Source organism: Ornithorhynchus anatinus, chromosome 5, assembly GCF_004115215.2.
Source record: "Ornithorhynchus anatinus isolate Pmale09 chromosome 5, mOrnAna1.pri.v4, whole genome shotgun sequence".
In the NCBI taxonomy this organism is placed as follows: Eukaryota; Metazoa; Chordata; class Mammalia; order Monotremata; family Ornithorhynchidae; genus Ornithorhynchus; species Ornithorhynchus anatinus.
The window spans coordinates 104,870,186-104,974,533 of record NC_041732.1 but is presented as its reverse complement, the minus strand read 5'-3'; the positions used below and the strand labels follow the sequence as shown (position 1 = coordinate 104,974,533).

General features: G+C 59.9%; 3 protein-coding genes across 4 annotated transcripts; 1 reads left to right on the top strand and 2 right to left on the bottom strand.

The window, feature by feature from the left end:
* Positions 1-794: 794 nt before the first annotated feature.
* On the bottom strand, positions 795-8,565 carry TMEM230 (transmembrane protein 230). Of its 2 annotated transcripts, XM_029064507.1 has the most exons (4): positions 8,481-8,565; positions 4,859-4,974; positions 3,381-3,503; positions 795-1,000 (listed from the first exon to the last, which is right to left on the bottom strand). In XM_029064507.1, the coding sequence occupies exons 2-4, from the start codon at positions 4,952-4,954 to the stop codon at positions 860-862; spliced, it is 360 nt and encodes a 119-aa protein (XP_028920340.1). In that variant the 5' UTR covers positions 4,955-4,974; positions 8,481-8,565; the 3' UTR covers positions 795-859. The 2 variants fall into 2 exon arrangements, with proteins under 2 accessions (XP_028920340.1, XP_028920339.1); XM_029064506.1 differs by lacking the exon at positions 8,481-8,565 and having other exon boundaries at positions 4,859-5,346.
* Positions 8,566-15,429: 6,864 nt separating this feature from the next.
* PCNA (proliferating cell nuclear antigen) lies at positions 15,430-25,104 on the bottom strand. The gene is made up of 6 exons (XM_029066492.2): positions 24,754-25,104; positions 20,169-20,266; positions 19,204-19,271; positions 18,146-18,340; positions 16,013-16,136; positions 15,430-15,919 (listed from the first exon to the last, which is right to left on the bottom strand). The coding sequence occupies exons 1-6, from the start codon at positions 24,972-24,974 to the stop codon at positions 15,840-15,842; spliced, it is 786 nt and encodes a 261-aa protein (XP_028922325.1). The 5' UTR covers positions 24,975-25,104; the 3' UTR covers positions 15,430-15,839.
* An 8,291-nt stretch (positions 25,105-33,395) lies between these two features.
* On the top strand, positions 33,396-71,969 carry CDS2 (CDP-diacylglycerol synthase 2). Its single transcript, XM_029065832.2, has 13 exons — positions 33,396-33,547; positions 48,942-49,081; positions 50,794-50,890; positions 52,055-52,152; positions 54,582-54,721; positions 56,330-56,388; positions 57,383-57,465; positions 58,725-58,812; positions 62,715-62,783; positions 65,304-65,456; positions 65,736-65,855; positions 67,466-67,569; positions 69,306-71,969. Exons 1-13 carry the CDS (start codon positions 33,494-33,496, stop codon positions 69,445-69,447), a joined length of 1,347 nt encoding a protein of 448 aa, XP_028921665.1. The 5' UTR covers positions 33,396-33,493; the 3' UTR covers positions 69,448-71,969.
* The last annotated feature ends 32,379 nt before the right edge of the window (positions 71,970-104,348 follow it).

The following is a 104,348-nucleotide window of genomic DNA, read 5'->3' as shown; positions in this document are numbered from 1 at the left end:
AAGCGCCGGGGTAGACAGAGGCTCATCGGGTCGGGCGCGGTCCCCGTCCCGCGTGGGGCGACCGAGCCCCCCTTATCCCGGAGGGGAAACCGAGGCACAGAGAAGCGAAGCGGCTGGCCCACGACGTCCCCGTTAGCGGAAACCGAAGCCGGCGGGCCCGCCGGGGGCCCAGGCCTCTCGTCCCCCGGCGTCGCTCCGGGCCCCGAAGGGCTCGGGGTAACCGTAGCGGTCCGGTCGTTCCCCTCTTGAGCGTCCGGGCGCCCATCTCTTCCCCGGGGAGGGGAAGACGTCGGACCGGACCGGACCGGACCGCGGACGACCGGAGGCCCGATCCACAGGCGGCCCCCCGCCCGCCCCCCGCCTCGTCGTCTGGCCGGGCGGAGCCCTCCGGGGACCGCGTCCACGCGCCGGAGGCAAAGCTGGCCCGTCGAGGACGGGCGACCGGGGCCGCCCCGCCTAGCCCCGCTCCCGGGACGCCTCGCGGCCGGCGGAGGGCGGGTCCCCGGACGCCGACGGCGGCACCGGGCGGTTCCCACGACGCCTGGCGGCGGCGCAGGCGGCTCCCGTGACGTCTACGGCGGCGGGGGGTCACTCCCACGACGCCCCGCGGGGGTCCAGGGGCGCTCCCGCGACGCTCGGGACGGCGGCGGCCGGGGTCCGGCGGTCGCACGGTGAAGGGGGAGAGGAGGGAGCCGGGCCCCGAGGGTCGGGGCCGGCCCGCGGCGGGGGGACGGGCGAGGAGGGGGCATCCCGGGAGCCCGGGGCGGGGCGGGGGCCCGAGCGGGTGCCCCCGAACCCCGGGGCCCCGCGTGGGACCCGACCCGGCGTCGCCCCGGGAGGGCGGGCTCCGCCCCGGGCCCTAGTCGTCAAAATCGGGAATGTCGTCGTAGGAGTAGCCCCGGTAGCCCCGGGAGGCGTAGTAGGCGATGCGCAGGTGGTAGAAGCCGGGCAGGAAGACCAGGATGCCGATGATCAGGACGGGCACCGCCCGGTCCGCACCCTGGGAGGGAGAAAGGACGACAGCCCGCCCGCCATCGATGGCGACGGCGCCTACCGGGCGCTTCCGACGCGCGGGGCGCCGCCCCGAGCGCTTAGGGGAGGACGGTTGGGAGCATTAGGGGCAGCGGGGCTCGGTGGCAGGAGCCCGGGCCTGGGAGGCAGAGGTCGTGGGTCCGGATCCCGGCTGCGCCGCCGGTCAGCTGGGTGACTGCCGTTTAGACCGTGAGCCCGTCGCCGGGCAGGGATGGTCTCTATCTGTTGCCGAATCGTCCCTTCCAAGCGCCCAGTACAGTGCTCTGCACATAGTAGGCGCTCAATAAATACGACTGAATGGACGGATGACTTTGGGTCGAATCACTTCACTTCTCTGGGCCTCGGTTCCCTCATCTGGAAAATGGGGATGGAGACGGTGAGCCCCACGTGGGACAACCTGATCACCTTGGATCTATCCCAGCGCTTAGAACAGTGCTTGGCACATAGTAAGCGCTTAATAAATGATATCATCATGATGATTATGATTACAATCACAACGGAACTGGCAAATACGTTCCCCGCCCACAACGAGCCGACAGGCTACGGGGACGGTCACCGGGGGACTGATGCGGGGCCGGCCGAGAAGCCGCGCGGCCTAGCGGGTACAGCCCGGGCCTGGGAGGGGGGGGGACCTGGGTTCTAATCCCGGCTCCGCCACCTGTCTGCTGGGTGACCTTGGGCGGGTCGCTTCGCTTCTCTGGGCCTCGGTGACCTCATCCGGAAAACGGGGATGAAGCCCGTGAGCCCCACGTGGGACGGGGACTGGGTCCGACCCGATGAATCTGTATCCACCCGGGCTTTTAGTACAGCACCTGGCAAATAGTAAGCGCTTAGAAAATACCGTCAAAATAAAAAAACAACCGGGCGTTAAGCACTGTACTAAGAGCTGGGGGGGGGGGGCAAGGTAGGACGAGGAGGTCAGACACGATCCCTCTGTCCCACAAACCTCTTCTGCCCTCACAGGAACGTGGTGAGAATAAAATGAGGTAGGAAATGTGAAAGGGGAAAAATAATAATAATAACGATGGTATTTGTTAAGCGCTTACTATGTGCCAAGCACCGCTCTAAGCGCTACGGTAGATCCGAGGTCACCAGGTTGTCCCGCGTGGGGCCCACAGTCTTATTCCTCATCTTCCAGGTGAGGGAACTGAGGTGCAGAGAAGCAGAGAGGCTCGCCCAGAGTCACACGGCAGACGAGCGGCGGAGCCGGGATTAGAACCCATGACCTCTGACTCCGAGCCGGGCTCTTGCCGCTAAGCCACGCCGCCTCTCTAAAAATACCAACCATGGAGACTCGGGGCATTCTGATGTGCGTTTCCATGGCGTTTCGTTCACTCGATCGTATTTACTGAGCATTTACTGTGTGCACAGCACTGTACTGAGCGCTTGGGAAACCCCGATTCGACAATAAAGAGGGACAACCCCGGCCTGCAATGAGTTCACGGTCTAGAGTTGGGATTCTCTCTCTTTATTGCCGAATTGTACTTTCCAAGCGCTTAGTACAGTGCTCTGCACACAGGAGGCCCTCAATAAATGCCACTGAATGAAGGAATGGGGGGGGGGAGAGACATAAATACAAATAAATAAAATGAAATATTTATACGTGCTGTGGGGCGGAGATGGGGGGGTGGGGAAACCATGCCCTGAGCCGAACAGGTAAGGAACCCCCATTTTACAGGTGAGGAAACTGAAGGTCAGAGAATAATAATAATAATAATTGTGGTTCTTATTAGGCACTTACTATGTGCCAGGCACTGTTCTAAGCGCTGAGGTGGATACAAGTTAATCAGGTTGGTCCCCGGCCCCCGTGGGGCTCACAGCCTTCATCCCCATTCGACAGATGAGGGAACTGAGGCCCAGAGAAGCGAGGTGACTTAGCCAAGGTCACCCTGCAGACCGTAGTGGAGCCGGGACGCCCCAGGCCCGGGCTCTACCCCCTAGGCCTTGCTGCCTTTTTTTGTTGTTGTTAAGCGCCTACTACGTGCCGAGCACTGTTCTAAGCGCTGGGGGGGGATACCAGGTGATCAGGTTGTGACTGGGCTATAATTTTCCGTAGTTGAGTCTGATTAAGACACAGTCTTCACCCCCACTTTCCAGATGAGGTCACCGAGGCAGGGGGCAGTGAAGTGACTGGCCCGGAGTCACCCGGCTGCCAAGCGGCGGAGCTGGGATTCGAACCCGTGACCTCTGACTGCCAAGCCCGGGCTCTTCTCACCGAGCCGCGCCGCTTCTCTCCTTGCCTGTGTCCCGGGAGATGGCGGTGCCCCCAGCGTGTGCACACGGCCGCCGCCCCGCCCGCGCACAGGTGCCCGCCCCGGTGCCCGCGTCCGCCCGGCCGGCCCACTCACGCCCTTGCTGAGGTATCCGGCGAGCAGGAGGGCGCCGATGGCGATGAGCAGCGTGCCCACGGCGAAGAGGACCACCGCCAGGGCGATGGCCTTGTAGGGCACCCGCGGCGGGCTCTTCTTGAACTGCGGGGGCGAAGGGGCCGGAGTCGCCTCAGAGCGGTGGGCGCCGCCGCCGCCCCGGCGCGGGGGGCGAGGCGGGAAGGCGCGACCCCCGGCGAGGACCGTCTGGCCCGGCCCCGCGGAGGTGACCGCCCTCCTCCCCGTCTTTGCCCGCCGGCACCCTCTCCTCACCCTCCTCATCCATCGACGCCATCTCCTCACCCACTGCCGCCCTTTCCTCGGCGGCCATCGGCCCCTCTTTACCCACAGATGCCCGCTCCTCGCCCACGGACGCCCTCCCTTCAACCTCCTCACCCGGCGACACCCTCTCCTCGGTGGCCAAAGGCCCCTCCTCGCCCCCGGACGCCCCCCTCCCCACCCACGGATGCCCTCTCCTCACTCTCCTCCCTCACAGACACCTTCCTCACCCACGGATGCCCTCTCCTCACCCTCCTCACCCAACGACACCCGTCCTCACCCTCGGATGCCCTCTCCTCACCTTCCTCACCCACCTACATCCTCTCCTCACCCTCCTCACCCGGCGACACCCTCTCCTCGGTGGCCAAAGGCCCCTCCTCGCCCCCGGACGCCCCCCCCCTCGCCCACGGATGCCCTCTCCTCACTCTCCTCCCTCACAGACACCTTCCTCACCCACGGATGCCCTCTCCTCACCCTCCTCACCCAACGACACCCGTCCTCACCCTCGGATGCCCTCTCCTCACCTTCCTCACCCACCTACATCCTCTCCTCACCCTCCTCACCCGGCGACACCCTCTCCTCGGTGGCCAAAGGCCCCTCCTCGCCCCCGGACGCCCCCTCCTCGCCCCCGGACGCCCCCCCCCCCCTCGCCCACGGATGCCCTCTCCTCACTCTCCTCCCTCACAGACACCTTCTTCCTCACCCACGGATGCCCTCTCCTCACCCTCCTCGCCCACCGACACCCTCTCCTCACCCTCCTCGCCCACCGACACCCCGTCCTCGCCCTCGGATGCCCTCTCCTCACCGGTCGACGCCTCGCCCGCTACCCACCGACACCCCCTCTACGCTAGCTGACGTCCCTCCTCCCTCGAGGGCACCCTCTCCTCCCCCACGGACTCCCTCTCCACACCGGCCGACGTCCCCCCTCACCCACGGACGCCCCCTCCTCGCCCACCGCCGCCCTCTCCACGCCCCCGGGTCACCCCGCACCGGTCAGGGCCCCGTCCCGCTCGCCGCCCCCCCCGCCCCCCTCTCGGCGCCCACCGTCCGGCCCTCCCTCCTGGGAGGTGGCGCCGTCCGCCCGGCGATCGGGGGCGTGGGCCGGGCGCTCGGGAGGGGACGGCGGGGCGCCGCCCGGCCCGGGGCAGGGGCCCCCCGCGACCCCGCGGACGACCCCTGACCTGGAGGTCGATGTAGCCGTCGTCGGTGCTGGCCAGCCTCGAGTACTTCACCTTGCTGCCGGAGCCCCCGGCCGAGGCCACGCTCCGCGACGGCATCGTAGCCTGCGGGACCCGCGCTGGCGCCCACCCCCGCGCGGACCCCGGAACCATTAGGGCCGGCGGCAGGCGCTCTTCATCCCCGTCTGACGGACGAGGGGAGCGGAGCGACCGGCCCCGGGGACCCGGCTCGAACCCGGGTCCGCCGACTCCCCGGCCCGGGCGCTAACCGCTAAAGCCGCGTGCCCGTCGGGGGGGGGGGCAGGCTTAAGCGCTCAGGACAGCGCTCTGCACCCAGGAAGCGCTCCATACATACTACCGGATGAATGGACGGACCCGCGGAGACGAGCCGGACCCCAACGGCCCCCTGGTGGGGAGAGCCCCGGCCTGGGACTTGAAAGGTCCTGGGTTCTAATCCCGGCTCCGCCCCCTCGTCCGCTGGGTGACCCTGGGCGAGTCGCCTCACTTCTCTGGGCCTCAGTTCCCCCATCTGGAAAATGGGGATTAAGGCTGTGAACCCCACGTGGGACAGGGACCGGGTCCCACCCCGTCTGCTTGGATCCACCCCGGCGCTTAGGACAGTGCCTGGCGCGTAGTAAGCGCTTAACAAATACCATCATCATCATCATCATTATTAGCAGCCTCCTCCCCCCACCCGCAGGAGGTCCAGGAGCCGCGGCCTGGGAGTCAAAAGGACCTAGGTTCTAATCCTGGCTCCACCGCCTGTCTGCTGAGAGACTTCGGGCAACTCACTTAATAATGATAATGACGCCATTTGTTAGGCGCTTACTACGTGCGAAGCACCGTTCTAAGCGCTAGGGAGGATACGGGGTGATCAGGCTGTCCCACCTGAGGCTCCCAGTCTTCGTCCCCATTTTCCAGATGAGGGAAATGAGGCCCAGAGAAGTGAAGCGACTTGCCCTCAGTCACCCAGCTGACAAGTGGCGGAGCGGGGATTAGAACCCGTGACCTCTGACTCCCAAGCCCGGGCTCTTGCCACTGAGCCACGCTGCTTCTCTGGGCCTCAGCTCCCTCATCTATGAAATGGGGATGAACAGCGTGAGCCCCACGTGGGACAGGGACTGTGTCCAACCCCATTTACTTGGATAATAATAATAATGTTGGCATTTAAGCGCTCACTACGTGCCCAGCACCGTTCTAAGCGCCGGGGGAGATACAGGGTCATCGGGTTGTCTCACGTGAGGCTCCCGGTCTCCATCCCCATTTTCCAGATGAGGTCACTGAGGCCCAGAGAAGCGAAGGGACTCGACCACAGTCACCCAGCTGACGAGTGGCAGAGTCGGCATTCGAACCCATGACTCTGACTCCCAAGCCCTGGCTCTTTCCACTGAGCCAAGCTGCTTCCAAACCCCAGTACTTAGTACAGTGCCTGGCACATACAAAGCGCTTAACAAATTATTCTTATTATCATTATTATTATTCTCCGGGCCTCAGGTTCCCCAGCTGTGGAAGAGGGATTCAAAGCCTGTTCTCCCTCCTCTCCGACCGAGCGCTTAGGAGAGTGTGCGGCACACAGTAGGCGCTCAACAAATAGCACAGTTATCACGATTACGATTAAGACATGGCATCATCATCGTTCTTTCGGGGGGGGGCCTCGTCCCGACCCGCCTTCCGCAGAGGGGAGGGGTCACGGGGTTGGGACCATCGTCGTAGCACTGTAGACGGCACCACCGTCCTTCCTGCCTCACCACCCCGTCACCTTGGCGTCGGTGCCTCAGTTCCCTCATCTGTAAAATGGGGATGAAGACTGTGAGCCCCACGTGGGACAACCTGATTCCCCTGTGTCTACCCCAGCGTTTAGAACAGGGCTCTGCACCTAGTAAGCGCTTAACAAATACCAACATTATTATTATTATTATTATTATTATCCCAGCGCTTAGAACAGTGCTCGGCACCTAGTAAGCGCTTAACAAATACCAACATTATTATTATTGTCCCAGCGCTTAGAACAGTGCTCGGCACATAGTAAGCGCTTAACAAATACCAACATTATTATTATTATTATTATTATCCCAGCGCTTAGAACAGTGCTCGACACCTAGTAAGCGCTTAACAAATACCATCATTTCTATTATTCTCCTCGACTCCGCTCCCTCATCCGGCCCACGCTTCTTCCGTCCGGCACCAACGTCCCTATCTGTCATGGCTCAGTGGCGAGAGCCCGGGCTGGGGAGTCGGCGGTCGTGGGTTCGAATCCCCACTCTGCCACTTGTCAGCTGCGGGACTGTGGGCGAGTCACTTCACTTCTCTGAGAAGCGACGTGGCTCAGTGGAGAGAGCCCGGGCTTAGGAGTCAAAGGTCGTGGGTTCTAATCCCGGCTCCGCCACCTGTCAGCTGGGTGACTTTGGGCAAGTCACTTCACTTCTCGGTGCCTCAGTGACCTCATCTGGAAAATGGGGATGAAGACTGGGAGCCCCAAGTGGGACAACGTGATGACCCTGTATCTCCCCCAGCGCTTAGAACAGTGCTCTGTACATAGGAAGCGCTTAACAAATGCCAACATTATTATTATTATTATTCTCTGGGCCTCAGTGACCTCATCTGTAAAATGGGGATGAAGACTGGGAGCCTCACGTGGGACAATCTGATGACCCCGTATCTCCCCTAGCGCTTAGAACAGTGCTCGGCACACAGTAAGCGCTTAACAAATACCAACATCGTCATTATTATTATTATTCTCTGGGCCTCAGTGACCTCATCTGTCAAATGGGGATGAAGACTGTGAGCCCCACGTGGGACAAGCTGATGCCCCTGGATCTCCCCCAGCGCTTAGAACAGTGCTCGGCACAGAGGAAGCGCTTAACAAATACCAACATCATCATTATTCTTCTTCTCTGTGCCTCAGTGACCTCATCTGGAAAATGGGGATTAACTGGGAGCCTCACGTGGGACGACCTGATGACCCCGTATCGCCCCCAGCGCTTAGAACAGTGCTCGGCACAGAGGAAGCGCTTAACAAGTACCAACATCGTCATTATTCTTCTTCTCTGTGCCTCAGTGACCTCATCTGGAAAATGGGGATTAACTGGGAGCCTCACGTGGGACGACCTGATGACCCCGTATCGCCCCCAGCGCTTAGAACAGTGCTCGGCACAGAGGAAGCGCTTAACAAGTACCAACATCGTCATTATTCTTCTTCTCTGTGCCTCAGTGACCTCATCTGGAAAATGGGGATTAACTGGGAGCCTCCCGTGGGACCACCCCATGACCCTGCATCTCCCCCAGCGCTTAGCACAGGGCTTGTCCCAGAGGAAGGGGTGGGCGAAGGGCATCATCAGGCAGGGGGAGGCGGATGCGGATGGACCCCCAGGGCACCGGGAGGTCGCCGACGCCCAGGAAGGGGAAATGACCGGTCCAAGGTCACCCGGGGGGCAGGATTAGAACCCAGGACCGTCCGCCCGGGCAGGGCCCCGGGCTCGGGACACGAGGCCGCGCTGCTTCCTGACTTTGGGGGGGGGGGGAGGAGAAATGGGGGGATGGGATAAGGGGGGGTGGCGGGGGGGGGTCCCCTTCCCCTCCCCCTCTCTCTTCCCCCTCCCCCTCCCCTCCTCTCCCCTCCCCCTACCTCCTAGCGCCGGCAGCCCATCACTCTCACCGCGCCTGCGCGCCCCGCCGCCGTCGGGGCACGGTCACTTCCGGCCCCCGAGCACGCAGGCGCGCCGCCGTCGGGGCACGACCACTTCCGGTCCCCCGAGTACGCAGGCGCGCGGCCGTCGGGGCACGACCACTTCCGGTCCCCCGAGTACGCAGGCGCGCGGCCGTCGGGGCACGACCACTTCCGGCCCCCGCGCACGCAGGCGCACAGCCGTCGGGGCAGGGACACTTCCGGCCCCCCGAGTACGCAGGCGCGCCGCCGTCGGGGCACGACCACTTCCGGCCCCCGAGCACGCAGGCGCACCGCCGGCGGGGCACGACCACTTGCCGCCCCCGCAAGCCACGCCCACCCGCTTGCGCCAAGGCGTCCGCGCGCCACCCCCGCCCCCCTCCCCCACCACCAGGACGCCGCCGCGCCCCCTGGAGGCCGAGACGCCTCACTGCACCGCCGCGGAGGGAGACGCGGGACGCCCGGCAACCGAGGTCGCCTGGCAACCGAGGTCGCTTGGCAACGGAGGTCGCTTGGCAACGAAGGTGATCGGGGAGGAGGAGGAGAAGGAGAAGGAGGAACTGGAAGAAGAGGAGGTGGAGGAAGAGAAGGAGGTGGGGGAGCTGGAGGAAGAGGAAGTGGTGGAGGAAGAACAGGATGGAGGAAGAAGAGGAGGAGAGAAGGAAGAGGAGGAGGAGGAAGAAGAGGAGGAGAGAAGGAAGAGAAGGCGGAGAGAAGGAGGAGGAGGAGGAAAAAGAGGAGGAGGTGGAGAAGCAGGAAGAAGAGGAGGAGAGAAGGAAGAGAAGGCGGAGAGAAGGAGGAGGAGGAGGAAAAAGAGGAGGAGGTGGAGAAGCAGGAGGAAGAGGAGGAGAAGAGAAGCAGGAGGAGAAGCAGACTTCTGTTGGCGATGGCACATCAAGTAATCAAAGGCGTTTACTGAGCACTTACTGTGTGCAGAGCACTGTGCTAAGCACTTGGGAGAGGACACAATAACAATATAACAGACACATTCCCTTCCCAACGGAGAGCCGACAGTCCAGAGGGTGGAGGCAAACATGAATAGAAAGAAATAATCGAGCGATGTGGACATAAGGGGTGTGGGGCTGCTGGGACGGGGGGGGGGGGGGATGAAGAAAAGGAGGGAGTCCGGGCGACGCAGAAGGGAGAGGGAGAAGAGGAAAGGAGGGCGCAGTCAGGGAAGGCCTCTCGGAGGAGGTGGGCCCGCAACAAGGCTTTGAAGCCGGTGAGCGTGATCGTCTGTCACACATGAAGAGAGGCAGCATGGCGTAGTGGATAAGGATCGGGCCTGGGAATCCAAAGGTCCTGGGTTCTAATCCCAGCTCCGCCACTTGTCCACTGGGTGACCTTCGGCAAGTCACTTCGCTTCTCTGGGCCTCGGCTGCCTCACCTGTAAAATGGGGATTAAGACTGCGAGCCCCACGTGGGACGGGGACTGGGTCCAACCCGATTTGCTTGTATCCGCCCCAGGGCTCAGTATAGTGCCTCGCGCATAGTGCGCGCTTAACAGACACCATTAAGAGGGAGGATGTTCCAGGAGAGAGGCAGGTGGGGGGCGAGAGGTCGGTGGTAAGATAGTGAACACCTTAACAAATACCATTAAAAAGAAAGAAACTGAACAGCTCATAATAATAATAAAGATGATGATGATGAAGATGGCATTTGTTAAGCGCTTACCACGTGCCAAGCACTGTTCTGAGCGCTGGGGGAGATATAAGGTGATCAGGTTGTCCCCCGTGGGGCTCGCAGGCTTCATCCCCATTTTAAAGATGAGGTCACTGCAGCCCAGAGAAGCTGAGGACTGGTCCAAGGTCACACAGCTGGGATTAGAACCCACGACCTCTGACTCCTGGACTCCAGTAGCCGAAAAGGAGTTTAAAACCATTTTAAATCCACGTCTCTCCAGCAAAGCCTTGTAGAACAACGCTTGCCGTACCCTTAACGAGTCCGGTTACCTACGCCGTATTTCAGGAGTCGCTGCGTGGGGAGGGAATCGAGGGGGGAAGCTTTTCCAGTCTCAGATTTTCCCTTACAAATATTTTGGCAGGTATTTGAAGGCGGGACCAAATTAAAATAAACATTATTCAAACGGCTATCTCCAGGATGCTACTTGAAATGATAAATCCCCAATTCCCGCCGCTCGGTGAGCATCCAGCGTTCGGCCAGTGGGATTTTATGGCGCGCTGCCGGCGCGCAGAGCGCTGGGCCGAGCGCTCGGGAGGGTCGGCGTCCGAGAAGAAATAGATTCCTTGCCCGTGATCTTGCAGCGTAGAGGGGGAGGCAGGGTGGCCCAGGGGCTAGAGCTCGGCCCGGGAGTCAGGCCATAAATCCTTAAATCCATAAATCGTTTAGACCGTGAGCCCGTCCCTGGGCAGGGACGGTCTCTATCCGTTGCCGAATTGTCCATCCCAAGGGTTTAGGACAGGGCTCTGCACGTAGTAAGCGCTCAATAAATACTGTTGAATGAATGAATGAAATCCTCTTCTCCCACGCCCTTCTGCGTCGCCCTGACTCGCTCCCTTTGCTCTCTCCCCACCCCAAATGATAGATCTGTCATTTTATTATGATTGAAAATAATAATAACGATGGTATCTATTAAGCGCTTACTATGTGCCGAGCACCGTTCTAAGCGCCGGGGGAGATACGGGGTCATCGGGTCGTCCCACGTGGGGCTCCCGGTCTTCATCCCCATTTGACAGATGAGGGAACTGAGGTACGGAGAAGTGAAGCGACTCGCCCGAAGTCACACAGCTGACAAGGGGTGGAGCTGGGATTATTAATAATAATAATAATGTTGGTATCTGTTAAGCGCTTACTATGTGCCGAGCACCGTTCTAAACGCCGGGGGAGATACGGGGTCATCGGGTCGTCCCCCGGGAGGCTCCCGGTCTTCATCCCCATTTGACAGATGAGGGAACTGAGGCCCGGAGAAGTGAAGCGACTCGCCCAAAGTCACCCAGCTGACAAGGGGCGGAGCCGGGATTAGAACCCACGACCTCTGACTCCCAAGCCCGGGCTCTTGCCACCGGGCCTTGCTGCGTCTCGTGTTTATATTTATTATAAGTGTATTTCTATTGCCGTCTCTTTACTCGTATTGCTGTCCGTCTCCCCCCTCGCCAGACCGTGAGCTCGTTGTGGGCAGGGATGATCTCGCTTTGTTGCCGTCCGGCACTTGCCCAAGCGTTTAGTACGGCGCTCTGCACGCCCTAAGCGCTTGATAATAAATACGATCGAATGAATGAGCGATTCCGATCCCGGCTCGGCCCCTTGCCGGCTGGGTGACTTTGGGCGAGTCACTTCCCCTCTCTGGGCCTCGGTTCCCTCGTCTGTATAACGGGGATGAAGACCGGGAGCCCCACGGGGGACCTGATGACCCTCTCTCCGCCGCAGCGCTCGGTACAGTGCCCGGCCCATAGGAAGAAGCAGTGTGTTGTAGCGGGTGGGGCACGGGGGCCGAGGGGGGTCGAGAGGACCTGGATTCTAATCCTAGCTCTGCCCGTCTTCTGTGACCTTGGGCAAGTCACATAAGAGGTCACCTCCTCCAGGAGGCCTTCCCACACTGAACCCCCCTTTCCCTCTGCTCCCCCTTCCCCCCTGCACTGCGCTCATTTGTATAGATTATTTATTCCCCTATTTATTTTGTTAATGAGGTGTCCATCCCCTTCATTCTATTGATCTTCATGACGTGGTCTTGTTTCGTTCTGTTCTGCTTCGCCGTCCGTCTCCCCCGCTTAAGACGTTTAGCAGCGCGGCTCAGTGGAAAGAGCCCGGGCTTGGGAGTCAGAGGTCATGGGTTCCGATCCCCGCTCTGCCATGTGTCAGCCGTGTGACCGTGGGCGAGTCGCTGCACTTCTCTGGGCCGCAGTCACCTCATCTGGAAAACGGGGATTAACTGTGAGCCTCACGTGGGGCGACCTGATGACCCCGTATCTCCCCCAGCGCTTAGAACGGCGCTCGGCACATAGTAGGCGCTTAATACCAACATTATTATTATTATTATTAGACAGTGAGCCCATCTTTGGGCAGGGATGGTCTCTTTCTGCTGCCAGTACATCCCAAGCCCTTAGTGCAGTGCTCTGCACGGAGTAAGCGCTCAATAAATACTATTGAGTGAACTTAATTTTGTCCCACTTGGGTTACCTCACCCTCCGGGAGGCCTTCCCTGAGTGCGGCCTCCTTTCCCCTTCTCCCCCTCCCTTCTGCATCACCCTGATTTGCTCCCTCTCTCCCTCCCCCCTCCCAGTCCCGCACCGCTTACGTCCACATCCCTCATTTATTGATTTCCATTCACGTCTGTCTCCCCCTCTAGACGGTCGACTCATCGTGGGCCGGGACTGTGTCCGTTTATTATTCTGTTGTCCTCTCCCAGCTGCTCAGCGCGGTGTTCTGCACACAGTAGGTGCTCGGTAAATACGACAGCACCCGTAAAATGGAGATTGAATCCTCCTCCTCCTTCCGCCCCCCCGTGGGACTGCGTCCCATCTGATCGACTCCTGTCGACCCCAGCTCTTAGAACAGTCTGGTAAATAGTCACGGGACAAAACCCGTCGCTCAGCACTATAAAACATTAAAATTCACCTGTCCGGCACTTACTCCCAGCCCGCCCCAGCTCTTTTACCATTTTTCTTGTGATTCTAAGCCTCCCGCCTTTACCGGACTCCTCCTTTTCCTGCCTAAACGGCCACCTCCGTTGCCCTGTCCAAACTTTTCATAATTCCAGGGGTTTCCCGACAGCAGGGATCCATCGCGGCTCAGCTCTCCGGTCCTCGTCCCCGTTTCAGATGAGGGAACTGAGGCCCGCCGAAGTGACTTGCCCAAGGTCGTAGAGCAGACGGGGGCCGGGGCAGGATTAGAACCCAGGCCCTTCTGACTCCTAGGCCCGGGCTCCGACCACCCACACTGAACCCGCGTCTTCAAGAATCAGTCGAAGACTCCCGTTGCCTCCACCTCCCCTCGCTCCCCCAGCCCCGGGTGTATACGCACTTAGGAATAACAACAATCGGGGTATCTGTTAAGCGCTTATTATGTGCCAGACACTGTACTAGGCACCTGGGGTGGATCCAAACTAATCGGGTTGGCCACGGTCCCCGTCCCACGTGGGGCTCAGTCTCCACCCCTTTCACAGATGAGGGAACCGAGGCACGGAAAAGTGAAGTGACTTGCCCAGGGTCACCCAGCAGACTGGCGGCGGAGTCGGGATTAGAACCCGTGACTCCCGGCTCTACCCACGAGGCCAGGCCGCGCCCCTTCTCAGCTGCGTGACTGTGGGCAAGTCATTTCGCTTCTCCGTGCCTCAGTGACCTCATCTGGAAAACGGGGATGAAGACCGGGAGCCTCCCGTGGGACGACCCGATGACCCCGTATCTCCCCCGGCGCTTGGAACGGTGCTCGGCACAGAGTGAGCGCTGAACAGATACCAACATTATCATTACTATTTCTATTACACTAATCTCAACTGTATATATTTTCGTTACCCTATTTAATCTCAACTGTATATATTTTCGTTACCCTATTTATTTTGTTAATGAATTGTACATCGCCTCGATTCTATTTAGTCGCCATCGGTTTTTACGAGATGTTCTTCCCCTTGACGCTGTTTAGTGCCATCGTTCTCGTCCGTCCGTCTCCCCCGATTAGGCCGTAAGCCCGTCCAACGGCAGGGACCGTCTCTATCTGTTGCCGACTTGTTCATCCCAAGCGCTTAGTACAGTGCTCTGCACATAGTAAGCGCTCAATAAATAAATACTATTGAATAATCTCCCCACCTGTGATGTATCGTCACGTCCGTCTCCTCCTCGTAGACCGCAGGCTCCTTGAAAGCGGGGATCCGGTCCACCCACCCTGCTCTCCCCAGTGCTCTGCACACAGTGAGTCCTCCACAAATACCACGCTGCTTCCAGGACTTCTGAGTCGCGGTTTGGATTTTTCGCCAGATCCATCCCATCGGCCCACCAGCCACCTTAGAGCCACCCGGGAGACAGAGTTGCCTGCACGCTCCTTCCCTGCCCAAATTTCCCTCTCAAGTCCGGGGAAACTGAGGCTCAGAGAGGTTACGCGGCGGGCCCGTAGCGTGGCCGAGCCCGGAACCCCGTTCTCTCCCCTCCTCACTCCAAAATTCTTCCTTCTCCAACCCAGAGCTTCCCCGACGCTCCTGTTTGCTCTATTTCTCGAAAGTCTTATTAAAAAGGTCACCTACCAGCGGCAGCGGCACGGCCTAGTGGGTAGAGCCCGGGCGTCGAAAGGTCACGGGTTCTAATCCCGGCCTTGTCGCGTGACCTCGGGCGAGTCATTCCGCTTCCCTAAACCTCCACTCCCTCAGCCGTACAGCGGGGATCGAGCCCGCGGGCCCCGTGCGGGACGGGGACCGTGTTGTCCGAGCCGATTAGCCCGTATAAATAATCGCGGCACCTGTTAGGCGCTTACTGGGTGCCGAGCACTGTACTAAGCGCTGGGGTGCAGACAGGCAAATGGGGTGGGACCCCGGTCCCCCTTGGGGCTCGGTCTCCGTCCCCATTTTACAGATGAGGTCCAGAGAAGTGAAGTGACTTGTCCCAGGTCACACCCGGCCGACAGGCAGTGGAGTCGGGATGAGGACCCAGGCCCGGATCCCGGCTTTGCCACTTTTCTGCCGTGTGACCTCGGGCCAGTCCCTTCCCTCCTCCGGGCCTCGGTTCCCTCATCCGGAAAACGGGGATGGAGACCGGGAGCCCCACGGGGGACGGGGACTGGGTCCGACCCCATCTGCTTCCGTTCACCCCAGTGCCTCGCGCGTCGTGAACGCTCAACACCGTCGTCATTTTTATTAAGATTTTTACCGCTCGCGCAATTTGGCGTACGCGGACAGGGCGGGATTCTCCGCCGCAGACTCGATCCCGGCTCCTTCTCCCTTCCCAAGTGAGGAGGCCTCTTCCCCTTCTGGGTTTGAAATATCTTTATTGCTCTTTTCACACCGCACTCAATATCAGCCCACCTCCGGGGGGGGGGGCCTCGCCCCAGGGCGGGACTCCAGACGGCCCCCCGCTTTCCTTCTTCCCATCCCATCGCCAGCCCGGCCCCCTTTCTCTTACAGACGATAAAAAACGGTCTAAAAAAAGCGGCACCTAAAAGAACGTCCCCCAAATACGGGCCCCGGGCGGGCGAGAGGAGAGGGCCGCCGAGATGACTCCGGCCGGCTTCGTTCGCGAGCGGCAGGTTGGGAGAAACGGCTAACGGGCGCGCCGCCGAGTCGTCGTATTTACAGGAAAACAATATCTACAGAGAGAGGCACGGGTCCGTCCGGGGCGGTCCCCGCCTCCCGTCGTCTCCCCCGCGCCCGAGCGGCGTCTAAGACCCTTCTTCGTCCTCGATCTTGGGAGCCAGGTAGTATTTCAAGTGGCCCATGTCCGCGATCTTGTACTCCACCACTGCAAGGAAGAGGAGAGGGCGGTGAGGGGGGGGGCCCGCGGCCGCGGGGGCCGGGTTTCCCGCCGGGAAGGCCGGACGTCGGGGGTTCTCACCCAGCGGGACGTCGGCCGACATGCTGAGGGTCACCGTCGGGGACAGCGGGGTGGCTTTGGTGAAGAAGTTCAAGTAGCGCAGGGCGAAGGTCAGCTGGACCGGCTCGTTCATCTCGATGGTGACCTGACGGGGACGCGAGACGCCCGCGGTGAGCGATCCGCTCGGCCCTCGCCGGGACCCTCGGACCGGACCCGGTCCCCGTCCCCGTCCCGCGCGGGGCTGGCCGTCTTCACCCTCGGATGACGGGCCGGGGAGCCGGGGCCCGGGGAGGGCGAGGGACCCGTCCGAGGTCACGCGGCGGACGCGGGGCGGGCCGGGAGGACGCCCCACCACCGTCCCGCCCGCCCCGTCGCCCCCCCGGCCGGTCGCGGGGACCCGGGTTCTCCTCCTGACTCCCCCTCTTGTCGGCCGGGTGACCTCGGGCGGGTCACTTCACTCCTCTGGGCCTCAGTTTCCTCGTCTGCGACACGGGGACGGGGACCCTGCCCGACCCGTATCAGCCCGACGCGTACTGAGCCCTAACGAGTCCGGCCATCGTCACCACCAGGAAGCTCGGGCCCGTCTACCGCAGACGCGGTCAGAGCAAGGAGGGGCGTCCAAATCGGAGCTGGTTTGGAGAGGCGCTTAGTACGGTGCTCCGCACCTAGTAAGCGCTCAGTAAATACGACTGAGCGAATCGCCGAGGGGCCGGCAGATGGCAGAGAGGGGGGAGGCGGAAGGATCTTCAGCACTCGGAGCGGGTATCGGGGCTTTTCTCCTCCCCCACTTCACCGCGGACCGGGTACCGTGCTAAGCGCTGCGGTAGACGTAAGCTAACCGGGTTGGACCCGGTCCCCGTCCCACGTGGGGCTCCCACTCTCCACCCCCATTTTACGGATGAGGGAACTGAGGCCCAGAGAAGCGAGACGACTCGCCCCCAGGTCCCGCGGGAGACAAGCGGCGGCGCCGGGAAGACTCTGCCGCTCAACCCCGTGGCCATTTTGCTCCTCTGAGCGCAGGCGGCTGAGGATTTAGTGACGTACGGACAGAAGAGGAGAAATGAGGGGAGGCGGGAAGCGCCGAGGGAGACGCGAGAACGGCCCCTCGGGCTTCGTCCCCGTCCCTCCTCAAACCTCACGGGCTAAGGAAGAGCCAGCGCTTAGCACGGTGCTCGGCCCCCAGTAAGCGCTCAGTAAACACGATGGAAAGAGAAAAAGAAAAGAGGGAGACGGGGGGGGGCTCATCCCCGCTCCGCCACTTGTCTGCTTTGGGACCTTGGGCAAGTCACTTTACTTCTCCGGGCCTCAGCGAACCCATCTGGAAGACGGGGACGGAGACTGTGGGTCCCCCGCGGGACGGGGACCGGGTCCAACCCCACGCTCCGTCCAGTGCCCGGTACGCACTGAGTGCTTAACAAATGCCATAAAATAATAATGACGATGGTATTCGAGCGCTTACTAGGTGCCAAGCACTGTTCTAAGCGCTGGGGTTGATACAAGGTGATCGGGTTGTCCCACGTGGGGCTCCCGGTCTTCATCCCCACCTGAGGTCACTGAGCCCAGAGAAGTGAAGCGACTCGCCCGAAGTCACCCAGCTGACAAGCGGCGGACCCGAGATTAGAACCCACGACCTCTGACTCCCAGGCCTGCGCTCTTGCCACTAGGGGACACCGCTTCCCCTATGATTATGAGGTTCACAATGCTTAATGATGACAAAGATCATAATTCTAATAACGATCGATGACGACTACGATTCTAATCATTACGAGGAGTGGGGACCGAATGCCCGTTTTCCAGACGGGGCTCAGAGAAGCGACTCGACCAAGGTCACGCAGCAGACAGACAGACGGCGGAGCCGGGATCCGAACCCACGACCTCCGACTCCCAGGCCTGCGTTCTTTCCACTCAGCCACGCCGCTTCTTTTCTAACGATGAGAATTATCACGCTTAACGATGACATAAGGGCTACGATGATCATCGGTGACCCTGATTACAATCATAACGAGGTTGGGGGACCAAATCCCCATCACCCAGACGAGGCCCAGAGAAGCGACTGGCCCGAGGTGAGCAAGCGGCGGAGCCGGGATCCGAACCCAGGCCCCGGCCCCCCGCGCCGGGGACGGTCGGGGGGGGGGGAGCGGACACGGCACTTACGGCCTCTTCCTCTTTGTCCACGTTGCTGGTCTGCGACAGCTTGACGTTCCCGTTGCCCAGCTCCCCGTTGGCCGAGAACTTCACCCCGTCCTTGGCGCAGGAGATCACCACGGCGTCGCCGATGTGGCTCAGGTCGCGGCAGATGCGGGCAAACTCGCCCGAGGGCATCTTCACCACGCAGCTGTACTCCTGTTCCTGGGGGAGGGGGCGGACCGTCCGTCCCGTCGCTCGTCTTGACCCGGCGCTCACCGTGCGCGAAGCGCTCGGGGACCCGCTCCCCGCCCCCCCCCCCCCCGGGCTTCCCGTCTAGAGGCGAACCAACACCTGAAGCGTCCGGACGATTTTTATTTTCCGCTTTCCTCCCGAAGGGAGGACTGTCTTACAAAGTCACCGGCCGCTCGGTCCAGCCTGACGTGGCCCGCGGCTCACCACCTCCACTCTGTCGCTCTCGCCCGAGCGTCTAGGACGCGGCCCGGCGCACGGCGGGTCTTCAGTTAACGCCGACCGACGGGGACGGGGGAGGAAAATCGCGGCCCGCGGGTGTAGGAATGACGGGGATGGCATTTCTTTCATTCAGTCAGGTTTTCTGGGCGCTTACCGTGTGCGAAGCGCTACCCTGAGCATAATACGCTACAGCAACGGACACATCCCCGCCCGCCCCGAGCTCACGGTCTCGAGGGATGTGTTCGAAGCGCCGGGGGGCGGGGGGGAGATTCCAGCTCCTCGGGTCGGAGGCCGGCCCTGCCCCGCGCGGGGCTCGCCGTCGTCCCCCCCGTTTCCCAGAGGAGGGCACCGAGGCCCGGGGGGTGAAGTGACTCGTCCGAGGTCACCCGGCAGTCGATGGGCGGAGCCGGGATGAGGGCCCGGGCCCGGGCTCTACCCACTAGGCCACGCTGCTTCCCAGCTCGTCAAGTCCCCGTTCTAGCCAGGAGCGGGACCGACGCTCGCGGGAGCGGCCGTTTCGCCCGGGGGCTCGATAAATACGGCCGAACGGACGACCGGAAGACCCCCACCCCCCCCCCGTGCCCCCCCGGCCGTCCCAAACCCCCGATACTCACCGGAATTCCAAGCTGTTCCACATCCAGGTCCATGAGCTTCATCTCGTAGTCCGAAACTTTCTCCTGATCTACGGGAAGGACGGCACCCGGGGTCGGGCTCAGAGGGTCCGCCCTCGGTTCCCCTCTCGGCGTGGGCAGGGTCTGTCGACTAGTGCCGAGGACGGCGCTCCGCCCACGGAAGGCGCCGGATAAATGCCGCTCGAGGAGGGAACGAACGCGTCACCCCGCACGAGGGCCTCCCCCCCCCCCCGCCCCAATTTCGGGTCCGGATCTCGACCTCCGAGGGGTCGGGGAAACCCTCTCTACGCACGTGGTGGGCGGGGGCCGGGTCTCTCATACTGTACTCTCCCGGTGCTCCGCGCACGGTACGGCGCTGCCTCACCTGGGCCCACCTGATGACCCTGTATCTCCCCCGGCGCTCGGAACGGTCCCCGGCACCTAGTAGGCGCTCAATACCGACATTCTTCTTCTTATTAGATACGCCCGATGGATTGCACCCCCTCGACTCCAAAGACACGGGAGGGAAATCACGGAAGAAGCTCCACCTTCCAAGGGCAGCGTGGCCCGGGGGAGAGGACCGCGGCCCGGACCTCGCCTCGGGCGTTCAGTCCGGCGCTCCGCAAGGGCTCGATGAATCCGAGCGGACGGATGGGTCTGCCTGCTGGGAGACCTCGGGGGAGCCCCCGATTCCCGGTGCCTCAGTTCCCTCATCTGTAAAACGGGGGTCCGATCCCCGCTCCCCCCTCGGGCCGGGAGCCCCGGCCGGGCGCTCACTCGATGGTATTTACTGAGCGCCTGCCGCGTGCAACAGCTCTGCGGCAAGCACTCGGGGGAGGACGATAGGACGACGGACACACTCCTCGCCCCCCACGAGCTTAGGGTGGAGAGGAGGCTGGGGGAGAGAGGGACGGCGTGGGGGAAATCGGAGGAGGGAGGGCGTCCAGGCCGGGGCCGCTCCCACTTACTCGGTGCTTCGAACACCAGCGCCAACGTGTCGGCGTTGTCCTCGGCCCGGAGGGTGATGATGTCTTCGTTGCCGGCGCACTTGAGTATTTTGGACATGCTGTGGGAGAGGGCGGACAGCGACGGGGTCGGCACCCGGCCGGACGCGGACGCCCCGACCCGGGGGCGGGCGCCGGCGCTCGGCACAGAGGCGGCGCTTAAGTACCGTCGCCCTCAGGGCCGCGGCCTTTACGTCCTCCTAGGCCGTGAGGTCCCGTTGGGGAACGCGTCCGCCGTCTCTGCTCATCTGGACTCCCCGCAGGCGCTCGTTCCGACCGGCCGGGGCTATTTATGGGCTCTCGTTATATCCCGGCTAGACTACTGTGTCAGCCTTCTCTCTGACCTCCCTTCCTCCTCTCTCGCCCCGCTCCGGTCTATCCTTCACTCCGCCGCCCGGCTCATCTTCCCGCAGAAACGATCTGGGCCTGTCACTCCCCTTCTTAAACAACTCCGGTGGTCGCCCATCGACCTCCGCTGCAAACAAAAACTCCTCACTCTAGGCTTCGAGGCTCTACATCACCTCACCCCTTCCCACCTCTCCTCCCTTCTCTCTTTCTCCCGCCCGCTCCGCTCCTCCGCCGCCCGCCTCCTCGCAGTCCCCCGGTCTCGCCCGTCCCGCCGTCGACCCCCGGGCCGCGTCCTCCCGCGGTCCCGGAACGCCCTCCCTCCTCACCTCCGCCAAACTGATTCTCTTTCCCTCTTCGAAACCTTACTTAAAAATCACCTCCTCCAAGAGGCCTTCCCAGACTGAGCTCCTCGTCCCCCTCTACCATCCCCCCTTTACCTCTCCGCAGCTAAAGCCTCATTTTCCCCTTTTCCCTCCGCTCCTCCACCTCTCCCTTCCCATCCCCACGGCACCGTACTCGTCCGCTCGACTGTATATATTTTCGTTACCCTATTTATTTTGTTAATGAATTGTACATCGCCTCGATTCTATTTAGTCGCCATCGGTTTTTACGAGACGTTCTTCCCCTCGACGCTGTTCAGTGCCATCGTTCTCGTCCGTCCGTCTCCCCCGATCGGACCGTGAGCCCGTCAGACGGCAGGGACCGTCTCTATCTGTTGCCGACTTGTTCGTCCCAAGCGCTTAGTACGGTGCTCTGCACATAGTAAGCGCTCAATAAATACTACTGAATGAATGAATGAATATTTATGGAGCGCTTCCCGAGGCCGGCGCACTGGACTAAGCCCCTGGGAGAGGACAGCGTAACCGAGTCGGTAGGCACGCTCTCGGCTCACGAGGAGCTCGGTCTAGAGGGGGAGACGGGCGCTAAGAGAAATAGCTTCATCCTTTCCATCGTATTGACCGAGCGCTTACTGTGTACTGTGGGAAGCGGCGTGGCTCGGTGGAAAAGGGCCCGGGCTTCGGAGTCAGAGGTCATGAGTTCGACTCCCGGCGCTGCCACTCGTCAGCTGGGTGACTGTGGGCGAGTCACTTCACTGGGCCTCAGTTCCCTCATCTGTAAAATGGGGATTAACTGGGAGCCTCAAGTGGGACGACCCGATGACCCCGGATCTCCCCCAGCGCTCAGAACGGTGCTCGGCACAGAGTGAGCGCTTAACGGATACCAACATCATCATCATCATCATCATCACTCTACTAAGCGCTCGGAGATAGGAGAAGCCGCTCAGCCTAGTGACACCGGCCCGGGCCTGGGAGTCGGAAGGTCGTGGGTTCTAATCCCGGCCCCGTCACTTGTCGGCTGGGTGGCCTCGGGCGAGTCACTTCCCTTCTCTGGGCCTCAGCGATCTCATCTGTCAAATGGGGATGGAGACCGGGAGCCCCACGAGGGACAGGGACCGGGTCCAACCCGACTGGCCTGTCTCAGTGTTTAGCACACAGTAAGCGCTTAAAGAGATTCCCCTTTTATCATTAGATGAGTAGTGTGGGAGAAGAGAAAGGATGGGGGCTTAGGAGGAAAGGCTCCACATCTCACCCTCTCCCTTCTGTGCCACCTGGGCCCGTGGGATCTTTGGACATTGGATGTTCGCCCCAATAATAATAATGATAATGATGTTGGTATTCGTTAAGCGCTTACTACGTGCCGAGCACCTGTTCTAAGCGCTGGGGTAGACAAAGGGAATCGGGATGTCCCACGTGGGGCTCCCGGTCTCCATCCCCATTTTCCAGATGAGGTCACTGAGGCCCAGAGAAGTGAAGTGACCCGCCCACAGTCACCCAGCCGACGAGTGGCCGAGCTGGGATTCGGACTCACGGCCTCTGACTTCAAAGCCCGGCCTCTTTCCACTGAGCCACGCGCCCCAACCCCAAAGCACTTTTGTACCCGTCTTTAAATTGTTTATTATGTTATTTCTTTATTTGTATGAATGCCCGTCTCCCCCTGTAGAATTCTCTCCCTCGCGGGCAGGAAATGCACCTATCAACTCGTATCACAAAAATAAGAATGATTACGATAGGAATTATAATAATAATAATCATGGGGCTTGTTAAACGCTTACTCCGTGCCAGGCGGGGTACTAGGCGCTCGGGTGGATACAAGCGAATAGGGTCGGCCCCAGTCCCTGTCCGCCGTGGGGCTCGCCATCTCCAGCCCTATTTTACAGATGAGGAAACTGAGGCCCAGAAGCGGAGTAATAATGCCGGTATCTGCTAAGCACTGACTACGTGCCAAGCCCTGTTCTAAGCGCCGCGGGAGGTAGCGGGTCCCACGTGGGGCTCCCCGTCTTCACCCCCATTTTACGGATGGGGAAACCGAGGCCCAGAGAAGTGCCACGCAGCAGAGGAGTGGCGGAGCCGGGATCAGAACCCAGGACCTCCCGTCTCGCAGGCCCGGGGTTCCAGCCGCTCCGCTCGGTCCCAGTGCTCCGCACAGGGTAGGCGCTCCATCGATAGGAGGGATGGCCCGGGCCGGGAACGTGCCCCGCTTCTTACCGTGGCGCAGTGGAAAGAGCCCGGGCTTTGGAGTCAGGGCTCATGAGTTCGAATCCCAGCTCGGCCACTTGTCGGCTGTGTGACTGTGGGCGAGTCGCTTCACTTCTCTGGGCCTCAGTTCCCTCGTCTGTACAATGGGGATGAAGACCGGGAGCCCCACGTGGGACAACCTGATTCCCGTGTTTACCCCAGCGCTTAGAACAGTGCTCGGCACATAGTAAGCGCTTAACAGATACCAACGTTATTATTCTTCTTCTTCTTCTTCTCCCGTGGCACCGTCCGGTCCGCAGCGCTTAGCGCAGCGCTCTACCCCGTCAGCTCGCTGGGGCCGGGGAACCTGTCTGCTGGTCTTCCCCCAGACGCCGAGGGCAGCGCTCTGCACAGAGTAAAAGCGTCCAATAAATACCGGACGGGGCGAGCGCGCGCAGGACAGGCAGGGAGAGCTCACTAAGCATATTTTATTCATCACCCTATTTCCTGTGCTAACGGAGGTGGCACGTCTCCTCGATCCTATTCATCTTGATGCCGGTGGCTTGTTTCTGTTCTGCTCTGTTTTTCTGTCTCCCCCGTTTAGACCGTGAGCCCTTCGCGGGGCAGGGACCGTCTCTCTCCGTTGCCCAACGGTCCATCGCAAGCGCTCAGCACAGTGCTCCGCACATAGTAAGCGCTCAATAAACACGACTGAATGAATTGGGCAGGGAGGCGGCGGGGCGAGAGTGGCGTGGGAGGCAGAGGTCGTGGGTTCGAATCCCCGGCCCCGCCGCCTGTCAGCTGGGTCACTGTGGGCGAGTCGCTTGTCCGGGCCTCAGTTCCCCCATCTGGAAAATGGGGATGAAGACTGGGAGCCTCAGGTGGGACCGCCCGATGACCCTGGATCTCCCCCAGCGCCGACACTACGGGGTCGCTCCGCCATTGTCCATTTGCCGCCCAAATGACGTTTGGCGGGAAAGCCCCGCCCCGCCCCCCCCCCACCAGGCCCGACGCGCATGCGCGCGCTCCCCACCAGCCGCCCCGCGAGCCCCGCCCCCGCACAGGCCCTCGCGCCCCACGAGCCCCGCCCCCTTCCAACAGTCGCGCGCCCCCCGAGCCCCGCCCCCATCGAACGGTCGCGCGCCCCACAGGCCCCGCCCCTCCTCGCGCCCCTTCCAGAAGGTCCGCGCCCCCTAAGCCCCGCCCCCTCCAACTAGCGCGCGCGCCCAGCGCCGCCCGCTCCTCGCCGCCTCGCGCCCCACGAGCCCCGCCCCCTTCCAACAGTCTCGCGCCCCCTTAGCCCCGCCCCCCTCCAACCGTCTCGCGCCCCTTCCAGAAGGTCCGCGCGCCGAGCCCCGCCCCCCTCCAACTGGCGCGCGCGCCCAGCGCCGCCCGCTCCTCGCCGCCTCGCGCCCCCTAAGCCCCGCCCCCATCGAACGGTCGCGCGCCCCACAGGCCCCGCCCCCTCCCCGCGCCCCTTCCAGAAGGTCCGCGCGCCGAGCCCCGCCCCCTTCCAAGGCTCTCGCGCCCCGCAAGCCCCGCCCCCCTCAACTGGCGCGCGCGCCCAGCCCCGCCCCCGAGCAGGCTCTCGCGCCCCCCCGCCCCCCTCCCGCGCGCGCGGCTCCCGCCAACCGCGCCCCCCGCCCCCTCCCCGCCCCCGCGCGCCCCCCGGCGTCCGCGCCCACCTGGTGAGGTTGACGCCCATGGCGAGGTTGCGGTCGCAGCGGTAGGTGTCGAAGCCCTCGGAGCGGAGGGTGAGCTGCACCAGGGAGACGTGCGACGAGTCCATGCTCTGCAGGTTCACCCCGCCCGAGCTGATGTCCCAGCAGGCCTCGGTGATCAGGTCCTTCAGGGCCTCCAGGACCTTCTTCAGGATGGAGCCCTGCACCAGCCGCGCCTCGAACATGGTGGCGGCGGCGGCGGGAGGGGGAGCGACAGAGAACAAGAAGACGAGCGGGAGGGAAGGAGCAGCGGCCACCCGCACCCACCGCCGAATGCCGATTCCCGCGCGCCGCCCGTCGCTTCCGTCCGCCCGGGCTCCGTGACGTCACCGCGCGGCCCCCGCCCCCCCCGCGCGCCCGCCCAATGAGGGGAGCGCGGCCGCCCCGGGCCGCCGCCCCGTCCTGCCCCCCGCCGGCGCGCCTGCGCGAGACTCCCGCCGCCCGCCACTGCGCCTGCGCGCCGGCGCGCGCCTCCCGCCCTCCGCCACCCCGCCCGCGCGAGACTCCCGCCGCGCGCCTCCCGCCACCGCGCCTGCGCGCCGGCCTGCGCACGTGCCCCCCATAGTTGCCCTGGCCTGCCGGGGGCGCTCGCCCTCATTCACACGCATTCATTCATTCATTCATTCATTCATTCATTCATTCGTATTTATTGAGCGCTTGCTATGTGCAGAGCTCTGGATCAAGCGCTTGGAATGTCCCATTCGGCAACAGAGACAATCCCTGCCCCACAAGGGGCTCACAGTCTAAACGACTCTGTCTCTCCATCTTCATTCATTCAATCGTATTCATTCATTCAATAGTATTTATTGAGCGCTTCCTAGGTGCAGAGCACTGTACTAAGCGCTTGGAATGAACAAGTCGGCAACAGATGGAGACCATCCCTACGGGCGTTCGCCCTAATTCACAGGCATTCATTCATTTGATCGTATTTATTGAGCGCTTACTACAGTCATTCAGTAGTATTTAATAATAATAATAATGTTGGTATTTGTTAAGCGCTTACTATGTGCCGAGCACTGTTCTAAGCGCTGGGGTAGACATAGGGGAATCAGGTTGTCCCCTGAGGGGCTCACAGTCTTCATCCCCATTTTACAGATGAGGGAACTGAGGCACAGAGAAGTTAAGTGACTTGCCCACAGTCACACAGCTGACAAGTGGCAGAGCTGGGATTCGAACTCATGAGCCCTGACTCCAAAGCCCATGCTCTTTCCACTGAGCCACGCTGCTTTATTGAGCGCTTCCTATGTGCAGAGCACTGTACTAAGCGCTTGGAATGCACAAGTCGGCAACAGATGGAGACCATCCCTACGGGCGTTCGCCCTAATTCACAGGCATTCATTCATTTGATCGTATTTATTGAGCGCTTACTACATTCACTCAGTCGTATTTAGTGAGCGCTTCCTATGTGCAGAGCACTGTACTAAGCGCTTGGAATGCCCAATTCGGCAACAGATGGAGACCATCCCTACGGGCGGTTGCCCTAATTCAGAGGCATTCGTTCATTTGATCGTATTTATTGAGCGCTTACTACATTCACTCAGTCGTATTCAGTGAGCGCTTCCTATGTGCAGAGCACTGTACTAAGCGCTTGGAATGCCCAATTCGGCAACAGATGGAGACCATCCCTACGGGCGGTCGCCCTAATTCAGAGGCATTCGTTCATTTGATCGTATTTATTGAGCGCTTACTATGTGCAGAGCACTGGACTAAGCGCTTGGAATGGACGGATCGGTAACAGATGGAGACGGTCCCTGCCCAATGACGGGCTCACAGTCTAAATGGGGGAGACAGACAGCAAAGCAAGACAGAGATGGGATCCTGTATTTAATAGTAATTATGGGATTTACTAAGCGCTTACTATGTGCGAGGCACTGTACTAAGCGAAGGCGGGGTTACGGGAAAATTCATTCACTCATTCATTCGATAGTATTTATTGAGCGATCACTGTGTGCAGAGCGCTGTGCTAAGCGCTTGGTATGGACAATTCAACAGAGAGCCCCTCCCCAACATCAGTCTCACAGTCTGGAAAGGGGGAGACAGACATCGGAACAAGTAGACAGGCATCAGTAGCATCAATATAAATAAAATCACAGCTATAGACACATCATTAATAAAATAAATAGAGTAATAAATGATATATTTACATCAGGGGACAACCTGATTCCCCTGTGTCTACCCCAGCGCTTAGAACAGTGCTCGGCACATAGTAAGCGCTTAACAAATACCAACATTATTATTATTATTATTATTATATATACAAATACAGACAAGTGCTGGGGGTCGGGGAAGGAGGTAGAGCAGAGGGAGGGAGTCGGGGCGACGGGGAGGGGAGGAGGAGCGGAGGAAAAGGGAGGGCTCAGTGTGGGAAGGCCTCCTGGAGGAGGTGACCTCTCGGTAGGGTTTTGAAGAGGGGAAGAGAGTGAGTTTGGCGGAGGTGAGGAGGGAGGGCGTCCAGGCCAGAGGCAGGACGGAGGTCGAAGGCGGGACGGGCGGGAACGAGGCCCGGTTCATTCATTCATTTATTCAATCGTATTTATTGAGTGCTGACTGTGTGCAGAGCACTGTACTAAGCGCTTGGAATGTACGCGTGGCTCAGTGGCAAAAGCCCGGGCTTGGGAGTCGGAGGTCATGGGTTCGAATCCCCGCTCCGCTGCTAGTCACCTGTGTGATTTTGGGCAAGCCACTTCTCTAGGCCTCAGTGACCTCGTTTGTAAAATGGGGATGAAGACTGTGAGCCCCACGTGCGACAACCTGATCACTTTGTAATGTTGGTATTTATTAGGCGCTTACTCTGTGCAGAGCACTGTTCTAAGCGCTGGGGTAGACACAAGGGAATCAGGTTGTCCCCCGTGGGGCTCACGGTCTTCCTCCCCATTTTCCAGATGAGGTCACTGAGGCCCAGAGAAGTGAAGTGACTCGCCCACAGTCCCACAGCTGACAAGTGGCAGAGCAGGGATTCGAACCCATGACCTCTGACTCCAAAGCCCATGCTCTTTCCACTGAGCCACGCTGCTTGTATGCTCCCCTAGTGCTTAGAACAGTGCTTCGCACGTAGTAAGTGCTTAACAAGCGCCATCATTTTTATTACTATTACAATTGGGCGACAGATAGAGACAATCCCTGCCCAACAACAGGCTCACAGTCTAGAAGGGGGAGACAGACAACCAAACAGAACAAGTCGACAGGCATTAATACCATCAAAATAGATAAACAGAATCATAGATATATCTATTTATCATTAATAAAGCAAATAGAGTAATAAATAATATATACAAATATCCACCAGTGCTGTGGGGCGGGGAAGGGGACAGAGCAGAGGGAGGGAGTCGGGGCCATGGGGAGGGGAGGAGGAGCGGAGGGAAAGGGAGGGCTCGGCCTGGGAAGGCCTCCCGGAGGAGGCGACCCCAGGGAGGAGGTGAGCGGCCGCAGAGGAGCGGAGGGAGCGGACCGGGATGGAGAAGGAGAGAAGGGAGGGGAGGTGGAAGGGAGCAAGGTGACGGACCGGCTCTGAAACCCAGAGTGAGGAGTTTTTTGAGGGTGCATGTGACTGTGGGCAAGTCACTTAACTTCTCTGGACCTCAGTTCCCTCATCTGTAAAATGGGGATTAAGACTGTGAGCCCCACGTGGGACAACCTGATTCCCCTGTGTCTACCCCAGCGCTTAGAACAGTGCTCGGCACATAGTAAGCGCTTAACAAATACCAACATTATTATTATTATTACCATCGATCGATTGATCGATTGCTCAATAAATCTGACCCACTGACTGACCTCAAAAAAACCATCAGTGAGGAAGCAGCGCGGCCTAATGGGTGGAGCCCAGACCCGGGAGTCAGAAGGACCTGGGTTCGAATCCCGGCTCAGCCACTTGTCTGCGGTGTGACCCTGGGCGGGTCACGTCACTTCTCTGGGCCTCGGTTCCCTCGTTGGTAAAACGGGGACGAAGACTGTGAGCCCCAAGGGGGACGGGGACCGCGTCCGACCCCATTAACTTGTATCTACCCCAGCGCTTAATACGGTGCCTGGCACATAGTAAGCGCTTAACAAATGCCATTTATTTCCCAAAAGAAGGATGGGCAGAGGTTTTATCCTTACAGGCCCCTCCGCCCATTTCGGGGCCAGCTAAGCCGCTGCCTTGGACCGATAAGAAGTCTGAAGGAAACTGGATTAGCCTCCTCCCTCTTCCCCGAGAAACCTACTCACCCCAAAACATCTTCACGGACGGTCACGGGACTGGAAGCAGCCGTGGAATCATTCATTCATTCAATCGATAGTATTTATTGAGCGCTTACTAGGTGCAGAGCACTGGACTAAGCGCTCGGAATGGACAGTTCGGCAACAGATGGAGGCAATCTCTGCCCGATGTCGGGCTCACGGTCTAATCGGGGGAGACAGTCGGCAAAGCGAAAGAGGACAAAACAAAAGCAAGCCATCATCGTCAAGATCAATAGACTCAAGGGGATGGACACCTCATTAACAAAATTAAGAGGGTAATAAATAATATATAAAAATGAGCACAGTGCTGAGGGGAGGGGAAGGGGGAAGAGCAGAGGGAAAAGAGGGGGCTCCTGAGGGAGCCACCGCGTGCCATGCTGGAGCTTCAAGTCAGTCGGCCGTATTTATTGAGCGCTTACGGTGTGCAGAGCGCTGTACTAAGCACTTGGGAGAAGCAACACGGCTTAGTGGCAAGAGCCCGGGCTTGGGAGTCAGAGGACGTGGGTTCTAGTCCCGGCTCCGCCAACTTGTCTGCTGTGTGACCTTGGTCAAGCCACTTCACTTCTCTGTGCCTCAGTTCCCTCATCTTTAAAATGGGGAGGAAGACTGTGAGCCCCATGTGGGACAACCTGTTTACCTAGTGTCTACCCTGGCGCTTAGAACAGTGCTTGGCACACATTTAGCGCTTAACAAATACATCACCATTATTATTATTATTATTGGGAGAGTCCAATACAAGGACCGAATGGACAGCGTGGCTCAGTGGAAAGAGCCAGGGCTTGGGAGTCAGGTCATGGGTTCGAATCCCGGCTCTGCCACTTGTCAGCTGGGTGACTGTGGGCAAGTCACTTCACTTCTCTGGGCCTCAGTGACCTCATCTGGAAAATGGGGATGAAGACTGTGAGCCTCACGTGGGACAACCTGATTACCCTGTATCTCCCCCAGCGCTTAGAACGGTGCTCCGCACATAGTAAGCGCTTAACAAATACAAATACCAATATTATTATTCCCTGCTCACAGGGAGCTCACAGTCTAACTTGCAGTTTTTGCGGACAAGACGGAACTGGAAGCTGCCACGGAATAATTCCTGAGGGAGCCTCCATATCCCATGATGGATCTTCGCAGACGACATGTTATTCATGCATTCATTCGTATTTATTGAGCGCTTACTGTGCGCGGAGCACTGTACTAACTGCTTGGGAAAGGACGATACAACAATAAACGGACACATTGCCTGCCCACAGTGAGCTGGCAGTCTAGAGGCGGGGAGACAGACATCGTTACGAATAAATAAAATGACAGATATGGACGTAAGTGGGTGTGGGGATGGGGATGGGGGATGAAGAAAGGGAGCGAGTCAGGGTGATGCAGAAGGGAGGGGGAGAAGAGGAAAGGAGGGCGCAGTCAGGGAAGGCCTCCTGGAGGAGGGGAGGCCTGCAGTAAGGCTTTGAAAGGGGGGAGAGTCGTCGTCTGGGGGATTTGAGGAGGGAAGGCCTTCCAGGGCAGAGGCGGGACGGGGCCGGGGGCGAGCGGCGGGCCGGGCGAGCCGGAGGCCCGGGGAGGAGGCGAGCGGCGGTGGAGGAGCGCGGTGTGCGGCCCGGGGTGGAGGAGGAGGAGGAGAGGAGGGAGGGGAGGCCGGAGGGGGCCGGGGGACGGACGGGCTTTAGAGCCGACGGGGACGGGTTTTTGTTTGATTGGATTAACGTGGTAGCATTTTGAATGGAGGGGAAAGGGCAGATTTTAGCGATGATGTGAAGGTGGGATCGACGGGATTTAGTGACAGACTGAAGATGCGGGTTGAATGAGAGAGAGGAATCATGGATAACACCAAGATTATGGGTTTGTGAGACGGGAAGGACGGTGGTGCCGTCTACAGGGAGGGGAAAGTTGGGGGAGGACAGGGTTTGGGTGGGAAGACGAGGAGTTCTGTTTTGGACAGGTTGAGTTTGAGGGGACGGGAGGACAGCCAAGAAGGGATGTCTTGAAGGCGGGAGGAGATGTGAGACTGCAGAGAGGGAGAGAGATCAAGGTTGGAGAGGGAGATTCGGGAATCATCCGCACAGAGCCGGGAGTCGAAGCCGTGGGAGCGCGCGAGTTCTCCGAGGGAGGGGGCGGAGATGGAGAAGAGAAGGGGAGCCAGAAGTGAGACTCGAGGGACCCCCACGGTGAGGGGGTGGGAGGCGGAGGAGGAGCCCCCCGAGGGGACCCGGAACGAGCGGCCGCAGACGGAGGAGGAGACCCGGGAGGGGACGGGGTCGGCGAAGCCGAGGTTGGAGAACGTTTCCGGGAGAAGGGGGGCCGTCCGCGGTGTCGACGGCAACTGAGAGGTCGAGGAGGACGAGGATGGAATGGAGGCCGTTGGATTTGGCGCGAAGGAGGTCATAGGTGACCTCTGAGAGGGAAGTTTCCGTGGAGCAAAGGGGACTGAAGCCAGATCGGAGGGGGGCCAGGAGAGGATCGGAGGAGAGGGATTTGAGGTAGCGGGTGGAGAAGACTCGCTCGAGGAGTTTGGAGTGGAAGGGAAGGAGGGAGATGGGGTGGGAACTGGAGGGAGCCATGGGGTCAAGGGAAGGGTTTTGTAGGATAGGGAAGACGTGGGCATGTTCAAAAGCATGTTTGAAAGAAGCCATTGGAGAGAGAACAGTTGAAGATGGCGGTCAGGGAGGGAAAGAAGCCATTGGAGAGAGAACAGTCGAAGATGACGGTCAGGGAGGGAAGAAGAAAACTAGCCCACTTCCCCCCTTAAAAGCTCTATTGAGAGCTCACCTCCTCCAGGAGGCCTTCCCAGACCGAGCCCTCCCTTTCCCTCTTCTCCTCCTCCCCTCCCCATCGCCCCGACTCCCTCCCTCTGCTCTACCCCCCTTCCCGTCCCACTGCACTTGTGTATATTAATGCATATTTATTATTCTATTTATTTTGTTAGTGATGTGTATGGACCTGCAATTCTATTTACCTATATTGATGCTATTGATGCCTTTCTACTCGTTTTGAGTAGAAGCAGCGTGGCTCAGTGGAAAGAGCACGGGCTGGGGAGTCAGAGGTCATGGGTTCTAATCCCGGCTCTGCCACTGGTCAGCTGTGTGACCTTGGGCAAGTCACTTAACTTCTCTGTGCCTGTTACCTCATCTGTCAAATGGGGATTAAAACTGCGAGCCCCACATGGGACAACCAGCTCACCTTGTATCCCCCATGTGCTCTGCACATAGTAAGTGCTTAACAAATACCACAATTTATTTATTTTTTTGATGTGTCTTCCCCCTTCTAGACTGTGAACCCGTTTTGGGTAGGGATCGTCTCCCTTTGTTGCCAAATTGTACTTTCCAAGCGCTTAGTACAGTGCTCTGCACACAGTAGGCGCTGCTTGGGAAGCAGCGTGGCTCAGTGGAAAGAGCACGGGCTTTGGAGTCAGAGGTCATGGGTTCGAATCCCAGCTCTGCCACTTATCAGCTGTGTGACTGTGGGCGAGTCACTTCACTTCTCTGGGCCTCAGTTACCTCATCTGGAAAATGGGGAAGAAGACTGTGAGCCTCCCGTGGGAACACCTGATTCCCCTGTGTCTACCCCAGCGCTTAGAACAGTGCTCTGCACATAGTAGCGCTTAACAAATACCAAGATTATTATTATTATTAATAATAATAAATATGAATGAATGAAGGCATCCCCCTGGGGGGGGGGTCGGCGCATGCGCACTCGAGAGCGGCCCGTTTTTCCGGCAGGCGCCTGCGCAGCCCTGTCCCCCCGCGAGAGGGCGCCCCCTCCCCCATGGGCTGTCGGCGCCTGCGCAGTCGAGCTCGGCCCCGTGATCCCGTGGCTTCAGTGGCAAGAGCCCCGGGCCTGGGAGGCAGGCAGAGGTCGTGGGTTCCAATCCCGCCTCCGCCACTTGTCGGCTGTGGGCCTTTGGGCAAGTGCCTTCACGTCTCCGCGCCTCAGTTCCCTCGTCCGTAGAAGGGGGACGAAGACTGAGCCCCACGTGGGACCACCTGATGACCTCGTACCTACCCCAGCGTTTAGAACAGTGCTTGGCACAGAGTAAGAGCTTGACAAATACCGTTACTATTATTATTTCCGGCAGGCGCAAGCGCAGCCAACTCCCCTCCATGGCGGTCCCCCCCCCCCCGGGGGGGGGAGGGGGTCGCTGTCGACGCATGCGCAGTCGAGCCCGGCCCGGCTTCCCGACAGGCGCATGCGCAGCCATCTCCCCTCCGGGGCAGCCCCCTCCCTCCGTGCACTTCACGCGTGCGCAGTCGAGTTCGGCCCGGTTTCTGGGCAGGCGCATGCGCAGCCATCTCCGCTCCAGGGCAGGGCCCCCCCCCGCCCCCCGTGGTGTCGGCGCGTGCGCAGTGGGGCTCGGCCCCGTTTCGCGGCGGGCGCATGCGCTTCCCTCCCGGGGCGGGGCGGGAGGAGGAGGAGGCGCAGGAGGAGGAGGAGCAGGAGGAAGAAGAAGAAGGGGTTCGGGGTCCGGTGGGGTATCGGCGAGTCTGCAGCGGCGATGACGGAGCTGAGGCAGCGGGCCGCCCCCGCGCCCCCCACGCCGGAAGACAAGGTCAGCGCCGGCCCCGGACAGATGGGGCGGGGGCGGGGGAGGGGGGGGGACCGCGGGGGGCGAGGGGTCCGGCCTGCTTCTGCGCATGCGGGCGGCAGCGCCCCCCGGGGGCCCGGAGGGGAGGAGCAGGGGACGGGGAGCGGGGGGGGGGGGGGAGGGGGGGAGGGGGGAGAGAGAGGAAAAAGGGGGGAGGGGATGGGAAGAGGAGAGGAAGGGGAGAGGAGGAGGGGGAGGGGGGGGGAGGGGGAGGAGGGGGGAGGAGGGTGGAGGGAGGGGTAGGAGGGTGGGAAGAGGATGAAGAGGGGAGGGAGGAGGAGGAAGATGGCGGGGAGGAGGATGGAGAGGGGGAGGGGGAGGAGGATGGAGAGGAGAAGGGAGGAGGAGGATGGAGAGGAGAAGGGAGGAGGAGGATGAAGGGGGGAGGGAGGGAGAGGAGAAGGGGGGAGGAGGAGGATGAAGGGGGGGAGGATGAAGGGGGGAGGGGGGGAGGAGGAGGATGAAGGGGGGAGGGAGGGGGAGGAGGCGGATGAAGGGAGGGAGGGAGGGAGAGGAGGCGGATGAAGGGAGGGAGGGAGGGAGGAGGGGGGAGGGCGATGAGGGAGGGAGAGGAGGAGGAGGAGGACGGGGGGGGGGGGGGGGGGGAGGATCGTGCAGCTGCAGGCCTGCAGCAGGGAGGATGTTTTGGTTCCCTCGAGGGCCCCGGGCCGGGCCAGAGCGTGGGGGTGAGGGTGGGAGTGTGTGTGTGTGTGTGTGTGTGTGTGTGGAGGGGGGGTGCGTGCACACCTGGGCACCGGCCTCCTCCTCCTCCTCCCCCCAATCCATCCCCCCCGTCCGTCCCCCCCAGCCGCCCGCCAGCGCCACAGAAAGCCTCGCCCGGGCTCCCCCACGGACACCGACGAAAGCCGCCTTCTTGGGGGGGATTCCGCGGGGATCGGCCACGGGAAATGGGGGAAATAACGATAATAAGAATAACTCCGCCGCTCGCCGGAAGGTCCCGGCGTGCCGGACGCTGTGCCGGATTCGGGGCCTTCCGTCGTATCCGTCGAGCGCTTACGGCGTGCAGCGCGCCGTGCCGAGCGCGTGGGAGAGGACGGCGCGGCGATGGACGGACGCGTTCCCGGCCCGCGACGGGCTTCCGCCCCCCTCTCCCGCCGAGCCCGGCGGCGACGTCGGGGCCCCGAGAAGTCCAAGAGCCGGATTCCGTCGGCCCTCGTTCCCGGAGTTGGCGCGTTGCCTGGAAATTCCCCATCCCGGCCGCCCCGCTCCCCGGCCGACCTCCGCTTCCAAATGCGCCCGTCGGCGCTCGGGTGTTTGCGCCGGGCAGGTCACGGGCGCTCGGCCCGTCTCTCACGCTCCCGGGCCCGTCTCTCACGCTCCCCCGGTCCAGGAACGGCGATGCCGTCCGCTCCCGTGCATTCGACGGTTCCTCCTCGAACTCGATAGCGGCGAGGTTTGCCGAGCGCTCGCTCTGCGCCCGGCGCCGTTCTAAGCGCCGGGGAAGGCACGGGTGAAGTCATTCGATGGTTTTTATTGAGCGCTTACTTTCATTCAGCCATTCGGTCGTATTTATTGAGCGCTTACGGGGTGTAGGGCACTGTACCAAGCGCTCGGGAGAGGATATTTGGGCAACGGAGAGAGGCGGTCGCTACCCGACGACGGGCTCACGGTCCAGAAGGGGGGAGACGGACGACAAAACAAACCGAAAGACGGTCCCTACCCCACCAGGAGCTCACGGTCTAGAGGGGGGAGACGGGCATTCGTAGAAATAAATGCCATTATTAATCAACATTGACGGTACGTGTTAAACGTTCACTGTGTGCCAGGCACTGTACTAAGCGTCGGGGAGGATGCAGATGAATGGGGTTGGACGCAGTCCCCGTCTCCCGTGAGGCTCGGGGTCGAAGGAGGGGGGAGGACGGGGACCGACTCCCCACTGTAAGGACGGACGGGGAAACCGAGGCCCGGAGGCGGGAAGGGACTCGCCGTCGCGGAGCCGGGGTGAGAACCCGGGTGCTCCGACTCCCGGGCCCGGGCTCCTTCCACGAGGCCCCGCCGCCGGACGGGGAGCGGGGATGGGGTCTGGGAATCCGAAACGGGAGCCGGAGAAGCGGAGGTTAACGGTCTGCCCGTCGAGGGAGAGAGAGAGAGAGCGCTGGCTCATTCTGCGGCTGATAAACAGCCCCTCGCTCACTTCCCGACTCTTTCCGGCCCCTGGCGTTGGGAAGGTTCGGGTCCCCGGAGGGAATGACTGGGAATGATTCCGCTCGAACCCCGCCAGCGCGCCGCTCCTCCCAGCCGAAGGCCCACGGGACCTCTCTCCCGTCCATCACCGCTGTTCATCGAGCGCTGTACTGAGCGCTGGGGGAGGAGGTGCAAGTGAATGGGGTTGGACGTAGTCCCCGCCCCCCCCCCGAGGCTTAGGGTCGAAGGAGGGAGGGAGGACAGGGGAGGACGAGGACCGGCACCCCATTTTGTGGATGAGGGAACCGAGGCCCGGAGGCGGGAAGGGACTCGCCGTCGCGGAGCCGGGATGAGAACCCGGGTGCTCCGACTCCCGGGCCCGGGCTCCTTCCACCGGGCCAGGTCGCCGGAAGGGGAGCGGGGATGGGGTCTGGGAATCCGAAACGGGAGCCGGAGAAGCCGAGGGCAACGGTCTGCCCGTCCCCCACCCGACCCCCTGGGGAGAGGAGGGAGAGGAGGAGAGAATGGAGAGAGAAAGGGGGAGGGAGAGACAGAGAAGGAGGGAGGGAGGGAGGGAGGGAGAGGCAGAGAAGGGAGGAGAGAGGGAGGAGAGAGAGAAGGATGGAGGGAGAGAGAGGGAAGGAGGGGAGGGCGAGAGACGAGAGAAGGATGGAGGGAGAGGCGCAGGATGATGGAGAGAGGGGAGGAGGGAGAGAGACGGAAGGAGGGAGAGAGCAAGAGAGGGAAGGAGGGAGAGAGAGATTGAGAGAGAAAGGGGAGAGAGAGACAGAGAAGGAGGGAGGGAGAGGCAGAGAAGGGAGGAGAGAGAGAAGGATGGAGGGAGAGAGAAGGATGAGGTGGGGCAGAGGGGAGGGAGAGAGACAGAACGATGGAGAGAAGGATGGAGAAGGAGGGAGAGAACAAGAGAGGGAAGGAGGGAGAGACAGTAGGATGGAGAGAGGGAGGAAGAGGGAGAGGGAAGGATGGAGAGCGAGGGAAGGTGGGAGAGAGACAGAGAAGGGGGGAGGGAGAGAGAAGGAGGGGAGGGAGAGAGCAAGAGAAGGAGGGAGAGAACGAGAGAGGGAAGGAGGGAGAGAGAGAGGAAGAGGGCGAGAAGGATGGAGGGAGAGAGAGAAGGGGGGAGAGACAGAGAAGGATGGAGGGAGAGAGAGAGAGAGAAAAGCATTGGTTTAGAGGAAAGACCCCGGGCTTGGGAGCCAGAGAACCTGGGTTCTAATCCTGACTCCACCACTAGCCTGTTGTGTGACCTTGGGCAAGTCACTGAACTTCTCTGGGCCTCAGTTCCCTCGTTAGTAAAATGGGGATGAAGACTTTGAGCCCCGTGGGGGACAACCTGATTCCTTATTTTCTTCCCTTTGGAGAAGCAGCCTGGCTTAGTGGGTAGGGCCCGGGAGTCGGAAGTCGTGGGTTCTAATCCCGGCTCCGCCCCTTCTCCGCTGGGTGACCTTGGGCGAGTCACTTCACTCCTCCGGGCCTCAGTTGCCTCATCTGGGAAATTGGGATGGGGCCCGTGCGGGACGGGGATTTGTCCGACCCGATTACGTCGAACCTACCCCGGTGCTTAGAACGGTGCTTGGCACGTAGTAAGCGCTTAAAAAATAGAATCGTTCCAAGGAGGGAGGGAAGGAGAGAGAGCGTGAGAGAGCGAGCGCTGGCTCATTCTGCGGCTGATAAACAGCCCCTCGCTCACTTCCCGACTCTTTCCGGTCCCTGGAGTTGGGAAAGCTCCGGTCCCCGGAGGGAATGACTGGGAATGATTCCGCTGGAGCCGCTCCCGGCCGAAGGCCCACGGGACCTCTCCCTCTCCCGTCCATCACCGCCGTTTATCGAGCGCTGTACTGAGCGCCTGGGAGAGCCCGCTGGTCCCCGCCCCCACCCCATCCGACCTCTCGTTAAGCCCGGGCATTTAAGCGGGGCTCAGTGGCAAGAGCCCGGGCCCGGAAGGCGCAGGTCGTGGGTTCTAATCCCGGCTCCGCCCCTTGTCCGCTGCGTGACTGTGGGCAAGTCCCCTCGCTCCTCTGGGCCTCAGCTGCCTCGTCTTTAAAATGGGGACGAAGCCCGCGAGCCCCACGGGGGACGATCTGACGACCCCGCACCTCCCCCCGGCGCTGAGAACGGCGCTCGGCACAGAGTAAGCGCCTGACAGACGCCGTCGTCGTCATTTTCTCCCCGTCCCCTCCGCTCGCGGAGTCTCCGTTTCTCATTTCCGTCTCCCCTTGTGTCGATTCAGTCGTGTTTATCGAGCGCTTCACTGGGGGCGGCGCGAACCTTCGGGGCCCGGGCCGGGCCTCTGTCCCCGCCTTTCAAGCCGGCCGTTTCCTTCGATCGTATTCGAGCGCGTACCTTGTGCGGAGCGGCGTACTGAGCGCTTGGGAGAGAACAGGAGAAAAATAGACCCGTTCCCCGCCCACGGCGAGCTGACGGTCTAGAGGAGATGACAGGCGTCGATAGAGGCGGACGTTTTCGGAGATGGGTGAATTACGGATAGGGACACGGACATAATAATAATAACGATGGTATCTGTTGAGCGCCTCCCGTGTGCCGAGCACTGTTGTAAGCGCTGGGGGAGATGCGAGGTCATCAGGTGGTCCCCCGGGGGGGCTCCCGGTCTTCATCCCCATTTTCCAGGCGAGGCGACTGAGGCCCAGAGAAGTGAAGCGGCTTGCCCAGAGCCACGCAGCTGGCGAGTGGCGGAGGCGGGATTAGAACCCACGACCTCCGACTCCTGAGCTGGGCCCCTCTCCACCGAGCCGCGCCGCCTCTCAGACGGGAATAGAAATCAATCGATGAGGGATGTGGATGTAAGCGGGGGTGGGGATGAAGAAAGGGAGCAGGTCGGGGCGACGCGGACGGGGGGGGAGAGGAGAAGAGGAGGGTGCAATCAGGGAAGGCTTCTGGGAGGAGACGGGGCCTGCAACAAAAGGCTGTGAAGTGGGGGGAGAGTCTTATAACCTTGGGCAAGTCACTTCTCTATGCCTCAGTGACCTCATCTGTAAAAACGGGGATGAAAAAATGTAAGCCCCTCGTGGGACCATCTGTATCCGCCCCAGCGCTTAGGACAGTGCTCGGCACACAGTAAGCACTTAGCAGATACCGATGTTGTTATAAACAGACGTCAGATGTGCCCTGAGTGTGTCCGAGCAGCCGCAGTGCTGTAGTGGTCACCCAACCGAGGGAATAAATATGACTGACTGAATGCCTGAATGAATGAATGATTGACTGACTGACTGACTGACTGACTGAATGAATGATGGAATGGCTGACTGACTGAATGGCTGACTGACGGAATGGCTGACTGACTGAATGGCTGACTGACGGAATGAATGAATGATGGAATGAATGACTGACTGACTGACTGACTGAATGACTGACTGACTGAAAGAAAGAAAGAATGAATGAATGATGGAATGACTGACTGACTGACTGACTGACTGACTGACTGAAAGAATGAATGAATGAATGATGGAATGACTGTCTGACTGACTGACTGAATGATGGAATGAATGAATGAATGACTGACTGACTGAATGACTGACTGACAATGACTGACTATGATCGACTGGATGACTGACTGACGGAATGACCGACGGACCGAATGACTGACAGTGACCGACCGAATGACGGAATGACCGACCGACCGACCGAGTGACTGACCGGAGGAGGCCGGGCGGGGGCCCCGGGCCCCGGGCCCCGGGCCCCGGGAGCGGAGCGCGCCCCGCCGTCGGGAGGGAGGGCCGGACTCCCAGACCTCGAGTCCGAAGCTTGGCCCGCTCCCGCCCGGCCCCGGTTGGAATCCCCTTCCCGGCCCGCCTTCCCGGGAGGAGCCCGAGGGTCTCCGGAGCCCGCCGGGCCAGCCGAGGGAGGAAGGTGTCGTTCCCGGACGCCTTCCCGGCCCGGCGGGGGAGGGCCGGCCCTCTCGCTCCCTCTCCTAATGAGAGGAACGACCCCAGTAACCGCTCGCTCTACGTCGATCGACTCGCCGTTATTCAGTAGTGAACGAATGATACGGGTCGTCAGGCTTTTTCGCTTAGCGATACCGCTGATGACCTGTTAAGCGATCACTTGGCCCCGGGCACCGTAGAGAAGCGGCGCGGCTCAGTGGAAAGAGGCCGGGCTTGGGAGTCGGGGGTCGGGGGTTCGGATCCCGGCCCGGCCGCCTGTCGGCCGGGCGACCGTGGGCCAGTCGCTTCGTTTCTCTGGGCCTCGGTGACCTCACCTGTCAGACGGGGATGGAGACCGTGAGCCTCACGTGGGACCACCCGACGACCCCGGATCTCCCCCAGCGCTTAGAACGGCGCTCGGCACGTAGTAAGCGCTCAACGAATACCGACGTCATTATTATCGCCAAGCCCTGGGGTGGATGCGAGAAGCGGCGTGGCTTAGCGGGTGGTGCACGGGCCTGGGAGTCACGAGGTCGTGGGTTCTGATCCCTGCTCCGCCGCTTGTCCGCCCTGGGGCCTGGGACGAGTCACTTCACTTCTCTGGGCCTCGGTTCCCTCATCTGGAAAATGGGGAATAAGACAGTGAACCCCCCGTGGACGGCCTGTTGACCTCTATCTCCCCCGGTGCTTTGAACGGTGCTTGGCACATAGTAAGCGCTCAACAGATGCCGTCGTCGTCCTCGAGTTAATCAGGTTGGACGCGGTCCCTGTCCCACACGGGGCTCCCGGTCTTGCCTTAGAGCAGTCGGAGGACCTGGGTTCTAATTCCGGCTCCGCCGCGTGTCTGCGGCGTGACCTTGGGCAGGTCCCTTCACTTCTCCGGGCCTCGGCGACCCCATCTGGAAGATGGGGATGGAGACGGCGAGCCCCACGGGGGACGGCGGCGGTGTCCAACTCGATCTGCTTGCGTCCACCCCAGCGCTTCGCCCGGGGCCCGGCACAGAGTGAGCGCTTAACAACTACCGTGATTATCATTAACTCATTTGACATCTCTGTGCCTCGGTTCCCTCATCCGGAAAACGGGGATCCAGACTGCGAGCCCCCTGTGGACCGGGGACTGAGTCCCTCCTGAAGAACTTGTATCTACCCCGGTGCTTAGTACAGTGCCTTGTAGGTAGTAAGCGCTCAAGTAATACCACGATAATAATATTATACTTTCCCCAGCGCTTAGTACAGTGCCCCGCACAAGGTAAGCGCTTAATAATCACGGCCGGACGAATGAAGCTGGCAAGAGCCCGGGCTTGGGAGTCAGAGGTCGCGGGTTCTAACTAACCCCGGCTCCGCCACTTGTCTGCTGGGTGACTCCGGGCAGGTCACTTCAGTAGTATTTACTGAGCGCTTACTTTGTGCAGAGCACTGTCCTAAGCGCGTGGAATGGACAGTTCGGCAACAGAGAGAAACAACCCCTGCCCAGTGACGGGCTTCACCTCTCCGTGCCTCAGTTCCCTCATCTGGAAAATGGGGATGAAGGCCGTGAGCCCCACGGGGGACAACCTGACGACCCCGCATCTACCCCAGTGCTTAGAACGGCGCTTGGCACGTAGTGAGCGCTTAAATAACGTCATTCATTCATCCCCTCTCCACCCAGCTCCGGGGACGGACGTGGACCGGCCTCTTCCCGTCGGTCCCGGCGTCCCGTAAACATCCCGTGGGCGGGGGACGTGGCTCCCGCCTCTGATGACCTTTTTATTAGTATTATTATCAGCGTGATCTTTCTCCTAATGGGGTCCGTTAAGCGTTCACTAGGCGCGAGGCACCGTGTCACGCGGCGGGGCGGACGCAGGCCGATCGGACCGCGAGCCTACCGTGGGCGGGGAGTCTCACTCTCAAGCGCCATATTGAACTCCCCTGAGCGCTCAGGACGGTCAGCGCTTAACGAATCGGACTGAATGAATGACAGAGTCCTGGCCCCCCGGGAGGCCCGCGGCCTCCGCCCCCATTTGGCCGGACGAGGAAACCGAGGCCCGGAGACGTGAAGCCACCCGCCCGAGGTCACCCGGCCGACGGGCGGCGGAGCCGGGGTCGGAACCCGGGACCCTCTGACTCCCGGGCCCGGGCTGTACCCGCCGGCCCGCGCCGCCGCTCCGGTGGGGTGGACTCCGTCGGGTGCCCGACCGGTCGGTTGTCGCCGTGGCGCCGTCTGAGCGCGTCCATCCATCCCGTCGTATTTACTGAGCGCTTGGCGGGGGCAGATCACCGGGCCAAGCGCTGGGAAAGGACGATCCAGCAGCGGATGGGGGCAGTCGCCGCCCCAGACCGGGCTGGCGGTCTGGGAGGGGGAGGCGGACGAGACGAAACGGGTAGGCGTCAATAGGAATGGAATCGGGGATCTATAAATAGCCATAAAATAAACAGAGTAAGAAATCGGGGTGGCGCCGTCCGTTCTGGAACCGGGAGAGCCGCGGGAACGGTCCCGCCGGGATGGCGCCGCCGGCCGGGGCGGACCCCCCGACTCCTTGGGTGACGGCCATAACGACGACGGTCGGCCGACGGGCCGACGGTCTGGAAGAGGAGCGGCGTGGCTCGGCGGAAAGAGCCCGGTTTAGGAGTCGGAGGTCACGGGGTCGGGTCCCGGCTCCGCCGCCTGGCAGCTGGGTGACTTCGGGCAAGTCACTTGGCTTCTCGGGCCCTCGGTTCCCTCATCTGGAAAATGGGGATTAAAGACCGTGAGCCTCACGTGGGACAACCCCGTGTCTCCCCCAGCGCCTCGAACGGTGCTCGGCGCATAGCAAGCGCTTAACAGATACCGACAGTATTATTATTATTAATGACGGCGTCGGTTAAGCGCTCGCTCTGTGCCGTTCTGAGCGCCGGGGGAGACCCGAGGTCATCGGGTTGTCGCCCGTGGGGCTCCCGGTCCTTCCTCCCCGTTTGACAGAAGAGGGAACTGAGGCCCAGAGAAGCGAAGTGACGCGCCCAGGGTCACACAGCAGGCGAGGGGCGGAGCCGGGATCGTCCAGTCCGTCGTATTTATTGACGGCACTGCCGGGTTGGGGCCCTGCGGGAATCATTCCCCCGCTTGGCACCGTCGGATCCGCACCCTGAGCGAATCCGTCCGTTCGGTGCTATTTACCGAGCGCTTACCGTGTGCGGGTGATGACGACGGCGTTGCGTTCGTCCAGCGGTGTTTATTGAGCGCTTACCGCGTGCAGGACACCGTACCGGGCGCTGGGAACGTAGAGTTGGGCGACGGATGGAGACCATCCCCGCCCAGCGACGGGCTCGGGGTCCGGAAGGGGGGCGGACCGGCCTCGACAGCATAATTCCGGCTGAGGGGACCGAGGCCCAGAGAGGTGAAGCGACTGGCCCGGGGGTCACCCAGCAGGCGGGGGGCGGAGCCGGGATTAGAACCCGTGACCTTCTGACCCCCGGGTCCGGGCCGTAGCCATCGGGCCACACCGCTTCTCTGTTTTGCGGTAGATGGGACGGAGGAAATGAGTCAGCCCCGCGGGCGGGGAGCCCATCCACCCAGCCGCTCCCACTCGCCGCTCCTATTTACCGAGCGCTTCCGGCGTGCTGAACGCTGGGCCAGGCCCTCGGGGGAGGACGGGAGAACAATAAAAGAGACACGTTCCCTGCCCACAGTGAGCTCCCAGACTAGAGAAGCAGCGTGGCTCAGTGGAAGGAGCCCGGGCTTGGGAGGCAGAGGTCACGGGTTCGAATGCCGGCCCCGCCCCTTGTCAGCCGTGGGACCGTGGGCGAGTCGCTTCGCTTCTCTGGGCCTCAGTTCCCCCATCTGGAAAATGGGGCTGAAGACCGGGAGCCTCACGTGGGGCAGCCTGATGACCCTTTATCTCCCGCGGCGCTTAGGACAGTGCTCTGCGCCTAGTAAGCGCTTAACAAACACCGACATTATCGTTATTAGAGGGGGAGTACAGCAAATGCCTTAATTATTAATTATTTTTTATCACAGAGGAGTCAGGCAACGGACAGTGGTATCTATTGAGGATTTCCTATGTGCAGAGCACTGTACTGAGCGTCTGGGAGAGGACGACAGAGCCATAAACAGGCACGTTCCCTGCCCGCAACGAGCCGACAGTCTAGAGGAAGAGTACAACGGAGACAGCCGGTCAGCAGTGGTATTTATTGAGCGCTTTCCATGTGCGGAGCACTGTGCCGAGCGCCTGAGAGGGGAGAGCGGAACCCTAAACGGACACGTTCCCTGCCCGCAACGGGCCGACGGCCTAGAGGGAGAACGCGACAGGGGCAGTCGTATTTGTTGAGCGCTTTCCGAGCGCAGAGCACCGGACCGAGCGCCCGAGAGGGGACAGCGGAACCGTAAACGGACACGTTCCCTGCCCGCAACGGGCCGACGGCCCAGAGGGGGAGTGCGACAGGGTCAGCGATATTTATTGAGCGCTTACCGCGTGCAGAGCCGGGTACTGAGCGCCGGGGAGAGGATTTAACAGAACAACGCGGCGGACCCGTTTCCCGCCTCCCTCCCCCGCCCTCCCCTTCCCGTCAGGAAACGGAGACCCGTCGGCCGTCGTCTCTCTGCCAACCGGAGGGAGAAACCCAAAATAGCCTCGCGGCGGCGGCCCGGCCCCCCGGGCCGCCGCGTCCCCCCGTCCCCGTCCCCCCCCCCCCCCCCCCGCCTCGGACCTCCTCCGTTCGTTCGTTCGTTCATCCGGCCCTACGTATTGAGCGCTGGCTGTGGGCAGGGCGCTGTGCCGAGCGCTCGGGAGAGGACAGTGCGGCGACAGAGACCATCCCCGCCCACGGCGGGCTCACCCTCTAGAAGGGGGGAGACGGGCGTCAATACCAGTAAACGGGCATCCATAGCGTCGATAGAAATGAATAGAATTATAGATACGCACATCCAGACAAGTCAACGGGCATCGACGGAAATCAGTAGAATTACGGATATAGAGACGCAGCAAGTCAACGGGCGTCGATAGAAATGAATAGAAATATAGACATAGAGATGCAGCGAAAGACGTCGACGGGCATCGACCGGCCCCCCGTCTCTCAGGCCTCCTTGGCACTCTGGCTCTCTGGCCGTCTTGGTTCTCTGGCCCTCTTGGCCCCCGGGCTCTCTGGCCTCCTTGGCCCTCTGGCCCCCCGGCTCTCTGGCCCTCTGGCCCTCTGGCCCTCTGGCCGTCTGCCCCCTCGGCCCTCTGGCCCTCTGGCCCTCTGGCTCCCCGGCCCCTCGGCTCTCTGGCCCTCTGGCCCTCTGGCTCTCTGACCCCTTGGCTTTCTGGACACCAGATCTTTGGCCTGGCCCCCTGGCCCCCTGGCCCCCTGGCCCCCTGGCCCCCTGTCTCTCAGGCCCCCTTGGCACTCTGGCTCTCTGGCCCTCTTGGCCCCCGGGCCCTCTGGCCCTCTGGCTCTCTGGCCCTCTGGCCCTCTGGCCCCCTGGCCCTCCGGTCCTTCGGCTCTCTGGCCCCCGGCCCTCCGGCTCTCTAGCCCTCTTGGCTCCGTGGCCCCTTAGAGCTCTCCGGCCCCCGTCTCTCAGGCCTCCTTGGCACTCTGGCCCCCTGGCCCTCTCGGCTCTCCGGCCCCTTGGCAATCTGGCTCTCCGGCCCTCTGGCTCTCCGGCCCTCTTGGCTCTCCGCCCCCTGGCTCTCCGGCCCCCCCGGCGCCCTAGTCCCCTGGTACTCTGGCCCTCTGACTTTCTGACCCCCGGGCTCCCGCCCCCCCGCCCCCGGCTCTCCGGCCCCCAGGTCTCCGGCCCTCTGACTCTGACTCCCTCCCCCCCGCCGGGATGGGCGGGCCCGGCCCGAGCCGCGTTTCCCGGGAGGCCTCTTCGTTCATTCATTCAGTCGGTCAGTCATTCGGTCGTATTTGTTAAGCGCTTACTGTGTGCAGAGCACCGCACTAAACGCCGGGGAAAGCACGGTACAGCAATAAAGAGGGACAGCCCCTGCCCACGGCGAGCTCCCTGGCTAGGGCCGGGGGGAGACGGACATTGATACGGATAAACAGACGTCAATAGAAACGAATAAAATGACAGATACGTAAGGAGCCTAAGTTATCGAGAAGCAGCGCGGCTCAGCGGAAGGAGCACAGGGTCGGGAGTCAGAGGACGTGAGTTCTAATCCCGGCCCCTCCCCTTATCGCCTGGGTACCTCGGGCAAGCCACTTCACTTGCCTGGCCCACAGTTCCCTCATCTGCAAAATGGAGATTAAGACTGTGAGCCCCATGGGGGACAACCCGATTACCCTGCATCTCCCCCAGTGCTTAGAACAGTGCTTGGCACGTGGTAAGCGCTTAACGAATACTGTCATTATTATCATTATTATTATTAAGTGCTGTGGGACCGCCCAGTGCTGCCCCGTCCGCCTACTCACTCGTCACGACGGGCAAGGACCAAAGAAAGCGGATGGCCCTTGGACAAGCCACTAGCACTAGCATCAGCCCCTCCGCACAGGGTGCGGCAGTCGGTCGGTCAGTGGTATCTGTTGAGCGCTTCCTCTGTGGTAAGCGCCTGGGAGAGGACAGTGCGACCACAGACGGACACGTTCCCGGCCCGCGCCGAGCTTCCGGCCTAGAGGGTGTCTGGCGGGAGGCGTCGGATCGAGGCCCGTCCTCCGTCCCCGTCGGGAAGCGCCGGGTCGGCGGCGTCCGGCGGCCCGGAGGCCGGGGACCCCGGCCCCGACTCTCCCCCGCGGCCCGCTGGGCCCCTTGGGCTGGCCGCTCACCCTCTCTGGGCCTCGGTTTCCTCACCCCGCACGGCTCGGCGGGGGAGGGGGAGTATCGATACCAGCTTCTCCCTGCCTCACGAGGGTGTTGGGCTCGGGCCTCGGTTTCCTCGGCTGTAAATAAATGAGTCTTCGCGTTGTTATCGTTATTGTCATTAATAGCAATCGTGGTATTTGTTAAGCACTCACCGTGTGCCGGACGCTGCATTCGCTCGTACGCGTTGAGCACTTACTACGTGCAGAGCACTCTGCCGATCGCTTGGAAAGTACAGTTGGGCAACAGATAGGGACCATCCCTACCCAGTAACGGGCTCAAAGTCTAGAAGCGGGGAGCAGACAACAAAACGAGGAAACAGGCCTCCATGGCGTCGGTATAAATAAATAGAATTATAGATATATGCGCATCATTAATAGAAGTAAATAGAATTATAGATATGTATAGATATGTACGAGCGCTATGGTGGGGGGAGGGGGTGGAACAGAGGGCAGAGCGGTGTAATAATAATGTCGGTATTAAGTGCTTACGATGTGCCAAGCCCTGTAATAAATGCCGGGGTGGAGCCAAGCGAATCAGGTTGGACACAGCCTCTGTGCCACTCGGGGCTCGCCGTCGCGATCCCCGTTTTCCAGATGAGGGAGCCGAGGCCCAGAGAAGCGAAGTGACCGGCCCGAGGTCACACAGCAGAGGAGTGGTGGAGCCGGGATCAGAACCCAGGTCCTTCTGAGGCCCAGGCCCGGGCTCTACCCGTGTGGGAGGCAGTGGCTCCGTTTGGTCAAGAAGCCGCGTGGCTCGGCGGCAAGAGCCCGGGCTCGGGAGTCGGAGGCCGTGGGTCCGAATCCCGGCTCCGCCACTTGTCTGCCACGTGACCCCGGGCAAGCCTCTTCACTTCTGTGGGCCTCAGTGTCCTCATCTGCAAAATGGGGATGAAGACCGTGAGCCTCACGGGGGACAACCTGATGACCCTGTTTCTACCCCGGCGCTCAGAACAGTGCTCGACACATAGTAGGCGCTTAACAAATACCATCATTATTATTAGTAGTAGTGTTTTACAGTTCATTTTTTCCCCAAACAGTAAAGCTCAGAGGCTCCCACCCCCTCACACTTGGGACAACCTAATTACCCTGTATCTCCCTCCGCGCTCAGAACGGTGCTCGCCACATAGTAAGCGCTTAACAAATGCCATCATTATTATTAGCAGTATTATTTTACAGTTCATTTTTTCCCCAAACAGTAAAGCTCAGAGGCTCCCACCCCCCTCACACATGGGACAACCTAATTACCCTGTATCTTCCCCCCCGCGCTCAGAACGGTGCTCGCCACATAGTAAGCGCTTAACAAATACCATCATTATTATTAGTAGTATTATTTTACAGTTCATTTTTTCCCCAAACAGTAAAGCTCAGAGGCTCCCACCCCTCTCACACATGGGACAACCTAATTACCCTGTATCTTCCCCCCGCGCTCAGAACGGTGCTCGCCACATAGTAAGCGCTTAACAAATACCATCATTATTATTAGTAGTATTATTTTACAGTTCATTTTTTCCCCAAACAGTAAAGCTCAGAGGCTCCCACCCCTCTCACACATGGGACAACCTAATTACCCTGTATCTCCCCCCGCGCTCAGAACGGTGCTCGCCACATAGTAAGCGCTTAACACATGCCAACATCATTATCATTCTCTACATCAGCCTCCTTTCCGACCTCCCCACCTCCTGCCTCTCCCCACTTCAGTCTCTACTTCACTCCGCTGCCCGGATTCTCTTTCTGCCGAAACGTTGAGGACCTGTCACCCCCCTCCTCAGATATCCCCAGGGGTTGCTCATCCACCTCCGTATCAGACAGAAACCGGTCCCCGGCGGCCTTAAAGCCCGTCCATCCCCCTCTTCCCTCCCCTCCCTCCTCTCCTCTTCCTCCACCCCGGGCCGCACACTCCGCTCCTCCGCCGCCGCTCGCCTCCTCCCCGGGCCTCCGGCTCGCCCGGCCCGCCGCCCGCCCCCGGCCCGCGTCCCGCCTCCCGCCTCCGGCCCGGACGCCCTCCCTCCTCCAATCCACACACGATCCCTCTCCCACGCTTCAAAGCCTTATTTCAGGCCCACCTCCTCCAAGAGGCCTTCCCTGCCTAAGCCCCACTCTTCCTCCTCTCCCTCTCCCTTCCGCGTCACCGTGACTCGCTCCCTCTCCCCTTCCCCCGGCTCCCCGCCCCGCACCACTTACGTATATATCAGCCCTTTTATTTATTTCTCTCGACGTCCGTTTACTTGTATTGATGTCTGCCTCCCCCCGGCCCTAGACTTTGAGCCCGTCGCGGTCAGGGATTGTCTCTATTGCTGCATTTTACTTTCCAAGCGATTAGTACGGTGCTGCGCACACCGTAAGCGCTCCATAATACGATCGAACGAAGGAATCTGCCGTCCGCCGGCCCCCCCGGGAGCGGAAGGCAGCGCGGAGAGATCTCGGCGGGCCCGGCCCGGGCCCGAAGAGTCTCGGCGCTCTAGCCGCCGTGTGCGCCGACGCTCGTCCCTCCCGAAATCCCCGCCGAGCGCTGCCGGGGAGAGGCCGAGCGCTGGGCCCCCGTTTCCTCACCCGCCACCGTTCTCCCCCCTTAGGAGCCGGAGCCGCCGGCGGCGCGGGTGGATGGAGAGACGGCGTCGGACGGTGAGGGTCAGGCGGGGCACCCGCCCGCCCCGGCCCCGGGGGACGACACGCCCGAGGTCCTCAACAGGGCCCTCTCCAACCTGTCCTCCAGGTAGGCCCTCCTCGGCCCTCTTCAGCTGTCCTCATCGGGCCACAACTCTCCACCGCTCTCCTCAGCCCTCCCCTGTTCTCCTCAGCTGTCCTCCAGGCTCCTCAGCTCTCCGCAGGTCTTCTCCGCCTTCCCGAGCTTTCCACCGCTCTCAGCCGTCCTCGGGGCTCCTCAGCTGTCCTCCTCCTCGGCCCTCCACTGCTCTCTCTCTCCTCACCTCTCCTCAGTTTTCCTGCGCTCTCCTCCTCAGCCCTCCACTGCTCTCTCCTCAGCTCTCCTCAGCCCTTTTCAGCTTTCCTCCGCTCTTCTGAAGCCCCCCGCTGCTGTCCTCAGCTCTCCTCAGCTTTCCCCGAGCCCCCCATTGCTCTTCTCAGCTCTCCTCAGCTTTCCACTGCTCTCCTCAGCCCTCCTCCTCAGCCCTCCTCCTCAGCCCTCTTCGGCTCTCCTCAACCTTCCTCTGCTTTCCTCCTCATCAGCTCTTTCAGCTTTCTTCCTCAGCCCCCCTCAGGCCTCCTCTTCATCCCTCTTCATCCCTCCTCATCCCTCCTCAGCTCTTCTCAGTTCTCTGCAGCTTTCCACTGCTCTCCTCAGCTTTCCTCTGCTCTCCTCATCCCTTTTCATCCCTCTTCAACCATCCTCAGCTTTCCTCAGCTCTCCTCTTTATCCCTCGTCATCCCTCTTCATCGCCCCCAGCCCTCCTCCTCATCCCTCCTCTTCTCTCCTCAGTTCTCTTCAGCTTTCCACCGCTCTCCTCAACTTTCCTCTCCTCTCCTCCTCCATTTTCATCTCTCGTCATCCCCCCCTCAGCCCTCCTCCTCATCCCTCCTCATCTCTCCTCAGCTCTCCTCGGTTCCCTTCAGCCTTCCACTACTCTCTTCAACTTTTCTCTGCTCTCCTCATCCCTCCTCATCCATCCTCAGCTTTCCTCAGCTCTCCTCTTTAATTCCTCTCCATCCCCCCTCAGGCCTCCCCCTCATCCCTCCTCCTCATCCCTCGGCATCCTCCACCATCCCCCCTCAGCCCTTCCCCTCATCCCTCCTCAGCTCTCCTCGGTTCTCTTCAGCTTTCCCTGCTCTCCTCAACTTTCCTTTGCACTCCTCGTCCCTTTTCTTCCCTCTTCAGCTCTCCTCAGTCCTCATCAGCTTTCCGCTCTTCCCATCTTTCCTCTGCTCTCCTCATTCCTTTTCATCCTTCCTCATTCCTCTTCATCCCTCCCCAGCTTTCCTCAGCTCTCCTCTTTATCCCTCTTTATCCCTCTTTATCCCCTCTCAGCCTTCCTTCTCATCCCTCCTCATCCCTCCTAAACTGTCCTCTGCTCTCCTCACCCCTCCCCATCCCTCCTCAGCTTTCCTCATCTCTCCTCCCCTCACCGTCCCTCTTCATCCCCCCTCAGCCCCGCTCCTCATCCCTTCTCCTCGGCTCTCCCCACCTCCATTAGGGTCACGTGACGGGACGCCCACCCCACATCCCTCATTCCGGAGGGGCCGAACCCCCCTCTCCCCCTTCTCCGGAGAGCCATCCCCACCCGGGATACCCCCTTAGGGCGGCCCCCCGTTATCCGGAGGCCGCCCCCCGCCCCGGACCCTTCGTTATTGGGGAAGCGCTGCCCCTTGCCCGGGGTCGCCCAGCGGCCCCGCGGAGAGTCGAACCCAGGTCCCGGGACTCCCGGGCCCGCGCTCCCGCTCCGACCGGTGTTTTCTCTCCCGCGGACGCAGGTGGAAGAACTGGTGGGTGCGGGGCATCCTGACGCTGGCCATGATCGGCTTCTTCTTCGTCATCATCTACCTGGGACCCCTGGTGCTCATGGTCATTGTAAGTGACCCCCCTCCGCCCCCCCCCCCCCCCCCAAGACCCCCACCCCGGTGGACCCCCCTCCCCTTCCCCGGACAGCCGGTCCGGAAGCCGGAGGACCCGGGTTCGAGTCTGGCCCCTTCCCGTCAGCCTGCCGTGTGACCGGGGGTGAGTCCCTTAACTTCTCTGTACCTCAGTTTCTCCATCTGTACGGTGGGGATGGGCAACATCCCCCCAGGGTGAGGGATCGAGCCCCCTTCTCGACAGCCGCAGAGCCCCGCCTCCTGTCCCGGGGCTTGCCGCGTACGGAGGAGGGACGGACCCCTCACCGGCCTCGTACATAATAATAATTCTGGTATTTGCTAAGCGCTTACTATGTGCAGGCACTGTACCGAGCACCGGGGTGGATTCATTCATTCCATCGTATTTATTGAGCGCTAATTCTGATATATAAGCACTTACTGTGTGCCAGGCACTGTACCGAGCACCGGGGTGGATTCATTCATTCCGTCGAATTTATCGAGCGCTAATTCTGATATGTGATAAGCCCGTACTGTGTGCCAGGCGCTGTACTGAGCCCCGGGATGAATTCATTCATTCCGTCGTATTTATCGAGCGCTAATTCTGATATATGATATGCGCTCACAATGTGCCAGGCGCTGTACTAAGCCTTGGGGTGGATTCATTCATTCCAACGTATTTATTGAGCGCTAATTCTGATATATGATAAACGCTTACAGTGTGCCAGGCACCGTGCTAAGCCCTGCGGTGGATTCATCCGCTCCATCGTATTTACCGGGCGCCGATCCTGATATATGGTGAGCGCTTACCGTGTGCCAGGCACTGTACCAAGTACTGGGGTGGAGTCATTCATCCCATCGTATTTATTGAGCGCTAATTCTGATATTTGCTAAGCGCTTACTGTGTGCTAGGCAGTGTACTGAGCCCCGCGGTGGATTCATCCGCTCCGTCGTATTTATCGAGCGCCGACTGTGTGCGGAGCCCTCTGCCAAGCGCCCGGAAAGTCCAGTCGGGCAGCAGATAGCGACGATCCTGCCCCAGCAAGGGGCCAGATGGGGTCGGACGCGGTCCCCGTCCCCCGTGGGGCCCCGTTCTCCCGTCCCCATTCTCCAGACGAGGTCACCGGGGCCCGGGGGAGTCGAGCGACTCCCGTGTGTGTTGCAGGTGATGTGCGTCCAGATTAAATGTTTCCATGAGATCATCACCATCGGCTACAACGTCTATCACTCCTACGAGCTGCCCTGGTTCAGGACCCTCAGCTGGTAAGTGCCCCCGGGGGCCGCGGCCGGGGGGCGGGGGACCCGGGACCCCTCGCCCGAGCCCCTCGTCGGCCAGGGATTGCCCCGCTTCACTCCTGAGTTGTGCTCTCCGAGGGCTTAGCGCAGTGCTCTGCGCGGAGTCAGCGCGCGGGAGATGCCATCCAATGGATGAATGTTTCGGTAAATGCTATTTAGTATCTAGTACTAAATACACACTAAATACTCAGGAAATGCCATCGAAGGAATGGATATTTAGTATTTTGGTAAATGCTGTGTAGTACTAAATACTCAGGAAATGCCTTCGAGTGAATGAATGTTTAGTATTTCGGTAAATACTATTTTGTATTTAGTAGTAAATACTCAGGAAGTGCCATCGAAGGAATGAACGTTTAGTATTTCCGTAAATGCCGTGTAGTATCTACTACTAAATACTGGGGAAATGCCATCGAAGGAATGAAGATTTAGCATTTTGGTAAATGCTTTTTAATATTTAGTACCAAATACTCAAGAAGTGCCATCGAATGAACGAATATTTAGTATTTCGGGAAAGGCTATTTAGTATTTAGCCCTAAATACTCAGGAATTGCCATCGAATGAAGGAATGTTTAGTATTTAGGTAAATACTATTTACTCTGTAGTACTAAATACTACTCAGTACTATTTAGTATTTACCTAAATACTATTTAGGTCAATAGTATTTAGTATTTAGAATATTTAGGTTAGTATTTGTGAAGCACCTACTCTGTGCCGGGCACTGTTCTGAGCGCGGGGGGAGATACAGGGTCATCAGGTCGTTCCCACGTGAGGCTCATGGGCTTCATCCCCATTTTCCAGATGAGGTAACTGAGGCCCAGAAAAGTGAAGTGACTCGCCCACAGTCACCCAGCTGACAGGTGGCGGAGGCGGGATCGGAACCCATGACCCCTGACTCCTAAGCCCGGGCTCTTGCCACTGAGCCACGAACGCCTTCCCTTCCTATGCCCCCAACCGCTCCGTCATGTGGCTCAGTGGCAAGACCCCGGGCCGGGGAGTCAGAGGTCGTGGGTTCGAATCCCAGGCCGCCGCTTGTCAGCTGGGTGACCGTGGGCAAGTCACTTCACTTCTCTGGGCCTCAGTTCCCTCATCCGGAAAATGGGGATGAAGACCGGGAGCCCCACGTGGGACGACCTGATTGCCCCGTATCTACCCCAGCGCTTAGAGCGGTGCTCGGCACATAGTAAGCGCTTAACAGATACCAACATTAGTATTATTATTTTCATTCATTCATTCGGTCGTATCGATCGAGCGCTTACCCTGCGCAGAGCACTGCGGGAGAAGCATTGTGGCTCAGTGGCAAGAGCACGGGCTTGGGAGTCAGGGGTCGAGGCTCTTGTCTGCTGTGTGACTTTGGGCAAGTCACTTCACTTCTCTGGGCCTCAGTTCCCTCATCTGGAAAATGGGGATGGAGACTGTGAGCTCCCCGTGAGACAACCTGATGACCTCGTATCTACCTCAGCGCTTAGAACAGGGCTTGGCGCGTGGTAAGCGCTTAACAAATACCAACGTTATTAGTATTACTCAGCGCTCGGGAAAGGACGATCCAGCAGCGAGCAGTGACAGTCCCGGCCCACACCGAGCTCCCAGTCCAGAGAAAATGGTATTTGTTGAGCGCCTACTATAATAATGATAATGATAACGTTGGTATCTGTTAAGCGCTCGCTATGTGCCGAGCACCGTTCTAAGCGCCGGGGGAGATACGGGGTCATCGGGTCGTCCCACGCGAGGCTCCCGGTCTTCATCCCCGTTTTCCAGAGGAGATCACTGAGGCCCAGAGAAGTGAAGTGACTCGCCCACGGTCACCCGGCTGCCGAGGGGCAGAGCCGGGATTCGAACCCGTGACCTCTGACTCCCAAGCCCGGCCTCTTTCCACTGGGCCCCGCTGCTTCCCTACCCCAGCGCTTGGAACAGGGCTCGGCACACGGTAAGCGCTTAACAGATACCGATATTGGTTCATTCAGTGGTATTTACTGAGCGCTTACTACGTGCAGAGAGCTGTGATTATTATTACTGAGCGCTCGGGAAAGGACGATACAGCAGTGAGCAGTGACGATCCCAGCCCACACCGAGCTCACAGTCCAGAGAAAATGGTACTCGTCGAGCGCCTGCTGCGTGCGGGGCACCGTACCTAGCGCCGAGCTCACGGAAGATGGTACTCGTCGAGCGCCTGCTACGTACTAAGCGCCGGGGGGGGGGGGGGGGCGCGGGGTTATCCGAGCCAGTCGGGTCCCGGTCCCCGTCCCCGCAAGGCTCCCGCTCTCCACCCCCGTTTTCCAGACGAGGAAACCGAGGCCCGGAGGGGCTCGGCCGCGGCGCCGGGGAAATAGAGCCTAACGGGTGCCACGATCATTCTTATTTTTCTCATTTCTCCCCCTCCGCCTGGGTGGCGCGGGCAGGTACTTCCTGCTGTGTGTCAATTACTTCTTCTACGGGGAGACGGTGACGGATTACTTCTTCACGCTGGTGCAGAGGGAGGAGCCGCTGAGGATCCTCAGCCGATATCATCGCTTCATCTCCTTCGCCCTCTACCTCACCGGTCAGCGCGGGCCCGGCCCCGCGGGGAGTGGGCCGGACGCTCCCCGGCCTACCTGGCGCCCGCCTCCCCCCCCGCTCCGTGGGGGATGTGCCGAGCGCCTCGATGATGATGATGATGATGATGATGATGTTGGTATTCGTTAGGCGCTTACTAGGTGCCAGGCACCGTTCTGAGCGCCGGGGAGGATACGGGGTCATCGGGTCGTCCCCCGTGGGGCTCACAGGCTTCGTCCCCGTTTTACAGATGAGGGAACCGAGGCCCAGGGAAGCGACGTGACGCGCCCACAGTCACACAGCTGACGAGCGGCCCAGCCGGGATTCGAATAATAATAATGTCGGTACTTGTTAAGCGCTTACTCTGTGCAGAGCACCGTTCTAAGCGCCGGGGGAGATACGGGGTCATCGGGTCGTCCCACTTGGGGCGCACAGGCTTAATCCCCATTTTCCAGGTGAGGGAACCGAGGCCCAGAGAAGCGAAGTGACTCGCCCAAAGTCACACAGCTGACCAGCGGCCGAGCCGGGATTCGAACCCGTGATCTCCGACTCCCAAGCCCGGGCTCTTTCCACTGAGCCCCGCCGCTTCTAAGGGGAATACCGCTGGCATTTGTTAAGCGCTCACTAGGTGCCAGGCGCCGTTCTAAGCGCCGGAGAGGATGCGAGGTCAACGGGTCGTCCCCCGGGGGGCTCCCGGTCTTCACGATGACGACGACGTTGGTATCCGTTAAGCGCTCACTATGTGCCGAGCACCGTCCTGAGCGCCGGGGGAGACGCAGGGTCTTCGGGCCGTCCCCCGGGGGGCTCCCGGTCCCCATCCCCATTTTCCGCACGAGGGAACCGAGGCCCAGAGACGTGAAGTGACTCGCCCACGGTCACCCGGCCGCCAGGCGGCGGAGCCGGGAGTCGGACCCACGCCCCCTGACTCCCAAGCCCGGGCTCTCTCCGCCGAGCCACGCTTCATCCCCGTTTTTTCACGACGAGGCCCGGAGGAGGGAAGTGACCGGCCCAGAGTCACACGGCCGGCCGAGCGGGGATTCGGACCCACGCCCCCTGACTCCCAAGCTCGGGCTCCCGCCACCGAGCCACGTGGCTTCTCTTAGGTAGGTGGCGGGCGCCGCGCCGAGCGCCGGGTAGAGGAGCAGCGAGGCCCGGCGGAAGGAGCCCGGGCTAGGGCTTAGCAGAGCCTAACGAGTACCGACGTTATCATTTTCTATCATCGTCCTTCGGCGGGGGAAGGAACCGGGGGGTCCGGGGGAGGCGGCGGTCACTCGGGGAGACCCCCGGGCGGGGCCCGCGGCGGGAGGGGGCTCGGGCCCCCCTCCTCCGGGGAGGCCTTCCCCGACGGGGCCCTCCTCTCCCCCTCCCCCGCTCCCTCCCGCCTCGCCCTCGCGCTCGGATCTTCCCCGCGCCGCCTCCGTCCACGTCCGGCATCCCTTTGTCCAAGGTCCGTCTCCCCCCCCGGGACCGTCAGGTCGGGGCGGGCCGGGGAGGCGCCTCCCGGGCCTGTGGTGCCGGACCCGCCCCGGCGCCCGGCGCGGCGCCCCGCCTGCGGGTCTGCGGCGTCGCCCCCGGGGGAGACCGACCCGCTTCCTGTCCCTTCCGGCCCCCGCAGGGTTCTGCATGTTCGTGCTCAGCCTGGTGAAGAAACACTACCGGCTGCAGTTCTACATGGTGAGGCCGGGGGCTACTTGCTGATGGCTGCTCGACAAGGGGCGCGGCTCAGGGGAAGGAGCCCGGGCTTGGGAGGCACGGGTCGCGGGGCCGAGGCCCCGGCTCGGCCGCTCGGCGGCCGGGTGACCGCGGGCGAGTCGCTTCACTTCGCCGGGCCTCGGTTCCCTCGTCTGGAAAGTGGGGATGGAGACCGGGAGCCCCACGTGGGACGACCCGATTCCCCTGTGTCTCCCCCAGCGCTTAGAACGGTGCTCGGCACATAGTAAGCGCTTAACAGATGCCAGCGTTGTTATTATCGTCATTATTATTATTATTAATAATCGCCTCCATCCCCCTGGCCGCCGCTCACAGTTTGTCCCGTAGCCCCATAATAATGTTGGTATTCGTTCAGCGGTTACTCTGTGCAGAGCACCGTTCTAAGCGTTGTCCCACGTGGGGCTCCCAGTCTTCGTCCCCATTTGGCAGAGGAGGTCACCGAGGCCCAGAGAAGTGAAGCGACTCGCCCGCGGTCACACAGCCGACAAGCGGTGGAGCCGGGATCCGAACCCGTGACCCCGGACTCCGAAGCCCGGGCTCTTTCCGCTGCTCCTCTAAGCCTAAGCCCGGGGGGGGCGGGGCGGCCGGGGGCAGAGACCCCGAATCCCCTCCCGCCCCACGCGGTGGCCTGGGGCCCCGGGGGGGGGGGAGGGGGTCGGAGGTCGTGGGGTTCCGATCCCGGCTCCGCCACCCGCCCGCCGCCGTGTGCCCCGGGGCGGGTCGCCGCACTCGGCCGGCCCTCGGCCGGGAAGGGGGGCCGGAGAGCGCGAGGCGGGGCGGCCCGACCGCCCCGCGGCTCCCCCGGCGCCCGGAGCGGCGCCGGGCACGTGGAAAGCGCTCAGCGCGTGCCCGCGTCGTGACGACGACGATGACGGCCATTGTCTCTCCCCCCCCCCCCCCGCCTGGCCGCCGTCTCTCCCCGTCCGCGGACGTCGCCGGCCCCGTCCGCGTCCCGCAGTTCGGCTGGACCCACGTGACCCTGCTGATCGTGGTCACCCAGTCCCACCTCATCATCCACAACCTGTTCGAGGGGATGATCTGGTGAGTCGGGGGGGCGGCGGGGGGCGTCTCTCCGGTCCCCCCGGGGGGGGGGGGGGGGGGCGCCGCGGAAGGGGGTGACGCGGTGAATGGGGGGCTCGCCGGACCCCCCCCCCCCGGCCGTACCTCAGTTGGGGGGGACGGGGCTCCGCCGCTTCGCGCGGTGCTTGGCGCGCAGGAAGCGCTGAACGAGTACCGACATCATCAGGAGAAGCGGCGCGGCCCGGTGGGAAGAGCCCGGGCCGGGGAGTCAGAGGCGATGGGTTCGAACGCCGGCTCCGCCGCCTGTCAGCTGGGTGACTGCGGGCGAGTCGCCGCGCTTCTCTGGGCCTCGGTCGCCTCGTCCGTAAAATGGGGATGAAGGGCGCGAGCCCCACGTGGGACGACCCGATGACCCCGCATCTCCCCCGGCGCTTAGAACGGCGCTCGGCACATAGTAGGCGCTTAACGGATACCAACGTCGTCTCCCAGTCCGTGAGCTCGTCGTGGCCGGGAACGCGTCCGTTGTTATATTGTCCCCTCCCAAGCGTTTAGTAGGGTGCTTTGCGCGCAGTAAGCGCTCGATAAATACGACGGGGTGAATGAAGGAATGAATTCAGGTCCAGCCCACGCTCCCTAGTGCGAGAGCCGACCGGACACTAAGCGCTTAGCACGGTGCAGGCGCTTAGTACAGCGCTCTGCCCGTGGTAAGCGCTCAATAAATACGACTGAATGGACGAACCCCTCCGGGCTGGGCGGGAGAAGGGTCACTCCCCGGGTCCTTCCTTCAGTCGGACTTGCCGAGCGCTCGCCGTGCGCGGAGGACCGTGCTGAACGCTTGGGAGAGGACGATAAGACGAGAGACGGACCCGTTCCCCGCCCACGGCGGACCCACGGGGAAGCCTGCGGAATGGATGATAATATGAATGATGGGATTTATTATTAGTAGTATCATTATTATTATTATTATTAACGGTGGTATTTTTTAAGTGCTCACCGCGTGCCAGGCGGCGGATACAAGTTAATCGGTTCGGACCCCGTCCCCCTTGGGGGCTCCCGGTCTCCACCCCCATCTTCCGGATGAGGCCCCCGAGGCCCGGAGACGTCGGACGACCGGCCCGAGCTCACGCGGGGGACGGGGGGGGGGCCGGAGGCGGGATTAGAACCCGGCTCCCCCGCCTCGAAGGGGCCGTGGGCGGCGGCGGGAGGGATGGCGGGGGCGCCGGGGAGGCGCGCGGCCCCCGCCCCGCCGGCGTCGCGACCCCCTTCTCTCTCCTCCCCAGGTTCATCGTTCCCATCTCCTGCGTCATCTGTAACGACATCATGGCCTACATGTTCGGCTTCTTCTTCGGCCGCACCCCGCTCATCAAGGTCGGTGGGGAGAGACGGAGAGACGGGGGCCTCCCCGGCCTCAGTTTCCCCTCGGGCGCCTCCCCCGGGAGGGCCGTCTCGGGTCCGGGGGCCGTCGACCGGGCGAGGGTGGGCACGGGTGACGACGGCGGCGTTCGAGCGCGCCGAGCGAGCGGGGTCGGTCCCCGGCCCCCGGCCGACGGACGGGGGAGCGGCGGCGAAGTGACTCGACGATGATGCCGGTAACGGTGGCGCCCGTTGAGCGCCCACTAGGTGCCGAGCGCCGTTCCGGGCGCCGGGGGACCTACGGGGTCGGCGGACGGTCCCGCGGGGGGCTCCCGCGTCTCGGTCCCCGTTTGGACCGACGGGGTCACCGAGGCGCCGAGAGGCGACCCGCCCGAGGTCGCCCAGCGGGTGATTAGAACTCGTGACCTTCTCACTCCCGGGCTCTAGCCGCTGCGCCGCGTTGCTTCTCCCGGCGTGTGTGCGTTGGGGGCGCGGGGCGGGGAAGGCGCGTGGGATGGGGTGCCCCAGGCCTAGAGCGGCCGCCTTGCCTCAGTTTCCCCTCGTCCACTTCCTCTAGAGGCGTCGTCTCGGATCCGTGGCCCTTGCGGTTAGATCCGTGACCTCTGAGCATCCGGTGACGAGAACCGTGGTCTTCGTTAAGCGCTTACAGTGGGCCAGACGCTGTACTAGACGCTGGGGGGGATACGAGACGGACCCCCCCCCGCCGCCCCCCGGACCCCACCACGGGTGCACGGTCGCGCACGTCTCTTTAAATCGTGTAAGCGGCGTGGCTCGGGGGAGAGAGCCCGGGCCTGGGAGTCAGGGGTCGCGGGGTCGAATCCCGGATCCGCCGCCTGTCAGCTGGGGGACTCCGGGCGAGTCGCTTCGCTTCTCTGGGCCTCAGCGACCTCATCTGTCGAACGGGGATGGAGACGGTGAGCCCCACGTGGGACGACCCGATCGCCTCGTATCCCCTCCCGGCGCTTAGAACGGCGCTTTGCCCGTAGTGAGCGCCTAACAGATACCGTCGTCGTCGTCGTGGTGACTTATTCGTTCATTTACGTCCGTCTCCCCCTCGAGACCGTGAACTCCTCGTGGTCAGGGAACGTGTCTGCCGACTTCATTGAATCGTATTCTCCCAAGCGCTTACTACAGCGGCCCCGCCTAGAGCAGGCGCCCGGTAAACCGCCCGATCGAAGAGTAGACCGTGAGCACGTTGCGGGCAGGGGACGGGTCCGCTTCGTCTGTCGTACCGTGCTCTCCCCACCGCTCGGTACGGAGCCCTGCACGTGGCAAGGGCTAAACAGGACGGATCCGTCTCCCCCGATCGGACCGTGAGCCCGGCGGACGGCAGGGACCGTCTCTGTCTGTTGCCGACTTGTTCATCCCAAGCGCTCAGTGCAGCGCTCTGCACATAGTAAGCGCTCGATAGATGCTACTGAATCGAGTGAACGACGGATCCGTCGATCGACCGCGGTCTCGTTGCGGGCCGGGAGCGGGTCCGCTAATTCTGTTACGTTGTGCCCTCCCAGGCGCCTCGCACGGTGCCGTGCGCATAGGAAGCAGCGTGGCTAAGTGGAGGGAGCCCGGGCTCGGGAGTCGGAGGTCGTGGGTTCCGATCCCGCCTCCGCCACTTGTCTGCTGTGTGACCATGGGCAAGTCACTTCTCTGTGCCTCGGTCACCTCATCTGTAAAAACGGGGATTTAGAAAAGAAAAACGTGAGCCCCACGTGGGACCATCTGATGACCCTGCATCCCCCCCGGCGCTTAGAAGGGTGCTCGGCACATAGCAAGCGCTTAACGAATACCAACTGTTGTTGTTATTATCGTGGGAAGCGCTCAGTAAATACCCGGGATGGATCGGTCTTCGCACGTCCCACCGATAGGCGTCGCGGCTGGAGCCGCAGAAATGTCTCTCCCTGCCCCTTTCGTTCATTCATTCAGTTGTGTTTATTAAGCACCTTACTGCGTGCAGAGCACTGCACTGAGCGCTTGGGAGAGGACACTACAGCAGTAAAGAGTGACACCCCCTGCCCACGAAGAGCTGACAGGCCAGAGGCGGGGAGGCAGACGGGAGTAGAAATAAAGAAATGAGGGAGGACGACGTAAGCGGGTGCGGGGCCGGGATGGGGGGGACGAAGAAAGGGAGCGAGTCGGGGGGACGCGGAAGGGAGCGGGAGGAGAGAGGAGGGCCCGGTCAGGGAAGGCCTCTGGGAGGAGGTGGGCCTGCAGTAAGGCCTCGAAGGGGGTGGGAGGGATCGTGTGTGGGATTCGAGGCGGGAGGGCGTCCGGGCCGGAGGCGGGACGCGGGCCGGGGGCGGGCGGCGGGCCGGGCGAGCCGGAGGCCCGGGGAGGAGGCGGAGGAGCGCGGCGGGCGGCCCGGGGTGGAGGAGGAGGAGAGGAGGGAGGGGAGGCCGGAGGGGGCCGGGGGACGGACGGGCTTTAGAGCCGACGGGGACCGGTTTTGCTTTGTCCTCTCCCCCCGCTCCACTTGGGGGGTCGGGAGGGGAACGGAGTGGGTAGAAACGCTCCCCGCTTTCTCCTTTGCCGCCCGTCTCCCCCGTTTAGACCGTGAGCCTGTCGTGGGGCGGGGAGTGTCTCTCTCTCCTGCCGAATTGTCCATTCCAAGTGCTCTGCGCACAGTAAGCGCTCAGTAAATACCGTTGAGTGAACGAATGAGGGAAAGAGGGTAGAGAGGCCGGTGGCTGTCTCGGGGCCGGGATTTCTGACCGTCGAATCATCCAGGTGGCCGGGGTCGTTCCGTGCTCTTAGACCTAAAGGGCCCCGGAGGGAAACCCCTCGAACGTCTTTTCTGTGACCGATCAGTCGGCGGTATAGAACTGGGAGTCGGAGGTCGCGGGTTCTAATCCCGGCCCCGCCGCTTGTCAGCGGTGTGAACTTGGGCAAGTCACTTGGCTTCTCTGGGCCTCAGTTCCCTCGTCGGTCAAATGGGGATGAAGACTGGGAGCCACAGGTGGGACAACCTGATCACCTCGTATCTCCCCCAGAGCTTAGAACGGTGCTCGGCACATAGTGAGCGCTTAACGGATACCGACGTTATGCTTATTGTTATTATTGTTGAGCACTTAAACTATAGGCAGAACACTGGTCTAAGCACTTGGGAGAGGACCACAGACCGGAGTCGGTAGAAACGCTCCCTGCCCGTAACAAACTTTCAGTCTAGAGGGGGGAGGCAGATGTTGATATAACAGATAAATTACGGATAGGGACGTATCTGATGAAAAGTTGTAGTCCTGCAGAGACCAATTTCCCAGGCTCTGAGCCATTTTTTTGACTACGTGTCAAGCACTGTTCTAAGCGCTGGGGTAGGTCCAGGTTTATCAGGTCGGACCCGGTCTCTGGCCCGCGTGGGGCTCCCCGTCCAAGTAGGAGGGGGTAGGATTGAATCCCCATTTCACAGTTGAGGAAACCGGGGCCCAGAGAAGTGAAGGGACTCGCCCGAGGTCACGCAGCAAGGGATCGGCAGAGCCGGGATTAGAACCCGGGTCCTCTGGGTGCCGGGCCCGGGCTCCAGCCGCCAGGCCGTACTGCCGTTTGGGCCAGATCTAAGGGAATGGGTCTGGGCAGAAAAATCCTCTCAGCCCCACTGAGCATCACGGGGGATGAGGGGAAAGAAAGAAGCGGCGTGGCACGGACCCGGGCTTAGGAGTCAGAGGACCTGGGTTCTAATCCCGGCTCCGCCGCTTGTCTGCCGCGAGACCTTGGGCAAGCCGCTTCGCCTCGCTGCGCCTCAGTTCCCTCATCTGTAAAGTGAGGATGAAGACCGTGAGCCTCACCTGGGACAACCTGATGACCTTGTATCTACCCCAGCGCTTGGCACCTAGTGAGCGCCGAGAAAATGCCATTATTCTGCTTATAATTAATAGGCCGACATCTCTCTCCTTTGTCTCCCTCAGCTCTCCCCGAAGAAGACCTGGGAAGGCTTCATTGGAGGATTCTTTGCCACCGTGGTGTTCGGCCTGCTGGTAGGGAACGTTTCCGGCGTTCGGCGGGCGATTGCCGTGTGCCACGCACTGTGCCGAGCCCCGGGGCGGATCCCAGCCCCTGCCCAACGTGGGGCTTCTTGTCTAAGAGGCGGGAGAGCAGGAGTTAATAATAGTAATAGCGTTGGTATTTGTTAAGCGCTTACTATGTGCAGAGCACCGTTCTAAGCGCTGGGGGAGAAAAGGGTCGTCAGGTCGCCCCACCTGAGGCTCCCAGTTAATCCCCATTTTACAGATGAGGGAACCGAGGCCCAGAGGAAGTGAAGTGACTTGCCCACAGTCACCTAGCTGACAAGTGGCAGAGCCGGGATTCGAACCCATGACCCAGCAATTTTATCCCCTTTTCCCACGCGAGGGAACGGAAGCCCAGAGAGGTGAAGCGACTCGCTCGGAACAAGCGGACAGAAAGGCCGGGTTCTGATCCCTGTGCAGATGGGGAAACTGAGGCCCCGGGAGGAGAAATGATTTGGCCGGGAGTCACAGGGCAGCCAAGCGGCCGAGCCGGGACCAGGAGCCGGGGACCGAGATTCCTCGGCCGGGGGGCTTTCCACATCCCACACAAGGCCGGGGGGCTCTGGGAGAGCAACGAGAGGAAAGGGAGGGGGGAGAGAGAGGGGGAGGCCGAGGGAGAGAGAATGAGGGGGAAATGGAGGGGGAGAGAAGAGGAGAGGGAGAAGAGAAGAAGAGAATGAGAGAAATTGAGAGGAAAGTGAGGGGGGAGAGAGAATGAAAGAAAACCTAAGAGGCGGAGAGGAGACCGGACGGGGGAAGAGAAAAACGGGGAGAGAGTTTGAAAGAAAATGAGAGGGGGCGGGCAGAATGAGGCAGAAGATGAGAGATTGAGAGAAAGGGAGGGGAACGAGAATGAGAGAAGAGGAGAGAAAATGAGACAGAAAAAGAGTTTGAGAGAAAAGGTGAGGGAGGGAAAGAATGAGAGGGAAATTGAGGGAGATTTAGAGAAAATGAGAGACAGAGAGAGAGGAGAGAAAGAATATGAGGGGGAGAAAGAAAATGAGATGAGAATGAGGGGATGAGAATGAGAAAACGAGAGAGGAGAGAAAGTAAGAGAGAAAAAGAGATTAAAAGAAAAGGTGAGAGGGAGAAAGAATGAGAGAAAATGAGGGAGATTTAGTGGAGAAAATGAGACAGTGAGAGAAAATGAGGGCGATTTTAGAGAAGATGAGAGACAGAAAAAGAGGGGAAGAGAATGAGAGTATGCGAGCGGGAGAAAGAGACAGAAAATGAGGAGAGAGTGAGAGAATGAGGGGACGAGAAGAGGAGAAAATGAGAGAGTGAGAGAAAACGAGAGGAGAAAATAAGACAGAAAAAGAGATTGAGAGAAAAGGCGAGGAGGAGAGAGAGAGAAAATGAGGGAGATTTAGAGAAAATGAGAGAGCAAAAGAAGGGGAGAGAATGTGAGAAGGTTAGGGTGATTTAGAGGAGAGTTGAGAGACTAAGTGAAAAAGAGGGGGGAGAGAACGAGAGAATACGAGAGGGGGAGAAAGAAAATGAAGGGAGATCGAGAGAATGAGAGAAAATGATAGGACAACATTTTGAGAGAGAATGGAGAGAAAATGAGGAATATTTAGGGAAAATGAGAGACCGAGAGAAAAACGGGAAGAAAATGAGGGCAATCTAAAGGAGAAAATGAGAGACTGAAAAAAAGGAGAGAATGAGAGGATATGAGGGGGAGAAAGAGACAGAAAATGAGAGAGCGAGAGGGGAGGAGAATAGAAGAAAATGAGGAGGTGAGAAAATAAGACAAAGATTGAGAGAAAATGTGAGGGGGAGAGAAAAAGAGCAAAAGAGGGGGAGAGAATGAGAGGATATGAGGGGGAGAAAGAGACAGAGAATGAGAGAAAATGAGAAATAGAAAATGAGAGGAGGAGAGGAAATAAGACAGAAAAAGAGATGGAGAGAGAATGAGCGAAAACGAGAGTGAGAGAATGAGAGAAAATAGGGCGATTTAGAGGAGAAAATGAGAGACCGAGAGAAAAAGAGACGGGGAGAGAATGAGAGAATATGAGGGGGGAGAAAGAGAATGACGGGGGCAGAAATCGAGAGAGGGACAAACAACGAGAGGGAGAGAGAATGAGAGAGGGACAGAAAATGAGAGATCGAGAGCAAGAGAGAGGGGCGTTCATTGAGGGGGGAGAGAATGAAAGAGAAAATGAGAGATGAGGGGTGAGAGAATGAACGAGAAGAAGAACCACGTGAAGTTGTTTCTCTTGACCTGGACCTTCTCTGTGTCCTCCCTCCCTCCCCATTTTTGTCGTCGTCCTCCTCCCTCTCCCTGTCCTGGCCCTCGCCTTCCTCCTCCTCCTCTCGGCCCCGCCCGCATCCTTCCCTTCCTCCCGGGCCTCATCCCCGTCCGCCCGCTCCTTCTGGGCCTCCCCCATCGTGGTCCTCCTGGGCCTCATCCCCGTCTTCCTGGGCCTCCCGGCCCTCCCCCTCCGTCCCCGCTGCCCCCCGTCCTCCCCGAACGCCGTCCCCCCGCGGCAGTTGTCGTACGTCATGTCCGGGTACCGGTGCTTCATCTGCCCGGTGGAGTACAACAGCGATACCAACAGCTTCACGGTGGACTGCGAGCCTTCCCAGCTCTTCCGCCTGCACGACTACAGCCTCCCGGCCGGCCTCCGCACCCTCGTCGGACGGGTACGGCCGGGGCGCCCTCCCCCCTCGGGAGGGCCTGGCGGCCGGGTCCCGTCCCCTGCGAGGGTACGGGGAGCGGGGCCCGTCGTCCCCGGAGGGCTCCCGGGGCGGGCGCGGGGGACCCAGAGAGACCGCGACCCGGCGCCGCGCCCGCGGGCGGCGGGCTGCGGCCGGGACCGGTCGGGGCGACGGGAGGCGGCCGGAGGGAGCCTCCCCTCCGTCCCGCCGCCCTCTCGACGCCCCGTCCCCACGTCCGCCCTGTCCTTCCGTCCCTCCCCGCAGGAGACGGTGCGGATGTACCCCTTCCAGATCCACAGCGTCGCCCTGTCCACCTTCGCCTCTCTCATCGGGCCCTTCGGAGGGTTCTTCGCCAGCGGCTTCAAGCGGGCCTTCAAGATCAAAGTAGGGGGCCGCCTCTCCCCTCTCCGCCTCCTCCGCCTTCCTCCCTTTCCTCCCTTTCCTCCCCTTCCTCCTCCTCTCCCCCTGCCCACCGGGGCGTCGACCGGCCGGGCGCCGGGCGCCGGTGGCGGGGCGTCATACTACCGTCGGTATCTGTTCAGCGCTTCCTGTGTGCCGAGCGCCGTTCTGAGCGCCGGGGGAGATGCGGGGTCATCGGGTCGTCCCACGTGGGGCTCACGCTTCTTCAGCCCCGTTTCGCGGACGAGGCGAGCGAGGCCGAGGCCCGCCCCGCGGTCACACGGCGCACAGGTGGCGGAGCCGGGATCGGAACCCACGACCTCCGACTCCCCGGCCCGGGCTCTCGCCGCCGGGCCGGACTCCGTTCTGTCTGCCCGCCGGCGGGATCCGAGGGGAGGGCGGTCCGCGCGGCCGGCCTCCGGTCGGGCCAGCGGCGGGGGACGGCCACCCTCCCTGACCTCGGGGAGCCGCCGTCTCACTACCGTGCGCTGAGCACTGTACCGAACAGCGGGGAGAGCCCCGGAGGGGCGGCGGACGCGACCCCCGCCCCCTTGGACCTCCCTCTCCGCTGCGTGCCGACCACCGGGCCCGACGCCGGGGAGGGACCGTAGAGGCGTGGGACCCGATCCCTGTCCTCGAGGGGCGAGTTCCGCCGTGCGGCGTATTAAACGCCGGGGGGAGCACCGTAGAGTTCATCCGGTCGTATTTATCGAGCGCTTACTGGGCGCAGAGCGCTGTACCGAGCGCTCGGAGAGTTCAGTTGGGCAACGGAGAGGGACGATCCCTGCCCGACGACGGGCTCGCGGCCTAGAATTAAGACGTCATCCCCGGCCGCGGGGAGCTAATACTCTGCTCTCGCCGGCGGGGCGCCGTACTGAGCGCCGGGAAGAGAGCCGCGGAGTCGACGGACGGGATGCCCCGTCCCCGAGGAGCTCCCAGTCCAGCCAGGGAGGCAGATGCCGCTGTGGATTTTCGGCGGGGGGATGCAGGAGCGTGGGAAGAGACGACGCGGTAACGACGGTGCCGCTCACTGGGTGCCGACCGCGTGCCAAGCCCCGTTCCGAGCGCGGAGGTAGACGCGGAGTAATCGGGGCGGACGCGGCCCCCGCCCCACGGGGGGCTCTCGGTCTTAACGTCCGTTTTGCGGATGAGGGGGCGCCGCGACCTGACTTAGCCGAGGTGTCACGGCGGTCGAGTGGCGGGGCCGCGTCGATGAGCCGGGGGCAGAGCGGGAGAGGGAAGCAGCGCGGCTCGGCGGAAAGAGCCCGGGCTTGGGAGTCCGAGGTCACGGGTTCGGATCCCGGCTCCGCCCCCGGGCCGCCGTGGGACCGTGGGCGGGCCGCGTCACTTCTCCGGCCCTCAGCGACCTCCTCTGTCAAACGGGGATTGACCGTGAGCCTCCCGTGGGACGACCCGATGACCCTGTATCTCCCCCGGCGCTCGGACCGGTGCTCTGCGCGTAGTGAGCGCTTAACGGATACCCACATTATTATTCCCTCACCGCGCGCCACCCGAAATGCCGGCCGGGCCGCGCCGCGGGGCCCCACGGGTCGGCGGGTCGAGCGACGGCGCGCTGAGCTCGCGTCTCCCGGCAGGACTTCGCCAACACCATCCCCGGCCACGGGGGCATCATGGATCGCTTCGACTGCCAGTACCTCATGGCCACCTTCGTCAACGTCTACATCGCCAGCTTCATCAGGTACCGCTCCGCGCCCCCGGCCCCCGGCGGCGTAACCCCCCGCACGCAGCACCCCCTCGCACGCTCCCGACGGCCTCCCCGGAACGATGATAATTTCGGGACCGGTTAAGCGCTTACTCTCTGCCAGGCGCCGTACGGAGCGCCGGGGTGGATCCGAGCCCGACGGGTTGGACGCGGTCCCCGACCCGTTCTATAGATGAGGCGACCGAGGCCCGGGGAAGCGATGCGACTGGCCCAAGGACAGCGGACCCGTGGCGCGGAGCCGGGATCAGAACCCGGGACCTGCCCGCTCCCGGGCCCGGCTCTAGCCACTAGGCCACCCACCCCCTGGCCCCGGCTCCCTGCTGGGAAGCAGGGTGACCCGGTGGGTAGAGCCCGGGCCCGGGAGCTAGAGGAGCGGGGTTCCGATCCCGGCTCCGCCACTCGGTGATTTTTTAGGCACTCACCGTGTGCCAAGCGCCGTACTCAGCCCCGCGCTCTGTCCACTAGGCAGTGCTGCTTCTCTAAGAGTAGTTGACTGACTCGACCGAGGTCACCCAGAGAAGCAGCGCGGCTCAGCGGAAAGAGCCCGGGCTTTGGAGTCAGAGGTCATGGGTTCGGATCCCGGCTCTGCCGCGCGTCAGCCGTGGGACCGTGGCCGCGTCGCTTCGCTTCTCGGTGCCTCGGTGACCTCGCGTGTAAAATGGCGGTTGACCGTGGGACGACCCGACGACCCTGTGTCTACCCCAGCGCTTAGCGCGGTGCTCCGCACATAAGTAAGCGCTTAACAAATACCGACGTTATTATTCTTATTACGTAGCAGGCGAGGGGCGGAGCCGGGACGAGAACCCAGGACCTTCCGCCTCCCAGGCCCGGGCTCGATCCGCTGGGCCCTGCCGCTTGTCCTAGATGGAAGATTCATTCGTTCGCTCATTCAGTCGTATTTATTGAGCGCTTACTGTGTGCAGAGCCTTGTGCTGAGCGCTCGGGAGAGGACAGCACGACGGCGAACGGACGCGTTCCCCATTTTAGACCGTGAGCCCGTCAGAGGGCAGGGACCGTCTCTATCTGTTGCCGATTCGTCCATTCCAAGCGCTCAGTCCGGTGCTCTGCACAATAGTGAGCGCTCAGTAAATACGACTGGATGAACGCAGTGAGCTGACGGTCTCGAGACGGGGAGGCAGACATGAAGAGAAATAAATAAACCACAGAGATGGGCTTGGAAAGGGGGGGAGCAAAAAAGGGAGGAAGTCCGGGTGGCGCAGAAGGGAGCGGGAGAAGAGAGCAGCGAGGGCCCCGGGCTTGGGAGCCGGAGGTCGTGGGTTCTAATCCCGCCTCCGCCGCTTGTCTGCCGTGGGACCTCGGGCGGGTCGCTTCACTTCTCTGGGCCTCGGTGCCCTCATCTGGAGAAGGGGCACCGAGGCCGGGAGCCCCACGCGGGACAGCCCGGTGACCTCGTATCTACCCCAGTGCTCGGCACGCAGTAAGCGCTTAACGGATACCATCGTTATTAGAAGAGGAGAGGAGGGACGTAGTCGGGGAAGGCCTCCCGGAGGAGACGGAGGAGAGGGAGAGCGGTCATCTGGGGGATTCGAGGAGGGAGGGCGTTCCGGGCCAGGGGCGGCGGGCCGCGGGCCGGGGGCGGGCGGCGGGCCGGGCGAGCCGGAGGCCCGGGGGCGGGGGGGGGGGACGGAGCGGCGGCGGGTCGGGACGGGCCCCGGACCCCTCACCCTTTCCCCCTCCGGCTTCCGCCGCAGGGGCCCCAACGCCAGCAAGCTGATCCAGCAGGTCCTCACCCTGCGGCCCGAGCAGCAGCTGCACATCTTCGCCACCCTCAAGGCCCACCTGCTGGACAAGGGCGTGCTGGGAGCCCAGCCCGAGGACGAGGGCCGCCACTGAGCCGGCCGGCCGGTCGCCCCCGGCCCCCCCCGGCCTCCTCCCCTCCTCCCCGAGCCGCCCCCGCGTCCCCGCGTGTCCGCGCGGGCCCAGGCGGGCGAGGGAATCCCCAGCTTCCGGGCGGAGAGGAGTCCCGGGGGGGGGGGGGCGGAGGCGTCGGGGAAGAGAGTTTTCCGGCGGCCGGGAAGACCCGGATGGGGGGGAGACCCCGCCCGGGGGGCTTCGGGGACCCTCCTCCTCGGTCGGGTCCGACCCCCGATCCGCTGTCCGTCCTCCCCCTCCCCCCCCCCCGTCCCGCTCTTCCGCTCCGGTTCGCCCGCGAAGGCCGAGGCGGAGACCGACCGGAGCTCCGGCTCTCAAGCACCTTCGGAACGTTAGCCTCTCCCTCGGGAGCCCTCCCCGGGAAGAAGAAGAAGAAGAAGAAGAAGAAGAAGAGCCGCCTCCTATTATGGTTTCACCTCGGCGTCACTTCATCCGCGAAAAGCATCGTGGTTTTTTTTTTCCGGGGCGGGGAAGTGGTGTATTTGCGTGTGCGCGCGTGCGTTTTTTTCGTTTCTCTTTATAAGGCTCCGAGGTCGAAAAGCGGGGTGTGATAAAGTGGGCTAGAAGTCGTCCCGGCAGTATCTCACCAAGGACGCCGGAGAGCGGAAGGAGACGGCCGAATCCGGCCGTCCGACGTCCGGCGGGAACGCCGGCCGAAGGAGCCCCCGGGGCCCGGGGCCGGACTCGGACGGAGGACCCGGCCTCACGGGCCCCGCTTTGCGAAAGCTGTAGATTCGGGGCTGCCGGAAACTTCCCCCGTCTCCCCTCCTCCGGCAGGAGAGACCTTTCCTCCCCCCGTCCCTCCCCTCTACCCGCCCCGGCTTAAGTTATTCATTCTCCTGTGGCACTAAGGGATGCAAATCGCCGTTAATCGAAATCGTAGACGCCCCCACCGGGGTTTAGAACCGTTCGCCGCTTAGGGCGCGAGTCCTCGGTGATGTCGTCTGACGTATGTTGTATTTTACGGGGACCGTGACCAATTTCCTCCTTCCCCCCACCTTATTTTGTTTTCGTGTTAATTTTAAGCTGTGATGTATTCCGTCCTTCCTCCCGTCTCGGGGGCGAAGCGAACTCTGCGCGGGGCGTCGGAGCGGGGGGGGGGTTCGGAGACCCCGGGGCGTTTTCCGGCCCCGGGCCGTGAGCGGCGGCCGCGACGGAGCGGCTGGGACGGGGGTGGATGGGGAAGGGGCCCGGGGAGACCGTCCCGGACGCGCCCTCGGCGTCCTCCGCGGCCGTCGGAGGTGGAAGCGGGCTCCCGCGGCCGGGAACCCCCCGGCCGTCCGGTGGCGACTCCCCAAGCCGGGGCCGTCCGCCTCCTCGTCCGGAGGGGACGCCGGCGGGAGGGGGAGCGGCCGGCCGCCCGGAGAGAAGAGCCGGGGGGAGTCGGCGTCGACGAGCGGACCGTTCAGAAGAGAGGCCCCCCCGAAAGCCGCAGGGAGACGTCTCGGGATCGGGAACGTGGGCGCGCCCGGCCCGGAGCCCGAAACGGAGGCCGCAGCCACCGGTTCCGCGGCGAAGCGCCGCGCCGGTCGCCCGGCGTCCGCTTCGGCCCGCCCGGCCGCCCGGGCCCGGAAGACGTACCCCGAAACGGGACGGTCCCCCCACCGCCTTCGTCTGCAGATGCTCAGCTTCGGCCCGGACGCGGACGCCCCCGACGCTCCTTCCGCCCCTCGTCGCCTTCGAGCCGCTTTTCCCCACCCGCCCGTGGCGAGGGAGCGGGGAAAGTAAGCCCGCGGGTCGGAATCCAAAACGGATGGGAAGCCGGGAAGCCGTCCCCGTCCCCGTGAGGGTCGGGGAGCCCGGGGGCGGCGCAACGGCGGACGCGGGTGACCCCGGTGCTCGGAGACGGCGTCTCCCCGCGGGGAAGCGTGGCTTCCCTAGGGAGGGGTGAAGTCCGGCGGCCCCAGAGCCCCGCGGCCCCCGAGGCCTCCGGCTTGAGGTCGGCGCCGAGGGGATGGGAGACGTCCGGCTCGGTTCCGACTCTTCCCCCCCCCCCCATCCCCGTCACTCCCGTCCCTCTCCCCCACCCTAGAAGGACGGTGGGCGCGAAGCGGATCGCTTCGGGGGGAGCTCGGCTCCGTCGTCCCCGTTCCTACGCCGTGGTCGGATCTGCTCAGCGGGGAGATCCACCGGCGGGGTGTGCGCGCGTCGAGGGTCTTGGGAGGGTGCGGATCCCACACGCTCTTTTTCAAAAAAAAAAAGAGGGGGAAAAGCCAAAACGGAAGGGTAGAATCGGAGGACGTTCGAGTCGGGGGGCTTCACAGGCGTCACGATCCCTCCCCCCCCCCCCCCCAGCCCTTACGTATCGCTCGGGAGCGGTGAAGGTGCCGGGTGTCGGAGGTCCGGCGGCAGATGAGTTTTTTAAAAACGATGGAATCGAGTATTCGAGAAAAGTACCGCCCGTTATCGAGGATATCATTAAGAGCGTTATTGCCGTTTCTGTGATTTTAACAACAATAAACCTTTCAACCCCACGTCCGGAACGGGCCCGATGGAGGCACTGCCCTTGGTGTGTCATTCGGTCGTATGGACCGAGCGCTTACCGGTGTGCGGAGCACTGGACTGAACGCTTGGGAGGGGAGAGCGCGGCAGCGAGCCGACAGTCCGGGGGGGGGGGGGGGGCGGGGAGAGGGACAGTAAGAGAAACAGAGGAATGATGGATGTGGACATAAGGTGGTGTGGGGCTGGGCAAGGGGGGGAAGAGAAAAGGGAGCGAGTCGAGGTGACGCGGAAGGGACGGGGAGGCGAGGAGAAGGGGGCTCAGTCGGGGAAGGCCTCCCGGAGGAGGTGGGCCTTCAGTGAGGTTTGAAAGCGGCGGGAGAGGGATCGTGGGTGGGATTTGAGGAGGGAGGGCGTCCGGGCCAGAGGCGGGACGCAGGCCGCGGTCGACGGGCCGGGCGAGCCGGAGGCCCGGGGAGGAGGTGATGGCCGGCAGGGGAGCGGAGGGTGCGGCCCGGGATGGAGGAGAGGAGAGAGGGGAGGGAAGAGGGGGCCGGGGGATGGACGGGCTTTAAACCCACAGGCGAGGGGTTTCTGTTCGACGGGGAGGCGGCCGGGCGGCCGCTGGAGATTTCCGAGGACCGGGCCGACCCGAACGTTTTTGAGGGAAAATGCCGCGGCGGCAGACCGGAGCCCGGACCGCGGTGGGGAGGGCCGGGAGGCCGGGAGGTCAAGCCGGGAGGCCGATACTCGACGTCGTCGGTGTCGGTTGAGCGCTTACTACGTGCAGAGCGCCGTTCTAAGCGCCGGGGGAGATAACGGGGCCGTCGGGTTGACGCGGCCATCCGGGGGCCGGGACCGAGCGTGAACCTGCCCGGGCCCTGACGGCTTCCAGGGGCGACGGGCCCGTCGCGGGCAGCCGGTGGAGGCCGGAGGCAGCTGGGAAAGGGAGGCTCTGTCTGTGTGCCGGGCGGCGTGGGCGAGGATGCCGACCTCCTGCCGGCGGCCATCCGTCCCCGCCGCCCCCGCCTCCTCCATTCGAGGCTCCCTGCTAGGGCCGCTCGTCCCGGCTCCGCCGCGTGTCTGCCGGGCGACCTTGGGCGAGTGGCCCCGCTCCTCCGACCCTCGGTTCCCTCCCCGGGAAGACGGGGACCGGGTCCGACCCGATCGGCGCGTACCCATCCCGGCGCTCACGGAAGCGCTCGGCGCAGAGTAAGCGCTCGACGGAGGCCGTGATCGTCGTCGTCCTTCACGGTGGATCCCCTCTCGGGGACGTTGATTTATTCCAAACTCCCCGCCGGGAGGTGGGCCTGGGAGAGGGCTGAGCCTGGCTCCGCCGCTCGTCCGCCCTATGACCTTTTCACTCGTTCACGCCGTTCATCGAGCGCTTACCGTGTGCGCAGGGCTGTACCGAGCGCTTGGAGAGCACGGTCCGGCCGTCGGGAGAGACGGCCCCTGCCCCCGGAGGGTTCACGCTCTGCGGGGGGCCGGGGGGACAGATATCCGAAGAAGAAAACGGGTTATCGATATAAATAGATTTAGAGATGCGTACGTATAGACATAAGTGCCGCGGGGCGGGGAGGGCGGAAGGGCGAAGGGAGCCAGTCGAGGTGACGCGGAAGGGAAGGGGAGCTGAGGAAAAGCGGGGCCTAGTCTGGGAAGGCCTCCCGGAGGAGGGCTTCGAGGGGGAAAAGAGGGGTTATCTGGCGGATGTGAGGCGGGAGGCCGTTCCGGCCCGGAGGCGGGACGCGGGCCGGGCGAGCCGGAGGCCCGGGGAGGAGGCGAGCGGCGGCGGCGGAGGAGGAGAGGAGGGAGGGGAGGCCGGAGGGGGCCGGGGCGTGGACGGCCTTAAAGCCGACGGGGACCGGTTTCTGTCGGATGCGGAGGTGGGGGGGGCCACCACCGGAGGTTTTGGAGGAGGGGGGTGGTAGGTCCTCACAGTTACTATAGAGAAAGGCCGCGGGCGGCAGAGCCAGGTATGGACCGGAGTGGGGAGAGGCGGGAGGCCGGGGGGTCGGCGGGGAGGTCGACGCTCAGACCGGCGGAGAGGAGAGGGCGGATCGTCCGGACGTCGCGGAGGTGGGAACCGGCGGGATGTGGCGACGGGTCGGCCGGGTGGGTGGACCAGTCGTTTTCGCCCCGTGTTTCCTTTCAGAAAACCGAAGAGGAGCGTGATTTCTGCCCCTCTGGCGGGTCGTGAGAAAGAACCCGGGGGGGAATCCGAGTCGGTCTCCTAACCGCCGGGTGACGACACGGAAGAGGCTCCTCCGCAGAAGGCGAGCGCGACTTCCCCAAAGCCACGGCGCCGTCCCCCGACCTACCCTGGCGTTACTATCGTCGACGGTAATAACAATAATGATGTTGGTATCTGTTAAGCGCTTACTACGTGCCGAGCACCGTTCTAAGCGCTGGGGTAGACACGGCGGAATCGGGTCGTCCCACGCGGGGCTCACGGTCTTCATCCCCATTTGACAGATGAGGGAACTGAGGCACAGAGAAGTGAAGCGACTTGCCCAAAGTCACACGGCAGACAAGTGGCCGAGCCGGGATTCGAACCCATGAACTCTGACTCCGAACCCGTGCTCTTTCCACCGAGCCACGTACGGGTTAGGCGCCCGCCGGGTGCCGGGCACCGTTCCGAGCGCCGGGGCGGATGCCGCCGAACGGGGTCGGCCGCCGTCCCCGTCCCGCGTGGGGCCCCCGCTCTCCATCCCCGTTTTCCGGACGAGGGAACCGAGGCCCAGAGAGGTCGGGTGACTCGCCCGAGGTCGCACAGCGGACAGGTGGCCGAGCCGGGATCTGAACCCGGGTCCTTCGGACTCCCAGGCCCGGGCTCTACCCGCTAGGCCGCGCCGCTTCTCTTCAGCGACGCGCCGTGATCATCGTTCGTTCATTCGACGGCATTTATTGAGCTCTTACCGTGTGCGGAGCGCTGTGCTAAGCTTGGGGACGGATAGAGACGATCCCGACCCAACAACGGGCTCGCGGTCTAGAAATGAATAGTGCCGATAGTATCAGTTACGTGCTTACTGTGTGCCAAGCGGCACGGCCCAGTGGCGAGAGCCCGGGCTTTGGAGTCAGAGGTTACGGGTTCGAATGCCGGCTCTGCCCCTCGTCAGCTGTGTGACCGTGGGCGAGCCGCTTCACTTCTCTGGGCCTCAGTGACCTCATCTGGAAAATGGGGATGAAGACCGGGAGCCCCACGGGGGACGACCCGATTCCCCTGCGTCTACCCCAGCGCTTAGAACGGTGCTCGGCACCTAGTAAGCGCTTAGCAGATGCCAACGTTATTAAGCACCGATGACGACGATCTCTGTCTGTGGCCGAATCGTCCATTCCAAGCGCTTAGTCCAGTGCTCTGCACCTGGTGCTCGGTGAATACTATCGAATGAATGAATGAATGAATGAATGGCGGTATTGGTTAAGCGCTTACTCTGTGCCGGGCACCGGACCGAGCGCTGGGGTGGATGCAAGCAGATGAGGTTGGACCCAGTCCCTGTCCCCCGTGGGGTTCCCGGTCTTCCACCCCCATTTTACAGATGAGGGAACTGAGGCCTAGAGAAGTGAAGCGACTTGCCCAGGGTCAACCGGCAGACAAGGGGCGGAGCCGGGATTAGAACCCATGACCTCCTGACTCCCAGGCTCGTGCTGTAGCCACTCCACCATGCTGCTTCTCTTCTAGACCCTGGCAGATAACGAGGGAATTCGGTCGGACGCAGTCCGCGTCCCCCGTGGGGCTCGCGCTTTTAATCCCCGTTTTTCAGATGAGGGAACCGAGGCCCAGAGAAGTGAAATGACTGGCCCGAGGTCTCACGGCAGATGAGGGCGGAGGCAGGATTAGAACCTAGGTCCTTCTGACTGCCAGGCCCGGTCTCCACCCACTTAGCCGAGGCGGTGTGCCCGTAACGTATTGCTGGGACGCTCATCCAAATGATTCCACTGTGGAACAGTGCTTGGCACGTGGTAAGCGCTTAACGAACGACAACGTTATTATTATTATTATTATTATTATCATTATAATTATCATTAGGCTGCAAAGTGGCTTCCTCAGCCTCTGCCCCTTCAGCCTCCCACCTCGGCCTCCGCCTCACTGACCTCGTCCGTCAAATGGGGATGAAGACTGGGAGCCCCACGGCGGGCAGGGACTGCGTCCACCCCGATAGACTTGGATTCGTTCATTCAATCGTATTTTTTGAGCGCTTACTTTATGCAGGGCACTGTACTAAGCGCTTGGAAAGTATAATTGGGCAATGGATAGAGACCATCCCTCCCCAACGATGGGCTCACAGGCCAAAGGGGGGGAGAAGGACAGCAAAACAAGGAGACAGGCCTCAATAGCATCAAAGGAGATAAATAGAATTATAGATATATAGACATCATTAATAAAATAAATAGAATGAATATATACAAATACACACAAGTGCAGTGGGGAGGGGAAGGAGGTAGAGCAGAGGGAGGGAGTCGGGGCGATGGGGAGGAGGAGCGGAGGGCAAAGGAGGGCTCAGTGCGGGAAGGCCTCCTGGAGGAGGTGACCTCTCAAGTCGGGGCTCCCGGTCTCCGTCCCCGTTTTCCAGAGGGGGGAACCGAGGCCCAGAGAAGTGAAGTGACCGGCCCGCGGTCACACAGCTGACAAGTGGCGGAGCCGGGATTAGAACCCAGGACCCGCTGACTCCCAGGCCCGGGCTCGGCCCGCGAGGCCATGGGTAGTCTGCAGCCTCTCCCGCCTCTTAGCCTGTTGCTTGAGTCGCTGCTCAACTTCCCCTGCTGCTCACGAGAGAGACTTTCCGGGCCCACGGGAGGCCGAGTCGTGGAAACAATAATGATAAAAATAATGATGGCATCTGGTAGGCGCTTACTATACGCCAAGCGCTGTTCTAAGCGCTGGGGAAGATACAAGATGATCAGGTTGCCCCACGTGGGGCTCGCAGTCTCCGTCCCCATTTTACAGATGAGGGAACTGAGGTCTCCCCCCCAGTTTCCCACCGGCCCCGGCATCTCGGACAGGACTCACGGACGCTTGATTCATTCGGGCGTACTTATTGAGCGCTTACTATGTGCGGAGCACTGTACTAAGCGCTTGGAATGTGCAATTCGGCAACGGATAGAGACCGTCCCCGCCCAGTGTCGGGCTCACGGCTTGATGCGTTGTCCCCTCTCGAGCGCTCAGTCCGGTGCTCTGCGCACGGTAGGCGCTCAATAAATACGATCGAATGAACGAGTCGGCGGTCTTCATTGAAGGGCAGCGTGGCCTAGTGGGTAGAGACCGGGCCTGGGAGTCAGAGGACGTGGGTTCTAATCCCGGCTCCGCCGCTTGTCAGCCGTGTGACCTTGGACAAGTCACTTCACTTCTCTGCGCCTCAGTTCCCTCCTCTGTCAAACGGGGATTAAAAGCGTGAGCCCCAGGTGGGACGGGGACTGCGTGCGAACCGATCTGCTGGTGTCCGCCCCAGCGCTTAGTACGGTGCCTGGCACCTAGTAAGCGCTTAACGAATACCACAGTTATGATTATCGAGCGCTTACTCTGTGCAGAACAGTGTACTAAACGCTTGGGAGAGGACAATATAATAATAAAGAGACACATTCCCTGCCCACAGTGAGGTGACAGTGTAGACGGTGGGGGGGGGAACAGACACGAACAGAGAGAAATAAAGGATGGAGACGGACGTGAGTGTTGGGTTTGGGTGAGGGGGGGATAGAGGAAGCGAATGATGATGATGGTACCTGTTAGGCACTTACTGCGTGCCAAGCACCGTGGGCAGACAGTCTTGACCCGCGTGAAGCAGTGCGGCCCAGTGGGTAGAGCCCGGGCCCGGGCGTCAGAAGGGACCTGGGTTCTCATCCCGGCTCCGCAGCTGTGTGACTCGGGGCAAGCCACTTCACTTCCCTGGGCCTCAGTGACCTCATCTGGAAAATGGGGATTGAGACTGTGAACCCCACGGGGGACAACTTCATCACCTCGTATCCCCGCAGTGCTTAGAACAGTGCTTGGCACATAGTAAGCGCTTAACCAATACCACCATTATCATTATTATTATTATTATTATTAATCCCAGCTCTGCCACTTGCCTGCCGTGTGACCTTGGACAAGTCCCTTCGCTTCTCTGGGCCTCGGTTCCCTCATCTGTAAAATGGGGATGAAGACCGGGAGCCCCACGGGGGACGGGGACTGGGTCCAACCTGATTGGCTCGTAATAATAATCATTTAATAGTGTTGGTATCTGTTAAGCGCTTACTACGCGCGGAGCACCGTTCTAAGCGCCGGGGGAGATACGGGGTCATCGGGTGGTCCCCCGTGGGGCTCCCGGTCTTCATCCCCATTTTAACAGATGAGGTCGCCGAGGCCCAGAGAAGCGAAGGGACTTGCCCAAAGTCACACAGCTGATAGGTGGCCGAGCCGGGATTCGAACCCGCGACCTCCGACTCCCAAGCCCGGGCTCTTTCCGCTGAGCCGCGCTGCTTTTCACCTTACCGTTTAGTACGGTGCCTGACCCACAGTAAGTGCCTATCCAATACCACCACCACAATAATAGCATCAGCGTTAAGATTATAGCATGATCATAACATTAGTTGTTATTATCCGGATTAGCCCCGGGCCTGGGAGTCAGCGGAACCGAGTTCTCGTCCCGGCTCCTCTGCTTGCCTGCTGGGTGTCCTTGGGCAAGTCACTTCGCCTCTCTGTGCCTCAATCCCCTCCTCTGGAAAATGGGGTTTCAATCCCTTTCCTCCCTCTCCCTTAGAGTTCGAGGTTCCACGGAGGACTGGAGCTGCGCCTGACCGCATCGTGCCGTGTCAACTCCAGCGCTCGGTACAGTGCCTGGCAAACGGTAAGTGCTTCGCCGATGCCACGACAATGATGGGGATGGAGTGGCTAGAAGCAGCGGGGCCCAGCGGGTAGAGCCCGGGCGTCGGAAGGACCCGGGTTCTAATCCCGGCTCCGCCGCTGGCCTGCTGGGTGACCTTGGGCAGGTCGTTTCGCTCCTCTGGGCCTCAGTTGTCTCATCTGCAAAATGGAGATGGAGACCGTGAGCCCCGCGTGGGACGGGGACTTGCTCAGAACGGTGCTCGGCACATAGTGAGCGCTCAACAAATAGCCCGGGTTTTTTTTATTATTATTGGTATTATTAAAGAGACGGAGGCGGAGAGAAAGAGACCCGGAGACAGAGAGACACCGAGCTAAGGACAGAGAAAAAGAGAGCACGTTAAATTCATCCGTTCACTCGGTCGTGTTTATTGAGCGCTTACTGTGTGCGGAGCGCTGGACTAAGCGCTTGGAGAGTACAACCGGGCAACAGATAGAGACCATCCCGACCCAACCATGGGCTCACGGTCTAGAAGGGGGAGACAGCAAAACAAAGCGAGTAAAATAAATTGTGGTCTTTGTTAAGCGCTTCCTATGTGCCGAGCGCTGTTCTGAGCGCTGGGGTAGACACGGGGGAATGAGGTCGTCCCACGCGGGGCTCCCGGTCTTCATCCCCATTTGACAGATGAGGGAACTGAGGCCCAGAGAAGTGAAGTGACTCGCCCACGGTCACCCAGCTGACGAGTGGCGGGGCCGGGAGTCGAACCCATGACCTCCGACTCCCAAGCCCGGGCTCTTTCCGCTGAGCCAAGCTGCAATCAATCTGTCAATCAATCACTGGTATTTACTGAGCGCTTACCGTATACGGAGCCCCGTATTAAGTGCCCGGGGGAGAGTCCAATATAGGCAGGAGTCGGTAGACGTGTTCCCTGCCCATATCGAGCTTGCAATTCGAGGGAGACTCAGAGACCTTAGCGTGTGCAGAGCACTGTACTGAGCGACTGGGAGAGGACAGTAGAGCAATAAACAGACCCGTTTCCCCGTCCACAGCGCGCTGACAGTCTAGAGACAGGAGTGGAAAAAAATAAATTGCGGATATAAACGTAAGTGCTGAGGAGGTGGGACGGGGGCGACGAATAAATGGAGCCAATCGGGACGACGCAAAAGGGAAAGGGAAAAAAAGGTTCCCTGCCCACAAAAATAATAATAATAATGATCAGTTTGGTATTTGTTCAGTGCTTACTAATAATGTTAGTATTTGATAAGCGCTTACTATGTGCAGAGCACTGTTCTAAGCGCTGGACTGTGTGCCAGGCTCTGTGCTTACTACGTGCCAGGCGCTGTACCGAGCGCCGGGGAGGTGACAAGCAAATCGAGTTGGACGCCGTCCCCGGCCCACACGGGGCTCTCGGTCTTCGTCCTCATTTTACAGATAGGGGAAGTGAGGCCCTGAGGAGAGAAGTGACTTGCGCAAGGTTACGCAGCAGGTAAGCGGCAGAGCGGGGATTAGAACCCGGGACCTTCTGACTCCCAGGCCTGGGCTCTACCCACCGCACTACGCTGCTTCTCTAGGAGCTTACCATTCAGAGGGGGAGCTTTCAGAAAAGTTACTGGGTGCCGAGCGCTGTACTAAGCGCCTGGGAGAGGCCAGCACAGCGGGCGCCGGTAGACACGGTCCCCGCTCACAACGAGCTGACGGTCCCGGACGCGCCCCCCCCCCCCCCCCACTTTTTTTCTTTCTATGGTATTTAAGTGCTTACTACGTGCCAAGCGCTGTACTAAGCGCTGGGGTAGATACGAGGTCATCAGGTTGGACCCAGTCCCCGTCCCCCGTGGGGCTCACGGTGTCCATCCCCATTTTACAGATGAGAGACCCGAGGTCCAGAGAAGAGAAGCGACTTGCCCAAGGTCACCCGGCATTCGTTCCATCGTATTTATCGAGCGCTTACTGGGTGCAGAGCACTGTACTGAGCGCTCGGACAGTACAGTTCGGCCACAGAGAGAGACCATCCCTGCCCGCCGAGCGGCCGAGCGGCGGAGCAGCGTGAAGCGGCGTGGCCCAGCGGCAAGAGCCCGGGCTTGGGAGTCAGGGGTCGTGGGTTCTAATCCCCGCTCCGCCACTCGTCTCTGGGCAAGTCACTTTGCTTCTCTGGGCCTCGGTGACCTCGTCTGGAAAAGGGGGACGAAGCCCGGGAGCCCCACGTGGGACGACCTGATGACCTCGTATCTACCCCAGCGCTTAGAAGGGCGCTTGGCACAGAGTAAGCGCTTAATGAATCCCCTCGTTGGAACCCGGGACCTCCTGACTCCCGGGCCCCGGGTTCTAGGCCGCGGGCCGCCCTGCATCTCTTCGGGCGGGGGTCCGGTGGCGGGCGTCCTCGCCCCAGCCCCCACTGGCCCTCGGAGAAGTTCTGCTAAAGCAGCCCCGGCGGCAAGAAGCCACCCACTTCCTCTAAACCGAGGAAGCAACGGGCGCCTGCGAGAAAGAAAAACAAGAAAAAACCCCGAAGCCCCAGCACAGAGACCGGCGGGACCCGCTTGTCTATCGCGGCTCGGCGGTCGGGCCCCGGATTCAAATCCGGACCCCCCCCACCCCGGACCCCCTCTCCGCCCCACCACCCAACCCCGGGCCTAGGGCCGGGGGGGGAGAGCGAGGCGGGCGTCGAGGCCGGGCCGGGAGGGGGAGGACGGGGCCCGGGCGGCGGCTGGACGCCGCGGGCCGAGGCCCGAGAGGTCAGAGGGCACGGCCGGGGGACCGGCCGGCCGGGTTCGCCCCGTCCACCGAGGCCGGACGGCGACGCCATGTCCCTGAAGCTGCCCAGGAACTGGGATTTCAACCTGAGGCTGGAGGCCGCCAAGATAGGTAGGACCGGACGTGGGGGTCGGGGTGGGGGGCTTCCTTCCCGGGGGGTTTCCGCACCCCCGGGAATCCCCGCCCTTCCTCAGCCAGCCCCCGGGGAAGTCCGGGCCTCCGGACCGCGGCCTCGGGGAAAGAGGAGGACGACGATATCCGTTAAGCGCTTAGTCCAGCGCTCCGCGCACAGTAAGCGCCCAATAAATGCGACCGAACGAACGACTGTGCCGAGAACCGTTCTAAGCGCCGGGGCGGACACCGGGTCGTGGGGTTGGCCCACGTGGGGCTCTCGGTCTTCACCCCCATTTTCCAGATGAGGTCACTGAGGCCCGGAGAGATCCGGCGGCCGACGAGTGGCCGAGCCTAGATTAGAACCCGGGTCCTTTCGATTCCCCGGCCCGGGTTCTAGCCGCTAAGCCGCGTCGCTGACCGTCACTGCGGTGTTGGTTACCGCGTGCCGGGGGCTGTGATGAGAGCAACTGCGGGATTCGACGAGCGCCGAGAAGGTGCCGGGCACTGTAGTAAGCGCCGGGGTGGATAGGAAATCATTCGGGTCGGTCACAATCCCCGTCCCAGCGCTTACAGCAGGGCTTGGCACCTGGTAAGCGCCGCCAAACTCTCTTCCCCTCTTCAAAGCCCTCCTGAGAGGTCACTTCCTCCAGGAGGCCTTCCCAGACCGAGCCCCCCTTTCCCTCCGCTCCCCTTGCCCTCCTCATCGCCCCGACTCCCTCCCTCTGCTCTTCCCCCTTCCCCTCCCCTCAGCACTGTGCTCATTTATACGGATTATTTATCACCCTATTTATTTTGTTAACGGGGTGTCCACCCCCTTGATTCTACTGCTCTGGATGTTGTCGTCTTGTTTTTGTTTTGTCCTCTTTCGCTTCGCTTTCTGTCTCCCCCGTTTCGACCGTGAGCCCGTCGCTGGGCAGGGATGGTCTCTCTCTCTGTTGCCCAGCTGTCCACTCCGAGCGCCTAGTCCAGTGCTCTGCACGTAGTAAGCGCTCAATAGATACTCTCGAATGAATGAATGAACAAACACCGATATTATTATGGGCGGGGGGGGGGGGGGCCTGTCTCAATCCCCATTTTGCCGATGAGGTCACTGAGGCCCAGACAAGTGAAGTGACTTGCCCAAGGTCACCCAACGGACAAGGGGCGGAGCCGGGATTAGAACCCAGGACCTTCTGACGCTCAGGCCCGGGCTCTAACCACTAGGCCCCGCTGCTTCTCATTCCCACCACCGCCGGCCTAGACCGCGAGCCCGTCGCTGGGCGGGGACGGTCTCTGTCTGTTGCCGATTTGTCCATTCCAAGCGCCTAGTACAGTGCTCTGCACGTAGTAAGCGCTCAATCGATACGACTGAATGAACGCTCTGAGCGTCCCCTTCCCTCACCCCATATTTGGACCTGCTCTATCCATTCATTCATCCACTCCGAGTCTTATCTCATTCATTCGTTCATTCAATCGTATTGATTGAGTGCTTACTGTGGGCAGAGCACTGTACAGACAAGCAGCGTGGCTCAGTGGCCAGAGCCCGGGCTTGGGAGTCAGAGGACGTGGGTTCTAATCCCGACTCCGCCATTTGTCCGCTGTGTGACCTTGGCCAAGCCACTTCACTTCTCCGGGCCTCAGTTCCCTCACCTGGGAAAAAGGGGATTAAAAGTCTAAGTCCCACAAGCTGACTACCTTGTATCTACCCCAGCTCTTAGGACAGTGCTTGGCACATGGTAAGAGATGAACAAACTCCATCATCATCATGAATAACAATTGTGGTATTTGTTAAGCGCTTACTATGCGCCGGGCACTGTGCTGAACGGTGGGGTGGGATCCAAACCAATCGGGTCGGACCCAGTCCCCGTCCCCCGTGGGGCTCCCGATCTCCATCCCCCTTTCCCAGACGAGGGAAGCGAGGCCCAGAGAAGTGAAGTGACTCCCCTGAGGTCACACAGCAGACCGGAGACGGAGCCGGGATTAGAACCCGGGACCTTCTGACTCTACCCACTGAGGCGTGCTCGTTGTGGGTAGGGAATGTGTCTGTTCATGGTTGTATTGTGCTCTCCCAAGCGCTCAGTCCAGTGCTCTGCACACAGTAGGCGCTCAATAAATAGGATTGAGTGAAGGACTGGGAGGGGGGAGGGGGCGTAGGCAGGTCACGCGGTGACCACCAGGTGTCGCTGTCGCCGCATTTCTGGTTTTTAACCCCTTCCTCCGCACAGCCTTCGCCCGCACGCCGGCCTCGTCGCTGGCATTCATTCATTCATCCATCCATCCATTCATCCATCCATCCATCCATCCATCCATCCATCCATCCATCCATCCATCCATCCATCCATCCATCGTCTTTATTGAGCGCTTACTATGTGCTGAGCACTGGACTAAGCGCTTGGAATGGACAATTGGGCCACAGATAGAGACGGTCCCTGCCCTTTGACGGGCTCATGGTCTAAAGGGGGGAGACAGACAAAAACCGTAGCAATAAATAGAAGCGAGGGGATGGACAGCTCATTAACAAAATAAATAGGGTAATAAATAATATATACAAATGAGCAGACGAGCAGAGTGCTGAGGGGAAGGGAAGGGGGAGGAGCGGAGGGAAAGGGGGGGAAGGGGGCTCAGCTGAGGGGAGGTGAAGAGGGGGCAGAGAAGCAGCAGAGGGCAAAGGGGAAGCTCAGCGTGGGAAGGCCTCTCGGAGGGGGTGAGCTCGCAGTAGGGCTTTGAAGAGGGGAAGAGAGTGAGTTCGGCGGAGGCGAGGAGGGAGGGCCTTCCGGGACCGCGGGAGGACGCGGCCCGGGGGTCGACGGCGGGACGGGCGAGACCGGGGGACGGCGAGGAGGTGGGCGGCGGAGGAGCGTGCGGGGTGGGCAGGGGAAAGAGAGAAGGGAGGTGAGGTAAGAGGGGGCAAGGGGATGGACGGCCTCGAAGCCCAGAGTGAGAAGTTTTTGTCTCGTGGGGAGGTCGACGGGCAACCACCGGAGGTGTTTAAGAAGGGGAGTGACGGGCCCAGAGCGTCTCTGCGGGAAGATGAGCCGGGCGGCGGAGTGAAGGATAGACCGGAGCGGGGAGAGACGGGAGGAAGGGAGATCGGAGAGAAGGCCGACACGATAATCCAGCCGGGATATTATAAGAGCCTGTAACAGTAAGATAGCAGTTTGGGTGGAGAGGAAATCCACCCATCCATCCATCCATCCATCCATCCATCCATCCATCCATCCATCCATCCATCCCTCCATCCGTATTTATTGAGCACCTACTGTGTGCAGAGCACTGTACTAAACACTTGGAAAGTACAATTCAGCAACAGAAGGGGTAATGCCGATATTTGTTAAACGCTTACTATATGCCAAGTACTGTTCTAAGCGCTGGAGAGGATACAAGGTGATCGGGTTGTCCCACATGGGGCTCACAGTCTAAATCCCCATTTTACAGATGTGGTAACCGAGGCACAGAGAAGTGAAGTGACTTACCCAAAGTCACACAGCTGACAAGTGGCAAAGCCGGGATCAGAACCCGTGACCTCTGACTCCCAAGCCCGGGCTCTTTTCACCGAGCCACGCTGCTTCTCAACTAGTACTAGGGACGATCCCTAGCATTCAATTCATTCAGTTGTTGTATTGCACACTCACCGTGTGCAGAGCACTGTACTAAGCGCTTGGATTTAGCAACTTAGCAACTTTAGCAATTTAGCAACAAAGAGAGACGATCCCTACCACTCAATGGTATGTATTGAGCGCTTACCATGTGCAGAGCGCTGTACTAAGTGCTTGGAAAGTACAATTTAGCATCAAAGAGAGACGATCCCTACCATTCAATTCATTCAATTGTATGTACTGAGTGCTTACTGTGTGCAGAGCACTGTACTAAGCGCTTGGAAAGTACAATTCAGCAGCAAAGAGAGACGATCCCTACCATTCAGTTCATTCAATTGTATGTACTGAGTGCAGAGCACTGTACTAAGCGCTTGGAAAGTACAATTCAGCAACAAAGAGAGACGATCCCTACCATTCAATTCATTCAATGATATGTATTGAGCGTTTACCGTGTGCAGAGCCCTGTTCTAAGTGCTTGGGAAAGTACAATATAATGGCCCAGTGGTTAGAGCACAGGCCCGGGAGTCAGAGGGTCATGGGTTCTATTGCCGGCTCCACCACTGGTCTGCCGGGTGACCATGGGCAAGTCAGGTGACTTCTCTGGGCCTCAGTTCCCTCCTCTGGAAAATGGGGATGAAGACTGTGAGCCCCGTGGGGGACGGGGACCGGGACCGACCTGATTCCCCTTTTAGACCGTGAGCCCGTGGTTGGGCAGGGATTATCTCTATCTGTTGCCAGATTGTCCATTCCAAGTGCTTAGTACAGTGCTCTGCACCCAGGAAGCGCTCAATAAATACGACTGAATGAATAATAATAATAATTGTATTTGTTAAGCGCTCACTCTGTGCCAGGCACTGTACTAAGCGCTGAGGTGCATACAAGCAAATTGGATACACAATCCCTGCTCCACGTGGGGCTCACAGTCTCAATCCCCGTTTTACAGATGAGGTATCTGAGGCTCAGAGAAGTGAAATGACTTGCCCAAGGTCACACAGGAGACACGTGACAGAGGCAGGATTAGAACCCACGACCTTCCGACTCCCAAGCCTGGGGTCTGTCCAAAACAGTGACAGTCCCTGCCCTCAGCAAGCTCACAGTCTCCCACACTGCTTTCACCTGGGCCATCTTACTTGATCGCCAATCAATCAGTCGCATTTATTAAGCACTTAGGGTGTGCAGAGCACTGTACTAAGCACTTGGGAAAGTTTACAACAGCACTTGGCACATTGTAAGTGCTTCCGGCGCTTAAAACAGTGCTCGGCACATAGTAACGTAGTAAGCGCTTAACAGATACCATAATAATAATAATAAATACCATTATTATAGCACAACAATAAAGAGTGATGATGATGATGGTATCTGTTAAGCGCTTACTATGTGCCAAGCACTGTTCTAAATGCTGGGGCAGATCCAAGGTCACCAGGTTGTCTTATGTGGGGCTCACCATCTCCATCCCCGTTTTACAGATGAGGGAACCGAGGCCCAGAGAAGCAAAGTGACTTACCCGAGGTCACCCAGCAGACGAGCGGCGGAGCCGGGATTAGAACCCATGACCTGTGACTCCCAAGCCCGGGGTCTTGCCACTGAACCACGCTGAGTGACAATCCCCGCCCACAACGAACTCACCGTCTCCCATCCTGCTGTCACTTAGGTCATCTCACTTGACGGCCAGTCGATCAGTCAATCGATCATATTTATTGAACACTCACTGTGTGCCGAGCACTGTACTAAGCACTTGGGAGAGGACAGTAGAACAACAGACAGACACATTTCCTGCCCTGAATGAGCTGACAGTCTAGAAAGGGAGGCAGGCGGTAAAATAAAATACTGACATTCATTTATTTATTCATTCATTCATTCAGTAGTATTTACTGAGAGCTTAGTATGTGCAGAGCACTGTACTAAGCGCTTGGAATGGACAATTTGGCAACAGATAGAGACAATTCCTGCCCAGTGACGGGCTCACAGTCTAAACGGGCTCACATTCTATTTATTCATTCAATCGTATCGACTGAGCCCTTACTCAGGGCTTTGATGGAATACGATTGAATGACCGAATGACTGAAAGTGTGCAGAGCACTGTACTAAGCGCTTGGGAGAGTACAAGACAACAATAAATGAGTCACATTCCCTGCCCACGGGGAGCTTACAGTCTGGGGTTGGGGGGAGACAGGAATAGAAATAAATAAATGACGGAGACGGACATGAGTGGTTTGGGGCTGGGAGCAAGTCAGGGTGACGAAGAAGGGGGTGGAAGGAGGAGAAAGGGGGCTAGTTATTGAGCGCTCACTGTGTGTGGATCCCCGTACTGAGCGCTCGGAAGAGGACAATATAACAGAGTTGGTAGAGACGTTCCCTGTCCCCAGTGCAGCATCTCGGCAAGGAAGGAAGTTTGTCATCCCCATTTTTACAGGTGAGGAAACTGAGGCACAGAGAGGTTGAGCGACTTCTCCCTTCAGTGTCGCCTCGAAATTGGACTTGCTCCCTTTATTCATTCATTCGATCGTATTTATTGAGCGCCTACTGTGAGGAGCACTGTTCTAAGAGCTTGGGAGAGGACAGTAATAATGTTGGTATCTGTTAAGCGCTTACTCTGGGCCGAGCACCCTTCTAAGCGCTGGGGGAGATACGGGGTCATCGGGTCGTCCCACGTGAGGCTCACAGTGAATCCCCATTTTACAGATGAGGTAACTGAGGCACAGAGAAGTGAAGCGCTTACTATGCGCCAAACACTGTTCTAAGCTCTGGGGGGGATGCAGGGTCATCGGGTCGTCCCACGCGAGGCTCACGGTCTTCATCCCCATTTGACAGATGAGGGAACCGAGGCCCAGAGAAGCGAAGTGACTCGCCCACAGTCACCCGGCTGCCAAGTGGCAGAGCCGGGAGTCGAACCCATGACCTCTGACTCCGAAGCCCGGGCTCTTTCCGCTGAGCCACGCTGCTTCCACATAAACCGACAAATTGCCCGTCCACGACGAGCTTCCGGTCTGTTCTCTCCCCACACGCTTTAATGTCCAGAAAGACGTCTGAATGTCGGTTTCCCCGCCTCCGATGTGAGCTCCCCGTGCGCGGGATCTATGCCTGCCAACTTTGTCCTAGCGTCGTCTTCCGAGCGCTTAGGACAGTGCTCTGCCCTAGGTAAGCGCTCCACAAATACCGCTGATCGAGCGGTTGATTGATCGATTAGCCAAGGCGAGGCGGCAGTCGAGAGGCCCAGCCGGGATGAGAACCCAGGTCCGCTGACCCGTTCATTCGGTGGTATTTATTGAGCGCTTACTGTGTGCAGAGCAACCTCACGGACTCCACCGGGCCACATGACACACAGGGAGCACAATCTTGCCTCGCTGCGCTCCCGCAACATCGCAGGCCGCAAGCCGCGCCCCTCCGCCGCCGCTCCCCTCCTCCCCGGGCCTCCGGCTCGCCCGGCCCGCCGCCCGCCCCCGGCCCTCGTCCCGCCTCTGGTCTGGACGCCCTCCCTCCCCAAATCCCGCACACAATGACTGCCCCCCATCTTCGGAGGCTTTTTGAAGGCCCGCCTCCTCCAAGAAGCCTTCCCTGACTGCACCCTCCTCTCCTCTTCTCCCTCTCCCTTCCGCGTCACCCCGACTCGCTCTCTCTCTTCATCCCCCCCCCCTCCAGCCCCGCACCCCTTCCGTCCACATCCCTCATTTCTTTCTTTCTATTCATCTCCATCTCCCCCTCTAGACTGTCAGCTCGTGGTGGGCGGGGAATGTGTCCGTTTATTGTCGTACTGTCCTCTCCCAAACGCTTAGTACAGCGCCCTGCACACAGTAAGCGCTCAATAAATATGACTGACTGAATGAATCTCCCCCAGCGGCCATTTATTTTCACATCTGTCTCCTTCTCCAGACTGTACCAACTCTACCGTATTGTACTCTCCCAAGTGCTCGGTACAGTGCTCTGCCCGCACTAAGCAGCGTGGCCTTGTCGACGGAGCCCGGCCCCGGGGATTAGGAGGACCCGGGTTCTAATCCCCGCTCTGCCACTCGTCTGCTGGGTGACCTTGGGCCAGTCATTTCTCTCCCCTGGGCCTCAGTTCCCTACATCTGGAAAATGGGGATGGAGACTGGGACCCCCCGTGGGACAGGGACTGGGTCCAACCCGATTAGCTTGTATCCATTACAGCCTGGCTCACGGTGAACTCTTAACAAATACCATAAAAAAATAAATGAGCGTCCGTTAAGTACCGTTGATTGATTTTATCGATTATCGGTTTCCTCAAGAGTAGAAGAAGCTGCGGTCACCGGGAGACATTTCTCCTAGTGCCAAAAAAGAGGCCTCTTTGATCTGAAGCAGCACGGCCGAGTGGGTCGAACCCGGGCCTGGGAGTCAGAGGGTCATGGGTTCTTATCCCGACTCTGCCACTTGTCTGCTGGGTGACCTTGGGCCAGTCTCTTCACTCCTCCGGGCCTCAGTTCCCTCACTGGGAGAATGGGAGAGTCGTCGTCTGTGGGATTAGAGGAGGGAGGGCGATCCGGGCGAGCCGGAGGCCCGGGGAGGAGGCGAGCGGCGGCGGAGGAGGAGGAGAGGAGGGAGGGGAGGCCGGAGGGGGCCGGGGGACGGACGGGCTTTAAAGCCGGCGGGGATGAGATTTTGTTTGACCCGAAGGTGGACGGGCCACCGCTGGAGGGTCTTGAGGGGCGGGGAGACGTGGACTGAACGTTTCTGTAGAAAAAATGGTGCGGCAGCAGAGCGAAGGATGGACCGGAGTGGGGAGAGACGGGAGGCCGGGAGGTCGGCCGGGAGGCCGATGCCGTCACGGAGGCGAGCTGGGATAAGTGCTTGGATCAGTGTGGTGGCAATTTGGATGGAAAGGGCGGATTTCAGCGAGGCCGTGAGAATTGATCCAAGTGGATTTGGCCACAGGTCGACTGTGTGGGTTGAATGAGAGAGAGGAGCCGAGGACAACGCCAAGGTTCCGGGCTTGAGAAGCGGGAAGGACGGTGGTGCCTTCTACAGGGACGGGAAAGGCAAGGGGAGGACGGTGGTGCCGTCTACAGGGACGGGAAAGGCAGGGGGAGGACGGGATTCGGGGGGGAAAAGGAGGAGCTCTGTTTCGTCGTGTGAGATTTGGGGTGTCGGCAGGACATCCGGGTGGAAACGTCCCCAAGGCAGGAGGAAACGCAAGAATGCGGAGAAGGCGACGGGTCAAGGGTGGAGGTTTTCCAATAATTTTCCAATAATTGATTTTACTATCTGGAGAAGCAGCTGGCGTGGCCTGGCGGAAAGAGCCCGGGCTGGGGAGTCAGAGGTTGCGGGTTCTAATCCCGGCTCCGCCACTTGTCAGCTGGGTGACTTTGGGCAATCACAGTGAGGCATCCATTATTCATTCATTCATTCATTCATTCAATTGTATTTGGGGATTGCCTCTATCTGTTGCCAAATTGTCCATTCCAAGCGCTTAGTACAGTGCTCTGCACCTAGTGAGCGCTCAATAAATACTATTGAATGATTGAATGAATTTATTGGGCACTTACTGTGTGCAGAGCGCTGTACTAAGCACTTGGGAGAGGACAACAGAATATTCAACAGGCAGACTCCCTGCCCATGACCAGTTTACGGTCTCGAGAAGTGGCGTGGCGCGGTGGCTAAAACCCGGGCCTGGGAGACAGAGGGCCATGGGTTCTAATCCCGGCTCCGCCACTTGTCTGCTGCGTGGCCTTGGGCGAGTCACTTCGCTTCTCTGGGCCGCAGTCTCCTCTTCTGTAAAATGGGGATTGAGACCGTGAGCCCCCCGTGGGACAGGGATTGTGTCCAACCCGATTAGCTTCTGTCTACCCCAGCACTTAGTACAGTGCCAGGTACATAGTAAGTGCTTTACAAATATCATTATTATTATTATTATTTGAGGGCTGCATGCCCCTAACTGCTACACTTCAAAGCTACGGTCAAGTCAGCATGGCCCAGTGGAAAAAGCCTGTACCTGGGGGTCAGACGACTTGGGTTCTAGTCCCGGCTCTGCCGATTGCTTACTGGGTGACCTTGGACAAGTCCTTTCACTTCCTCTCGGCCTCAGTTTCCTCAACTCTAGAGTCATAATAATAATGATGGTATTTATTAAGCGCTTACTATGTGCCAAGCACTGTTCTAAGCGCTGGGGTGCTACGGGGTGATCAGGTTGTCCCACGTGAGCCTCACAGTCTTCATCCCCATTTTCCAGATGAGGGAACTGAGGCCCAGAGAAGTGAAGTGACTCGCCCAAACTCACACAGCTGACACGTGGCGGAGCCGGGATTCGAACCCATGACCTCCGACTCCTACCCTATTAATTTTGTTAATGAAACGTACATCGCCTCGATCCTATTTAGTCGCCATCGTCTCTACGAGACGTCCTTCCCCTCGACTCTGTCTATCGCCGTCGTCCTCGTCCGTCCGTCTCCCCCGATCGGACCGTGAGCCCGTCGGAGGGCGGGGACCGTCTCTGTCGCCGACTCGTTCGTTCCAAGCGCTTAGTCCGGCGCTCTGCACATAGTAAGCGCTCAATAAATACTATTGACTGAATGAAAGCCACCGGGATTCAATACCCTTTCTCCTTCCTACTTAGACTGCGAGCCCCTGAGGGACAGGGACTGTGTCCGACTCAACTCGGATCCACCCCCGCGCTTAAAACAGGAATTAGCACATAGTAAGCGCTTAACAAATACCATAAAAAAAAATAAATTGATCTTCCTACTTCGGTGCTCCTTTGCGGGGGATCCACGATGACAACCGGATCTTTTTTTGGCCATGCTCCTGCCTGCTTCTGGGGAGGTAATCGGCTCAGTGGAAAGAGCCCGGGCTTGGGCGTCGGAGGTCTTGGCTTCGAATCCCGGCTCCGCCGCTGATCAAGTCACTTGACTTCTCTGTGCCTCAGTTCCCTCATCAGCCCAGGGCCCGGGAGTCAGAAGGTCATGGGTTCTAATCCCGCTCGGCCGCCAATCTGCCTCGTGGCCTTGGGCGAATCACTTCCCTTCTCTGGGCCTCAGTTCCCTCATGTGGAAAATGGGGATGGGGACCGTGAGCCCCACGTGGGACGGGGACTGGGTCCAACCCCATTTGCTTGTATCCGCCCCAACGCTTAGTACAGTGTCTGGCACACAGCAAGCGCTTAACAGTTATCACGGTTTTTTTAGGCGAGGCCGACAACGAGCAGATTTCTCTTGACTTGGGGCTCTGTCTTCCCCCTGGGTGGGAGGACAGGAGAGTGTTGCGATGCCAGGATTCCAAGTTGCTCTCCTCTCCCGGCATCCCGCTCTCTTTCATTCATTCCTTCCATCCTATTTATTGAGCGCTTACTGGGTGCAGAGCACTGTACTGAGCACTTGGAAAGTCCAATTCGGCAACAGAGACGATCCCTACCCAACAGCGGGCTCGCTCTCCTCTCCCAGCATCCCGCTCTCATTCATTCATTCATTCATTCCATCGTATTTACTGAGCGCGTACTGTGTGCAAAGCACTGTACTGAGCGCTTGGAAAGTCCAATTCGGCAACAAACAGAGACAATCCCTGCCCAGCAACGGGCTCGCTCTCCTCTCCCAGCATCCCGCTTTCATTCATTCATTCATTCATTCATTCATTCATTCATTCATTCATTCATTCATTCATTCCATCGTATTTACTGAGCGCGTACTGTGTGCAAAGCACTGCACTGAGCACTTGGAAAGTCCAGTTCGGCAACAAATAGAGACAATCCCTGCCCAACAACGGGCTCACTCCTCTCTCAGTATCCCTCTCCCCTCTCAAGGGAGTCTCATCCCTTGAAATGAGGTCCTGGGGGCAGTGGGTGAGGGTCCGGAGAGGCAGCAGGGCCAAGCTCTGACCATTCTCTGGCCGGGCATTTCTGACTCGGAGCGGCCAGGCCCGGCTTGACGGCGTTTGGGGAAGTGAGAGATGGTCAGCAGGAGGCAGGCATCGGGAGGAAGGGAAGACCCTAGGAGGAGGAGGCAGGGCAGCCCTCGGGGGGCGGGGGGGGGGGGCGGGGGGGAGAAGGAGGAGAAAGAGGAGGAGGAGGAGGAAGGACAGTCTTCTGGAGGAAGGGCAGGACTTAGGAGGAAGGACAGGCTTCAGGAGGAAGGCCAGGCCTCCGGAGGAGGAGGAGGAGGAGGAAGGACAGGTCTCAGGAGGAGGAGGACGAGGAGGAAGGGCAGGCCTGGGGAGGAGGAGGAGGAAGGACAGCCTTCTGGAGGAAGGGCAGGTCTTAGGAGGAGGAGGAAGGACAGGCCTCAGGAGGAGGAGGAGGAGGAAGAGGAAGTGCAGGCCTCGGGAGGAGGAGGAGGAAGAGGAAGTGCAGGCCTCGGGAGGAGGAGGAGGAGGAGGAAGGGCAGGTCTCAGGAGGAGAAGGGGGAAGAGGGCAGGCCTCTGGGGGAGGAGGAGGAGGAAGGGCAGGCCTCTGGGGGAGGAGGAGGAGGAGGAGAAGGAGGAGGAGGAGGAGGAGGAAGGGCAGGTCTTAGGAGGAGGAGGAAGGACAGGCCTCAGGAGGAGGAGGAGGAAGAAGGGCAGGTCTTAGGAGGAGGAGGAAGGACAGGCCTCAGGAGGAGGAGGAGGAGGAAGGGCAGGGCTCAGGAGGAGGAGGAAGAGGAAGTGCAGGCCTTGGGAGGAGGAGGAGGAAGAGGAAGAGGAAGTGCAGGCCTCGGGAGGAGGAGGAGGAGGAGGAAGGGCAGGTCTCAGGAGGAGAAGGAGGGGCTGGCCTCAGGAGGAGGAAGAAGAGGACGAGGAGGAAGAAGAGGACGAGGAGGAAGGGCAGGTCTCAGAGGAGGAGGAGGAAGAAGGGCAGGCCCTCTGGGGGGGAGGAGGAGGAGGAGGAGGAGGGAGGAGGGGGAAAGCGCAGGCAGGCCTGAGGAGGAAGGGCAGGCAGGTCCAGAGGCATGTGATGGATTGCCGTCAGCTTCCTGTTATGCAGCGCCGGGCCGATGGGCCCGGCTGAAATGTTGCAACTGGAGGGACGCGCGCACAGGCAGATGCACACGAACGCACACCTTGGCAGCCACGCGCTCCCCTCCTCCTCCCAGCCCCGACTTCCTCCCCCAGCCCCTCCTCGAACCCCGGGCCCTGTGCCGGAGGAGACCCGTCCGTCCATTCGTTCGGTCCTGTTTATCGAGCTCTAACTGTGCGCAGAGCACTGTATTGAGCGCTTGGGAGAGGACAACCCAACAATAAACAGATGCACACTAATGCTACTGGACTCTCCTAAGTGCATAGCGCAGTGCTCTGCACACACAGTCTCTTCGAGGGCAAGGATCACCGTCATAATAACGATGGGATTTGCGAAGCGCTTATTACGTGCCAAGCACTGTTCTAAGCGCCGGGATAGATACAGACTAGTCAGATTATCCCACGTGAGGCTCGCGGCGGTCTTTATCCCCCTTTTCCAGATGAGGTCACTGAGGCCCAGAGAAGCGCAGCGGCCGGCCCGAGGTCACACACCCGACAAGTAGCAGAGGCAGGATTAGAACCCACATCCTCTGACTCCCAAGCCTGTGCTCTTGCCACTAAGCCACATTGCTTACTCTTCTGAAGTGCGTAGTACGGTGCTTTTCACTCAGTAGACTAAAAGCTCCTCGAGGGCCGGGATTTCGTCTACTAGTGCTACGGTACCGTCCTAAATGCTCCAGCACAGTGCTCCCTCATACGTCTGCTGTGTGGCCTTGGGTAAGTCACTTCCCTTCTCTGGGCCTCAGTTCCCTCACCTGCAGAATGGGGATGGAGACCGTGAGCCCCACGGGGGACAGGGACTGGGTCCCACCCCATTTGCTTGCATCCACCCCAGCGCTTAGTACAGTGCCTGGCGCGTAGTGAGCGTTGAACAAATACCAGAATTATCATTATTACTATTATTCATTCCACTGTACTCTCCCAAGTGCTCAGTACAGTGCTCTGCACGTACTAAACCCCAAGCTCTTTGAGGGCAGGGATCTCGTCTACTCACTCTATTGTCCTCTCTCAAGCGTTCAGCACAGTGCTCGACCCACTCTTGTTCTGCATCAGTAGGACAGGCAGGATTGTACCGTTGTTGTTTTTCTTGCAGAAGGAGCTAATAGGGTGGTGATTTGCTACTCAAGCGCTTAGCACGGTGCTCTGCACATAGGACGCGCTCGATAAATGCTATCGAATGAACTCATAAAGTTGAATTCTTTCTTCCCTAAGAAACATCTTCTCTGCTCAAGGGGAGAATTCCTGGGAAGTGTTTTTTCGGGCCGTAGGGTGAGTTCCTGGCGAGGGAAGCGGTGTGGCCCGGTGGATAGAGATTAGGTCTGAGAGGCAGGAGATCTGGGTTCTAAACTTGACTCCTGTGGCCGATCTCTTGTGAGATCTTGGACAAGTCACTTAACTTCTCTGGCCCTTGGTTTCTTCACCTGTAAAACTGACTCTCTGTCATCCAACCCACGTAGTCAATCCATCGCTAAATCCCGTCGGTCCCACCTTCACAACATGGCTAAAATCGGCCCTTTCCTCGCCGTCCCAACGGCTCCCGCGTTAATCCGGGCCCTCATCCTCTCCCGCCTGGATGACGGCGTCGGCCTCCTCGCCGACCTCCCGGCCTCCCGTCTCTCCCCGCTCCGGTCCGTACTTTGCTCCGCTGCCCGCATCAGTTTTCTACAAAAACGTTCAGTCCACATCTCCCCGCTCCTCGAGATGCTCCAGTGGTCGCCCATCCACCTCCCCATCAAACAAAAACTTGTCACCGTCGGCTTTAAAGCCGTCCACCACCCCGTCCCTTCCTCCCTCCCCTCCCTCCTCTCCTCCTCCTCCACCCCGGGCCGCCCACCGCGCTCCTCCGCCGCGCTCGCCTCCTCCCCGGGCCTCCGGCCCGCCCGGCCGCCGTCCGCCCCGGCCCGCGTCCGCCTCTGGCCTGGACGCCCTCCCTCCTCACATCGGCCAGACCAATCCTCTCCCCTCTTCAAAGCCTTATTGCAGGCCCACCTCCTCCAGGAAGCCTTCCCTGACTCAGCCCCACTTTTCCTCCTCTCCCGCTCCCTTCTGCGTCGCCCTGCCTCATTCCCTTTCATTCATCCCCCTCCGTCCCGGGCTCGTACCACCGATATGTCCGTATCTGTAACGTATTTAAAGAGCACGGGCTTTGGAGTCAGAGTTCATGGGTTCGAATCCCGGCTTGGCCACTTGTCAGCTGGGTGACTTTGGGCAAGTCACTTCACTTCTCTGTGCCTCAGTTACCTCATCTGTCAAATGGGGATGAAGACTGCGAGCCCCGCGTGGGACGACCCGATTCCCCTGTGTCTACCCCAGCGCTTAGAACGGTGCTCGGCACATAGTAAGCGCTTAACAGATACCAACATTATTATGTCACTATGTTTCTTCCCATCTAAACTGTCAGCTTGTTGTGGGCAGGGAATGCGTCTGTTTATTCTTTTATTGGACTCTCCCAAGCGCTTAGTACAGCGCTCTGCACACAGTAAGCGCTCACTAAACATGACTGACCAAAAAAAAAAAGGCACAGTAATACCATTGAGATCATCGACATGAAAGATCTTGGGGAAAATGAAAGTACTTTACCAGTGCACAGGGTGATGATGACGATTTGATTATGAAGTGCTAGCCTGTAAACTCCTTGAGGACAGGAATCGTGTCTACCAACTCCCCTGCGTCATACTCTCCCAAGTGCTTAGTACAGTGCTCTGCACAGAACAGTGTTTTGCACATAATAAGTGCCTAACAAATGCCATCCTCGTTATTATTATTAAACGCTCAGTACGTCCCAATGGTGGATAGATTGATTGATGAAATGCGGGGGATTTAAGGAGGAACTCACCCCCTCGACCAGGGAAAACGATCCCTTCTTCATTTCACTGCTCTGGGCCTCAGTCTCCCCATCTGTAAAATGGGGATTCATTCATTCAATCGTATTTATTGGGCGCTTACTGTGTTCAGAGCACTCTACTAATCGCTTGGAAAGTACAGTTCAGCAATGAAGACAGTATATGCTCCCCGCCTCCCGCCGATGCCCCCCGTCTTAGACTGTGACGGGGCTATACCTGGTCCGATGAGCTTGTATCTCCCCCGGCGCTTGGTACAGTGCTTGGCACATAGTAAGAGCTTAACGAATGCTGCAGTTATGATACTCTTCCTTGACTGACAGCAGGAGAGCCAATGTACCCACTATTCTCAATGTGCCAAGATAATAATGATGATGATAATAATTAATAAGAATGGTATTTGTTAAGCATTTACTATGTGCCAGGTGCTGTATTAAGCGTTGGGATGGATGCAAGCAAAGCGGGTGGGACACAGTTCCTGTCCCACGTGGGGCTCACGGTCTTAAGCAGACGTGAGAAGCGGCGTGGCTCAGCGGGAAGAGCCCGGGCTTGGGAGTCAGAGGTCGTGGGTTCTAATCCCGCCTCCGCCACTCGTCCGCTGGGTGACTTGAGGCAAGCCACCTCACTTCTCTGGGCCTCAGTTCCCTCGTCTGGAAAACGGGGATGAAGACTGTGAGCCCCACGTGGGACAACCTGATGACCTTGTATCTACCCCAGCGCCTAGGACAGCGCTTGGCACATAGTAAGCACTTAACAAATATGATAATTATTATCATCAATCCCCTTTTCGCAGATGAAAAAACTGAGGCTCAGAGAAGTGAAGTGTTTTGTCCAAGGTCACACAGCAGACAAGTGGCAGAGCCAGGTTTAGAACCCATGACCTCTGACTCCCAGGCCCTCAGTACTCATAATAATAGTAATAATAATAATGATAATCATTCATCCATTTAAGTCATATTTACTGAGCGCTTACTGGGGAGAGTAGAATACGACAATAAACAGACACATTCCCTGCCCACAGCGAGCTGACAGTCTAGAAGGGGTAGGCAGACAGGAATAGAAATAAATAAATGAGAACGATGGTCGTAAGCGGTGTGCGGTTGGGGGGAGGGAGATGAATAAAGGGAGCGAGTCGGGGCGAAGCAGAAGGGAGTGGGAGAAGAGGAAAGGAGGGCTGAGTCAGGGCAGGCCTCTTGGAGGAGGTGGGCCTTCAATAAGGCTTTAAAAATAAAAATATTAATAATTATGGTATTTGTTAAGCCCTTACTATGTGCCAGACACTGTACTAAGCACTGGAGTGCATATAAGATAATTATTGGGACATATGTCCCTGTCTCACATGGGGTTCACGGTCTCCATCCCCATTTTACAGGCGAGAGAACTGAGGCCCAGAGAAATGAAGTGACTTGCCCGTGGTCACACAGCAGGCAAGGGGCGGAGCCGGGATTAGAACCCAGGACCTTCTCACTACCAGGCCCGGGTTCTACTCGCTACGTCAAATTGTGTGTGGGATTAGAGGAGGGAGGGCGTCCAGGCCAGAGGCGCGACGCGGGCCGGGGGTCGTCGGCGGGCCGGGCGAGCCGGAGGCCCGGGGTGGAGGCGAACGACGGCGGAGGAGCGGGGTGTGCGGCCCAGGGTGGTGGAGGAGGAGAGGAGGGAGGGGAGGCCGGAGGGGGCCGGGGGACGGACGGGCTTTAGAGCCGACGGGGACCGGTTTCTGTTTGACCCTGAGCTGGATGGGCGACCCCCGGAGGGTCTCGAGGAGCGGGGAGACGTGGACCTGAACGTTTTTGTAGAAAACTGACGCGGGCGGCGGAGCGAAGCGCGGACCGGAGTGGGGAGAGACGGGAGGCCCGGAGGTCAGCGAGGAGGCTGATACAGTGCTCAAGGCAGGAGAGAAGAATTGTTTGGATTATGTGGTAGCCGTTTGGACTACCGTTTGGAAAGGGCGGATTTTAGCCGTGGTGCGAAGGTGAAACCGACGGGATTTGGTGACGGATTGAATGTGTGGGTTGAATAATAACTGTGCTATGTGATAACTGCTTACTCTGTGCTAGGCACTGTACCATACACTGGGGTAGATACGAGATAATCGGGTTGGACACAGTCCTTATCCCGCACAGGACTCGCAGCCTTAATATGAGCGTAACTGAGACCCAGAGAGGTGAAGTGGTTTGCCCAAGGTCAACCAGCAGACAATCGACAGAACAGAGATCGGAACCCAGGTCCTCCTGACTTCCGGGCCCCGTGCTCTAGCCCCCAAATCCAGCGTTTCCCGGAAACCTTCCTCGACGTATGTGCAATCCTCTGGAAATATAGATGGCAAAAAAACCTTTTTTTAAAATTTTTTAATGGCATTTGTTAAGCTCTTCCTCTGTGCCAGGCACCGTACTAAGCGCTGGGGTAGATACAGGCTCATCAGATCGGCCACAGTCCCCGTCCCCCGTGGGGCTCGCGGTCTTCACCCCCGTTTTCCAGATGAGGGAACTGAGGCCCAGAGAAGTGCAGGGACTTGCTCGAAGCCCCAAGCGGCGGAGCCGGGATTAGAACCCGTGACCTCTGACTCCCAGGCCCGTGTTTTAGCCGCTAGGCCGAGCTGCTTCTCGGTTGAAAGCAATTTAATTTTGTCGGGATGAACCTTTCCCCCGCATCCCGGAGGCCCATCAGGAAGCGGGCTTTTGCTTCGGCCCTTGGGTTCCCCCAGTTCTCCCTCCCAAGGCTTCCGGGCCCTCAGTACTCATAATAATAATGATAATCATCATCATCATTCATCCATTTATTCCTATTTACTGAGCGCTTATTGGGGAGAGTAGAATACGACAATAAACAGACACGTTACCTGCCCACGGTGAGCTGACCGTCTAGGTGGGGTAGGCAGACAGGAATAGAAATAAATAAACGAGAGCCATGGACGTAAGCGGTGCAGATCCAGAGCCGAGCCCGTGTGTGCCCGAGCCTGGTTCGTGGGGAGGTTTGGGAAGCAGTGCGGCCTAGTGCCCAGAGCCCGGGCTTGGGAGTCAGAGGACCTGGGTTCTAATCCCACCTCCGCCTCTCGTCTGCCGGGTGACCTTGGTCAAGTCACTTCACTTCTCGGGACCTCATCTGTAAAATGGGGATGGAGACAGTGAGCCCCACGTGGGACGGGGACTGTGGCCAACCTGATTAGCTTGTATCCACCCCAGCGCTTAGTGCAGAGCCTGGCACATAGCAAGCGCTTAACACATGCTATTATTAATTAGAAGGACCTAGGTTCTAATCTAGCCACATCCCCTCCGGGAAGGCTTCCCTGACTGCACCTCGTCTCCTCTCCTCCCCCTCCCTTCTGCGCCGCTCTGACTCGCTCCGTCCTTCATCCTCCCTCCCGGCCCCGCACCACCTCTGGATATCTCTGTATAGATCTGTCATTTATGTATTTATCTATCATCTATTTATTTATTCATATAAATGGCTGTCTCCCCCTCTAGACTGTGAGCTCGTTGTGGGCCGGGAACGTGTCTACCTGTTGTTGTACTGTACCGTCCCAAGCGCTTAGTACAGTTCTTTGCGCACAGTAAGTGCTTAATAAACAGGATTGAATTGATGAGTGACCCGGCTCTACCATTCGTCTGCTGGGTGACCTTGGGCAAGTCGCTTTACTTCTCTGGGCCTCAGTTCCCTCATCTGCGAAATAATAATAATGGCGGTATTTGTTGAGCGCTTATTATGTGCTGAGCACTGTTCTAAGCGCTGGGGTAGATACAACTACAGAGAAGCAGCGTGGCGCAGTGGAAAGAGCACGGGCTTTGGAGTCAGGGCTCATGAGTTCGAATCCCGGCTCCGCCACTTGTCGGCTGTGTGACTGTGGGCAAGTCACTTCACTTCTCTGTGCCTCAGTTCCCTCATCTGGAAAATGGGGATGAAGACTGTGAGCCCCACGTGGGACAACCTGATTCCCCTGTGTTTACCCCAGCGCTTAGAACAGTGCTCTGCACAGAGTAAGCGCTTAACAGATACCAACTTTATTATTTATTTACAACAGGGTCATCAGGTTGTCCCAGTTGAGGCTCACGGTCTTCATCCCCATTTTACAGATGAGGGAACTGAGGCACCGAGAAGTGAAGTGACTCGCCCAAAGTCACCCAGCTGACAGGTCCGGAGCCGGGATTAGAACCCGTGACCTCTGACTCTTAAGCCCAGGGGCTAAGGCTGTGAGCCCCATGAGGGACAGGGCTTGCGTCCAACCTGATGACCTCGTATCTACCCCAGCGCTTAGGACAGTGCCCGGCACAGAGTAAACGCTTAACATGTGATTCTATTTCTCTATTTTGATGGTATTGATGCCTGTCTACTTATTTTGTTTTGTTGTCCGTCTCCTCCCTTCTAGTCCGTGAGCCTGTCGTTGGGTAGGGATTGGCTCTATCTAAAAATAATAATAATGTTGGTATTTGTTAAGCGCTTACTATGTGCCGAGCACTGTTCTAAGCGCTGGGGTAGATACAGGGAATTGGGATGTCCCGCGTGAGGCTCACAGTTAATCCCCATTTTACAGATGAGGGAACTGAGGCACGGAGAAGTTAAGTGACTTCTATCTGTTGCTGAACTGTACTTTCTAGCGCTTGGTACAGCGCTCTGCACCCAGTAAGCACTCAGTAATAATAATAATAATAACGTTGGTATTTGTGAAGCGCTTACTATGTGCAGAGCACTGTTCTAACTGCTGGGGGAGATACAAGGTAATCGGGTTGTCCCACGTGAGGCTCACAGTTAATCCCCAATATACAGAGGCGGTCACTGAGGCCCAGAGAAGTGAAGTGACCTGCCCACAGTCGCACAGCGGACAAGCGGCAGAGCCGGCATTCGAACCCATGACCTCTGACTCCCAAGCCCGGGCTCTTGCCACTGAGCCACACGTATTCCCCTTAAATACGTTGAATGAATGAATGAGATACCACTAAAAAATAAAAAAAAATGGGTACCCTTGCCATCGGTTCCCTCATCTGGAAAACGGGGATGAAGACTGTGAGCCCCACGGGGGAATTAGCTTGGATCCAGCCCAGCGCTCAGTACGCACCTAGTAAGCGCTTGATAAATGCCACAGTCGTTAATTATTATAATTATTATTATTAGACAGGGCCCGGGCTCGGTGTGAAGCAGAAGTGGCTGGGGAGCTCACTCTGAGTAAGGCACTGTGGTCTATTGGCCGGAAGAGCACTGTATTATACGAAGGAGCAGTGGGGAAAAATCGGCCCTCGACTTGGAGAAGAAACATCCCCCAGGGCCTCGATGAAAATCGTCCCCAGAGTCAGAGAAATAAAAATCTCAAAGGTTTCGAATGAGGAGCGAAGACGATCTGCGGGTTCAGATGCTTGAATCGGCTCATTTTGGTTCTGCGTTTTCGGGGGGAGCCTCTTCTCTTCCTGTCTCTTACTGCTCCGCGGACGGGGGCGATTTCAAAATGCATCACTGGCGGTGTGAATTATGTCGTTGTCGATGAGAAAGGCAATGAGAGTAAGAACGAGAGCTGTCTCTACTAGCAGACACTCTCTTTCTCTCTTCGTCTCTCTCTGTGTCCCCTCGAGCTCAGGGGAAATTCGATTCTGAAGAAGAGTTTAGGTGCTTCCCGGGAGAGGATTAGGAAGCCCATGCTTTCCCCATCGCCGGATTTCGGGCTACCCGGATAACGCGGCCTGGCCTATTCCTTCATTCGTTCAATATTCATTCGATCGTATTTATTGAGCGCTTACTGTGTGCAGAGCGCTGTACTAAGCGCCTGGAAGGGACAATTCGGCAACAGATAGAGACGGTCCCTGCCCAACGCCGGGCTCACGGGCTAAATGGGGCAGGAAAGCGAAACAGAACAAAGCAAGACAACATCACGGGACCTGGGTTCTGATCCCGGCTCTGCCACTGGCCTGCTCGGTGACCTCGGGCCAGTCACTTCACTTCTCTGGGTCTCAGTTGCCTCATCTGCAAAATGGGGAGGACCCGAGTGCGAATCGTCGGTACGGCTGGGCTTCTGAGGCCTTTGCAGACTCTCAGCTCGGAGCCGTTCGGGTACGCGAGAGGTTTGCAAGAGGTGCGAGGGGGGCGGGAGGGTCTGGTGGGGAGAGCCCGGGCCTAGCAGTCAGCAGGACCTGGGTTCTGATCCCAACTCCACCGCTTGTCTGCGGCTTGACCTTGGGCAAGTCCCTTCACTTCTCTGGGCCTCAGTTCCCTCATCCGGAAAATGGGGATGAAGACTGGGAGCCCCACGAGGGACAGAGATCGTGTCTAACCCGATTAGCTTCTATCTGTCTGTCTCAGCACTCAGTAAAGTGTCTGGCAAGTAGTAAGGGCTTAACAATTACCACTAAAAAAAAAATAAAATAAGGTAGGATTAACCAATCCATCGAGGCTGTATCTACTCCAGCACTCAGTACAGCGCCTGGCACGTAGTAAGTGCTTTAACAAATGCCATGAAAATGAAAAAGAGGCTGACATTACTCAACCATCAAGCTTGGATCAGAATAGTGTGTGGCACCTAGTAAGCGCTAAATAAATACCACAGCCAAATAAAATAAGGCAGCATTAACCAATCCATCAAGATTCCACTCCAGCACTCAGTACAGTGCTTGGAACAGAAGAAGCGCTTAACAAATGTCATGAAAACAAAAAATAAGGTAACCGTAACCAATCCATCAAGATTGTATCTTCTCCAGCACTCAGTACAGTATCTGGCAAGTAGTAAGCGCTTAATAAATATAGATCTACACTGTGTCTATATCTGTGATTCTGTTTATAGTATCACTAATAATGTTGGTATTTGTTAAGCGCTTACTATGTGCAGAGCACTGTTCTAAGCGCTGGGGTAGACACGGGCTAATCGGGTTGTCCCACGCGAGGCTCACAGTCTTAATCCCCATTTTACAGATGAGGGAACTGAGGTTTATCGATTCTGATGGTAGTGACGCCTGTCTACTTGTTTTGTTTTGTTGCCCGTCTCCCCCCTCTAGACCGTAAGCCCGTCAGTGGGCAGAGATCGTCTCTCTCTGTTGCCCGGTTGTACTTTCCAAGCGCTTAGTACAGTGCTCTGCACACAGTGAGCGCTCAATAAATGCAATCGAATGAATGAACAAATACCATTGAAAAAATAAGATAGGATTAAGTAGTCCATCAAGCTTGAATCTACCCCAGCACTCGGTTCAGTGCCGGGCACTTAGTGGGCGTTTAACAAATGCCCTGAAAACAAAAAAGAGGTTCAAACTGAGATCGGTACAGTGAGTGGCGCGTAGTAAGCGCTAAATAAATAGCATTAAAAAAAAAAAAAGGAAGTAGCTTCCTGAATCAGTCCATCAATCTTCAGTCCCCAGAGGCTGGTTTCAGCCCATCCTGTCGGCCTCTGCTCTTTGTTTTTCTGGGACGGACGGGAGCCGGGCCGGAAACAAAGGCCCCGA

Excerpts from the sequence above, each read along its gene's own strand:
- CDS2 (XM_029065832.2), top strand. The coding sequence starts at position 33,494 with ATGACGGAGCTGAGGCAGCGGGCCGCCCCCGCGCCCCCCACGCCGGAA. Across the intron at positions 65,856-67,465 it reads AGCGGGCCTTCAAGATCAAA|GACTTCGCCAACACCATCCC; the intron begins GTAGGGGGCCGC and ends GTCTCCCGGCAG. Across the intron at positions 67,570-69,305 it reads TACATCGCCAGCTTCATCAG|GGGCCCCAACGCCAGCAAGC; the intron begins GTACCGCTCCGC and ends CTTCCGCCGCAG.
- PCNA (XM_029066492.2), bottom strand. The coding sequence starts at position 24,974 with ATGTTCGAGGCGCGGCTGGTGCAGGGCTCCATCCTGAAGAAGGTCCTG. Across the intron at positions 19,272-20,168 it reads GCTGGTGTTCGAAGCACCGA|ATCAGGAGAAAGTTTCGGAC; the intron begins GTAAGTGGGAGC and ends TCCTTCCCGTAG. Across the intron at positions 15,920-16,012 it reads GTCGGCCGACGTCCCGCTGG|TGGTGGAGTACAAGATCGCG; the intron begins GTGAGAACCCCC and ends TCTTCCTTGCAG.
- TMEM230 (XM_029064506.1), bottom strand. The coding sequence starts at position 5,008 with ATGGTTCCGGGGTCCGCGCGGGGGTGGGCGCCAGCGCGGGTCCCGCAG. Across the intron at positions 3,504-4,858 it reads ACGGCTACATCGACCTCCAG|TTCAAGAAGAGCCCGCCGCG; the intron begins GTCAGGGGTCGT and ends TCGCCCCCGCAG. Across the intron at positions 1,001-3,380 it reads CCGGATACCTCAGCAAGGGC|GGTGCGGACCGGGCGGTGCC; the intron begins GTGAGTGGGCCG and ends TCTCCCTCCCAG.